Consider the following 144,179-nt stretch of genomic DNA (forward strand, 5'->3'; position numbering starts at 1 on the left):
TCGCAAAAGAATTTCCCGATGTATTTCCGAAAGAATTACCGGGATTACCCCCACATCGATCCGTTGAATTTCAAATGCTCGTGCTCCTTACAGACTCGCACCCAGCGAGATGAAAGAACTGCAAAGCCAATTACAAGAACTTTTAGAGCATGGTTTCATTCGACCAAGCACAGCACCGTGGGGAGCTCCTGTTTTGTTTGTCAATAAGAAAGATAGTACATTCAGGTTGTGTATCGACTACCGAGAGTTGAAAAAACTTACCATCAAGAACCGCTACCCACTACCGAGAATCGATGACTTATTTGATCAACTACAAGGCTCATCGGTTTATTCGAAGATCGATTTACGTTCTGGATATCATCAAATGCGAGTAAAGTAGGATGATATTCCAAAAACTGCTTTTAGGACGCGTTATGGTCATTACGAGTTTATGGTTATGCCGTTTGGATTGACTAACGCCCCAGCGGTGTTCATGGACCTTATGAACCGAGTGTGTGGGCCATATCTTGATAAGTTTGTCATTGTTTTCATCGATGACATACTTATTTACTCAAAGAATGATCAAGAGCACGAAGAACATTTGAGAAAAGTGCTAGAAGTATTGAGGAAAGAAAAACTGTACGCTAAGTTTTCAAAGTGTGCATTTTGGTTGGAAGAAGTTCAATTCCTCGGTCACATAGTGAACAAAGAAGGTATCCAGGTGGACCCGGCAAAGATCGAAACCGTTGAAAAGTGGGAAACCCCAAAAACTCCGAAGCATATACGTCAATTTTTAGGATTGGCTAGTTACTACAGAAGATTCATCCAATATTTCTCCAAAATAGCAAAACCCTTGACTGCATTAACGCATAAAGGGAAGAAATTTGAATGGAAGGGTGAACAAGAAAAGGCGTTTCAATTATTGAAGAAAAAGCTAACTACGGCACCTATATTGTCATTGCCTGAAGGGAATGATGATTTTGTGATTTATTGTGACGCATCAAAGCAAGGTCTCGGTTGTGTATTAATGCAACGAACGAAGGTGATTGCTTATGCGTCTAGACAATTGAAGATTCACGAGCAAAATTATACGACGCATGATTTGGAATTAGGCGCGGTTGTTTTTGCATTAAAGATTTGGAGGCACTACTTATATGGGGTCAAAAGTATTATATATACCGACCACAAAAGTCTTCAACACATATTTAATCAGAAACAACTGAATATGAGGCAGCGTAGGTAGATTGAATTGTTGAAAGATTATGACTTTGAGATTCGTTACCACCCGGGGAAGGCAAATGTGGTAGCCGATGCCTTGAGCAGAAAGGACAGAGAACCCATTCGAGTAAAATCTATGAATATAATGATTCACACTAACCTTACTACTCAAATAAAGGAGGCGCAACAAGGAGTTTTAAAAGAGAGAAATTTAAAGGATGAAATACCCAAAGGATCGGAGAAGCATCTTAATATTCGAGAAGACGGAACCCGGTATAGGGCTGAAAGAATTTGGGTACCAAAATTTGGAGATATGAGAGAAATGGTACTTAGAGAAGCTCATAAAACTAGATACTCAATACATACTGGAACGGGGAAGATGTACAAGGATCTTAAGAAACATTTTTGGTGGCCAGGTATGAAAGCCGATATTGCTAAATATGTAGGAGAATGTTTAACGTGTTCTAAGGTCAAAGCTGAACATCAGAAACCATCAGGTCTACTACAACAACCTGAAATCCCGGAATGGAAATAGGAAAACATTACCATGGATTTCATTACTTAATTGCCAAGGACTGCAAGTGGTTATGATACTATTTGGGTAATAGTTGATCGTCTCACCAAGTCAGCACACTTCCTGCCAATAAGAGAAGATGACAAGATAGAGAAGTTAGCACGACTGTATTTGAAGGAAGTCATCTCCAGACATGGAATACCAATCTCTATATTCTTTGATAGGGATGGCAGATTTATTTCAAGATTCTGGCAGACATTACAGCAAGCATTAGGAACTCATCTAGACATGAGTACTACCTATCATCCACAAACTGATGGGCAGAGCGAAAGGACGATACAAACGCTTGAAGACATGATACGAGCATGTGTTATTGATTTCGGAAACAGTTGGGATCGACATCTACCGTTAGCAGAATTTTCCTACAACAACAGCTACCATTCAAGCATTGAGATGGCGCCGTTTGAAGCACTTTATGGTACAAAGTGCAGGTCTCTGATTTGTTGGAGTGAAGTGCGGGATAGACAGATTACGGGTCCGGAGATTATACAAGAAACTACCGAGAAGATCATCCAAATTCAACAACGGTTGAAAACCGCCCAAAGTCGACAAAAGAGCTACGCTGACATTAAAAGAAAAGATATAGAATTTGAAATTGGAGAGATGGTCATGCTTAAAGTTGAACCTTGGAAAGGCGTTGTTCGATTTGGTAAACGAGGGAAATTAAATCCAAGGTATATTGGACCATTCAAGATTATTGATTGTGTCGGACCAGTAGCTTACCGACTTGAGTTACCTCAACAACTCGCGACTGTACATAACACTTTCCACGTCTCAAATTTGAAGAAATGTTTTGCTAAAGAAGATCTCACTATTCCGTTAGATGAAATCCAAATCAACGAAAAACTTCAATTCATCGAAGAACCCGTCGAAATAATGGATCGTGAGGTTAAAAGACTTAAGCAAAACAAGATACCAATTGTTAAGGTTCGATGGAATGCTCGTAGAGGACCCGAGTTCACCTGGGAGCGTGAAGATCAGATGAAGAAGAAATACCCGCATCTATTTCCAGAAGATTCGTCAACACCTTCAACAGCTTAAAATTTCGGGACGAAATTTATTTAACGGGTAGGTACTGTAGTGACCCGAAATTTTCCATGTTTATATATATTAATTGAGATTGATATTTACATGATTAAATGTTTCCAATATATTAAGCAATCAAACTTGTTAAGACTTGATTAATTGAAATATGTTTCATATAGACAATTGACCACCCAAGTTGACCGGTGATTCACTAACGTTAAAACTTGTAAAAACTATATGATGACATATATATGGATATATATATAGTTAACATGATACTATGATAAGTAAACATATCATAAAGTATATTAACAATGAACTACATATGTAAAAACAAGACTACTAACTTAATGATTTTTAAACGAGACATATATGTAACGATAATCGTTGTAAAGACATTTAATGTATATATATCATATTAAGAGATATTCATACATGATAATATCATGATAATATAATAATTTAAAATCTCATTTGATATTATAAACATTGGGTTAACAACATTTAACAAGATCGTTAACCTAAAGGTTTCAAAACAACACTTACATGTAACGACTAACGATGACTTAACGACTCAGTTAAAATGTATATACATGTAGTGTTTTAATATGTATTTATACACTTTTGAAAGACTTCAATACACTTATCAAAATACTTCTACTTAACAAAAATGCTTACAATTACATCATCGTTCAGTTTCATCAACAATTCTACTCGTATGCACCCGTATTCGTACTCGTACAATACACAGCTTTTAGATGTATGTACTATTGGTATATACACACCAATGATCAGCTCTTAGCAGCCCATGTGAGTCACCTAACACATGTGGGAACCATCATTTGGCAACTAGCATGAAATATCTCATAAAATTACAAAAATATGAGTAATCATTCATGACTTATTTACATAAAAACAAAATTACATATCCTTTATATCTAATCCATACACCAACGACCAAAAACACCTACAAACACTTTCATTCTTCAATTTTCTTCATCTAATTGATCTCTCTCAAGTTCTATCTTCAAGTTCTAAGTGTTCTTCATATATTCTACAAGTTCTAGTTACATAAAATCAAGAATACTTTCAAGTTTGCTAGCTCACTTCCAATCTTGTAAGGTGATCATCCAACCTCAAGAAATATTTATTTCTTACATTAGGTTATCATTCTAATACAAGGTAATAATTATATTCAAACTTTGGTTCAATTTCTATAACTATAACAATCTTATTTCAAGTGATGATCTTACTTGAACTTGTTTTCGTGTCATGATTCTGCTTCAAGAACTTCGAGCCATCCAAGGATCCGTTGAAGCTAGATCCATTTTTCTCTTTTCCAGTAGGTTTATCCAAGGAACTTAAGGTAGTAATAATGTTCATAACATCATTCAATTCATACATATAAAGCTATCTTATTCGAAGGTTTAAACTTGTAATCACTAGAACATAGTTTAGTTAATTCTAAACTTGTTCGTAAACAAAAGTTAACCCTTCTAACTTGACTTTTAAAATTAACTAAACACATGTTCTATATCTATATGATATGCTAACTTAATGATTTAAAACCTGGAAACACGAAAAATACCGTAAAACCGGATTTACGCCGTCGTAGTAACACCGCGGGCTGTTTTGGGTTAGTTAATTAAAAACTATGATAAACTTTGATTTAAAAGTTGTTATTCTTAGAAAATGATTTTTATTATGAACATGAAACTATATCCAAAAATTATGGTTAATCTCAAAGTGGAAGTATGTTTTCTAAAATGGTCATCTAGACGTCGTTCTTTCGACTGAAATGACTACCTTTACAAAAACGACTTGTAACTTATTTTTCCGACTATAAACCTATACTTTTTCTGTATAGATTCATAAACTTAAGTTCAATACGAAACCATAGCAATTGGATTCACTCAAAACGGATTTAAAATGAAGAAGTTATGGGTAAAACAAGATTGGATAATTTTTCTCATTTTAGCTACGTGAAAATTGGTAACAAATCTATTCCAACCATAACTTAATCAACTTGTATTGTATATTATGTAATCTTGAGATACCATAGACACGTATACAATGTTTCAACCTATCATGTCGACACATCTATATATATTTCGGAACAACCATAGACACTCTATATGTGAATGTTGGAGTTAGCTATACTGAAATGTCCCGTTCTTATTGATTAAAAACGTTCCATATTAATTGATTTTGTTGCGAGGTTTTGACCTCGATATGAGACGTTTTTCAAAGACTGCATTCATTTTAAAACAAACCATAACCTTTATTTCATCAATAAAGGTTTAAAAAGCTTTACGTAGATTATCAAATAATGATAATCTAAAATATCCTGTTTACACACGACCATTACATAATGGTTTACAATACAAATATGTTACAACAAAATAAGTTTCTTGAATGCAGTTTTTACACAATATCATACAAGCATGGACTCCAAATCTCGTCCTTATTTAAGTATGCGACAGCGGAAGCTCTTAATCATCACCTGAAAATAAACATGCTTAAAACGTCAACAAAAATGTTGGTGAGTTATAGGTTTAACCTATATATATCAAATCATAATAATAGACCACAAGATTTCATATTTCAATACACATCCCATACATAGAGATAAAAATCATTCATATGGTGAACACCTGGTAACCGACATTAACAAGATGCATATATAAGAATATCTCCATCATTCTGGGACACCCTTCGGATATGATATAAATTTCGAAGTACTAAAGCATCCGGTACTTTGGATGGGGTTTGTTAGGCCCAATAGATCTATCTTTAGGATTCGCGTCAATTAGGGTGTATGTTCCCTAATTCTTAGATTACCAGACTTAATAAAAAGGGGCATATTCGATTTCGATAATTCAACCATAGAATGTAGTTTCACGTACTTGTGTCTATTTTGTAAATCATTTATAAAACCTGCATGTATTCTCATCCCAAAAATATTAGATTTTTAAAAGTGGGACTATAACTCACTTTCACAGATTTTTACTTCGTCGGGAAGTAAGACTTAGCCACTGTTGATTCACGAACCTATAACAATATATACATATATATCAAAGTATGTTCAAAATATATTTACAACACTTTTAATATATTTTGATGTTTTAAGTTTATTAAGTCAGCTGTCCTCGTTAGTAACCTACAACTAGTTGTCCACAGTTAGATGTACAGAAATAAATCGATAAATATTATCTTGAATCAATCCATGACCCAGTGTATACGTATCTCAGTATTGATCACAACTCAAACTATATATATTTTGGAATCAACCTCAACCCTGTATAGCTAACTCCAACATTCACATATAGAGTGTCTATGGTTGTTCCGAAATATATATAGATGTGTCGACATGATAGGTTGAAACATTGTATACGTGTCTATGGTATCTCAAGATTACATAATATACAATACAAGTTGATTAAGTTATGGTTGGAATAGATTTGTTACCAATTTTCACGTAGCTAAAATGAGGAAAATTATCCAATCTTGTTTTACCCATAACTTCTTCATTTTAAATCCGTTTTGAGTGAATAAAATTGCTATGGTTTCATATTGAACTCTATTTTATGAATCTAAACAGAAAAAGTATAGGTTTATAGTCGGAAAAATAAGTTACAAGTCATTTTTGTAAAGGTAGTCATTTCAGTCGAAAGAACGACGTCTAGATGACCAATTTAGAAAACATACTTCCACTTTGAGTTTAACCATAATTTTTGGATATAGTTTCATGTTCATAATAAAAATCATTTTCTCAGAATAACAACTTTTAAATCAAAGTTTATCATAGTTTTTAATTAACTAACCCAAAACAGCCCGCGGTGTTACTACGACGGCGTAAATCCGGTTTTACGGTGTTTTTCGTGTTTCCAGGTTTTAAATCATTAAGTTAGCATATAATATAGATATAGAACATGTGTTTAGTTGATTTTAAAAGTCAAGTTAGAAGGATTAACTTTTATTTGCGAACAAGTTTAGAATTAACTAAACTATGTTCTAGTGATTACAAGTTTAAACCTTCGAATAAGATAGCTTTATATGTATGAATCGAATGATGTTATGAACATCATTACTACCTTAAGTTCCTTGGATAAACCTACTGGAAAAGAGAAAAATGAATCTAGCTTCAACGGATCCTTGGATGGCTCGAAGTTCTTGAAGCAGAATCATGACACGAAAACAAGTTCAAGTAAGATCATCACTTGAAATAAGATTGTTATAGTTATAGAAATTGAACCAAAGTTTTAATATGATTATTACCTTGTATTAGAATGATAACCTACTGTAAGAAACAAAGATTTCTTGAGGTTGGATGATCACCTTACAAGATTGGAAGTGAGCTAGCAAACTTGAAAGTATTCTTGATTTTATGTAACTAGAACTTGTAGAATATATGAAGAACACTTAGAACTTGAAGATAGAACTTGAGAGAGATCAATTAGATGAAGAAAATTGAAGAATGAAAGTGTTTGTAGGTGTTTTTGGTCGTTGGTGTATGGATTAGATATAAAGGATATGTAATTTTGTTTTCATGTAAATAAGTCATGAATGATTACTCATATTTTTGTAATTTTATGAAATATTTCATGCTAGTTGCCAAATGATGGTTCCCACATGTGTTAGGTGACTCACATGGGCTGCTAAGAGCTGATCATTAGAGTGTATATACCAATAGTACATACATCTAAAAGCTGTGTATTGTACGAGTACGAATACGGGTGCATACGAGTAGAATTGTTGATGAAACTGAATGAGGATGTAATTGTAAGCATTTTTGTTAAGTAGAAGTATTTTGATAAGTGTATTGAAGTCTTTAAAAAGTGTATAAATACATATTAAAACACTACATGTATAAACATTTTAACTGAGTCGTTAAGTCATCGTTAGTCGTTACATGTAAGTGTTGTTTTGAAACCTTTAGGTTAACGATCTTGTTAAATGTTGTTAACCCAATGCTTATAATATCAAATGAGATTTTAAATTATTATATTATCATGATATTATCATGTATGAATATCTCTTAATATGATATATATACATTAAATGTCTTTACAACGATAATCGTTACATATATGTCTCGTTTAAAAATCATTAAGTTAGTAGTCTTGTTTTTACATATGTAGTTCATTGTTAATATACTTAATGATATGTTTACTTATCATAGTATCATGTTAACTATATATATATCCATATATATGTCATCATATAGTTTTTACAAGTTTTAACGTTCGTGAATCACCGGTCAACTTGGGTGGTCAATTGTCTATGTGAAACATATTTCAATTAATCAAGTCTTAACAAGTTTGATTTCTTAACATGTTGGAAACATTTAATCATGTAAATATCAATCTCAATTAATATATATAAACATGGAAAAGTTCGGGTCACTACAGTACCTACCCGTTAAATAAATTTCGTCCCGAAATTTTAAGCTGTTGAAGGTGTTGACGAATCTTCTGGAAATAGATGCGGGTATTTCTTCTTCATCTGATCTTCACGCTCCCAGGTGAACTCGGGTCCTCTACGAGCATTCCATCAAACCTTAACAATTGGTATCTTGTTTTGCTTAAGTCTTTTAACCTCACGATCCATTATTTCGACGGGTTCTTCGATGAATTGAAGTTTTTCGTTGATTTGGATTTCATCTAAAGGAATAGTGAGATCTTCTTTAGCAAAACATTTCTTCAAATTCGAGACGTGGAAAGTGTTATGTACAGTCGCGAGTTGTTGAGGTAACTCAAGTCGGTAAGCTACTGGTCCGACACGATCAATAATATTGAATGGTCCAATATACCTTGGATTTAATTTCCCTCGTTTACCAAATCGAACAACGCCTTTCCAAGGTGAAACTTTAAGCATGACCATCTCTCCAATTTCAAATTCTATATCTTTTCTTTTAATGTCAGCGTAGCTCTTTTGTCGACTTTGGGCGGTTTTCAACCGTTGTTAAATTTGGATGATCTTCTCAGTAGTTTCTTGTATAATCTCCGGACCCGTAATCTGTCTATCCCCCACTTCACTCCAACAAATCGGAGACCTGCACTTTCTACCATAAAGTGCTTCAAACGCCGCCATCTCAATGCTTGAATGGTAGCTGTTGTTGTAGGAAAATTCTGCTAACGGTAGATGTCGATCCCAACTGTTTCTGAAATCAATAACACATGCTCGTAGCATGTCTTCAAGCGTTTGTATCGTCCTTTCGCTCTGCCCATCAGTTTGTGGATGATAGGCAGTACTCATGTCTTAGACAAGTTCCTAATGCTTGCTGTAATGTCTGCCAGAATCTTGAAATAAATCTGCCATCCCTATCAGAGATAATAGAGATTGGTATTCCATGTCTGGAGACGACTTCCTTCAAATACAGTCGTGCTAACTTCTCCATCTTGTCATCTTCTCTTATTGGCAGGAAGTGTGCTGATTTGGTGAGACGATCAACTATTACCCAAATAGAATCAAAACCACTTGCAGTCCTTGGCAATTTAGTGATGAAATCCATGGTAATGTTTTCCCATTTCCATTCCGGGATTTCGGGTTGTTGAAGTAGACCTGATGGTTTCTGATGCTCAGCTTTGACCTTAGAACACGTCAAACATTCTCCTACGTATTTAGCAACATCGGCTTTCATACCCGGCCACCAAAAATGTTTCTTGTGATCCTTGTACATCTTCCCCGTTCCAGGATGTATTGAGTATCTGGTTTTATGAGCTTCTCTAAGTACCATTTCTCTCATATCTCTAAATTTTGGTACCCAAATCCTTTCAGCCCTATACCGGGTTCCGTCTTCCCGAATATTAAGATGCTTCTCCGATCCTTTGGGTATTTCATCCTTTAAATTTCCCTCTTTTAAAACTCCTTGTTGCACCTCCTTTATTTGAGTAGTAAGGTTATTATGAATCATTATATTCATAGATTTTACTCGAATGGGTTCTCTGTCCTTCCTGCTCAAGGCATCGGCTACCACATTTGCCTTCCCCGGGTGGTAACGAATCTCAAAGTCGTAATCATTCAACAATTCAATCCACCTACGCTGCCTCATATTCAGTTGTTTCTGATTAAATATGTGTTGAAGACTTTTGTGGTCGGTATATATAATACTTTTGACCCCATATAAGTAGTGCCTCCAAGTCTTTAATGCAAAAACAACCGCGCCTAATTCCAAATCATGCGTCGTATAATTTTGCTCGTGAATCTTCAATTGTCTAGACGCATAAGTAATCACCTTCGTTCGTTGCATTAATACACAACCGAGACCTTGCTTTGATGCGTCACAATAAATCACAAAATCATCATTCCCTTCAGGCAATGACAATATAGGTGCCGTAGTTAGCTTTTTCTTCAATAACTGAAACGCTTTCTCTTGTTCATCCTTCCATTCAAATTTCTTCCCTTTATGCGTTAATGCAGTCAAGGGTTTTGCTATTCTGGAAAAGTCTTGGATGAACCTTCTGTAGTAACCAGCTAGTCCTAAAAACTGGCGTATGTGTTTCGAAATTTTCGGAGTTTCCCACTTTTCAACAGTTTCTATCTTTGCCGGATCCACCTTAATACATTCTTTGTTCACTATGTGACTGAGGAATTGAACTTCTTCCAACCAAAATGCACACTTTGAAAACTTAGCGTACAATTCTTCCTTCCTCAATACTTCTAACACCTTTATCAAATGTTCACCGTGTTTTTGGTCATTCTTTGAGTAAATAAGTATGTCATCAATGAAAACAATGACAAACGTGTCAAGGTATGGTCCACACACTCGGTTCATAAGGTCCATGAACACAGCTGGTGCATTAGTTAAACCAAACGGCATGACCATAAACTCATAATGACCATAACGTGTTCTGAAAGCAGTCTTTGGAATATCATCTTCTTTCACCCGCATTTGATGATACCCGGAACGTAAGTCAATCTTTGAATAAACAGACGAGCCTTGTAGTTGATCAAATAAGTCGTCGATTCTCGGTAGTGGGTAGCGGTTCTTGATGGTAAGTTTGTTCAACTCTCGGTAGTCGATACACAACCTGAATGTACCATCTTTCTTCTTGACAAACAAAACAGGAGCTCCCCACGGTGATGTGCTTGGTCGATTGAAACCACGCTCTAAAAGTTCTTGTAATTGGCTTTGCAGTTCTTTCATCTCGCTGGGTGCGAGTCTGTAAGGAGCATGAGCTATTGGTGCAGCTCCTGGTACAAGATCTGTTTGAAATTCAACGGATCGATGTGGGGGTAATCCCGGTAATTCTTTCGGAAATACATCGGGAAATTCTTTTGTGACGGGAACATCATTGATGCTCTTTTCTTCAGTTTGTACTTTCTCGACATGTGCTAGAACAGCATAGCAACCTTTTCTTATTAATTTTTGTGCCTTCAAATTACTAATAAGATGTAGCTTCGTGTTGCCCTTTTCTCCGTACACCATTAAGGGTTTTCCTTTTTCTCGTATAATGCGAATTGCATTTTTGTAACAAACGATCTCTGCTTTCACTTCTTTCAACCAGTCCATACCGATTATCACATCAAAACTCCCTAACTCTACTGGTATCAAATCAATTTTAAATGTTTCGCTAACCAGTTTAATTTCTCGATTCCGACATATATTATCTTCTGAAATTAATTTACCATTTGCTAATTCGAGTAAAAATTTACTATCCAAAGGCGTCAATGGACAACTTAATTTAGCACAAAAATCTCTACTCATATAGCTTCTATCCGCACCCGAATCAAATAAAACGTAAGAAGATTTATTGTCAGTAAGAAACGTACCCGTAACAAGCTCCGGGTCTTCCTGTGCCTCTGCCGCATTAATATTGAAAACTCTTCCGCGGCCTTGTCCATTCGTGTTCTCCTGGTTCGGGCAATTTCTAATAATGTGGCCCGGTTTTCCACATTTATAACAAACTACATTGGCATAACTTGCTCCGACACTACTTGCTCCGCCATTACTCGTTCCGACACCATTTGTTCCTTTCGTTCTATTAACCCCTGGTCCGTAGACCTCACACTTCACCGCGCTATGACCATTTCTTTTACACTTGTTGCAAAATTTGGTGCAGAACCCCGAGTGATACTTTTCACACCTTTGGCATAGCTGCTTCTGATTGTTGTTGTTGTTGCGGTTATTATTGTTGTTGGGATGATTGTTGTAGTTTCTGTTGTTGTTATTGTTGTTGTTGTTGTTGGGCCGTTTGTTGTAGTTGCGATTGATGTTGCGATTGTTGGGATAATTGTTGCGATTATTGTTGTAATTGCTGTTGTTGTTGTATTGGTGATTCTTATCACCGTTTTCCTCCCACTTTCTTTTGACTTGCTTCACATTGGCCTCTTCAGCAGTCTGTTCTTTAATTCTTTCTTTAATCTGGTTCACTAGTTTGTAAGCCATTCTACATGCCTGTTGTATGGAGGCGGGCTCGTGTGAACTTATATCTTCTTGGATTCTTTCCGGTAATCCTTTCACAAACGCGTCGATCTTCTCTTCCTCATCTTCGAATGCTCCCGGACACAATAGGCACAATTCTGTGAATCGTCTTTCGTACGTGGTAATGTAATATCAAATCCTTGGGTTCGTAACCCTCTAAGTTCTGTCTTGAGCTTATTGACCTCGGTTCTGGGACGGTACTTCTCGTTCATCAAGTTCTTGAATGCTGACCACGGTAGTGCGTACGCATCGTCTTGTCCCACTTGCTCTAGATAGGTATTCCACCATGTTAACGCAGAACCTGTGAAGGTATGCGTAGCGTACTTCACTTTTTCCTCTTCAGTACACTTACTTATGGAAAACACCGATTCGACCTTCTCGGTCCACCGTTTCAATCCGATCGGTCCTTCGGTTCCATCAAATTCCAAAGGTTTGCAGGCAGTGAATTCTTTGTAGGTGCATCCTACACGATTTCCTGTACTGCTAGATCCAAGGTTATTGTTGGTTGTAGCGCAGCCACTACTGCGGCTATGTTTGAAGCTAGAAAAGTACGGAATTCCTCTTCATTCATATTCACGGTGTGTCGAGTAGTCGGTGCCATTTCCTTCAAAATAGTCAAATGGAACAATTTAATCATACAGAATATTAAGAGTAGTTAATAGTATTTCGTAGCATAATATGAACTCATTTATAAAAGCTTTTTCTTCATATTAGCGTTTTATAAGTTTAAATTCGGGTAGTACCTACCCGTTAAGTTCATACTTAGTAGCTAATATACAATTCAACTACTACAATTCTATATGAAAAATTGATTATAATAATATTTCGCGTTCAAACTTTTACACAATATTTTACAAACTTACAATACCGCTTATTTTACATATAGCATGAAATATAGCACACAATAAATTTGATACAAGATGGTTGTGAAGATAATTCTAGCTAGTACACAAGTCGTTCAGCAAAGGCAATAAAGACACGTAATTCATACGTCCAGAAACAAGTCATGCATTCTGGTTTTACTAGGATTACTTCCCATCCTTGGTCTTGTGGAACATAACCGTTATGGCCGTTGATAAGACAGCGTGTTGTAACGTCGTCAAAGGGACGAGGGTTACGTAATGTCCAACAGTCCCGTAACAATCTAAAAATCTCATTTCTTACCCCAATTACCGACTCCGTCACTTGTGGGAACGTTTTGTTTAATTGTTGTAGCCCGATGTTCTTGTTCTCACTTTGGTGAGAAGCGAACATTACTAATCCGTAAGCATAACATGCTTCTTTATGTTGCATGTTAGCCGCTTTTTCTAAATCACGAAGTCCAATATTCGGATATATTGAGTCAAAATAATTTCTTAACCCATTGCGTAAAATAGCATTTGGGTTCCCCGCAATATATGCGTCAAAGTAAACACATCGTAACTTATGGATTTCCCAATGTGATATCCCCCATCTTTCGAACGAAAGCCTTTTATAAACCAAGGCATTCTTGGAACGTTCTTCGAATGTCTTACAAACTGATCTTGCCATAAATAGTTGTGCCGAAGAATTCTGACCGGCTCTAGACAAGATTTCATCAATCATGTCTCCGGGTAGGTCTCTTAAAATATTGAGTTGTCTATCCATTTTGTGTTTTTATACTGTAAAATAGACACGAGTTAGATTCATAAAAAAAATACTTATTAATACAAGCAATTTTTACATATATCATAAAGCATAAGCACACTATATTACATATATTACACCACACGAATACAACTATCTTATTCCGACTCGCTTGTTTCTTCTTCTTCGGTTTTGGTTCGTTTTGCCAAGTTTCTAGGGATATATGATGTTCCCCTAATACGAGCCGTCGTTTTCCACATTGGTTTAGAAAAACCTGGTGGTTTAGAGGTTCCCGGGTCATTGTTACAACTTAAGGACTTCGGGGGTTGTCGATACATATAAAGTTCATCGGGGTTGGAATTAGATTTCTCTATTTTTATGCCCTTTCCCTTATTATTTTCTTTTGCCTTTTTAAATTCAGTTGGGGTAATTTCTATAACATCATCGGAATTCTTGTCGGAATCCGATTCATCGGAGAATTGGTAATCCTCCCAATATTTTGCTTCCTTGGCGGAAACACCATTGACCATAATTAACCTTGGTCGGTTGGTTGAGGATTTTCTTTTACTTAACCGTTTTATTATTTCCCCCACCGGTTTTATTTCTTCATCCGGTTCCGATTCTTCTTCCGGTTCCGATTCTTCTTCCGGTTCCGACTCTTCTTCCGGTTCCTCTTCGGGAACTTGTGAATCAGTCCACGAATCATTCCAATTTACATTTGACTCTTCATTATTATTAGGTGAGTCAATGGGACTTGTTCTAGAGGTAGACATCTATCACATAATATCAAACGCGTTAAGAGATTAATATATCACATAATATTCACATGTTAAAAATATATAGTTTTCAACAAAATTTGTTAAACAATCATTTTTCAAGTAAACACGGTCGAAGTCCAGACTCACTAATGCATCCTAACAAACTCGATAAGACACACTAATGCAAAATTCTGGTTCTCTAAGACCAACGCTCGGATACCAACTGAAATGTCCCGTTCTTATTGATTAAAAACGTTCCATATTAATTGATTTCGTTGCGAGGTTTTGACCTCGATATGAGACATTTTTCAAAGACTGCATTCATTTTAAAACAAACCATAACCTTTATTTCATCAATAAAGGTTTAAAAAGCTCTACGTAGATTATCAAATAATGATAATCTAAAATATCCTGTTTACACACGACCATTACATAATGGTTTACAATACAAATATGTTACAACAAAATAAGTTTCTTCAATGCAGTTTTTACACAATATCATACAAGCATGGACTCCAAATCTCGTCCTTATTTAAGTATGCGACAGCGGAAGCTCTTAATAATCACCTGAAAATAAACATGCTTAAAACGTCAACAAAAATGTTGGTGAGTTATAGGTTTAACCTATATATATCAAATCATAATAATAGACCACAAGATTTCATATTTCAATACACATCCCATACATAGAGATAAAAATCATTCATACGGTGAACACCTGGTAACCGACATTAACAAGATGCATATATAAGAATATCCCCATCATTCCGGGAAACCCTTCGGATATGATATAAATTTCGAAGTACTAAAGCATCCGGTACTTTGGATGGGGTTTGTTAGGCCCAATAGATCTATCTTTAGGATTCGCGTCAATTAGAATGTCTGTTCCCTAATTCTTAGATTACCAGACTTGATAAAAAGGGGCATATTCGATTTCGATAATTCAACCATAGAATGTAGTTTCACGTACTTGTGTCTATTTTGTAAATCATTTATAAAACCTGCATGTATTCTCATCCCAAAAATATTAGATTTTTAAAAGTGGGACTATAACTCACTTTCACAGATTTTTACTTCGTCGAGAAGTAAGACTTAGCCACTGTTGATTCACGAACCTATAACAATATATACATATATATCAAAGTATGTTCAAAATATATTTACAACACTTTTAATATATTTTGATGTTTTAAGTTTATTAAGTCAGCTGTCCTCATTAGTAACCTACAACTAGTTGTCCACAGTTAGATGTACAGAAATAAATCGATAAATATTATCTTGAATCAATCCATGACCCAGTGTATACGTATCTCAGTATTGATCACAACTCAAACTATATATATTTTGGAATCAACCTCAACCCTGTATAGCTAACTCCAACATTCACATATAGAGTGTCTATGGTTGTTCCGAAATATATATAGATGTGTCGACATGATAGGTTGAAACATTGTATACGTGTCTATGGTATCTCAAGATTATATAATATACAATACAAGTTGATTAAGTTATGGTTGGAATAGATTTGTTACCAATTTTCACGTAGCTAAAATGAGGAAAATTATCCAATCTTGTTTTACCCATAACTTCTTCATTTTAAATCCGTTTTGAGTGAATAAAATTGCTATGGTTTCATATTGAACTCTATTTTATGAATCTAAACAGAAAAAGTATAGGTTTATAGTCGGAAAAATAAGTTACAAGTCATTTTTGTAAAAGTAGTCATTTCAGTCGAAAGAACGACGTCTAGATGACCAATTTAGAAAACATACTTCCACTTTGAGTTTAACCATAATTTTTGGATATAGTTTCATGTTCATAATAAAAATCATTTTCTCAGAATAACAACTTTTAAATCAAAGTTTATCATAATTTTTAATTAACTAACCCAAAACAGCCCGCGGTGTTACTACGACGGCGTAAATCCGGTTTTACGGTGTTTTTCGTGTTTCCAGGTTTTAAATCATTAAGTTAGCATATAATATAGATATAGAACATGTGTTTAGTTGATTTTAAAAGTCAAGTTAGAAGGATTAACTTTTATTTGCGAACAAGTTTAGAATTAACTAAACTATGTTCTAGTGATTACAAGTTTAAACCTTCGAATAAGATAGCTTTATATGTATGAATCGAATGATGTTATGAACATCATTACTACCTTAAGTTCCTTGGATAAACCTACTGGAAAATAGGAAAATGAATCTAGCTTCAACGGATCCTTGGATGGCTCGAAGTTCTTGAAGCAGAATCATGACACGAAAACAAGTTCAAGTAAGATCATCACTTGAAATAAGATTGTTATAGTTATAGAAATTGAACCAAAGTTTGAATATGATTATTACCTTGTATTAGAATGATAACCTACTGTAAGAAACAAAGATTTCTTGAGGTTGGATGATCACCTTACAAGATTGGAAGTGAGCTAGCAAACTTGAAAGTATTCTTGATTTTATGTAACTAGAACTTGTAGAATATATGAAGAACACTTAGAACTTGAAGATAGAACTTGAGAGAGATCAATTAGATGAAGAAAATTGAAGAATGAAAGTGTTTGTAGGTGTTTTTGGTCGTTGGTGTATGGATTAGATATAAAGGATATGTAATTTTGTTTTCATGTAAATAAGTCATGAATGATTACTCATATTTTTGTAATTTTATGAGATATTTCATGCTAGTTGCCAAATGATGGTTCCCACATGTTTTAGGTGACTCACATGGGCTGCTAAGAGCTGATCATTGGAGTGTATATACCAATAGTACATACATCTAAAAGCTGTGTATTGTACGAGTACGAATACGGGTGCATACGAGTAGAATTGTTGATGAAACTGAATGAGGATGTAATTGTAAGCATTTTTGTTAAGTAGAAGTATTTTGATAAGTGTATTGAAGTCTTTAAAAAGTGTATAAATACATATTAAAACACTACATGTATATACATTTTAACTGAGTCGTTAAGTCATCGTTAGTCGTTACATGTAAGTGTTGTTTTGAAACCTTTAGGTTAACGATCTTGTTAAATGTTGTTAACCCAATGCTTATAATATCAAATGAGATTTTAAATTATTATATTATCATGATATTATCATGTATGAATATCTCTTAATATGATATATATACATTAAATGTCTTTACAACGATAATCGTTACATATATGTCTCGTTTAAAAATCATTAAGTTAGTAGTCATGTTTTTACATATGTAGTTCATTGTTAATATACTTAATGATATGTTTACTTATTATAGTATCATGTTAACTATATATATATATCCATATATATGTCATCATATAGTTTTTACAAGTTTTAACGTTCGTGAATCACCGGTCAACTTGGGTGGTCAATTGTCTATATGAAACATATTTCAATTAATCAAGTCTTAACAAGTTTGATTGCTTAACATGTTGGAAACATTTAATCATGTAAATATCAATCTCAATTAATATATATAAACATGGAAAAGTTCGGGTCACTACATATACAGGGTTGAGGTTGATTCTAAAATATATATAGTTTGAGTTGTGATCAATACTGAGATACGTATACACTGGGTCGTGGATTGATTCAAGATAATATTTATCGATTTATTTCTGTACATCTAACTGTGGACAACTAGTTGTAGGTTACTAACGAGGACAGCTGACTTAATAAACTTAAAACATCAAAATATATTAAAAGTGTTGTAAATATATTTTGAACATACTTTGATATATATGTATATATTGTTATAGGTTCGTGAATCAACCAGTGGCCAAGTCTTACTTCCCGACGAAGTAAAAATCTGTGAAAGTGAGTTATAGTCCCACTTTTAAAATCTAATATTTTTGGGATGAGAATACATGCAGGTTTTATAAATGATTTACAAAATAGACACAAGTACGTGAAACTACATTCTATGGTTGAATTATCAAAATCGAATATGCGCCTTTTTATTAAGTCTGGTAATCTAAGAATTAGGGAACAGACACCCTAATTGACGCGAATCCTAAAGATAGATCTATTGGGCCTAACAAACCCCATCCAAAGTACCGGATGCTTTAGTACTTCGAAATTTATATCATATCCGAAGGGTGTCCCGGAATGATGGGGATATTCTTATATATGCATCTTGTTAATGTCGGTTACCAGGTGTTCACCATATGAATGATTTTTATCTCTATGTATGGGATGTGTATTGAAATATGAAATCTTGTGGTCTATTATTATGATTTGATATATATAGGTTAAACCTATAACTCACCAACATTTTTGTTGACGTTTTAAGCATGTTTATTCTCAGGTGATTATTAAGAGCTTCCGCTGTCGCATACTTAAATAAGGACGAGATTTGGAGTCCATGCTTGTATGATATTGTGTAAAAATTGCATTCAAGAAACTTATTTTGTTGTAACATATTTGTATTGTAAATCATTATGTAATGGTCGTGTGTAAACATGATATTTTAGATTATCATTATTTGATAATCTACGTAAAGCTTTTTAAACCTTTATTGATGAAATAAAGGTTATGGTTTGTTTTAAAATGAATGCAGTCTTTGAAAAACGTCTCATATAGAGGTCAAAACCTCGCAACGAAATCAATTAATATGGAACGTTTTTAATCAATAAGAACGGGACATTTCACGGGGTTCCTATATCTATTATTTCGGATCGAGACACCCGTTTTACATCTCGGTTTTGGGAAAAGTTTCATGAAGATATGGGTACACAATTGAAATTGAGCACGGCGTACCATCCTTAAACGGACAGTCAAACCGAACGTACGAATCAAACATTGGAGGATATGTTACGGGCGTGTATTATTGATTTCGGTGATAGTTGGGATGAGCACTTACCTTTGGTGGAATTCTCGTACAATAATAGTTATCATACTAGTATCGGGATGCCGCCATATGAGATGCTTTATGGGCATAGGTGTCAAACCCCGATTTGTTGGGGTGAAGTGGGTCAAAGGAAAATCGGGAGTACCGATTTAGTTTTAGAGATGAATAGCAAGATTGATATGATTCGGGCTCATTTGAAAAAGGCGCAAGATAGACAAAAGTCGTATGCCGACAAACTTAGGCGAATGATCGAATTCCAAAAAGGTGACATGGTGATGCTTAAGGTTTTGCCATGGAAAGGTATTATTCGGTTTTGAAAACGGGGAAAGTTAGCTCCTCGGTTTATTGGCCCATTTAAAGTTTTAGCTCGTGTTGGCGAAGTTGCATACCGTTTGGAATTACCCGAAGAACTTGCGGGGATCCATAATACATTTCATGTTTCCCATCTCCGTAAGTGTCTTGCGGATGATTCTTCGTGGGTGTCATTAGACGAAATTGAGCTAAACAATAAGTTAGAGTATATTGAGGAGCCGGTTGCTACACTTGACGAAAAAGTGAAAAGATTGAGGAATAGAGAGGTGAGAACTTTTAAAGTTCAATGGCGTCGTAGTATAGGTTCCGAGTTTACTTGGGAGCCCGAAGAGTTTGTTCTAGTGTATCTTCCTGCCTGTCATGCGGCTTGGATTGCGAGGTCGCAATCCGGTTCAAGTGAGGGAGAGTTGTAAGATCCTGTTTCCCAGGTGGTTGGGACGCCGTCCAGATGGGTGGGACGCCGTCCCAGTGTGAAGGACTGGACGCCGTCCAGGGAGTTTGGACGCCGTCCAAATGAACTGGCGGGCCAGCTGTCTTGTTTTTAGATATTTAAATGGGTATTTTGGTAATTTCATATGGGGGCCGAATTTAAAGCCCTAGATAAGTTTTGGAGCATCATTTACTTCATTTACAACCACCCAACCTCTTCCACTTCAATTCTAGAGAGAGAGAGTGATTCAAGTGTGAGAAAGCTCAAATCGAAGAAGAAGAAGCTTGTTTCGGGTTAGAGCTCGAGCATTAAAGTTGTTCATCTCCTCACTATCTACGTTTTGATTGTGGTGGTAAGTCCTAATCTTGATTTCCTTAGTTTAAATTGTTTAAGGGTTAGGGTTTGGGCTAGTGATGAACATAAAACCCATTTGTTAGTGATTTGGGGGGTTTTCGGGTAAGTTTGAGTCATGAGGACTCAAAGATGACTAACCTAGGGTTTTGAAATGCTAAATGTGTTTATGAGTCTTAAATTGGTTAGTTAACTACGAGCACACCTAGCTGTTATGTAAGTGGGTGTTATTTGGGTATGTGGTAACCCGAATGGGTGTGGAAACCTCAAATGGATAAAACGGGTCTTTGATGGCCTAAGTTGTCTTGTTAGGGTGAAAATGCGACAACATTGTGATTATATGTGTATTAAGACCATAAATGGCTAGAGTTAGGGTTTTTGGCGAAGTTGACCCAATATTAGGGTTAAGTGTGCAAACGGGTCGGAATTGCACTATGGGTCAAAATGACTCTAGGATGTTGAGTGAGTTAGTTGATCAACTTAATTGTGTGATTAATTAATTATATACATAATGTAATAGGTGCGTACGTTGAAGGTTGTGAGCTTGGTTTAACATTCACCGACGGCGTTAAGGTGAGTGGAGTAATTATGCATGTATGTATATAGTGTATTTATTTGTATGATATGGTATGAACCACGGAGCCAGTAGTACCATAGTATGTGTGAGTGTATTATGATGTGAACCACGGAGCCGGTAGCATCATGGTACGTGTGTTGTAGTGTGAACCACGGAGCCGGTAGCACCATAGCACGAGTCGTAAATTGTGAACCACGGAGCCGGTAGCACTATAAAATGAGATGTGAACCACGGAGCCGGTAGCATCAAATTGTGAACCACGGAGCCGGTAGCACTATAAAATTAGGTTTGAACCACGGAGCCGGTAGCACCGAAGTGTGAACCACGGAGCAGGTAGCACTATAAAAGAGTATGACTCAAATGCGTAGTGACGTGAACCACGGAGCCGGTAGCGTCATAGCATTGCGTATGGTGTGAACCATGGAGCCGGTAGCACCATGACGCTAGAATGGTTAACCATCTAGTTGTTTATGTTTATGTTTACATTGTAAAGTAGCATATTATATTGTCATGGAGTATATGATATTGATTCATGCTAGTTGTGGTAATTGGAGGTGATTAGCTTATACTTGGAGTTTGTATGCTAATTGTTAATACTAGCGAACATGCAGTGTGTGGGTAAGTGTATGCAAGTAGGTATATTATATATGTATATGTATAACTATTGCATTCACTAAGCTTTAGCTTACCCTCTCGTTGTTTACCTTTTTAGGCTCAGGCGCGGACAAAGGCAAAGGTATTCGGTTGGATTAGTGGTCTCCCGCTTATTTTGATAGGAGATGCTTTTAGGTTAGCTTTTGGAAGTTCGGCCAAGATTTGGGTAGTTTAACCCCAAACATCATGCTCTAGGTGTCGTTTGGAATTTAAACTCTTAGGGTCGAAACTTGTATTTTGAACGGAATTCGTAAAACGGGACATTGTGGGCCCGATGTTGTAAAACTTGTTTTGATGATAGAAATCCTTTAGTTTTACTTATTATAATATGTTGTGCAAAGGTTTTCGTCTAAAAGTATCGTGAAGCGGGTTTTCCGCTCGTGTAAAATGGAACCCGAGATCAGAACCTGGCAGTTCATTGGGACGCCGTCCCAAAAGGTGGGACGCCGTCCAAGCCTTTGTTACTGGACGCCGTCCAGAATCTTGGATGCTGTTCAGATGTACTAGTCCAAAAAAAAAAATTAGTGTGTTTTTGGAATAACGAAGTCGGGTTGTTACATAAAAGGATATTAATAGTGAGAAAAAAAATTGTAGACATTAAGTTACTAACACAATTCAAAATCAATTTTAAAATTGGTCAACATCACGGGCGCTTAAATACAAAAGAACTTCTAAAATTTGTTAACACCACGGGCTCTTAAACTCAAAAGAATTTTTAAAATTTGTCAACACCACAAGCTCTTAATTCTTATACTTTTCCTATTTTTTTAGTATCGCTATTTACATACAAATAAGAACTTTAAATTACATTGCACGGTTTTTTACATGAAAACGCAAATATAACTATTATAATATTAATTATACATGACGACTCCCCCGACCTTTATTTTGCTGAAATGCCTAACAATTTTTATAAAATTAAACTCGTGGGTTACACTTTTATTAAAAAATAATATATGTGAAATAATATAACTTTTACGTCGTATATCACTTAAACATATTAAACGCACGAGCTCAAAAACCAATACTACGGGCTCTTAAACTCAAAAGAATTTTAAAAATTTGTCAACAACACATGCTCTTAAATAATTCTTATACTTTACATTTTTTTAGTATCGTTATTTACATATCGATATTAACTGAAAATTACACTTATTTGTCCGGATTTTTACACACCCGTGCAACGCACGGAGTCAAAAATCTAGTATATATATATATATATATATATATATATATATATATATATATATATATATATATATATATATTACCTACTCATACAAAGATGGTTTTAATTACTGTTCGTTTTTGTCATATGTGGTCCGATGTTTTCTTCTTTTATACGGAGTATTCCGTTTGCAACTCTGAGCTCGTGGGCTTCCCCTTAATATTGGTGGTATTAGAGCTCCAGTTTATGATAGCGTACCACGTGTCATTAATGGGAGGTGTATGCTGGAGCCTTACCACCGGTTTTTTCCTTTGTTAGATTTTCCACCGCCTCTTTTTTCATTTATTATCTTTATATATCGCCATTTTTTTTACAGATTCAAACTTCTGGTTATATTAACCTACCAAGCTTTTTACCTTTCAACCTTCCATCCTTTTCATCTTCAACCATCTCCTTTTATTTGTCCCCTTCTTCATCCAGCTCCTTTTGTTTGTTCCCATCTTCATCGATTTGCAGGTATCGGTTTGTAGGGGTGCTTACTTGTTTCTCTCTTGTGTTTTTCTTCTATTTGCTTTAATAATTCGGCGTTTATCTGATTAACATATTTGGGTGAATCTGTATAATTTATTATCTTAAACCCTAATTTTATTTTGGGCCGCTATTTGTTTTCTGTGTCTCCGACAGTTTCGCATCACTCCTCAGTCCTCTCTGTATCACCAAAGTCAGGTTTAACATATGAATTGTAATATAGTTTTTGTTTGTGTTTTTTTTCATTTGATTGTTGTTGTGTTTAACGAAATACAAGATGATGTTTTCTATTTGAAAAAATTACGTTTTCATTTAGTTACTTGGTTAGTATGCCACCCTAACAGCCGTTATCACTTTAACGTTTAGCCCTCACATGTGCAACGCATGTGAGGGTAATTTTGTCCGATCAAATATTTTGCTCCATATATATAACCCGTTCAATTGACACAGGTCATGAGTTTGAGTTATGAAGAATCCCCAAATTGAAATCCATAAACCCTAAACAACGATTTTTCCTCACATAACCAAATTCAAGCTCAAAATGGTCGATTGTTTTTGTGGTAGAGCAGATGTAATTAGTTGTTCATGGACAGATCGAAACCCTGGAAGACGCTGCTAAGGTTGCCCTAATTTGGTATTTATCTACTTTTGTTTTTACTCGAAAATTTGTAATAGATTGATTATAATAAAATGCCCTTTTCCTCTCAGTGGTCGAATTGTCCGTTTCTTGGTTTGGTTTGATCCACGTTTGCTGACTGTTATACCAGGGCTTTTAAGGGCCAAATATAATCATGCAGCTGAGTTGAAAATTCTAAAGAATCGAGATAAGAAGATGAAGCTGATAATTATGTTCTTGTTGGTTGTTTTTAGTATGAATGTTCTTTTAGTTGGGTAGTTTGTTGATTACAAATGTTTAAGTTGTAATTCTTTTGGTGGTCATTTTATGAATATCTTTTGTGTAATGCAAGAAGCAATGGTTCTAATGACTTGTATTTAAGTTCGAATATATGAATCGAAGTTATAGTTTAATCTATTGTGTTCATCTTGTACAGTTTCTTTTTTATTGTTTATACTCTAATGCACTTGAATTACAGTTTTCTAGTTTTGTTGTCTCTACACTTATGAACTTAATCAGCTTCAACTTGGTATGCAGTTGGTATGCACTTGGTATTGCAACATTTGGTATGCACTAGTTCGTATGCACTTGATATTGCAACATTTGGTCAAAAGCAGTCAAAAAATCCAAAACACCATATAAACTGTTTAAAACAAAACACCATCACCAAAACACAAATGATGTTAATTGTTTATACCAAAAACACCATCCTCATACACCCTAGTTGTGTCATTCATAGTTGTCATTTAGACCCATAAATCCAAGTTTTTTTCCCCAAATCCTTTTAACTGTTGAGTCATTCATGGTGGTAATTTAGACCCAAAATGTCAAAAATAGTTGACCTAAAGTTTTTTTTTTTTTTTTTTTTTTTTTCCTTTTAGCTTTTTTGTCATTAATTGGAGTCATTCAATAGTGTCCACTTGTTGTACAATCTGTGCAAGTACATGTTGTTTACTAGCATAACAATTGGAAATAATCATATGTGCTCAAACAGAACCACAAATGTACCAAATAGAACCATTGTACATATGTACCAAAATAGAACCATTGGTGGTCATCTAGACCCAAAATGTCAAAACCAGTGGACCCAAAAGTTTTTTTTTTAAACTAAATGCTTGAACTGTTTTGTCAATCTTTGTGGTCATGTAGACCCAAAATGTCAAAACCAGTTGAAACAAAAGTTTATTTTATTTTTTTTTATTTATTTATTTATTTTTTTAACTCAAAGGCTTTTAACTGTTCTTACCTTTGGCTTTTAACTGTTTTGACCCAAAACTGTTTTTTTTTTTAATCAAATCCAGTCATCATTTTTTGTCCTGTTTTGACCCAATTTAACATTAAATGTACCATTTGGGTCAATTTTCATTACCTTCTAATAAAGGTGATATTTATGACCCAAAAGGAATTTAATTAACTAAATGGGTCATTTTCCATAATCTACTTTTAAATGTGGTTATTTTGACCCAAGTTAACATTAAATGTACCATTTGGGTCAATTTTCATTACCTACTAATAAAGGTGATAATTACGACCTAAAAGGACATTTATTAATTAATTGGGTCATTTTTCATAATCTACTTTTAAAAGTGGTTATTTTTACCCAAGTTAAAAATAAACGTGCCAACTTTAAACTGTTTTAGTCATAAAACACCATCACCAACCCCCAAATGAGGTTAATAGTTTATACCCAAAACATATTGCAACAATAGATATATTGCAACAGTTTTATAGTCAAATGCAAATTGTTAATAAAAAAATTAAATCAATCTCTTATACAATGTAACAGTAACAGTAGCAGTTGAAAAGAAAAACAGTATGATCATACAATGCATGTTAAATCTGATGTTAAAACAGTTTAAACACTTTAAATACTTTGAATATTAAACAATTTGAATTTTTTTCTTCTTATACAGTTAAGATACAAACCACACGCAATTAAATTGTTTCAACAACAGTTTAAAAAAAAAAAAAGACAGTATGATCTCTCATGTATTTGGTGTTATATTATGTGTACTGTATTTATTTGGTGTATACAATCAATCTCTGTTACAATGCAATGTAAGAGTAGCAGTTGGAAATTAAAAAAAAAAAATCATACCATAAATCTCGTTCACATCAAATTGGTTTAATTCGCTCCGCATTTTGTATAATCTTGTATCCATTGTTGACAATAACTTGTAGAAGGTAGTGATCTCTAGGGTTTATTGTATGAGACTTATTGTAGAAGAACAAACCGAATCTTGCAATATTTTGATCACGTACGTAATTGTATAGGGTTTATTGTGCAGCACGTTCACTTGGTATAGGATTTAACTAATGTAAAGGACAAATATACCCTCACATGCGTGGCACATGTGAGGTGGAAGCTGTTAATTTTGGACGGCAGTTTCACTTGGGTACTAACAACGAAATTCACACAAAACTTGGGTACCAATGACGCAAAAAAAAAACTTTAGGTGTTGTGATGAAAATGGTTACAAACCACATGTACCAACGACTTAATTTTTTCTTTCTATTTTGTACTAACTTTTTCTCATGTTATTTGGGGCTTCTGTTTAGATTGAATGATTTGTAGACGGATGGTTAAATCCTTTGGTAAGTTTTCTTTATTTTATAGTTAACGTAATCTGATCAATAACTTTTGGCTATAGAGCTTCATCATTTATTTTCTATTTTGGGAATAATAAACCTAACCAGGTAATTGTTTTTGCCTTGTGTTTAAGCATCAATTTCTTGATTTAATTTTATTTTATTTACCATTGATTTGTTTCACGCTTTTAGACTTTAGTATCCTTATTCATGGTTATTCGTTTTCAGTGTTACTATTGTGATATAGGTTGTTTCTTTCTTTTATTTTGCAGCATATTATGAAAGGAAGTGATTGTGTTAAGTTCCGTTTTTGTTTAACTTTACATGAGATAATTTATAGATGAAAAATTATCCAAGAAGGTATGAATAATAACTTTTTTTATTATTTATGTATGTTTTTATTTTCAATTTGTGTTTTTATTAAGGAGATTGTAGCTAATTATAGGTATTTTGATATTAATCCTGCACTTTGTTACAGATTGAAAGGATGACCTGAGGTGATCACTAACAATTTGCAAGTAACTGAAGACTGCTATATAAAGAGGGTGACGATAATCCTAAATACGACCATGCTAAAAAAACTAAAGGGTTTCTAAAAAAGCTACCTTTAAGATGTTAATATATGTGTGTAACAATGTGCGCACATTTAATCTTGTTTGTTTATACAGTTATTATATCAAGTTGAAAACAAATACAGCGGTCACAAGGAGGAAGAAGCTACAGGTGACAAAATTCTCAAATTTGTGTTGCCGAATATCGTGCGACGCTCTATTTTACCCGAAACAAGCAACAATTTAACCTGGTTTATTGTCCGAAACGAACTATTACCTTCATTTATATGAGAATAGTCATAGCTGCATATATGTTTCTTCAAGTTGCGTTAAAATGGTAGTCGCCCTTTAGTAGTCGCATTCTTCATCATTTTTGTTCCCGAGTATATTTGTTAACGAAAAGTTCAGCCTATGTATATCCATCATTTATTAGGGGATATGATACGATCAGGTCGGAGAGGATTGCTTGAGTATAAATTATGCGATTGTTTGCTGTCAAGTAATATTTACTCTTTATGGTAGGTTAAAATGCAGATTATAACAGTCTAGTAAAATGTTGTGAAGGTATTACTTATCCTAAGATCTAAAAGTGCAAAATTCACCTTTAAAAATAGTAAAATATCACTTTCGGAATCAAAAATGCTTCGAACAGAGGAAAGCCCTATGGAAGTCTTGCTCGTAGCGCTGTTTTCTAGTTATCTTGCGAAAATGAGCCAAATCTGAAGTTGAAAATTTTTCAGAAAATTCTCCACAAAATTTTCCCCGATTTTGTGGGGAATTTAGTGACTTCAAATATGTGTTTTGCGACCATTAATTATCATCAAAACGAAACTACACTCTCATATATTCGAGATCAATATTAAATTTAGAAACAAAAACAAAAATAAGATTATGAATCTAGAGAAATAAAAAAGCGGCTAAAAATACTCGAACAATGAAACCAAGACGTTATAAAAGCAGCAACGTTTTATAGCAAGTGGTGAGATAGTAGCCCCAACATGATTCTCGATGTACCTAAATACAATATTAAATAAAAACAAGTATCATAGTGGTATTTAAACATGCACAACAATTCACATGTGAAGGTATTACTTATCCTAAGATCTAAAAGTGCAAAATTCACCTTTAAAAATAGTAAAATGACATTTTCGGAATCTAAACTGCTTCGAACAGAGGAAAGCCTTAAGGAAGTCTTGCTCGTAGCGCGGTTTTCTAGTTATCTTGCGAAAATGGGCAAAATCCGAAGTTGAAAATTTTTCAGAAAATTCTCGGCAAAATTTGCCCGATTTTGTGGGGAATTTAGTGAATTCAAATATGTGTTTTGCGACCATTAATTATCATCAAAACGAAACTACACTCTCATATATTCGAAATCAATATGAAATTTAGAAACAAAATTAAAAATAAGGTTATGAATCTAGAGAAATAAAAAAGCGGCTAAAACACTCGAACAATAAAACCAAGACGTTATAAAAGCAGCAACGTTTTATAGCTAATGGTGAGATAGTAGCCCCAACATGATTCTCGATGTACCTAAATACAATATTAAATAAAAACAAGTATCATAGTGGTATTTAAACAAGCACAACAATTCACATGTGAAGATATTACTTATCTTAATATCTAAAAGTGCAAAATTAACCTTTAAAAATAGTAAAATGTCATTTTCGGAATCTAAACTGTTTCGAACGGAGGAAAGCCTTAAGGAAGTCTTGCTCGTAGCGCCATTTTCTAGTTATCTTACGAAAATGTGCCAAATCTGAAGTTGAAAATTTTTCAAAAAATTCTCCACAAAATTTTGCCCTATTTTGTGGGGAATTTAGTGACTTCAAATATGTGTTTTGCGGCCATTAATTATCATCAAAACGAAACTACACTCTCATATATTCGAATTCAACATGAAATTTAGAAACAAATATAAAAATAAGGTTATGAATCTAGAGAAATAAAAAAGCGGTTAAAAATACTCGAACAATGAAACCAAGACGTTATAAAATCAGCAACGTTTTATAGCTAGTGGTGAGATAGTAGCCCCAACATGATTTTCGATTTACCTAAATACAATATTAAATAAAAACAAGTATCATAGTGGTATTTAAACAGACACAACAATTCACACGTGAAGGTATTACGTATCCTAAGATATAAAAGTGCAAAATTCACCTTTAAAAATAGTAAAATTTCATTTTCAAAATCTAAACTGCTTCGAACGGAGGAAAGCCTTAAAGAGTCTTTGCTCGTAGCGGCGTTTTCTAGTTATCTTACGAAAATGGGCTAATTCTGAAGTTGAAAATTTTTCAGAAAATTTTTCACAAAATTTTGCCCGATTTTATGGGGAATTCAGTGACTTCAAATATGTGTTTTGCGGCCATTAATTATCATCAAAACGTAACTACACTCACATATATTCGAATTCAATATGAAATTTAGAAACAAAAACAAAAATAAGGTTATGAATCTAGAGAAATAAAAAAGCGGCTAAAAATACTCGAACAATGAAAGCAAGGCATTATAAAAGTAGCAACGTTTTATAGCTAGTGGTGAGATAGTAGCCCCAACATGATTCTCGATTTACCTAAATACAATATTAAATAAAAACAAGTATCATAGTGGTATTTAAACAAGCACAACAATTCACATGTGAAGGTATTACTTATCGTAAGATATAAAAGTGCAAAATTCACCTTTAAATTTAGTAAAATGTCATTTTCGGAATCTAAACTGCTTCGAACGGAGGAAAGCCTTAAGGAAGTCTTGCTCGTAGCACCGTTTTTTAGTTATCTTGCGAAAATGAGCCAAATCTGAAGTTGAAAATTTTCCAGAAAATTCTCCACAAAATTTTGTCCGATTTTGTGGGGAAATTAGGGACTTCAAATATGTGATTTGCGGCCATTTATTATCATCAAAAGGAAACTACACTCTCATATATTCGTATTTAATATGAAATTTAGAAACAAAAATAAAAATAAGGTTATGAATCTAGATAAATAAAAAAGCGGTTAAAAATACCCAAACAATGAAACCAAGACGTTATAAAAGCAGCAACGTTTTATAGCTAGTGGTAAGATAGTAGTCCCAACATGATTTTCGATGTACCTAAATACAATATTAAATAAAAACAAGTATCATAGTGGTATTTAAACAGGCACAACAATTCACACGTGAAGGTATTACGAATCCTAAGATCTAAAAGTGCAAAATTCATCTTTAAAAATAGTAAAATTTTATTTTCAAAATCTAAACTGCTTCGAACGGAGGAAAGCCTTAAAGAGTCTTGCTCGTAGCGCTGTTTTCTAGTTATCTTACGAAAATGGGCTAATTCTGAAGTTGAAATTTTTTCAGAAAATTTTCCACAAAATTTTGTCCGATTTTGTGAGGAATTCAGTGACTTCAAATATGTGTTTTGCGGCCATTAATTATCATCAAAATGTAACTACACTCTCGTATATTCGAATTCAATATGAAATTTAGAAACAAAAACAAAAATAAGGTTATGAATCTAGAGAAATAAAAAAACGGCTAAAAATACTCGAACAACGAAAGCATGACGTTATAAAAGCAGCAACGTTTTATAGCTAGTGGTGAGATAGTAGCCCCAACATGATTCTCAATGTACCTAAATATAATATTAAATAAAAACAAGTATCATAGTGGTATTTAAACAGACACAACAATTCACATAAGAAGGTATTACTTATCCTAAGATCTAAAAGTGCAAAATTCACCTTTAAAATTAGTAAAATGTCATTTTCGGAATATAAACTGCTTCAAACGGAGGAAAGCCTTATGGAAGTCTTGCTCGTAGCGCCGTTTTCTATTTATCTTGCAAAAATGGGCCAAATCTGAAGTTGAAATTTTTCAGAAAATTCTCCACAAAATTTTGCCCGATTTAGTGGGGAATATAGTGGCTTCAAATATGTGTTTTGCGGTGATTAATTATCATCAAAACCAAACTACACTCTCATATATTCGAGGTCAATATTAAATTTAGAAACAAAAACAAAAATAAGGTTATGAATCTAGAGAAATAAAAAAGCGGCTAAAAATACTCGAACAATGAAGCCAAGACGTTATAAAAGCAGCAACATTTTATAGTTAGTGGTGAGATAGTAGCCCCAACATAATTCTCGATGTACCACAATACAATATTAAATAAAAATAAATATCATATTGGTATTTAAACAGGCACAACAATTCACACGTGAAGGTATTACTTATCCTAAGATCTAAAAGTGCAAAACTCACCTTTAAAAATAGTAAAATGTCATTTTCGGAATCTAAACTGCTTCGAACGGAGAAAAGCCTTAAGGAAGTCTTGCTCATAGCGCCGTTTTCTAGTTATCTTGCGAAAATGGACCAAATCTGAAATTGAAAATTTTTCAGAAAATTCAACACAAAATTTTGCCCGAATTTATGGGAAATTTAGTGACTTCAAATATGTTATTTACAGCCATTAATTATTATCAAAACGAAACTACACTCTCATATATTCGAATTCAATATGAAATTTAGAAACAAAAACAAAAATAAAGTTATGAATCTAGAGAAATAAAAAAGTTGCTAAAAATACTCGAACAATGAAACCAAGACGTTATAAAAGCAGCAACGTTTTATGGCTAGTGGTGAGATAGTAGCCCCAACATTATTCTCGATGTACCTAAATACAATATTAAATAAAAACAAGTATCATAGTGGTATTTAAACAGACACAACAATTCCATGTGAAGGTATTACTTATCCTAAGATCTAAAAGTGCAAAATTCACCTTTAAAAATAGTAAAATGTCATTTTTGAAATCTAAACTGCTTTGAACGGAGGAAAGCCTTAAGGAAGTCTTGCTCGTAGCATCGTTTTCTAGTTAACTTGCGAAAATAGACCCAATCTGAAGTTCAAAATTTTTCAGAAAATTCTCTACAAAATTTTCCCGATTTTGTGGAGAATTTAGTGACTTCAAATATGTGTTTTGCGGCCATTAGTTATCATCAAAACGAAACTACACTCTCATATATTTGAATTCAATATGAAATTTAGAAACAAAAACAAAAATAAGATTATGAATCTAGAGAAATAAAAAAGCGGTTAAAAATACTCGAAAAATGAAACCAAGACGTTATAAAACCAGCAACGTTTTATAGCTGGTGGTGAGATAGTAGCCCCAACATGATTCTCGATGTACCTAAATACAATATTAAATAAAAACAAGTATCATAGTGGTATTTAAACAGGCACAACAATTCACATGTGAATGTATTACTTATCCTAAGATCTAAAAGTACAAAATTCACCTTTAAAAAGTGTAAAATGTCATTTTAGGAATCTAAACTGCTTCGAACGGAGGAAAGTCTTGCTCGTAGTACCGTTTTTTAGTTATCATGCGAAAATGGGCCAAATCTGAAGTTGAAAATTTTTAGGAAAATTCTCCACAAAATTTTGTCCGATTTTGTGGGGAATTTAGTGACTTCAAATATGTGTTTTGCGACCATTAATTATCATAAAAAGGAAACTACACTCTCATATATTCGCATTTAATATGAAATTTACATACAAAAACAAAAATAAGGTTATGAATCTAGATAAATAAAAAAGCGGTTAAAATACTCGAACAATGAAACCAAGACGTTATAAAAGCAGCAACGTTTTATAGCTAGTGGTGAGATAGTAGCCCCAACATGATTTTCGATGTACCTAAATACAATATTAAATAAAAACAAGTATCATAGTGGTATTTAAACAGGCACAACAATTCACACGTAAAGGTATTACGTATCCTTAGATCTAAAAGTGCAAAATTCACCTTTAAAAATAGTAAAACTTCATTTTCAGAATCTAAACTGCTTCGAATGGAGGAAAGCCATAGGAAGTCTTGCTCGTAGCGCCGTTTTCTAGTTATCTTGCGAAAATAGGCTAATTCTGAAGTTGAAAATTTTTCAGAAAATTCTTCACAAAATTTTGCCCGATTTTGTGGGGAATTCAGTGACTTCAAATATGTGTTTTGCGGCCATTAATTATCATCAAAACGAAATTACACTCTCATATATTCGAATTCAATATGAAATTTAGAAATTAAAACAAAAATATGGTTATGAATCTAGAGAAATAAAAAAGCGGCTAAAAATACTCGAACAATGAAATCAAGACGTTATAAAAGCAGCAACGTTTTATAGCTAGTTGTGAGATAGTAGCCCCAACATGATTTTCGATGTACCTAAATACAATATTAAATAAAAACAAGTTGCACAGTAGTATTTAAACAGGCACAACAATTCACATGTGAAGGTATTACTTATAGTAAGATCTAAAAGTGCAAAATTCACCTTTAAAAATAGTAAAATTTCATTTTCGGAATCTAAACTACTTTAAATGGAGGAAAGCCTTAAGGAAGTATTGCTAGTAGTGCCGTTTTCTAGTTATCTTACGAAAATGGGCCAAATCTGAAGTTGAAAATTTTTCAGAAAATTTTCCACAAAATTTTGCCCGATTTTGTGGGGAATTTAGTGACTTCAAATACGTATTCTTCGGCCATTAGTTATCATCAAAACGAAATTACACTATCATATATTCGAATTCAATATGATATTTAGAAACAAAAACAAAAATAAGATTATGAATCTAGAGAAATAAAAAAGCGGCTAAAAATACTCGAAAAATGAAACCAAGACGTTATAAAAGCAGCAACGTTTTATAGCTAGTGGTGAAATAGTAGCCCCAACATGATTCTCGATGTACCTAAATACAATATTAAATTAAAACAAGAATCATAGTGGTATTTAAACAGGCATAACAATTCACATGTGAAGGTATTACTTATCCTAAGATCTAAAAGTGCAAAATTCACCTTTAAAATTAGTAAAATGTCATTTTCATAATATAAACTGCTTCAAATGGAGGAAAGCCTTATGGAAGTCTTGCTCGTAGCGTCGTTTTCTATTTATCTTGCGAAAATGGGCCAAATCTGAAGTTGAAATTTTTTAGAAAATTCTCCACAAAATTTTGCCCGATTTAGTGGGGAATATAGTGACTTCAAATATGTGTTTTGCGGCTATTAATTATCACCAAAACCAAACTACACTCTCAAATATTCGAGGTCAATAGGAAATTTAGAAACAAAAATAAAAATAAGGTTATGAATCTAGAGAAATTAAAAAGCGGCAAAAAATACTCGAACAATGAAACCAAGACGTTATAAAAGCAGCAACGTTTTATAGCTAGTGGTGAGATAGTAGCCCCAACATAATTCTCGATGTACCTCAATACAATATTAAATAAAAACAATTATCATAGTGGTATTTAAACAGGCACAACAATTCACACGTGAAGGTATTACTTATCCTAAGATCTAAAAGTACAAAACTCACCTTTAAAAATAGTAAAATGTCATTTTTGGAATCTAAATTGCTTCAAACGGAGGAAAGCCTTAAGGAAGTCTTGCTCCGAGCGTCGTTTTCTAGTTATCTTGCAAAAATGGCCAAATCTGAAGTTGAAAATTTTTCAGAAAATTCTACACAAAATTTTGCCCGAATTTGTGGAGAATTTAGTGACTTCAAATATGTTATTTGCGGCCATTAATTATCATCAAAACGATACTACACTCTCATATATTCGAATTCAATATGAAATTTAGAAACAAAAACAAAAATAAGGTTATGAATCTAGAGAAATAAAAAAGCGGCAAAAAATACTCGAAAAATGAAACCAAGACGTTATAAAAGCAGCAACGTTTTATAGCTGGTGGTGAGATAGTAGCCCCAACATGATTCTCGATATACCTAAATATAATATTAAATAAAAACAAGTATCATAGTAGTATTTAAACAGACACAATAATTCACATGTGAATGTATTACTTATTCTAAGATCTAAAAGTACAAAATTCACCTTTAAAAATAGTAAAATGTCATTTTCGAAATCTAAACTGCTTCGAACGGAGGAAAGCCTTAAGGAAGTCTTGCTCGTAGCACCGTTTTTTAGTTATCTTGCGAAAATGGGCCAAATCTGAAGTTGAAATTTTTTCAAAAAATTCTCCACAAAATTTTGTCCGATTTTGTGGGGAATTTAGTGACTTCAAATATGTGATTTGCGGCCATTAATGAAATGTCCCTTTCTTATTGATTAAAAACGTTCCATATTAATTGATTTCGTTGCGAGGTTTTGACCTCTATATGAGACGTTTTTCAAAGACTGCATTCATTTTAAAACAAACCATAACCTTTATTTCATCAATAAAGGTTTAAAAAGCTTTACGTAGATTATCAAATAATGATAATCTAAAATATCCTGTTTACACACGACCATTACATAATGGTTTACAATACAAATATGTTACAACAAAATAAGTTTCTTGAATGCAGTTTTTACACAATATCATACAAGCATGGACTCCAAATCTCGTCCTTATTTAAGTATGCGACAGCGGAAGCTCTTATTAATCACCTGAGAATAAACATGTTTAAAACATCAACAAAAATGTTGGTGAGTTATAGGTTTAACCTATATATATCAAATCATAATAATAGACCACAAGATTTCATATTTCAATACACATCCCATACATAGAGATAAAAATCATTCATATGGTGAACACCTGGTAACCGACATTAACAAGATGCATATATAAGAATATCCCCATCATTCCGGGACACCCTTCGGATATGATATAAATTTCGAAGTACTAAAGCATCCGGTACTTTGGATGGGGCTTGTTGGGCCCTATAGATCTATCTTTAGGATTCGCGTCAATTAGGGTGTCTGTTCCCTAATTCTTAGATTACCAGACTTAATAAAAAGGGGCATATTCGATTTCGATAATTCAACCATAGAATGTAGTTTCACGTACTTGTGTCTATTTTGTAAATCATTTATAAAACCTGCATGTATTCTCATCCCAAAAATATTAGATTTTAAAAGTGGGACTATAACTCACTTTCACAGATTTTACTTCGTCGGGAAGTAAGACTTGGCCACTGGTTGATTCACAAACCTATATCAATATATACATATATATCAAAGTATGTTCAAAATATATTTACAACACTTTTAATATATTTTGATGTTTTAAGTTTATTAAGTCAGCTGTCCTCGTTAGTAACCTACAACTAGTTGTCCACAGTTAGATGTACAGAAATAAATCGATAAATATTATCTTGAATCAATCCACGACCCAGTGTATACGTATCTCAGTATTGATCACAACTCAAACTATATATATTTTGGAATCAACCTCAACCCTGTATAGCTAACTCCAACATTCACATATAGAGTGTCTATGGTTGTTCCGAAATATATATAGATGTGTCGACATGATAGGTCGAAACATTGTATACGTGTCTATGGTATCTCAAGATTACATAATATACAATACAAGTTGATTAAGTTATGGTTGGAATAGATTTGTTACCAATTTTCACGTAGCTAAAATGAGAAAAATTATCCAATCTTGTTTTACCCATAACTTCTTCATTTTAAATCCGTTTTGAGTGAATCAAATTGCTATGGTTTCATATTGAACTCTATTTTATGAATTTAAACATAAAAAGTATAGGTTTATAGTCGAAAAAATAAGTTACAAGTCGTTTTTGTAGAGGTAGTCATTTCAGTCGAAAGAACGACGTCTAGATGACCATTTTAGAAAACATACTTCCACTTTGAGTTTAACCATAATTTTTGGATATAGTTTCATGTTCATAATAAAAATCATTTTCTCAGAATAACAACTTTTAAATCAAAGTTTATCATAGTTTTTAATTAACTAACCCAAAACAGCCCGCAGTGTTACTACGACGGCGTAAATCCGGTTTTACGGTGTTTTTTCGTGTTTCCAAGTTTTAAATCATTAAGATAGCATATCATACAGGTATAGAACATGTGTTTAGTTGATTTTAAAAGTCAAGTTAGAAGGATTAACTTTTGTTTGCGAACAAGTTTAGAATTAACTAAACTATGTTCTAGTGATTACAAGTTTAAACCTTCGAATAAGATAGCTTTATATGTATGAATCGAATGATGTTATGAACATCATTACTACCTTAAGTTCCTTGGATAAACCTAATGGAAAAGAGAAAAATGGATCTAGCTTCAATGGATCCTTGGATGGCTCGAAGTTCTTGAAGCAGAATCATGACACGAAAACAAGTTCAAGTAAGATCATCACTTGAAATAAAATTGTTATAGATATAGAAATTGAACCAAAGTTTGAATATGATTATTACCTTGTATTATAATGATAACCTACTGTAAGAAACAAAGATTTCTTGAGGTTGGATGATCACCTTACAAGATTGGAAGTGAGCTAGCAAACTTGAAAGTATTCTTGATTTTATGAAACTAGAACTTTTGGAATTTATGAAGAACACTTAGAACTTGAAGATAGAACTTGAGAGAGATCAATTAGATGAAGAAAATTGAAGAATGAAAGTGTTTGTAGGTGTTTTTGGTCGTTGGTGTATGGATTAGATATAAAGGATATGTAATTTTGTTTTCATGTAAATAAGTCATGAATGATTACTCATATTTTTGTAATTTTATGAGATATTTCATGCTAGTTGCCAAATGATGGTTCCCACATGTGTTAGGTGACTCACATGGGCTGCTAAGAGCTGATCATTGGAGTGTATATACCAATAGTACATACATCTAAAAGCTGTGTATTGTACGAGTACGAATACGGGTGCATACGAGTAGAATTGTTGATGAAACTGAACGAGGATGTAATTGTAAGCATTTTTGTTAAGTAGAAGTATTTTGATAAGTGTCTTGAAGTCTTTCAAAAGTGTATGAATACATATTAAAACACTACATGTATATACATTTTAACTGAGTCGTTAAGTCATCGTTAGTCGTTACATGTAAATGTTGTTTTGAAACCTTTAGGTTAACGATCTTGTTAAATGTTGTTAACCCAATGTTTATAATATCAAAAGAGATTTTAAATTATTATATTATCATAATATTATGATGTACGAATATCTCTTAATATGATATATATACATTAAATGTCGTTACAACGATAATCGTTACATATATGTCTCGTTTCAAAATCATTAAGTTAGTAGTCTTGTTTTTACATATGTAGTTCATTGTTAATATACTTAATGATATGTTTACTTATCATAATATCATGTTAACTATATATATAACCATATATATGTCATCATATAGTTTTTACAAGTTTTAACGTTCGTGAATCACCGGTCAACTTGAGTAGTCAATTGTCTATATGAAACCTATTTCAATTAATCAAGTCTTAACAAGTTTGATTGCTTAACATGTTGGAAACAGTTAATCATGTAAATATCAATCTCAATTAATATATATAAACATGAAAAAGTTCGGGTCACTACAGTACCTACCCGTTAAATAAATTTCGTCCCGAAATTTTAAGCTGTTGAAGGTGTTGACGAATCTTCTGGAAATAGATGCGGGTATTTCTTCTTCATCTGATCTTCACGCTCCCAGGTGAACTCGGGTCCTCTACGAGCATTCCATCGAACCTTAACAATTGGTATCTTGTTTTGCTTAAGTCTTTTAACCTCACGATCCATTATTTCGACGGGTTCTTCGATGAATTGAAGTTTTTCGTTGATTTGGATTTCATCTAACGGAATAGTGAGATCTTCTTTAGCAAAACATTTCTTCAAATTTGAGACGTGGAAAGTGTTATGTACAGCCGCGAGTTGTTGAGGTAACTCAAGTCGGTAAGCTACTGGTCCGACACGATCAATAATCTTGAATGGTCCAATATACCTTGGATTTAATTTCCCTCGTTTACCAAATCGAACAACGCCTTTCCAAGGTGAAACTTTAAGCATGACCATCTCTCCAATTTCAAATTCTATATCTTTTCTTTTAATGTCAGCGTAGCTCTTTTGTCGACTTTGGGCGGTTTTCAACCGTTGTTGAATTTGGATGATCTTCTCGGTAGTTTCTTGTATAATCTCCGGACCCGTAATCTGTCTATCCCCCACTTCACTCCAACAAATCGGAGACCTGCATTTTCTACCATAAAGTGCTTTAAACGGCGCCATCTCAATGCTTGAATGGTAGCTGTTGTTGTAGGAAAATTCTGCTAACGGTAGATGTCGATCCCAACTGTTTCCGAAATCAATAACACATGCTCGTAGCATGTCTTCAAGCGTTTGTATCGTCCTTTCGCTCTGCCTATCAGTTTGTGGATGATAGGCAGTACTCATGTCTAGACGAGTTCCTAATGCTTGCTGTAATGTCTGCCAGAATCTTGAAATAAATCTGCCATCCCTATTAGAGATAATAGAGATTGGTATTCCATGTCTGGAGATGACTTCCTTCAAATACAGTCGTGCTAACTTCTCCATCTTGTCATCTTCTCTTATTGGCAGGAAGTGTGCTGATTTGGTGAGACGATCAACTATTACCCAAATAGTATCAAAACCACTTGCAGTCCTTGGCAATTTAGTGATGAAATCCATGGTAATGTTTTCCCATTTCCATTCCGGGATTTCGGGTTGTTGAAGTAGACCTGATGGTTTCTGATGCTCAGCTTTGACCTTAGAACACGTCAAACATTCTCCTACGTATTTAGCAACATCGACTTTCATACCCGGCCACCAAAAATGTTTCTTGAGATCCTTGTACATCTTCCCCGTTCCAGGATGTATTGAGTATCTGGTTTTATGAGCTTCTCTAAGCACCATTTCTCTCATATCTCCAAATTTTGGTACCCAAATCCTTTCAGCCCTATACCGGGTTCCGTCTTCCCGAATATTAAGATGTTTCTCCGATCCTTTGGGTATTTCATCCTTTAAATTTCCCTCTTTTAAAACTCCTTGTTGCGCCTCCTTTATTTGAGTAGTAAGGTTATTATGAATCATTATATTCATATATTTTTCTCGAATGGGTTCCCTGTCCTTCCTGCTCAAGGCATCGGCTACCACATTTGCCTTCCCCGGGTGGTAACGAATCTCAAAGTCGTAATCATTCAATAATTCAATCCACCTACGATACCTCATATTCAGTTGTTTCTGATTAAATATGTGTTGAAGACTTTTGTGGTCGGTATATATAATACTTTTGACCCCATATAAGTAGTGCCTCCAAGTCTTTAATGCAAAAACAACCGCGCCTAATTCCAAATCATGCGTCGTATAATTTTGTTCGTGAATCTTCAATTGTCTAGACGCATAAGCAATCACCTTCGTTCGTTGCATTAATACACAACCGAGACCTTGCTTTGATGCGTCACAATAAATCACAAAATCATCATTCCCTTCAGGCAATGACAATATAGGTGCCGTAGTTAGCTTTTTCTTCAATAACTGAAACGCTTTCTCTTGTTCATCATTCCATTCAAATTTCTTCCCTTTATACGTTAATGCAGTCAAGGGTTTTGCTATTCCGGAAAAGTCTTGGATGAACCTTCTGTAGTAACCAGCTAGTCCTAAAAACTGGCGTATGTGTTTCGGAGTTTTCGGGGTTTCCCACTTTTCAACAGTTTCTATCTTTGCCGGATCCACCTTAATACCTTCTTTGTTCACTATGTGATCGAGGAATTGAACTTCTTCCAACCAAAATGCACACTTTGAAAACTTAGCGTACAATTCTTCCTTCCTCAATACTTCTAACACCTTTCTCAAATGTTCACCGTGTTCTTGGTCATTCTTTGAGTAAATAAGTATGTCATCAATGAAAACAATGACAAACTTGTCAAGGTATGGTCCACACACTCGGTTCATAAGATCCATGAACACAGCTGGTGCACTAGTTAAACCAAACGGCATGACCATAAACTCGTAATGACCGTAACGTGTTCTAAAAGTAGTCTTTGGAATATCATCTTCTTTCACCCGCATTTGATGATACCCGGAACGTAAGTCAATCTTTGAATAAACAGACGAGCCTTGTAGTTGATCAAATAAGTCGTCGATTCTCGGTAGTGGGTAGCGGTTCTTGATGGTAAGTTTGTTCAACTCTCGGTAGTCGATACACAACCTGAATGTACCATCTTTCTTCTTGACAAACAAAACAGGAGCTCCCCACGGTGATGTGCTTGGTCGAATGAAACCACGCTCTAAAAGTTCTTGTAATTGGCTTTGCAGTTCTTTCATCTCGCTGGGTGCGAGTCTGTAAGGAGCACGAGCTATTGGTGCAGCTCCTGGTACAAGATCTATTTGAAATTCAACGGATCGATGTGGGGGTAATCCCGGTAATTCTTTCAGAAATACATCGGGAAATTCTTTTGCAATGGGAACATCATTGATGCTCTTTTCTTTAGTTTGTACTTTCTCGACGTGTGCTAGAACAGCATAGCAACCTTTTCTTATTAGTTTTTGTGCCTTCAAATTACTAATAAGATGTAGCTTCGTGTTGCCCTTTTCTCCGTACACCATTAAGGGTTTTCCTTTTTCTCGTATAATGCGAATTGCATTTTTGTAACAAACGATCTCTGCTTTCACTTCTTTCAACCAGTCCATACCGATTATCACATCAAAACTCCCTAACTCTACTGGTATCAAATCAATCTTAAATGTTTCGCTAACCAGTTTAATTTCTCGATCCCGACATATATTATCTGCTGAAATTAATTTACCATTTGCTAATTCGAGTAAAAATTTACTATCCAAAGGCGTCAATGGACAACTTAATTTAGCACAAAAATCTCTACTCATATAGCTTCTATCCGCACCCGAATCAAATAAAACGTAAGCAGATTTATTGTCAATAAGAAACGTACCTGTAACAAGCTCCGGGTCTTCCTGTGCCTCTGCCGCATTAATATTGAAAACTCTTCCGCGGCCTTGTCCATTCGTGTTCTCCTGGTTCGGGCAATTTCTAATAATGTGGCCCGGTTTTCCACATTTATAACAAACTACATTGGCATAACTTACTCCGACACTACTTGCTCCGCCATTACTCGTTCCGACACCATTTGTTCCTTTCGTTCTATTAACCCCTGGTCCGTAGACCTCACACTTCGCAGCGCTATGACCATTTCTTTTACACTTGTTGCAAAATTTGGTGCAGAACCCCGAGTGATACTTTTCACACCTTTGGCATAGCTGCTTCTGATTGTTGTTGTTGTTGCGGTTATTATTATTGTTGGGATGATTGTTGTAGTTGTTGTTGCTGTTGTTGTTGTTGTTGTTGTTGGGCCGTTTGTTGTAGTTGCGATTGATGTTGCGATTGTTGGGATAATTGTTGCGATTATTGTTGTAATTGCTATTGTTGTTGTATTGGTGATTCTTATCACCGTTTTCCTCCCACTTTCTTTTGACTTGCTTCACATTGGCCTCTTCAGCAGTCTGTTCTTTAATTCTTTCTTCAATCTGGTTCACTAGTTTGTGAGCCATTCTACATGCCTGCTGTATGGAGGCGGGCTCGTGTGAACTTATATCTTCTTGGATTCTTTCTGGTAATCCTTTCACAAACGCGTCGATCTTCTCTTCCTCATCTTCGAATGCTCCCGGACACAATAGGCACAATTCTGTGAATCGTCTTTCATACGTGGTAATATCAAATCCTTGGGTTCGTAACCCTCTAAGTTCTGTCTTGAGCTTATTGACCTCGGTTCTGGGACGGTACTTCTCGTTCATCAAGTGCTTGAATGCTGACCACGGTAGTGCGTGAAATGTCCCGTTCTTATTGATTAAAGACGTTCCATATTAATTGATTTCGTTGCAAGGTTTTGACCTCTATATGAGACGTTTTTCAAAGACTGCATTCATTTTAAAACAAACCATAACCTTTATTTCATCAATAAAGGTTTAAAAAGCTTTAAGTAGATTATCAAATAATGATAATCTAAAATATCCTGTTTACACACGACCATTACATAATGGTTTACAATACAAATATGTTACAACAAAATAAGTTTCTTGAATGCAGTTTTTACACAATATCATACAAGCATGGACTCCAAATCTCGTCCTTATTTAAGTATGCGACAGCGGAAGCTCTTATTAATCACCTGAGAATAAACATGCTTAAAACATCAACAAAAATGTTGGTGAGTTATAGGTTTAACCTATATATATCAAATCATAATAATAGACCACAAGATTTCATATTTCAATACACATCCCATACATAGAGATAAAAATCATTCATATGGTGAACACCTGGTAACCGACATTAACAAGATGCATATATAAGAATATCCCCATCATTCCGGGACACCCTTCGGATATGATATAAATTTCGAAGTACTAAAGCATCCGGTACTTTGGATGGGGCTTGTTGGGCCCTATAGATCTATCTTTAGGATTCGCGTCAATTAGGGTGTCTGTTCCCTAATTCTTAGATTACCAGACTTAATAAAAAGGGGCATATTCGATTTCGATAATTTAACCATAGAATGTAGTTTCACGTACTTGTGTCTATTTTGTAAATCATTTATAAAACCTGCATGTATTCTCATCCCAAAAATATTAGATTTTAAAAGTGGGACTATAACTCACTTTCACAGATTTTTACTTCGTCGGGAAGTAAGACTTGGCCACTGGTTGATTCACGAACCTATAACAATATATACATATATATCAAAGTATGTTCAAAATATATTTACAACACTTTTAATATATTTTGATGTTTTAAGTTTATTAAGTCAGCTGTCCTCGTTAGTAACCTACAACTAGTTGTCCACAGTTAGATGTACATAAATAAATTGATAAATATTATCTTGAATCAATCCACGACCCAATGTATACGTATCTCAGTATTGATCACAACTCAAACTATATATATTTTGGAATCAACCTCAACCCTGTATAGCTAACTCCAACATTCACATATAGAGTGTCTATGGTTGTTCCGAAATATATATAGATGTGTCGACCTGATAGGTCGAAACATTGTATACGTGTCTATGGTATCTCAAGATTTCATAATATACAATACAAGTTGATTAAGTTATGGTTGGAATAGATTTGTTACCAATTTTCACGTAGCTAAAATGAGAAAAATTATCCAATCTTGTTTTACCCATAACTTCTTCATTTTAAATCCGTTTTGAGTGAATCAAATTGCTATGGTTTCATATTGAACTCTATTTTATGAATCTAAACAGAAAATTATAGGTTTATAGTCGTAAAAATAAGTTACAAGTTGTTTTTGTAAAGGTAGTCATTTCAGTCGAAAGAACGACGTCTAGATGACCATTTTAGAAAACATACTTCCACTTTGAGTTTAACCATAATTTTTGGATATAGTTTCATGTTCATAATAAAAATCATTTTCTCAGAATAACAACTTTTAAATCAAAGTTTATCATAGTTTTTAATTAACTAACCCAAAATAGCCCGCGGTGTTACTACGACGGCGTAAATCCGGTTTTACGGTGTTTTTCGTGTTTCCAGGTTTTAAATCATTAAGTTAGCATATCATATAGATATAGAACATGTGTTTTGTTGATTTTAAAAGTCAAGTTAGAAGGATTAACTTTTGTTTGTGAACAAGTTTAGAATTAACTAAACTATGTTCTAGCGATTACAAGTTTAAACCTTCGAATAAGATAGCTTTATATGTATGAATTGAATGATGTTATGAAAATCATTACTACCTTAAGTTCCTTGGATGAACCTACTGGAAAATAGAAAAATAGATTTAGCTTCAACGGATCCTTGGATGGCTCGAAGTTCTTGAAGCAGAATCATGACACGAAAACAAGTTCAAGTAAGATCATCACTTGAAATAAGATTGTTATAGTTATAGAAATTGAACCAAAGTTTGAATATGATTATTACCTTGTATTAGAATGATAACCTACTGTAAGAAACAAAGATTTCTTGAGGTTGGATGATCACCTTACAAGATTGGAAGTGAGCTAGCAAACTTGAAAGTATTCTTGATTTTATGAAACTAGAACTTTTGGAATTTATGAAGAACACTTAGAACTTGAAGATAGAACTTGAGAGAGATCAATTAGATGAAGAAAATTGAAGAATGAAAGTGTTTGTAGGTGTTTTTGGTCGTTGGTGTATGGATTAGATATAAAGGATATGTAATTTTGTTTTCATGTAAATAAGTCATGAATGATTACTCATATTTTTGTAATTTTATGAGATATTTCATGCTAGTTGCCAAATGATGGTTCCCACATGTGTTAGGTGACTCACATGGGCTGCTAAGAGCTGATCATTGGAGTGTATATACCAATAGTACATACATCTAAAAGCTGTGTATTGTACGAGTACGAATACGGGTGCATACGAGTAGAATTGTTGATGAAACTGAACGAGGATGTAATTGTAAGCATTTTTGTTAAGTAGAAGTATTTTGATAAGTGTCTTGAAGTCTTTCAAAAGTGTATGAATACATATTAAAACACTACATTTATATACGTTTTAACTGAGTCGTTAAGTCATCGTTAGTCGTTACATGTAAATGTTGTTTTGAAACCTTTAGGTTAACGATCTTGTTAAATGTTGTTAACCCAATGTTTATAATATCAAAAGAGATTTTAAATTATTATATTATCATGATATTATGATGTACGAATATCTCTTAATATGATATATATACATTAAATGTCGTTACAACGATAATCGTTACATATATGTCTCGTTTCAAAATCATTAAGTTAGTAGTCTTGTTTTTACATATGTAGTTCATTGTTAATATACTTAATGATATGTTTACATATCATAATATCATGTTAACTATATATATAACCATATATATGTCATCATATAGTTTCTACAAGTTTTAACGTTCGTGAATCACCGGTCAACTTGGGTGGTCAATTGTCTATATGAAACCTATTTCAATTAATCAAGTCTTAACAAGTTTGATTGCTTAACATGTTGGAAACATTTAATCATGTAAATATCAATCTCAATTAATATATATAAACATGGAAAAGTTCGGGTCACTACAGTACCTACCCGTTAAATAAATTTCGTCCCGAAATTTTAAGCTGTTGAAGGTGTTGACGAATCTTCTGGAAATAGATGCGGGTATTTCTTCTTCATCTGATCTTCACGCTCCCAGGTGAACTCGGGTCCTCTACAAGCATTCCATCGAACCTTAACAATTGGTATCTTGTTTTGCTTAAGTCTTTTAACCTCACGATCCATTATTTCGACGGGTTCTTCGATGAATTGAAGTTTTTCGTTGATTTGGATTTCATCTAACGGAATAGTGAGATCTTCTTTAGCAAAACATTTCTTCAAATTCGAGACGTGGAAAGTGTTATGTACAGTCGCGAGTTGTTGAGGTAACTCAAGTCGGTAAGCTACTGGTCCGACACGATCAATAATCTTGAATGGTCCAATATACCTTGGATTTAATTTCCCTCGTTTACCAAATCGAACAACGCCTTTCCAAGGTGCAACTTTAAGCATGACCATCTCTCCAATTTCAAATTCTATATCTTTTCTTCTAATGTCAGCGTAGCTCTTTTGTCGACTTTGGGCGGTTTTCAACCGTTGTTGAATTTGGATGATCTTCTCGGTAGTTTCTTGTATAATCTCCGGACCCGTAATCTGTCTATCCCCCACTTCACTCCAACAAATTGGAGACCTGCACTTTCTACCATAAAGTGCTTCAAACGGCGCCATCTCAATGCTTGAATGGTAGCTGTTGTTGTAGGAAAATTCTGCTAATGGTAGATGTCGATCCCAACTGTTTCCGAAATCAATAACACATGCTCGTAGCATGTCTTCAAGCATTTGTATCGTCCTTTCGCTCTGCCCATCAGTTTGTGGATGATAGGCAGTACTCATGTCTAGACGAGTTCCCAATGCTTGCTGTAATGTCTGCCAGAATCTTGAAATAAATCTGCCATCCATATCAGAGATAATAGAGATTGGTATTCCATGTCTGGAGATGACTTCCTTCAAATACAGTCGTGCTAACTTCTCCATCTTGTCATCTTCTCTTATTGGCAAGAAGTGTGCTGATTTGGTGAGACGATCAACTATTACCCAAATAGTATCAAAACCACTTGCAGTCCTTGGCAATTTAGTGATGAAATCCATGGTAATGTTTTCCCATTTCCATTCCGGGATTTCGGGTTGTTGAAGTAGACCTGATGGTTTTTGATGCTCAGCTTTGACCTTAGAACACGTCAAACATTCTCCTACGTATTTAGCAACATCGGCTTTCATACCCGGCCACCAAAAATGTTTCTTGAGATCCTTGTACATCTTCCCCGTTCCAGGATGTATTGAGTATCTGGTTTTATGAGCTTCTCTAAGTACCATTTCTCTCATATCTCCAAATTTTGGTACCCAAATCCTTTCAGCCCTATACCGGGTTCCGTCTTCCCGAATATTAAGATGTTTCTCCGATCCTTTGGGTATTTCATCCTTTAAATTTCCCTCTTTTAAAACTCCTTGTTGCGCCTCCTTTATTTGAGTAGTAAGGTTATTATGAATCATTATATTCATAGATTTTACTCGAATGGGTTCTCTGTCCTTCCTGCTCAAGGCATCGGCTACCACATTTGCCTTCCCCGGGTGGTAACGAATCTCAAAGTCGTAATCATTCAATAATTCAATCCACCTACGCTGCCTCATATTCAGTTGTTTCTGATTAAATATGTGTTGAAGACTTTTGTGGTCGGTATATATAATACTTTTGACCCCATATAAGTAGTGCCTCCAAGTCTTTAATGCAAAAACAACCGCGCCTAATTCCAAATCATGCGTCGTATAGTTTTGTTCGTGAATCTTCAATTGTCTAGACGCATAAGCAATCACCTTCGTTCGTTGCATTAATACACAACCGAGACCTTGCTTTGATGCGTCACAATAAATCACAAAATCATCATTCCCTTCAGGCAATGACAATATAGGTGCCGTAGTTAGCTTTTTCTTCAATAACTGAAACGCTTTCTCTTGTTCATCCTTCCATTCAAATTTCTTCTCTTTATGCGTTAATGCAGTCAAGGGTTTTGCTATTCTGGAAAAGTCTTGGATGAACCTTCTGTAGTAACCAGCTAGTCCTAAAAACTGGCGTATGTGTTTCGGAGTTTTCGGGGTTTCCCACTTTTCAACAGTTTCTATCTTTGCCGGATCCACCTTAATACCTTCTTTGTTCACTATGTGACCGAGGAATTGAACTTCTTCCAACCAAAATGCACACTTTGAAAACTTAGCGTACAATTCTTCCTTCCACAATACTTCTAACACCTTTCTCAAATGTTCACCGTGTTCTTGGTCATTCTTTGAGTAAATAAGTATGTCATCAATGAAAACAATGACAAACTTGTCAAGGAATGGTCCACACACTCGATTCATAAGGTCCATGAACACAGCTGGTGCATTAGTTAAACCAAACGGCATGACCATAAACTCGTAATGACCGTAACGTGTTCTGAAAGCAGTCTTTGGAATATCATCTTCTTTCACCCGCATTTGATGATACCCGGAACGTAAGTCAATCTTTGAATAAACAGACGAGCCTTGTAGTTGATCAAATAAGTCGTCGATTCTCGGTAATGGGTAGCGGTTCTTGATGGTAAGTTTGTTCAACTCTCGGTAGTCGATACACAACCTGAATGTACCATCTTTCTTCTTGACAAACAAAACAGGAGCTCCCCACGGTGATGTGCTTGGTTGAATGAAACCACGCTCTAAAAGTTCTTGTAATTGGCTTTGCAGTTCTTTCATCTCACTGGGTGCGAGTATGTAAGGAGCACGAGCTATTGGTGCAGCTCCTGGTACAAGATCTATTTGAAATTCAACGGATCGATGTGGGGGTAATCCCGGTAATTCTTTCGGAAATACATCGGGAAATTCTTTTGCAATGGGAACATCATTGATGCTCTTTTCTTCAGTTTGTACTTTCTCGACGTGTGCTAGAACAGCATAGCAACCTTTTCTTATTAGTTTTTGTGCCTTCAAATTACTAATAAGATGTAGCTTCGTGTTGCCCTTTTCTCCGTACACCATTAAGGGTTTTCCTTTTTCTCGTATAATGCGAATTGCATTTTTGTAACAAACAATCTCTGCTTTCACTTCTTTCAACCAGTCCATACCGATTATCACATCAAAACTCCCTAACTCTACTGGTATCAAATCAATCTTAAATGTTTCGCTAACCAGTTTAATTTCTCGATTCCGACATATATTATCTGCTGAAATTAATTTACCATTTGCTAATTCGAGTAAAAATTTACTATCCAAAGGCGTCAATGGACAACTTAATTTAGCACAAAAATCTCTACTCATATAGCTTCTATCCGCACCCGAATCAAATAAAACGTAAGCAGATTTATTGTCAATAAGAAACGTACCCGTAACAAGCTCCGGGTCTTCCTGTGCCTCTGCCGCATTAATATTGAAAACTCTTCCGCGGCCTTGTCCATTCGTGTTCTCCTGGTTCTGGCAATTTCTAATAATGTGGCCCGGTTTTCCACATTTATAACAAACTACATTGGCATAACTTGCTCCGACACTACTTGCTCCGCCATTACTCGTTCCGACACCATTTGTTCCTTTCGTTCTATTAACCCCTGGTCCGTAGACTTCACACTTCGCCGCGCTATGACCATTTCTTTTACACTTGTTGCAAAATTTGGTGCAGAACCCCGAGTGATACTTTTCACACCTTTGGCATAGCTGCTTCTGATTGTTGTTGTTGTTGCGGTTAATATTGTTGTTGGAATGATTGTTGTAGTTGCTGCTGTTGTTGTTGTTGTTGTTGTTGTTGGGCCGTTTGTTGTAGTTGCGATTGATGTTGCGATTGTTGGGATAATTGTTGCGATTATTGTTGTAATTGCTGTTGTTGTTGTATTGGTGATTCTTATCACCGTTTTCCTCCCACTTTCTTTTGACTTGCTTCACATTGGCCTCTTCAGCAGTCTGTTCTTTAATTCTTTCTTCAATCTGGTTCACTAGTTTGTGAGCCATTCTACATGCCTGTTGTATGGAGGCGGGCTCGTGTGAACTTATATCTTCTTGGATTCTTTCCGGTAATCCTTTCACAAACGCGTCGATCTTCTCTTCCTCATCTTCGAATGCTCCCGGACACAATAGGCACAATTCTGTGAATCGTCTTTCGTACGTGGTAATATCAAATCCTTGGGTTCGTAACCCTCTAAGTTCTGTCTTGAGCTTATTGACCTCGGTTCTGGGACGGTACTTCTCGTTCATCAAGTGCTTGAATGCTGACCACGGTAGTGCGTAAGCATCATCTTGTCCCACTTGCTCTAGATAGGTATTCCACCATGTTAACGCAGAACCTGTGAAGGAATGCGTAGCGTACTTCACTTTGTCTTCTTCAGTACACTTACTTATGGCAAACACCGATTCGACCTTCTCGGTCCACCGTTTCAATCCGATCGGTCCCTCGGTTCCATCAAATTCCAAAGGTTTGCAGGCAGTGAATTCTTTGTAGGTGCATCCTACACGATTTCCTGTACTGCCAGATCCAAGGTTATTGTTGGTATGTAGCGCAGCCTGTACTGCGGCTATGTTTGAAGCTAGAAAAGTACGGAATTCCTCTTCATTCATATTCACGGTGTGTCGAGTAGTCGGTGCCATTTCCTTCAAAATAGTCAAATGGAACAAGTTAATCATACAGAATATTAAGAGTAGTTAATAGTATTTCGTAGCATAATATGAACTTATTTATAAAAGCTTTTTCTTCATATTAGCGTTTTATAAGTTTAAATTCGGGTAGTACCTACCCGTTAAGTTCATACTTAGTAGCTAATATACAATTCAACTACTACAATTCTATATGAAAAACTGATTATAATAATATTTCGCGTTCAAACTTTTACACAATATTTTACAAACTTACAATACCGCTTATTTTACATATAGCATGAAATATAGCACACAATAAATTTGATACAAGATGGTTGTGAAGATAATTCTAGCTAGTACACAAGTCGTTCAGCAAAGGCAATAAAGACACGTAATTCATACGTCCAGAAACAAGTCATGCATTCTGGTTTTACTAGGATTACTTCCCATCCTTGGTCTTGTGGAACATAACCGTTATGGCCGTTGATAAGACAGCGTGTTGTAACGTCGTCAAAGGGACGAGGGTTACGTAATGTCCAACAGTCCCGTAACAATCTAAAAACCTCATTTCTTACCCCAATTACCGACTCCGTCACTTGTGGGAACGTTTTGTTTAATAGTTGTAGCCCGATGTTCTTGTTCTCACTTTGGTGAGAAGCGAACATTACTAATCCGTAAGCATAACATGCTTCTTTATGTTACATGTTAGCCGTTTTTTCTAAATCACGCAGTCCAATATTCGGATATATTGAGTCAAAATAATTTCTTAACCCGTTGCGTAAAATAGCATTTGGGTTCCCCGCAATATATGTGTCAAAGTAAACACATCGTAACTTATGGGTTTCCCAATGTGATATCCCCCATCTTTTAAACGAAAGTCTCTTATAAACCAAGACATTCTTGGAACGTTCTTCGAATGTCTTACAAACTGATCTCGCCTTAAATAGTTGTGCCGAGGAATTCTGGCCGACTCTAGACAAGATTTCATCAATCATGTCTCCGGGTAGGTCTCTTAAAATATTGGGTTGTCTATCCATTTTGTGTTTTTAAACTGTAAAATAGACAAGAGTTAGATTCATAAAAAAAATACTTATTAATACAAGCAATTTTTACATATATCATAAAGCATAAGAACACTATATTACATATATTACACCACACGAATACAACTATCTTATTCCGACTCGCTCGTTTCTTCTTCTTCGGTTTTGGTTCGTTTTGCCAAGTTTCTAGGGATATATGATGTTCCCCTAATACTAACTGTCGTTTTCCACAACGGTTTAGAAAAACCTGGTGGTATAGAGGTTCCCGGGTCATTGTTACAACTTAAGGACTTCGGGGGTTGACGATACATATAAAGTTCATCGGGGTTGGAATTAGATTTCTCTATTTTTATGCCCTTTCCCTTATTATTTTCTTTTGCCTTTTTAAATTCAGTTGGGGTAATTTCTATAACATCATCGGAATTCTCGTCGGAATCCGATTCATCGGAGAACTGGTAATCCTCCCAATATTTTGCTTCCTTGGCGGAAACACCATTGACCATAATTAACCTTGGTCGGTTGGTTGAGGATTTTCTTTTACTTAACCGTTTTATTATTTCCCCCACCGGTTCTACTTCTTCATCCGGTTCCGATTCTTCTTCCGGTTCCGATTCTTCTTCCGGTTCCGACTCTTCTTCCGGTTCCAATTCTTCTTCCGGTTCCGACTCTTCTTCCGGTTCCTCTTCGGGAACTTGTGAATCAGCCCACGAATCATTTCAATTTACATTTGACTCTTCATTATTATTAGGTGAGTCCATGAGACTTGTTCTAGAGGTAGACATCTATCACATAATATCAAACGCGTTAAGAGATTAATATATCACATAATATTCACATGTTAAAAATATATAGTTTCCAACAAAATTTGTTAAGCAATCATTTTTCAAGTAAACACGGTCGAAGTCCAGACTCACTAATGCATCCTAACAAACTCGATAAGACACACTAATGCAAAATTCTGGTTCTCTAAGACCAACGCTCGGATACCAACTGAAATGTCCCGTTCTTATTGATTAAAAACGTTCCATATTAATTAATTTCGTTGCGAGGTTTTGACCTCTATATGAGACGTTTTTCAAAGACTGCATTCATTTTAAAACAAACCATAACCTTTATTTCATCAATAAAGGTTTAAAAAGCTTTAAGTAGATTATCAAATAATGATAATCTAAAATATCCTGTTTACACACGACCATTACATAATGGTTTACAATACAAATATGTTACAACAAAATAAGTTTCTTGAATGCAGTTTTTACACAATATCATACAAGCATGGACTCCAAATCTCGTCCTTATTTAAGTATGCGACAGCGGAAGCTCTTAATAATCACCTGAGAATAAACATGCTTAAAACGTCAACAAAAATGTTGGTGAGTTATAGGTTTAACCTATATATATCAAATCATAATAATAGACCACAAGATTTCATATTTCAATACACATCCCATACATAGAGATAAAAATCATTCATATGGTGAACACCTGGTAACCGACATTAACAAGATGCATATATAAGAATATCCCCATCATTCCGGGACACCCTTCGGATATGATATAAATTTCAAAGTACTAAAGCATCCGGTACTTTGGATTGGGCTTGTTGGGCCCTATAGATCTATCTTTAGGATTCGCGTCAATTAGGGTGTCTGTTCCCTAATTCTTAGATTACCAGACTTAATAAAAAGGGGCATATTCGATTTCGATAATTCAACCATAGAATGTAGTTTCACGTACTTGTGTCTATTTTGTAAATCATTTATAAAACCTGCATGTATTCTCATCCCAAAAATATTAGATTTTAAAAGTGGGACTATAACTCACTTTCACAGATTTTTACTTCGTCGGGAAGTAAGACTTGGCCACTGGTTGATTCACGAACCTATAACAATATATACATATATATCAAAGTATGTTCAAAATATATTTACAACACTTTTAATATATTTTGATGTTTTAAGTTTATTAAGTCAGCTGTCCTCGTTAGTAACCTACAACTAGTTGTCCACAGTTAGATGTACATAATTAAATTGATAAATATTATCTTGAATCAATCCACGACCCAGTGTATACGTATCTCAGTATTGATCACAACTCAAACTATATATATTTTGGAATCAACCTCAACCCTGTATAGCTAACTCCAACATTCACATATAGAGTGTCTATGGTTGTTCCGAAATATATATAGATGTGTCGACATGATAGGTTGAAACATTGTATACGTGTCTATGGTATCTCAAGATTTCATAATATACAATACAAGTTGATTAAGTTATGGTTGGAATAGATTTGTTACCAATTTTCACGTAGCTAAAATGAGAAAAATTATCCAATCTTGTTTTACCCATAACTTCTTCATTTTAAATCCGTTTTGAGTGAATCAAATTGCTATAGTTTCATATTGAACTCTATTTTATGAATCTAAACAGAAAAGTATAGGTTTATAGTCGTAAAAATAAGTTACAAGTCGTTTTTGTAAAGGTAGTCATTTCAGTCGAAAGAACGACGTCAAGATGACCATTTTAGAAAACATACTTCCACTTTGAGTTTAACCATAATTTTTGGATATAGTTTCATGTTCATAATAAAAATCATTTTCTCAGAATAACAACTTTTAAATCAAAGTTTATCATAGTTTTTAATTAACTAACCCAAAACAGCCCGCGGTGTTACTACGACGGCGTAAATCCGGTTTTACGGTGTTTTTCGTGTTTCCAGGTTTTAAATCATTAAGTTAGCATATCATATAGATATAGAACATGTGTTTAGTTGATTTTAAAAGTCAAGTTAGAAGGATTAACTTTTGTTTGCGAACAAGTTTAGAATTAACTAAACTATGTTCAAGTGATTACAAGTTTAAACCTTCGAATAAGATAGCTTTATATGTATGAATTGAATGATGTTATGAACATCATTACTACCTTAAGTTCCTTGGATGAACCTACTGGAAAAGAGAAAAATGGATCTAGCTTCAACGGATCCTTGGATGGCTCGAAGTTCTTGAAGCAGAATCATGACACGAAAACAAGTTCAAGTAAGATCATCACTTGAAATAAGATTGTTATAGTTATAGAAATTGAACCAAAGTTTGAATATGATTATTACCTTGTATTAGAATGATAACCTACTGTAAGAAACAAAGATTTCTTGAGGTTGGATGATCACCTTACAAGATTGGAAGTGAGCTAGCAAACTTGAAAGTATTCTTGATTTTATGAAACTAGAACTTTTGGAATTTATGAAGAACACTTAGAACTTGAAGATAGAACTTGAGAGAGATCAATTAGATGAAGAAAATTGAAGAATGAAAGTGTTTGTAGGTGTTTTTGGTCGTTGGTGTATGGATTAGATATAAAGGATATGTAATTTTGTTTTCATGTAAATAAGTCATGAATGATTACTCATATTTTTGTAATTTTATGAGATATTTCATGCTAGTTTCCAAATGATGGTTCCCACATGTGTTAGGTGACTCACATGGGCTGCTAAGAGCTGATCATTGGAGTGTATATACCAATAGTACATACATCTAAAAGCTGTGTATTGTACGAGTACGAATACGGGTGCATACGAGTAGAATTGTTGATGAAACTGAACGAGGATGTAATTGTAAGCATTTTTGTTAAGTAGAAGTATTTTGATAAGTGTCTTGAAGTCTTTCAAAAGTGTATGAATACATATTAAAACACTACATTTATATACATTTTAACTGAGTCGTTAAGTCATCGTTAGTCGTTACATGTAAATGTTGTTTTAAAACCTTTAGGTTAACGATCTTGTTAAATGTTGTTAACCCAATGTTTATAATATCAAAAGAGATTCTAAATTATTATATTATCATGATATTATGATGTACGAATATCTCTTAATATGATATATATACATTAAATGTCGTTACAACGATAATCGTTACATATATGTCTCGTTTCAAAATCATTAAGTTAGTAGTCTTGTTTTTACATATGTAGTTCATTGTTAATATACTTAATGATATGTTTACATATCATAATATCATGTTAACTATATATATAACCATATATATGTCATCATATAGTTTTTATAAGTTTTAACGTTCGTGAATCACCGGTCAACTTGGGTGGTCAATTGTCTATATGAAACCTATTTCAATTAATCAAGTCTTAACAAGTTTGATTGCTTAACATGTTGGAAACATTTAATCATGTAAATATCAATCTCAATTAATATATATAAACATGGAAAAGTTCGGGTCACTACAGTGCGTAAGCATCATCTTGTCCCACTTGCTCTAGATAGGTATTCCACCATGTTAACGCAGAACCTGTGAAGGTATGCGTAGCGTACTTCACTTTGTCCTCTTCAGTACACTTACTTATGGCAAACACCGATTCGACCTTCTCGGTCCACCGTTTCAATCCGATCGGTCCTTCGGTTCCATCAAATTCCAAAGGTTTGCAGGTAGTGAATTCTTTGTAGGTGCATCCTACACGATTTCCTGTACTGCTAGATCCAAGGTTATTGTTGGTATGTAGCGCAGCCTGTACTGCGGCTATGTTTGAAGCTAGAAAAGTACGGAATTCCTCTTCATTCATATTCACGGTGTGTCGAGTAGTCGGTGCCATTTCCTTCAAAATAGTCAAATGGAACAAGTTAATCATACAGAATATTAAGAGTAGTTAATAGTATTTCGTAGCATAATATGAACTCATTTATAAAAGCTTTTTCTTCATATTAGCGTTTTATAAGTTTAAATTTGGGTAGTACCTACCCGTTAAGTTCATACTTAGTAGCTAATATACAATTCAACTACTACAATTCTATATGAAAAACTGATTATAATAATATTTCGCGTTCAAACTTTTATACAATATTTTACAAACTTACAATACCGCTTATTTTACATAAAGCATGAAATATAGCACACAATAACTTTGATACAAGATAGTTGTGAAGATAATTCTAGCTAGTACACAAGTCGTTCAGCAAAGGCAATAAAGACACGTAATTCATACGTCCAGAAACAAGTCATGCATTCTGGTTTTACTAGGATTACTTCCCATCCTTGGTCTTGTGGAACATAACCGTTATGGCCGTTGATAAGACAGCGTGTTGTAACGTCGTCAAAGGGACGAGGGTTACGTAATGTCCAACAGTCCCGTAACAATCTAAAAACCTCATTTCTTACCCCAATTACCGACTCCGTCACTTGTGGAAACGTTTTGTTTAATAGTTGTAGCCCGATGTTCTTGTTCTCACTTTGGTGAGAAGTGAACATTACTAATCCGTAAGCATAACATGCTTCTTTATGTTGCATGTTAGCCGCTTTTTCTAAATCACGAAGTCCAATATTCGGATATATTGAGTCAAAATAATTTCTTAACCCGTTGCGTAAAATAGCATTTGGGTTCCCCGCAATATATGCGTCAAAGTAAACACATCGTAACTTATGGGTTTCCCAATGTGATATCCCCCATCTTTCAAACGAAAGTCTCTTATAAACCAAGACATTCTTGGAACGTTCTTCGAATGTCTTACAAACTGATCTCGCCTTAAATAGTTGTGCCGAGGAATTCTGACCGACTCTAGACAAGATTTCATCAATCATGTCTCCGTGTAGGTCTCTTAAAATATTGGGTTGTCTATCCATTTTGTGTTTTTAAACTGTAAAATAGACAAGAGTTAGATTCATAAAAAAATACTTATTAATACAAGCAATTTTTACATATATCATAAAGCATAAGCACACTATATTACATATATTACACCACACGAATACAACTATCTTATTCCGACTCGCTCGTTTCTTCTTCTTCGGTTTTGGTTCGTTTTGCCAGGTTTCTAGGGATATATGATGTTCCCCTAATACGAGCCGTAATTTTCCATATTGGTTTAGAAAAACCTGGTGGTTTAGAGGTTCTCGGGTCATTGTTACAACTTAAGGACTTCGGGGGTTGATGATACATATAAAGTTCATCGGGGTTGGAATTAGATTTCTCTATTTTTATGCCTTTTCCCTTATTATTTTCTTTTGCCTTTTTAAATTCAGTTGGGGTAATTTCTATAACATCATCGGAATTCTCGTCGGAATCCGATTCATCGGAGAATTGGTAATCCTCCCAATATTTTGCTTCCTTGGCGGAAACACCATTGACAATAATTAACCTTGGTCAGTTGGTTGAGGATTTTCTTTTACTTAACCGTTTTATTATTTCCCCCACCGGTTCTATTTCTTCATCCGGTTCCTCCTCTTCCGGTTCTGATTCTTCTTCCGGTTCTGATTCTTCTTCCGGTTCCGACTCTTCTTCCGGTTCCTCTTCGGGAACTTGTGAATCAGTCCACGAATCATTCCAATTTACATTTGACTCTTCATTATTATTAGGTGAGTCAATGGGACTTGTTCTAGAGGTAGACATCTATCACATAATATCAAACGCGTTAAGAGATTAATATATCACATAATATTCACATGTTAAAAATATATAGTTTCCAACAAAATTTGTTAAGCAATCATTTTTCAAGTAAACACGGTCGAAGTCCAGACTCACTAATGCATCCTAACAAACTCGATAAGACACACTAATGCAAAATTCTGGTTCTCTAAGACCAACGCTCTGATACCAACTGAAATGTCCCGTTCTTATTGATTAAAAACGTTCCATATTAATTGATTTCGTTGTGAGGTTTTGACCTCTATATGAGACGTTTTTCAAAGACTGCATTCATTTAAAACAAACCATAACCTTTATTTCATCAATAAAGGTTTAAAAAGCTTTACGTAGATTATCAAATAATGATAATCTAAAATATCCTGTTTACACACGACCATTACATAATGGTTTACAATACAAATATGTTACAACAAAATAAGTTTCTTGAATGCAGTTTTTACACAATATCATACAAGCATGGACTCCAAATCTCGTCCTTATTTAAGTATGCGACAGCGGAAGCTCTTAATAATCACCTGAGAATAAACATGCTTAAAACGTCAACAAAAAATGTTGGTGAGTTATAGGTTTAACCTATATATATCAAATCATAATAATAGACCACAAGATTTCATATTTCAATACACATCCCATACATAGAGATAAAAATCATTCATATGGTGAACAGCTGGTAACCGACATTAACAAGATGCATATATAAGAATATCCCCATCATTCCGGGACACCCTTCGGATATGATATAAATTTCGAAGTACTAAAGCATCTGGTACTTTGGATGGGGTTTGTTAGGCCCAATAGATATATCTTTAGGATTCGCGTCAATTAGGGTGTCTGTTCCCTAATTCTTAGATTACCAGACTTAATAAAAAGGGGCATATTCGATTTCGATAATTCAACCATAGAATGTAGTTTCACGTACTTGTGTCTATTTTGTAAATCATTTATAAAACCTGCATGTATTCTCATCCCAAAAATATTAGATTTTAAAAGTGGGACTATAACTCACTTTCACAGATTTTACTTCATCGGGAAGTAAGATTTGGCCACTGGTTGATTCACGAACCTATATCAATATATACATATATATCAAAGTATGTTCAAAATATATTTACAACACTTTTAATATATTTTGATGTTTTAAGTTTATTAAGTCAGCTGTCCTCGTTAGTAACCTACAACTAGTTGTCCACAGTTAGATGTACAGAAATAAATCGATAAATATTATCTTGAATCAATCCACGACCCAGTGTATACGTATCTCAGTATTGATCACAACTCAAACTATATATATTTTGGAATCAACCTCAACCCTGTATAGCTAACTCCAACATTCACATATAGAGTGTCTATGGTTGTTCCGAAATATATATAGATGTGTCGACATGATAGGTCGAAACATTGTATATGTGTCTATGGTATCTCAAGATTACATAATATACAATACAAGTTGATTAAGTTATGGTTGGAATAGATTTGTTACCAATTTTCACGTAGCTAAAATGAGAAAAATTATCCAATCTTGTTTTACCCATAACTTCTTCATTTTAAATCCGTTTTGAGTGAATCAAATTGCTATGGTTTCATATTGAACTCTTTTTATGAATCTAAACATAAAAAGTATAGGTTTATAGTCGGAAAAATAAGTTACAAGTCGTTTTTGTAGAGGTAGTCATTTCAGTCGACAGAACGACGTCTAGATGACCATTTTAGAAAACATACTTCCACTTTGAGTTTAACCATAATTTTTGGATATAGTTTCATGTTCATAATAAAAATCATTTTCTCAGAATAACAACTTTTAAATCAAAGTTTATCATAGTTTTTAATTAACTAACCCAAAACAGCCCGCAGTGTTATTACGACGGCGTAAATCCGGTTTTACGGTATTTTTTCGTGTTTCCAAGTTTTAAATCATTAAGTTAGCATATCATACAGATATAGAACATGTGTTTAGTTGATTTTAAAAGTCAAGTTAGAAGGATTAACTTTTGTTTGCGAACAAGTTTAGAATTAACTAAACTATGTTCTAGTGATTACAAGTTTAAACCTTCGAATAAGATAGCTTTATATGTATGAATTGAATGATGTTATGAACATCATTACTACCTTAAGTTCCTTGGATAAACCTACTGGAAAAGAGAAAAATGGATCTAGCTTCAATGGATCCTTGGATGGCTCGAAGTTCTTGAAGCAGAATCATGACACGAAAACAAGTTCAAGTAAGATCATCACTTGAAATAAAATTGTTATAGATATAGAAATTGAACCAAAGTTTGAATATGATTATTACCTTGTATTAGAATGATAACCTACTGTAAGAAAAAAAGATTTCTTGAGGTTGGATGATCACCTTACAAGATTGGAAGTGAGCTAGCAAACTTGAAAGTATTCTTGATTTTATGAAACTAGAACTTTTGGAATTTATGAAGAACACTTAGAACTTGAAGATAGAACTTGAGAGAGATCAATTAGATGAATAAAATTGAAGAATTAAAGTGTTTGTAGGTGTTTTTGGTCGTTGGTGTATGGATTAGATATAAAGGATATGTAATTTTGTTTTCATGTAAATAAGTCATGAATGATTACTCATATTTTTGTAATTTTATGAGATATTTCATGCTAGTTGCCAAATGATGGTTCCCACATGTGTTAGGTGACTCACATGGGCTGCTAAGAGCTGATCATTGGAGTGTATATACCAATAGTACATACATCTAAAAGCTGTGTATTGTACGAGTACGAATACGGGTGCATACGAGTAGAATTGTTGATGAAACTGAACGAGGATGTAATTGTAAGCATTTTTGTTAAGTAGAAGTATTTTGATAAGTGTCTTGAAGTCTTTCAAAAGTGTATGAATACATATTAAAACACTACATGTATATACATTTTAACTGAGTCGTTAAGTCATCGTTAGTCGTTACATGTAAATGTTGTTTTGAAACCTTTAGGTTAACGATCTTGTTAAATTTTGTTAACCCAATGTTTATAATATCAAAAGAGATTTTAAATTATTATATTATCATGATATTATGATGTACGAATATCTCTTAATATAATATATATACATTAAATGTCGTTACAACGATAATCGTTACATATATGTCTCGTTTCAAAATCATTAAGTTAGTAGTCTTGTTTTTACATATGTAGTTCATTGTTAATATACTTAATGATATGTTTACTTATCATAATATCATGTTAACTATATATATAACCATATATATGTCATCATATAGTTTTTACAAGTTTTAACGTTCGTGAATCACCGGTCAACTTGAGTAGTCAATTGTCTATATGAAACCTATTTCAATTAATCAAGTCTTAACAAGTTTGATTGCTTAACATGTTGGAAACATTTAATCATGTAAATATCAATCTCAATTAATATATATAAACATGGAAAAGTTCGGGTCACTACAATTAATTATCATCAAAAGGAAACTACACTCTCATATATTCGCATTTAATATGAAATTTAAAAAAAAAACAAAAATAAGGTTATGAATCTAGATAAATAAAAAAGCGGTTAAAAATACTCGAACAATGAAACCAAGACGTTATAAAAGCAGCAACGTTTTATAGCTAGTGTTGCGATAGTAGCCCCAACATGATTTTCGATATACCTAAATACAATATTAAATAAAAACAAGTATCATAGTGGTATTTAAACAAGCACAACAATTTACACGTGAAGGTATTACGTATCCTAAGTTCTAAAAGTGCAAAATTCACCTTAAAAAATAGTAAAATTTCATTTTCAAAATCTAAACTTCTTCGAATGGAGGAAAGCCTTAAATAGTCTTGCCCGTAGCGCCGTTTTCTAGTTATCTTACGAAAATGGGCTAATTCTGAAGTTGAAAATTTTTCAGAAAATTCTTCACAAAATTTTGCCCGATTTTGTGGGGAATATAGTGACTTCAAATATGTGTTTTGCGACCATTAATTATCATTAAAACCAAACTACACTCTCATATATTCGAAGTCAATATAAAATTTTGAAACAAAAACAAAAATAAGGTTATGAATCTAGAGAAATAAAAAAGCGGCTAAAAATACTTGAACAATGAAACCAAGACTTTATAAAAGCAGCAACGTTTTATAGCTAGTGGTGAGATGGTAGCCCCAACATGATTCTAGATTTACCTTAATACAATATTTAATAAAAATAAGTATCATAGTGGTATTTAAACAGGCACAACAATTCACACGTGAAGATATTACTTATCTTAAGATCTAAAATTGCAAAATTCACCTTTAAAAATAGTAAAATTTCATTTTCAAAATCTAAACTGCTTCAAACGGAGGAAAGCCTTAAAGAGTCTTGCTCGTAGCCCCATTTTCTAGTTATCTTACGAAAATGGGCTAATTCTGAAGTTGAAAATTTTTCAGAAAATTCTCCACAAAATTTTGCCCGATTTTGTGGGGAATTCAGTGACTTCAGATATGTGTTTTGCGGCCATTAATTATCATCAAAATGTAATTACACTCTCATATATTCGAATTCAATATGAAATTTAGAAACAAAAACAAAAATAAGGTTATGAATCTAGAGAATTAAAAAAGCGGCTAAAAATACTCGAACAATGAAAGCAAGACGTTATAAAAGCAGCAACGTTTTATAGCTAGTGGTGAGATAGTAGCCCCAACATGATTCTTGATGTACCTAAATACAATATTAAATAAAAACAAGTATCATAGTGGTATTTAAACAGGCACAACAATTCACACGTGAAGGTATTACATATCCCGATAATGCTAAAAACGAACATATATTTCATAGCATTATCCTTTAAGAAAGACAAGCTTTTGGTTGCAATTGTTCTATTTACAAGTGATATTCATTTAAATAATAAAAGGTGAAGACAAAAGACAGATTCGACGAATTGAAGACGTAAATGACCAAAACGCTAAAAAGTACAAAGTACAATCCACGAGTTTCAAATTATTGATGAGAAACGTCTAAAAGTTACAAGAGTACGAGATGCAAAACGCAAAGTACAAGATATTAAATCATGTGAAAGGACGTTCGAAAATCCGGAACCGGGACATGAACCAACTATCAACGCGCAACTCAACGGAGCTAAAATTACAAGTCAACGATGCACAAGAATATAATATAATATATAATTAATTATATAAAATTATATATATTATATTATATATATTAAATAATCGAGCAGCCCACGTTTTAATTGAAAATGTGAGCTGGTAAAGCTTAGTGTTAATATCATGCGATCACATGAGGGCCTGTAGCTGGCCAAGTCCTATAAATTGCAATGTTTTCGGCCGAATTATGTACAATATATATCCATCTATCATCATACTCTCAATATATATATTTATATTTTAATTTTAATTTTAATTTTAAGTTAATAATAATAAGGTTATAGTGACGAATGTTTTAAGTTTGTAAGTCGAAACTCTGTCTGTGTAACGCTACACTATTAATACTCATTGTAAGTTATGTTCAACCTTTTTAAATTAATGTCTCGTAGCTAAGTTATTATTATGCTTATTTAAATCGAAGTAATCATGATGTTGGACTAAATATTAAAGACGGGGTTATTGGGCTTTGTACCATAATTGGGGTTTGGACAAAAGACCGACACTTGTGGAAATTAGACTATGGGCTATTAATGGGCTTTATATTTGTTTAATTAAATGATAGTTCGTTAATTTAATATAAAGATTTACAATTGGACGTACCTATAAATAACCACATACACTCGATCGGACACGATGGCCGGGGTATTTTTAAGTACTAATAATCGTTCATTTAACCGGACACGGGGATGGATTAATAGTAATTGGACTTATTAAAACAGGAGTGGATTACGTACAAGGACACTTGGCGTAATTGTTAACAAAGTATTAAAACCTTGGGTTACACGCAGTCGATATCCTGGTGTAATTATTAAAAAAGTATTAAGACCTTGTTATAGTTTAAGTCCCCAATTAGTTGGAATATTTGACTTCGGGTATAAGGATAATTTGACTAGGACACTCGCACTTTATATTTATGACTGATGGACTGTTATAGACAAAAACCAGATGGATATATCGAATAATCCAGAACAAAGGACAATTAACCCATGATAATAAATTAAAATCAACACGTCAAATGTAGAGACCCGAACTTTTCCATGTTTATATATATTAATTGAGATTGATATTTACATGATTAAATGTTTCCAACATGTTAAGCAATCAAACTTGTTAAGACTTGATTAATTGAAATATGTTTCATATAGACAATTGACCACCCAAGTTGACCGGTGATTCACGAACGTTAAAACTTGTAAAAACTATATGATGACATATATATGGATATATATATAGTTAACATGATACTATGATAAGTAAACATATCATTAAGTATATTAACAATGAACTACATATGTAAAAACAAGACTACTAACTTAATGATTTTTAAACGAGACATATATGTAACGATTATCGTTGTAAAGACATTTAATGTATATATATATATATCATATTAAGAGATATTCATACATGATAATATCACGATAATATAATAATTTAAAATCTCATTTGATATTATAAACATTGGGTTAACAACATTTAACAAGATCGTTAACCTAAAGGTTTCAAAACAACACTTACATGTAACGACTAACGATGACTTAACGACTCAGTTAAAATGTATATACATGTAGTGTTTTAATATGTATTTATACACTTTTGAAAGACTTCAATACACTTATCAAAATACTTCTACTTAACAAAAATGCTTACAATTACATCCTCGTTCAGTTTCATCAACAATTCTACTCGTATGCACCCGTATTCGTACTCGTACAATACACAGCTTTTAGATGTATGTACTATTGGTATATACACTCCAATGATCAGCTCTTAGCAGCCCATGTGAGTCACCTAAAATCAACTAAACACATGTTCTATATCTATATGATATGCTAACTTAATGATTTAAAACCCGGAGACACGAAAAACACCGTAAAACCGGATTTACGTCGTCGTAGTAACACCGCGGGCTGTTTTGGGTTAGTTAATTAAAAACTATGATAAACTTTGATTTAAAAGTTGTTATTCTGAGAAAATGATTTTTATTATGAACATGAAACTATATCTAAAAATTATGGTTAAACTCAAAGTGGAAGTATGTTTTCTAAAATGGTCATCTAGACGTCGTTCTTTCGACTGAAATGACTACCTTTACAAAAACGACTTGTAACTTATTTTTCCTACTATAAACCTGTACTTTTTATATTTAGATTCATAAAATAGAGTTCAATATGAAACCATAGCAATTTGATTCACTCAAAACGGATTTAAAATGAAGAAGTTATGGGTAAAACAAGATTGGATAATTTTTCTCATTTTAGCTACGTGAAAATTTGTAACAAATCTATTCCAACCATAACTTAATCAACTTGTATTGTATATTATGTAATCTTGAGATACCATAGACACGTATACAATATTTCGACCTATCATGTCGACACATCTATATATATTTCGGAACAACCATAGACACTCTATATGTGAATGTTGGAGTTAGCTATACAGGGTTGAGGTTGATTCCAAAATATATATAGTTTGAGTTGTGATCAATACTGAGATACGTATACACTGGGTCGTGGATTGATTCAAGATAATATTTATCGATTTATTTCTGTACATCTAACTGTGGACAACTAGTTGTAGGTTACTAACGAGGACAGCTGACTTAATAAACTTAAAACATCAAAATATATTAAAAGTGTTGTAAATATATTTTGAACATACTTTGATATATATGTATATATTGTTATAGGTTAGTGAATCAACCAGTGGCCAAGTTTTACTTCCCGACGAAGTAAAAATCTGTGAAAGTGAGTTATAGTCCCACTTTTAAAATCTAATATTTTTGGGATGAGAATACATGCAGGTTTTATAAATGATTTACAAAATAGACACAAGTACGTGAAACTACATTCTATGGTTGAATTATCGAAATCGAATATGCCCCTTTTTATTAAGTCTGGTAATCTAAGAATTAGGGAACAGACACCCTAATTGACGCGAATCCTAAAGATAGATCTATTGGGCCTAACAAACCCCATCCAAAGTACCGGATGCTTTAGTACTTCGAAATTTATATCATATCCGAAGGGTGTCCCGGAATGATGGGGATATTCTTATATATGCATCTTGTTAATGTCGGTTACCAGGTGTTCACCATATGAATGATTTTTATCTCTATGTATGGGATGTGTATTGAAATATGAAATCTTGTGGTCTATTATTATGATTTGATATATATAGGTTAAACCTATAACTCACCAACATTTTTGTTGACGTTTTAAGCATGTTTATTCTCAGGTGATTATTAAGAGCTTCCGCTGTCGCATACTTAAATAAGGACGAGATTTGGAGTCCATGCTTGTATGATATTGTGTAAAAACTGCATTCAAGAAACTTATTTTGTTGTAACATATTTATATTGTAAACCATTATGTAATGGTCGTGTGTAAACAGGATATTTTAGATTATCATTATTTGATAATCTACGTACAGCTTTTTAAACCTTTATTGATGAAATAAAGGTTATGGTTTGTTTTAAAATGAATGCAGTCTTTGAAAAACGTCTCATATAGAGGTCAAAACCTCGCAACGAAATCAATTAATATGGAACGTTTTTAATCAATAAGAACGGGACATTTCAGTTGGTATCAGAGCGTTGGTCTTAGAGAACCAGAATTTTGCATTAGTGTGTCTTATCGAGTTTGTTAGGATGCATTAGTGAGTCTGGACTTCGACCGTGTTTACTTGAAAAATGATTGCTTAACAAATTTTGTTGGAAACTATATATTTTTAACATGTGAATATTATGTGATATATTAATCTCTTAACGCGTTTGATATTATGTGATAGATGTCTACCTCTAGAACAAGTCCCATTGACTCACCTAATAATAATGAAGAGTCAAATGTAAATTGGAATGATTCGTGGACTGATTCACAAGTTCCCGAAGAGGAACCGGAAGAAGAGTCGGAACCAGAAGAAGAATCGGAACCGGAAGAAGAATCGGAACCGGATGAAGAAATAGAACCGGTGGGGGAAATAATAAAACGGTTAAGTAAAAGAAAATCCTCAACCAACCGACCAAGGTTAATTATGGTCAATGGTGTTTCCGCCAAGGAAGCAAAATATTGGGAGGATTACCAATTCTCCGATGAATCGGATTCCGACGAGAATTCCGATGATGTTATAGAAATTACCCCAACTGAATTTAAAAAGGCAAAAGAAAATAATAAGGGAAAGGGCATAAAAATAGAGAAATCTAATTCCAACCCCGATGAACTTTATATGTATCGTCAACCCCCGAAGTCCTTAAGTTGTAACAATGACCCGGGAACCTCTAAACCACCAGGTTTTTCTAAACCAATGTGGATAACGACGGCTCGTATTAGGGGAACATCATATATCCCTAGAAACTTGGCAAAACGAACTAAAACCGAAGAAGAAGAAACAAGCGAGTCGGAATAAGATAGCTGTATTCGTGTGGTGTAATATATGTAATATAGTGTGCTTATGCTTTATGATATATGTAAAAATTGCTTGTATTAATAAGTATTTTTTTTTATGAATCTAACTCTTGTCTATTTTACAGTATAAAAACACAAAATGGATAGACAACCCAATATTTTAAGAGACCTACCCGGAGACATGATTGATGAAAGCTTGTCTAGAGTCGGTCAGAATTCTTCGGTACAATTATTTAAGGCGAGATCAGTTTGTAAGACATTCGAAGAACGTTCCAAGAATGCCTTGGTTTATAAAAGGCTTTCGTTCGAAAGATGGGGGATATCACATTGGGAAATCCATAAGTTACGATGTGTTTACTTTGACGCATATATTGCGGGGAACCCAAATGCTATTTTACGCAATGGGTTAAGAAATTATTTTGACTCAATATATCCGAATATTGGACTTCGTGATTTAGAAAAAGCGGCTAACATGCAACATAAAGAAGCATGTTATGCTTACAGATTAGTAATGTTCGCTTCTCACCAAAGTGAGAACAAGAACATCGGCCTACAACTATTAAATAAAACGTTCCCACAAGTGACGGAGTCGGTAATTGGGGTAAGAAATGAGGTTTTTAGATTGTTACGGGACTGTTGGACATTACGTAACCCTCGTCCCTTTGACGATGTTACAACACGATGTCTTATCAACGGCCATAACGGTTATGTTCTACAAGACCAAGGATGGGAAGTAGTCCTAGTAAAACCAGAATGCATGACTTGTTTCTGGACGTATGAATTACGTGTCTTTATTGCCTTTGCTGAACGACTTGTGTACTAGCTAGAATTATCTTCACAACTATCTTGTATCAAAGTTATTGTGTGCTATATTTCGTGCTTTATGTAAAATAAGCGGTATTGTAAGTTTGTAAAATATTGTATAAAAGTTTGAACGTGAAATATTATTATAATCAGTTTTTCATATAGAATTGTAGTAGTTGAATTGTATATTAGCTACTAAGTATGAACTTAACGGGTAGGTACTACCCGAATTTAAACTTATAAAACGCTAATATGAAAAAAAGCTTTTATAAATGAGTTCATATTATGCTACGAAATACTATTAACTACTCTTAATATTCTGTATGATTAACTTGTTCCATTTGACTATTTTGAAGGAAATGGCACCGACTACTCGACACACCGTGAATATGAATGAAGAGGAATTCCGTACTTTTCTAGCTTCAAACATAGCCGCAGTACAGGCTGCGCTACATACCAACAATAACCTTAGATCTAGCAGTACAGGAAATCGTGTAGGATGTACCTACAAAGAATTCACTGCCTGTAAACCTTTGGAATTTGATGGAACCGAAGGACCGATCGGATTGAAACGGTGGACCGAGAAGGTCGAATCGGTGTTTGCCATAAGTAAGTGTACTGAAGAGGATAAAGTGAAGTACGCTATGCATACCTTCACAGGTTCTGCGTTAACATGGTGGAATACCTATCTAGAGCAAGTGGGACAAGACGATGCGTATGCACTACCGTGGTCAGCATTCAAGCACTTGATGAACGAGAAGTACCATCCCAGAACCGAGGTCAATAAGCTCAAGACAGAACTTAGAGGGTTACGAACCCAAGGATTTGATATTACCACGTATGAAAGACGATTCACAGAATTGTGCCTATTGTGTCCGGGAGCGTTCGAATATGAGGAAGAGAAGATCGATGCATTTGTGAAAGGATTACCGCAAAGAATCCAAGAAGATATAAGTTCACACGAGCCCGCCTCCATACAACAGGCATGTAGAATGGAAACTAGTGAACCAGATTGAAGAAAGAATTAAAGAACAGACTGCTGAAGAGGCCAATGTGAAGCAAGACAAAAGAAAGTGGGAGGAAAACGGTGATAAGAATCACCAATATAACAACAACAGCAATTACAACAATAATCGCAACAATTATCCCAACAATCGCAACATCAATCGCAACTACAACAAACGGCCCAACAACAACAACAACAACAGCAACTACAACAATCATCCCAACAACAATAATAACCGCAACAACAACAACAACAACAATCAGAAGCAGCTATGCCACAGGTGTGAAAAGTATCACTCGGGGTTCTGCACCAAATTTTGCAATAAGTGTAAAAGAAATGGTCATAGCGCAGCGAAGTGTGAGGTCTACGGACCAGGGGTTAATAGAACGAAAGGAACAAATGGTGTCGGAACGAGTAATGGTGGAGCAAGTAGTGTCGGAGCAAGTTATGCCAATGTAGTTTGTTATAAATGTGGAAAACTGGGCCACATTATTAGAAATTTCCCGAACCAGGAGAACACGAATGGACAAGGCCGCGGAAGAGTTTTCAATATTAATGCGGCAGAGGCACAGGAAGACCCGGAGCTTGTTACGGGTACGTTTCTTATTGACAATAAATCTGCTTACGTTTTATTTGATTCGGGTGCGGATAGAAGCTATATGAGTAGAGATTTTTGTGCTAAATTAAGTTGTCCATTGACGCCTTTGGATAGTAAATTTTTACTCGAATTAGCAAATGGTAAATTAATTTCAGCAGATAATATATGTCGGAATCGAGAAATTAAACTGGTTAGTGAAACATTTAAGATTGACTTGATACCAGTAGAGTTAGGGAGTTTTGATGTGATAATCGGTATGGACTGGTTGAAAGAAGTGAAAGCAGAGATCGTTTGTTACAAAAATGCAATTCGCATTATACGAGAAAAAGGAAAACCCTTAATGGTGTACGGAGAAAAGGGCAACACGAAGCTACATCTTATTAGTAATTTGAAGGCACAAAAACTAATAAGAAAAGGTTGCTATGCTGTTCTAGCACACGTCGAGAAAGTACAAACTGAAGAAAATAGCATCAATGATGTTCCCGTCGTAAAAGAATTTCCCGATGTATTTCCGAAAGAATTACCGGGATTACCCCCACATCGATCCGTTGAATTTCAAATAGATCTTGTACCAGGAGCTGCACCAATAGCTCGTGCTCCTTACAGACTCGCACCCAGCGAGATGAAAGAACTGCAAAGCCAATTATAAGAACTTTTAGAGCGTGGTTTCATTCGACCAAGCACATCACCGTGGGGAGCTCCTGTTTTGTTTGTCAAGAAGAAAGATGGTACATTCAGGTTGTGTATCGACTACCGAGAGTTGAACAAACTTACCATCAAGAACCGCTACCCACTACCGAGAATCGACGACTTATTTGATCAACTACAAGGCTCGTCTATTTATTCAAAGATTGACTTATGTTCTGGGTATCATCAAATGCGGGTGAAAGAAGATGATATTCCAAAGACTGCTTTCAGAACACGTTACGGTCATTACGAGTTTATGGTCATGCCGTTTGGTTTAACTAATGCACCAGCTGTGTTCATGGACCTTATGAACCGAGTGTGTGGACCATACCTTGACAAGTTTGTCATTGTTTTCATTGATGACATACTTATTTACTCAAAGAATGACCAAGAACACGGTGAACATTTGAGAAAGGTGTTAGAAGTATTGAGGAAGGAAGAATTGTACGCTAAGTTTTCAAAGTGTGCATTTTGGTTGGAAGAAGTTCAATTCCTCGGTCACATAGTGAACAAAGAAGGTATTAAGGTGGATCCGGCAAAGATAGAAACTGTTGAAAAGTGGGAAACCCCGAAAACTCCGAAACACATACGCCAGTTTTTAGGACTAGCTGGTTACTACAGAAGGTTCATCCAAGACTTTTCCAGAATAGCAAAACCCTTGACTGCATTAACGCATAAAGGGAAGAAATTTGAATGGAATGATGAACAAGAGAAAGCGTTTCAGTTATTGAAGAAAAAGCTAACTACGGCACCTATATTGTCATTGCCTGAAGGGAATGATGATTTTGTGATTTATTGTGACGCATCAAAGCAAGGTCTCGGTTGTGTATTAATGCAACGAACGAAGGTGATTGCTTATGCGTCTAGACAATTGAAGATTCACGAACAAAATTATACGACGCATGATTTGGAACTAGGCGCGGTTGTTTTTGCATTAAAGACTTGGAGGCACTACTTATATGGGGTCAAAAGTATTATATATACCGACCACAAAAGTCTTCAACACATATTTAATCAGAAACAACTGAATATGAGGCAGCGTAGGTGGATTGAATTGTTGAATGATTACGACTTTGAGATTCGTTACCACCCGGGAAAGGCAAATGTGGTAGCCGATGCCTTGAGCAGGAAGGACAGAGAACCCATTCGAGTAAAATCTATGAATATAATGATTCATAATAACCTTACTACTCAAATAAAGGAGGCGCAACAAGGAGTTTTAAAAGAGGGAAATTTAAAGGATGAAATACCCAAGGGATCGGAGAAGCATCTTAATATTCGGGAAGACGGAACCCGGTATAGGGCTGAAAGGATTTGGGTACCAAAATTTGGAGATATGAGAGAAATGGTACTTAGAGAAGCTCATAAAACCAGATACTCAATACATCCTGGAATGGGGAAGATGTACAAGGATCTCAAGAAACATTTTTGGTGGCCAGGTATGAAAGCCGATGTTGCTAAATATGTAGGAGAATGTTTGACGTATTCTAAGGTCAAAGCTGAGCATCAGAAACCATCAGGTCTACTTCAACAACCCGAAATCCCGGAATGGAAATGGGAAAACATTACCATGGATTTCATCACTAAATTGCCAAGGACTGCAAGTGGTTTTGATACTATTTGGGTAATAGTTGATCGTCTCACCAAATCAGCACACTTTCTACCAATAAGAGAAGATGACAAGATGGAGAAGTTAGCACGACTGTATTTGAAGGAAGTCGTCTCCAGACATGGAATACCAATCTCTATTATCTCTGATAGGGATGGCAGATTTATTTCAAGATTCTGGCAGACATTACAGCAAGCATTAGGAACTCGTCTAGACATGAGTACTGCCTATCATCCACAAACTGATGGGCAGAGCGAAAGGACGATACAAACGCTTGAAGACATGCTACGAGCATGTGTTATTGATTTCGGAAACAGTTGGGATCGACATCTACCGTTAGCAGAATTTTCCTACAACAACAGCTACCATTCAAGCATTGAGATGGCGCCGTTTGAAGTACTTTATGGTAGAAAGTGCAGGTCTCCGATTTGTTGGAGTGAAGTGGGGGATAGATAGATTACGGGTCCGGAGATTATACAAGAAACTACCGAGAAGATCATCCAAATTCAACAACGGTTGAAAACCGCCCAAAGTCGACAAAAGAGCTACGCTGACATTAAAAGAAAAGATATAGAATTTGAAATTGGAGAGATGGTCATGCTTAAAGTTGCACCTTGGAAAGGCGTTGTTCGATTTGGTAAACGAGGGAAATTAAATCCAAGGTATATTGGACCATTCAAGATTATTGATCTTGTCGGACCAGTAGCTTACCGACTTGAGTTACCTCAACAACTCGCGGCTGTACATAACATTTTCCAAGTCTCGAATTTGAAGAAATGTTTTGCTAAAGAGGATCTCACTATTCCGTTAGATGAAATCCAAATCAACGAAAAACTTCAATTCATCGAAGAACCCGTCGAAATAATGGATCGTGAGGTTAAAAGACTTAAGCAGAACAAGATACCAATTATTAAGGTTCGATGGAATGCTCGTAGAGGACCCGAGTTCACCTGGGAGCGTGAAGATCAGATGAAGAAGAAATACCCGCATCTATTTCTAGAAGATTCGTCAACACCTTCAACTGTTTAAAATTTCGGGACGAAATTTATTTAACGGGTAGGTACTGTAGTGACCCGAACTTTTCCATGTTTATATATATTAATTGAGATTGATATTTACATGATTAAATGTTTCCAACATGTTAAGCAATCAAACTTGTTAAGACTTGATTAATTGAAATATGTTTCATATAGACAATTGACCACCCAAGTTGACCGGTGATTCACGAACGTTAAAACTTGTAAAAACTATATGATGACATATATATGGATATATATATAGTTAACATGATACTATGATAAGTAAACATATCATTAAGTATATTAATAATGAACTACATATGTAAAAACAAGACTACTAACTTAATGATTTTTAAACGAGACATATATGTAACGATTATCGTTGTAAAGACATTTAATGTATATATATCATATTAAGAGATATTCATACATGATAATATCATGATAATATAATAATTTAAAATCTCATTTGATATTATAAACATTGGGTTAACAACATTTAACAAGATCGTTAACCTAAAGGTTTCAAAACAACACTTACATGTAACGACTAACGATGACTTAACGACTCAGTTAAAATGTATATACATGTAGTGTTTTAATATGTATTTATACACTTTTGAAAGACTTCAATACACTTATCAAAATACTTCTACTTAACAAAAATGCTTACAATTACATCCTCGTTCAGTTTCATCAACAATTCTACTCGTATGCACCTGTATTCGTACTCGTACAATACACAGCTTTTAGATGTATGTACTATTAGTATATACACTCCAATGATCAGCTCTTAGCAGCCCATGTGAGTCACCTAACACATGTGGGAACCATCATTTGGCAACTAGCATGAAATATCTCATAAAATTACAAAAATATGAGTAATCATTCATGACTTATTTACATGAAAACAAAATTACATATCCTTTATATCTAATCCATACACCAACGACCAAAAATACCTACAAACACTTTCATTCTTCAATTTTATTCATCTAATTGATCTCTCTCAAGTTCTATCTTCAAGTTCTAAGTGTTCTTCATATATTCTACAAGTTCTAGTTACATAAAATCAAGAATACTTTCAAGTTTGCTAGCTCAATTCCAATCTTGTAAGGTGATCATCCAACCTCAAGAAATCTTTGTTTCTTATAGTAGGTTATCATTCTAATACAAGGTAATAATCATATTCAATCTTTGGTTCAATTTCTATAACTATAACAATCTTATTTCAAGTGATGATCTTACTTGAACTTGTTTTCGTGTCATGATTCTGCTTCAAGAACTTCGAGCCATCCAAGGATCCGTTGAAGCTAGATCTATTTTTCTATTTTCCAGTAGGTTTATCCAAGGAACTTAAGGTAGTAATGATGTTCATAACATCATTCAATTCATACATATAAAGCTATCTTATTCGAAGGTTTAAACTTGTAATCACTAGAACATAGTTTAGTTAATTCTAAACTTGTTCGCAAACAAAAGTTAATCCTTCTAACTTGACTTTTAAAATCAACTAAACACATGTTCTATATCTATATGATATGCTAACTTAATGATTTAAAACCTGGAGACACGAAAAACACCGTAAAACCGGATTTACGTCGTCGTAGTAACACCGCGGGCTGTTTTGGGTTAGTTAATTAAAAACTATGATAAACTTTGATTTAAAAGTTGTTATTCTGAGAAAATGATTTTTATTTTGAACATGAAACTATATCTAAAAATTATGGTTAAACTCAAAGTGGAAGTATGTTTTCTAAAATGGTCATCTAGACGTCGTTCTTTCGACTGAAATGACTACCTTTACAAAAATGACTTGTAACTTATTTTTCCGACTATAAACCTGTACTTTTTCTATTTAGATTCATAAAATAGAGTTCAATATGAAACCATAGCAATTTGATTCACTCAAAACGGATTTAAAATGAAGAAGTTATGGGTAAAACAAGATTGGATAATTTTTCTCATTTTAGCTACGTGAAAATTTGTAACAAATCTATTCCAACCATAACTTAATCAACTTGTATTGTATATTATGTAATCTTGAGATACCATAGACACGTATACAATGTTTCGACCTATCATGTCGACACATCTATATATATTTCGGAACAACCATAGACACTCTATATGTGAATGTTGGAGTTAGCTATACAGGGTTGAGGTTGATTCCAAAATATATATAGTTTGAGTTGTGATCAATACTGAGATACGTATACACTGGGTCGTGGATTGATTCAAGATAATATTTATCGATTTATTTCTGTACATCTAACTGTGGACAACTAGTTGTAGGTTACTAACGAGGACAGCTGACTTAATAAACTTAAAACATCAAAATATATTAAAAGTGTTGTAAATATATTTTGAACATACTTTGATATATATGTATATATTGTTATAGGTTCGTGAATCAATCAGTGGCCAAGTCTTACTTTCCGACGAAGTAAAAATCTGTGAAAGTGAGTTATAGTCCCACTTTTAAAATCTAATATTTTTGGGATGAGAATACATGCAGGTTTTATAAATGATTTACAAAATAGACACAAGTACGTGAAACTACATTCTATGGTTGAATTATCGAAATCGAATATGCCCCTTTTTATTAAGTCTGGTAATCTAAGAATTAGGGAACAGACACCCTAATTGACGCGAATCCTAAAGATAGATCTATTGGGCCTAACAAACCCCATCCAAAGTACCGGATGCTTTAGTACTTCGAAATTTATATCATATCCGAAGGGTGTCCCGGAATGATGGGGATATTCTTATATATGCATCTTGTTAATGTCGGTTACCAGGTGTTCACCATATGAATGATTTTTATCTCTATGTATGGGATGTGTATTGAAATATGAAATCTTGTGGTCTATTATTATGATTTGATATATATATAGGTTAGACCTATAACTCACCAACATTTTTGTTGACGTTTTAAGCATGTTTATTCTCAGGTGATTATTAAGAGCTTCCGCTGTCGCATACTTAAATAAGGACGAGATTTGGAGTCCATGCTTGTATGATATTGTGTAAAAACTGCATTCAAGAAACTTATTTTGTTGTAACATATTTATATTGTAAACCATTATGTAATGGTCGTGTGTAAACAGGATATTTTAGATTATCATTATTTGATAATCTACGTAAAGCTTTTTAAACCTTTATTGATGAAATAAAGGTTATGGTTTGTTTTAAAATGAATGAAGTCTTTGAAAAACGTCTCATATAGAGGTCAAAACCTCGCAACGAAATCAATTAATATGGAACGTTTTTAATCAATAAGAACGGGACATTTCATCAAACATCATGATTACGGAAGTTTAAATAAGGATAATTCCTTTATTTTATATCTTATCGCACTTTTAATTATCGTACTTTTTAATTATCGCATTTTTTTATCGTCATTTTATTTATCGCACTTTAAATTATCGCACTTTTATTTATCGTCATTTACTTTGCGCTTTAAATTAAGTCATTTGTATATTTAATATTTTACATTAGGTTTTAATTACGACTTAAGACATAAAAACGACAAACCGGTCACTAAATGGTAAAAACCCCCCTTTTTATAATAATAATAATACTATATATATATATATATATATATATATATATATATATATATATATATATATATATATATATATACAAATATAGTTTTTAAAAAAAATATAGCGTTAAACTTGGCTAGCTCCCTGCGGAACGAAACGAACTTACTAAAAACTACACTACTTTACGATTAGGTACACTGCCTATAGTGTTGTAGCAAGGTTTAGGTATATCCACTCTATAAATAAATAAATAACTTATGTAAAATTGTATCGTATTTAATAGTATTTCACAATAAAAATATAATTATTTCGTATACACCTCACATAACATCAAGTATTTTTGGCGCCGCTGCCGGGGACTTCAACAACGCCGAAAGCGAAACGTTATAAAAAAATATTAGTTTTTAAGCTATTTTTGTAAAAATATAATTTTATATAAGTTTTAAAATACAAAAATATAAAAGAAAAATATATTTCTATTTAAAATAAAAAAGTTTATATTTTTATTTTTCTTTTGTTAAAAATTAAAACTAATAAATAATTTTTTTACATATATATTTTTTTATATATAAATTTAAAAATCAGAAAAAAATAAAAATAAAAAGTAATCGGGCCACTACAGTGTAGCAGCCCAATTTTTGGCCTGGAACCCGAATCCATGCGATCGCATGGCCAGACAACTAACACCTCATGCGATTGCATGAGGTGACTTGACAGGTCTGGTACCTGGGACGACTAGATTAGGGTTTATGTTTTAATTATTATTATTATCAATTAAAACCTAATTAGGGTTACCATTCCAGCGGTGGCTGAGTGGTATCCTTGGTTTCACTTCGGTGGGGCCAGGGCAAGGTGTGAGGACCCGTCCTTATCCCCCTGGACAAAATCTTCAACATTTGGTTCCATTACGATGATCGACTCCAAGTAAGGTCCTTAGTATGAGCTAATGCACAGCGGAAGACTTAATTCGTACCTGAGAATAAACATGCTTTAAAAAGTCAACATAAAGTTGGTGAAATATATAGGTTTGATGCTAGCAGCGTTATATCTATGGACCACAAGATTTCATATACATACATAATACACTCGCAAGTGTATGGAAAAGTCGTTGAGCACTTGGTAACCATACTTAACATTTAAATCACAGCAGCATATTCTTAAATAATCCCTACACCGTACCAAGTGTAGTAACGAAACGAAGTACTGTGCAACCGTTAAAAACTGGTCGTCCAGCCCGGTTGGGGTTGTCAGGCCCGATAGATCTATCAACAGGATTCGCGTTTACGCTCCTCACGTAAATATTAGCTACCAAGTATAAAGAAATATGCCATGGTACAACTCAACGTAGAATTTATTTTTGATCACTTGTGTCCATAATGTAAATCATTTATAAAACAGCACATGTATTCTCAGCCCAAAAATATTTAGAGTTTAAAAGGGACTATATACTCACCATAATGTATTTTGTAGTAAAAATACATATAACATCATTGAACATGTGTAAGGTTGGCCTCGGATTCACGAACCTCAAGAATGAGTTTCAAATAAAAAGTGCCCTTGCCCGGGCTCAAACCCGTGACCTCTCGCTTAACGACACACCGCAAACCATCGATCCGTGTATTGTTTTTGTGATTTATTTTGTGATATCTATTTAACCAAAATATTATCGTTTTCATTTCTCCCGCTAATCACCTCATCATTACAACTTCATATCGATTAGCATAACATCAATATCTTTGTCCCCATCTTAACAATACCATAGTCATATTTATGATCATATTTCACCTCACTATGTTTACCGTAATATTATTATCATTAAGTCATGCTAAATATCATAACATGATTATAATCAAATCATAATTATCATTGATCTCGTCCATGCACCTCTCATTAATATTACTCAATAGTTACAGACAATCGTAGCATTTGCAATAAAAATGTTTGATAGCGGTATTGGGCCATCTAATGGGCCGTTTATTTGGGCTGGATTTTTGAGGTTGGGTTTAATGGATTTTTAATCGAATTGAGCTTCTATGGTAATATTGGTTCGTTCGCATAGCTGGGACAGGAGCAAAAATATAACACAATTATTGAGTGACAAGTGGGGTTTAGTTGTAATGAAATTGTCGACCAACTACTCCCATGTGCATCATTTGTTAAAGCACTATGTATATTAATATTAATCTATAAATGAATTTTAAACCAAGTAGCAAGGTGGCTGTAGCAGCAACAATGCGAAGAGAGAAAAAAAAAATTGTGTTTCGAGTCTTGTTTTATGGTTTCACGAAGGAGAACAATAAACAACCTTAGGTTTCGTTGGTCATGGTGATTTCTTGTGGGTTTTGCGATAGTTTGCAAAAGTGATCAAAAAAAAAAAAACAAAAATAACGAAGAAGGGTGTTGGTTTGGTGAAGAAGGTGATGGTGTTTAGTGATGGTAACTCGTGGAGGTTTTGTGGAGTTCTTTGAATGATCAATATTACGGCAGCCATCATGATTAAAGGGGAATAGTTGCAGGTTCTTGAGGAGGATAATCAACAATAACAAAAAGTAACAACAAAGGTTTGGAAGGGTTCGTGGTGGTTTGTTTCGAAAGGTAACAGAAAATAATGACGACTAATTGTTGGTGGCGGCGGTTGGGACAGAAACATAAATAGTATGTGGTTATCCGTGGTGGTCTCGATGGTTCATGAAAAAAATATATATAGAGAGAGTAGAGGGTGACGAGATAGAGAGTTGACCAGTAATCGTGTTGTGGGTTTGATGATATTTGAAGATCATGGTGGTGATGAGTGGCCATCGGTTGTGGTGGTCCGGTGATATAAGGGAGAGTCGAAGAAGAAGATAGTTGAATTGTCTATGTATCATTCTCATATCTATATCTATATATACAGATGTTTTAACTAGAATGTAGATTAATAATATTATTATAATAATAATAATTAAGAATCATAAAGTCATGTTTTAAAAGAAAAGAAAACAGTAGTAATTCATATTTCAAACTATCACGGATGTATTACTGTGATGTTCTACCGACAGTTTTCTACGGAGCACGATATCGTGTACATTGCTAAACAGTTGACGTATAAAAGTGTCCCTAAAAATCTCAAATTTTTAGATTAAACATAAATAATTATTTCACTTATTACATGTTTGAAACCTGATAAAAAAAATATTCGTTAGTTATTTATTTTCAATATTTTCTTTTTCTACATGTAAACAATTTTAAATAACAAGTTTAACTATCAAAATAATTATATTACATATTTTAAACAATAAATTTAATATGATTTATATATCTACAAATATTATTTATTTGTAGCAACAATTTCATATAACAGATTAATAACATTTATTATAAATATATTTATATATATATATATATATATATATATATATATTTATATATATATATATATATATATATATATATATATACACTCATCTATTTACAAATAGTTGTTCGTGAATCGTCGGGCACGGTCAAAGGGTATTTGATTAACTGAATATAGATTTCAAACTTTCTAGACTCAATACTAGGGTTTTTGCTTATCGTATCGGAAACATATAGAGTTTAAGGTTTAAATTTGGTCGGAAATTTCCGGGTCGTTACACAAGGGGTAGCAGTGGATTCAAGTTCGAATCCCATGTAGTGACCCGAACTTTTCCATGTTTATATATATTAATTGAGATTGATATTTACATGATTAAATGTTTCCAACATGTTAAGCAATCAAACTTGTTAAGACTTGATTAATTGAAATAGGTTTCATATAGACAATTGACCACCCAAGTTGACCGGTGATTCACGAACGTTAAAACTTGTAAAAACTATATGATGACATATATATGGATATATATATAGTTAACATGATATTATGATAAGTAAACATATCATTAAGTATATTAACAATGAACTACATATGTAAAAACAAGACTATTAACTTAATGATTTTTAAACGAGACATATATGTAACGATTATCGTTGTAAAGACATTTAATGTATATATATCATATTAAGAGATATTCATACATGATAATATCATGATAATATAATAATTTAAAATCTCATTTGATATTATAAACATTGGGTTAACAACATTTAACAAGATCGTTAACCTAAAGGTTTCAAAACAACACTTACATGTAACGACTAACGATGACTTAACGACTCAGTTAAAATGTATATACATGTAGTGTTTTAATATGTATTTATACAATTTTGAAAGACTTCAATACACTTATCAAAATACTTCTACTTAACAAAAATGCTTACAATTACATCCTCGTTCAGTTTCATCAACAATTCTACTCGTATGCACCCGTATTCGTACTCGTACAATACACAGCTTTTAGATGTATGTACTATTGGTATATACACTCCAATGATCAGCTCTTAGGAGCCCATGTGAGTCACCTAACACATGTGGGAACCATCATTTGGCAACTAGCATGAAATATCTCATAAAATTACAAAAATATGAGTAATCATTCATGACTTATTTACATGAAAACAAAATTACATATCCTTTATATCTAATCCATACACCAACGACCAAAAACACCTACAAACACTTTCATTCTTCAATTTTCTTCATCTAATTGATCTCTCTCAAGTTCTATCTTCAAGTTCTAAGTGTTCTTCATAAATTCCAAAAGTTCTAGTTTCATAAAATCAAGAATACTTTCAAGTTTGCTAGCTCACTTCCAATCTTGTAAGGTGTTCATCCAACCTCAAGAAATATTTGTTTATTACAGTAGGTTATCATTCTAATACAAGGTAATAATCATATTCAAACTTTGGTTCAATTTCTATAACTATAACAATCTTATTTCAAGTGATGATCTTACTTGAACTTGTTTTCGTGTCATGATTCTGCTTCAAGAACTTCGAGCCATCCAAGGATCCATTGAAGCTAGATCCATTTTTATCTTTTCCAGTAGGTTTATCCAAGGAACTTAAGGTAGTAATGATGTTCATAACATCATTCAATTCATACATATAAAGCTATCTTATTCGAAGGTTTAAACTTGTAATCACTAGAACATAGTTTAGTTAATTCTAAACTTGTTCGCAAACAAAAGTTAATCCTTCTAACTTGAATTTTAAAATCAACTAAACACATGTTCTATATCTATATGATATGCTAACTTAATGATTTAAAACCTGGAAACACGAAAAACACCGTAAAACCGGATTTACGCCGTCGTAGTAACACCGCGGGCTGTTTTGGGTTAGTTAATTAAAAACTATGATAAACTTTGATTTAAAAGTTGTTATTCTGAGAAAATGATTTTTATTATGAACATGAAACTATATCCAAAAATTATGGTTAAACTCAAAGTGGAAGTATGTTTTCTAAAATGGTCATCTAGACGTCGTTCTTTCGACTGAAATGACTACCTTTACAAAAACGACTTGTAACTTATTTTTCTGACTATAAACCTATACTTTTCTGTTTAGATTCATAAAATAGAGTTCAATATGAAACCATAGCAATTTGATTCACTCAAAACGGATTTAAAATGAAGAAGTTATGGGTAAAACAAGATTGGATAATTTTTCTCATTTTAGCTACGTGAAAATTGGTAACAAATCTATTCCAACCATAACTTAATCAACTTGTATTGTATATTATGTAATCTTGAGATACCATAGACACGTATACAATGTTTCGACCTATCATGTCGACACATCTATATATATTTCGGAACAACCATAGACACTCTATATGTGAATGTTGGAGTTAGCTATACAGGGTTGAGGTTGATTCCAAAATATATATAGTTTGAGTTGTGATCAATACTGAGATACGTATACACTGGGTCGTGGATTGATTCAAGATAATATTTATCGATTTATTTCTGTACATCTAACTGTGGACAACTAGTTGTAGGTTACTAACGAGGACAGCTGACTTAATAAACTTAAAACATCAAAATATATTAAAAGTGTTGTAAATATATTTTGAACATACTTTGATATATATGTATATATTGTTATAGGTTCGTGAATCAACCAGTGGCCAAGTCTTACTTCCCGACGAAGTAAAAATCTGTGAAAGTGAGTTATAGTCCCACTTTTAAAATCTAATATTTTTGGGATGAGAATACATGCAGGTTTTATAAATGATTTACAAAATAGACACAAGTACGTGAAACTACATTCTATGGTTGAATTATCGAAATCGAATATGCCCCTTTTTATTAAGTCTGGTAATCTAAGAATTAGGGAACAGACACCCTAATTGACGCGAATCCTAAAGATAGATCTATCGGGCCCAACAAGCCCCATCCAAAGTACCGGATGCTTTAGTACTTCGAAATTTATATCATATCCGAAGGGTGTCCCGGAATGATGGTGATATTCTTATATATGCATCTTGTTAATGTCTGTTACCAGGTGTTCACCATATGAATGATTTTTATCTCTATGTATGGGATGTGTATTGAAATATGAAATATTGTGGTCTATTATTACGATTTGATATATATAGGTTAAACCTATAACTCACCAACATTTTTGTTGACGTTTAAAGCATGTTTATTCTCAGGTGAATATTAAGAGCTTCCGCTGTTGCATACTAAAATAAGGACAAGATATGGAGTCCATGTTTGTATGATATTGTGTAAAAACTGCATTCAAGAAACTGATTTCGATGTAACATATTTGTATTGTAAACCATTATGTAATGGTCGTGTGAAAACAGGATATTTTAGATTATCATTATTTGATAATCTACGTAAAGCTTTTTAAACCTTCATTTATAAAATAAAGGTTATGGTTTGTTTTAAAAATGAATGCAGTCTTTGAAAAACGTCTCATATAGAGGTCAAAACCTCGCAACGAAATCAATTAATATGGAACGTTTTTAATCAATAAGAACGGGACATTTCAGTTGGTATCAGAGCGTTGGTCTTAGAGAACCAGAATTTTGCATTAGTGTGTCTTATCGAGTTTGTTAGGATGCATTAGTGAGTCTGGACTTCGACCGTGTTTACTTGAAAAATGATTGCTTAACAAATTTTGTTGGAAACTATATATTTTTAACATGTGAATATTATGTGATATATTAATCTCTTAACGCGTTTGATATTATGTGATAGATGTTTACCTCTAGAACAAGCCCCATTGACTCACCTAATAATAATGAAGAGTCAAATGTAAATTGGAATGATTCGTGGACTGATTCACAAGTTCCAGAAGAGGAACCGGAAGAAGAGTCGGAACCGGAAGAAGAATCAGAACCGGAAGAGGAGGAACCGAATGAAGAAATAGAACCGGTGGGGGAAATAATAAAACGGTTAAGTAAAAGAAAATCCTCAACCAACCGACCAAGGTTAATTATGGTCAATGGTGTTTCCGCCAAGGAAGCAAAATATTGGGAGGATTACCAATTCTCCGATGAATCGGATTCCGACGAGAATTCCGATGATGTTATAGAAATTACCCCAACTGAATTTAAAAAGGCAAAAGAAAATAATAAGGGAAAGGGCATAAAAATAGAGAAATCTAATTCCAACCCCGATGAACTTTATATGTATCGTCAACCCCCGAAGTCCTTAAGTTGTAACAATGACCCGGGAACCTCTAAACTACCAGGTTTTTCTAAACCAATGTGGAAAATTACGGCTCGTATTAGGGGAACATCATATATCCCTAGAAACTTGGAAAAACGAACCAAAACCGAAGAAGAAGAAACAAGCGAGTCGGAATAAGATAGTTGTATTCGTGTGGTGTAATATATGTAATATAGTGTGCTTATGCTTTATGATATATGTAAAAATTGCTTGTATTAATAAGTATTTATTTTTATGAATCTAACTCTTGTCTATTTTACAGTATAAAAACACAAAATGGATAGACAACCCAATATTTTAAGAGACCTACCCGGAGACATGATTGATGAAATCTTGTCTAGAGTCGGTCAGCATTCTTCGGCACAACTATTTAAGGCGAGATCAGTTTGTAAGACATTCGAAGAACGTTCCAAGAATGCCTTGGTTTATAAAAGGCTTTCATTCGAAAGATGGGGGATATCACATTGGGAAATCCATAAGTTACGATGTGTTTACTTTGACGCATATATTGCGGGGAACCCAAATGCTATTTTACGCAATGGGTTAAGAAATTATTTTGACTCAATATATCCGAATATTGGACTTCGTGATTTAGAAAAAGCGGCTAACATGCAACATAAAGAAGCATGTTATGCTTACGGATTAGTAATGTTCGCTTCTCACCAAAGTGAGAACAAGAACATCGGGCTACAACTATTAAACAAAACGTTTCCACAAGTGACGGAGTCGGTAATTGGGGTAAGAAATGAGGTTTTTAGATTATTACGGGACTGTTGGACATTACGTAACCCTCGTCCCTTTGACGACGTTACAACACGCTGTCTTATCAACGGCCATAACGGTTATGTTGCACAAGACCAAGGATGGGAAGTAGTCCTAGTAAAACCAGAATGCATGACTTGTTTCTGGACGTATGAATTACGTGTCTTTATTGCCTTTGCTGAACGACTTGTGTACTAGCTAGAATTATCTTCACAACTATCTTGTATCAAAGTTATTGTGTGCTATATTTCATGCTTTATGTAAAATAAGCGGTATTGTAAGTTTGTAAAATATTGTATAAAAGTTTGAACGCGAAATATTATTATAATCAGTTTTTCATATAGAATTGTAGTAGTTGAATTGTATATTAGCTACTAAGTATGAACTTAACGGGTAGGTACTACCCGAATTTAAACTTATAAAACGCTAATATGAAGAAAAAGCTTTTATAAATGAGTTCATATTATGCTACGAAATACTATTAACTACTCTTAATATTCTGTATGATTAACTTGTTCCATTTAACTATTTTGAAGGAAATGGCACCGACTACTCGACACACTGTGAATATGAATGAAGAGGAATTCCGTACTTTTCTAGCTTCAAACATAGCCGCAGTACAGGCTGCGCTACATACCAACAATAACCTTGGATCTAGCAGTACAGGAAATCGTGTAGGATGCACCTACAAAGAATTCACTGCCTGCAAACCTTTGGAATTTGATGGAACCGAAGGACCGATCGGATTGAAACGGTGGACCGAGAAGGTCGAATCGGTGTTTGCCATAAGTAAGTGTACTGAAGAGGACAAAGTGAAGTACGCTACGCATACCTTCACAGGTTCTGCGTTAACATGGTGGAATACCTATCTAGAGCTAGTGGGACAAGACGATGCGTACGCACTACCGTGGTCAGTATTCAAGCACTTGATGAACGAGAAGTACCGTCCCAGAACCGAGGTCAATAAGCTCAAGACAGAACTTAGAGGGTTACGAACCCAAGGATTTGATATTACCACGTACGAAAGACGATTCACAGAATTGTGCCTATTGTGTCCGGGAGCATTCGAAGATGAGGAAGAGAAGATCGACGCGTTTGTGAAAGGATTACCGGAAAGAATCCAAGAAGATATAAGTTCACACGAGCCCGCCTCCATACAACAGGCATGTAGAATGGCTCACAAACTAGTGAACCAGATTGAAGAAAGAATTAAAGAACAGACTGCTGAAGAGACCAATGTGAAGCAAGTCAAAAGAAAGTGGGAGGAAAACGGTGATAAGAATCACCAATACAACAACAACAGCAATTACAACAATAATCGCAACAATTATCCCAGCAATCGCAACATCAATCGCAACTACAATAAACGGCCCAACAACAACAACAACAACAACAACAACAACAGCAGCAACTATAACAATCATCCCAACAACAATAATAACCGCAACAACAACAACAATCAGAAGCAGCTATGCCAAAGGTGTGAAAAGTATCACTCGGGGTTCTGCACCAAATTTTGCAACAAGTGTAAAAGAAATGGTCATAGCGCAGCGAAGTGTGAGGTCTACGGACCAGGGGTTAATAGAACGAAAGGAACAAATGGCGTCGGAACGAGTAATGGCGGAGCAAGTAGTGTCGGAGCAAGTTATGCCAATGTAGTTTGTTATAAATGTGGAAAACCGGGCCACATCATTAGAAATTGCCCGAACCAGGAGAAAACGAATGGACAAGGCCGCGGAAGAGTTTTCAATATTAATGCGGTAGAGGCACAGGAAGACCCGGAGCTTGTTACGGGTACGTTTCTTATTGACAATAAATCTGCTTACGTTTTATTTGATTCGGGTGCGGATAGAAGCTATATGAGTAGAGATTTTTGTGCTAAATTAAGTTGTCCATTGACGCCTTTGGATAGTAAATTTTTACTCGAATTAGCAAATGGTAAATTAATTTCAGCAGATAATATATGTCGGAATCGAGAAATTAAACTGGTTAGCGAAACATTTAAGATTGACTTGATACCAGTAGAGTTAGGGAGTTTTGATGTGATAATTGGTATGGACTGGTTGAAAGAAGTGAAAGCAGAGATCGTTTGTTACAAAAATGCAATTCGCATTATACGAGAAAAAGGAAAACCCTTAATGGTGTACGGAGAAAAGGGCAACACGAAGCTACATCTTATTAGTAATTTGAAGGCACAAAAACTAATAAGAAAAGGTTGCTATGCTGTTCTAGCACACGTCGAGAAAGTACAAACTGAAGAAAAGAGCATCAATGATGTTCCCGTCGCAAAAGAATTTCCTGATGTATTTCCGAAAGAATTACCGGGATTACCCCCACATCGATCCGTTGAATTTCAAATAGATCTTGTACCAGGAGCTGCACCAATAGCTCGTGCTCCTTACAGACTCGCACCCAGCGAGATGAAAGAACTACAAAGCCAATTACAAGAACTTTTAGAGCATGGTTTCATTCGACCAAGCACATCACCGTGGGGAGCTCCTGTTTTGTTTGTCAAGAAGAAAGATGGTACATTCAGGTTGTGTATCGACTACCGAGAGTTGAACAAACTTACCATCAAGAACCGCTACCCACTACCGAGAATCGACGACTTATTTGATCAACTACAAGGCTCGTCTGTTTATTCAAAGATTGACTTACGTTCCGGGTATCATCAAATGCGGGTGAAAGAAGATGATATTCCAAAGACTGCTTTCAGAACACGTTACGGTCATTAAGAGTTTATGGTCATGCCGTTTGGTTTAACTAATGCACCAGCTGTGTTCATGGACCTTATGAACCGAGTGTGTGGACCATACCTTGACAAGTTTGTCATTGTTTTCATTGATGACATACTTATTTACTCAAAGAATGACCAAGAACACGGTGAACATTTGAGAAAGGTGTTAGAAGTATTGAGGAAGGAAGAATTGTACGCTAAGTTTTCAAAGTGTGCATTTTGGTTGGAAGAAGTTCAATTCCTCGGTCACATAGTGAACAAAGAAGGTATTAAGGTGGATCCGGCAAAGATAGAAACTATTGAAAAGTGGGAAACTCCGAAAACTCCGAAACACATACGCCAGTTTTTAGGACTAGCTGGTTACTACAGAAGGTTCATCCAAGACTTTTCCAGAATAGCAAAACCCTTGACTGCATTAACGCATAAAGGGAAGAAATTTGAATGGAATGATGAACAAGAGAAAGCGTTTCAGTTATTGAAGAAAAAGCTAACTACGGCACCTATATTGTCGTTGCCTGAAGGGAATGATGATTTTGTGATTTATTGTGACGCATCAAAGCAAGGTCTCGGTTGTGTATTAATGCAACGAACGAAGGTGATTGCTTATACGTCTAGACAATTGAAGATTCACGAACAAAACTATACGACGCATGATTTGGAATTAGGCGCGGTTGTTTTTGCATTAAAGACTTGGAGGCACTACTTATATGGGGTCAAAAGTATTATATATACCCACCACAAAAGTCTTCAACACATATTTAATCAGAAACAACTGAATATGAGGCAGCGTAGGTGGATTGAATTGTTGAATGATTACGACTTTGAGATTCGTTACCACCCGGGGAAGGCAAATGTGGTAGCTGATGCCTTGAGCAGGAAGGACAGAGAACCCATTCGAGTAAAATCTATGAATATAATGATTCATAATAACCTTACTACTCAAATAAAGGAGGCACAACAAGGAGTTTTAAAAGAGGGAAATTTAAAGGATGAAATACCCAAAGGATCGGAGAAGCATCTTAATATTCGGGAAGACGGAACCCGGTTTAGGGCTGAAAGGATTTGGGTACCAAAATTTGGAGATATGAGAGAAATGGTACTTAGAGAAGCTCATAAAACCAGATACTCAATACATCCTGGAACGGGGAAGATGTACAAGGATCTCAAGAAACATTTTTGGTGGCCGGGTATGAAAGCCGATGTTGCTAAATACGTAGGAGAATGTTTGACGTGTTCTAAGGTCAAAGCTGAGCATCAGAAACCATCAGGTCTACTTCAACAACCCGAAATCCCGGAATGGAAATGGAAAAACATTACCATGGATTTTATCACTAAATTGCCAAGGACTGCAAGTGGTTTTGATACTATTTGGGTAATAGTTGATTTTCTCACCAAATCAGTACACTTCTTGCCAATAAGAGAAGATGACAAGATGGAAAAGTTAGCACAACTGTATTTGAAGGAAGTCATCTCCAGACATGGAATACCAATCTCTATTATCTCTGATAGGGATGGCAGATTTGTTTCAAGATTCTGGCAGACATTACAGCAAGCATTAGGAACTCGTCTAGACATGAGTACTGCCTATCATCCACAAACTGATGGGCAGAGCGAAAGGACGATACAAACGCTTGAAGACATGCTACGAGCATGTGTTATTGATTTCGGAAACAGTTGGGATCGACATCTACCATTAGCAGAATTTTCCGACAACAACAGCTACCATTCAAGCATTGAGATGGCGTCGTTTGAAGCACTTTATGGTAGAAAGTGCAGGTCTCCGATTTGTTGGAGTGAAGTGGGGGATAGACAGATTACGGGTCCGGAGATTATTGATCGTATCGGACCAGTAGCTTACCGACTAGAGTTACCTCAACAACTCACGGCTGTACATAACACTTTCCACGTCTCAAATTTAAAGAAATGTTTTGCTAAAGAAGATCTCACTATTCCGTTAGATGAAATCCAAATCAACGAAAAACTTCAATTCATCGAAGAACCCGTCGAAATAATGGATCGTGAGGTTAAAAGACTTAAGCAAAACAAGATACCAATTGTTAAGGTTCGATGGAATGCTCGTAGAGGACCCGAGTTCACCTGGGAGCGTGAAGATCAGATGAAGAAGAAATACCCGCATCTATTTCCAGAAGATTCGTCAACACCTTCAACAGCTTAAAATTTCGGGACGAAATTTATTTAACGGGTAGGTACTGTAGTGACCCGAACTTTTCCATGTTTATATATATTAATTGAGATTGATATTTACATGATTAAATGTTTCCAACATGTTAAGCAATCAAACTTGTTAAGACTTGATTAATTGAAATAGGTTTCATATAGACAATTGACCACCCAAGTTGACCGGTGATTCACGAACGTTAAAACTTGTAAAAACTATATGATGACATATATATGGATATATATATAGTTAACATGATATTATGATAAGTAAACATATCATTAAGTATATTAACAATGAACTACATATGTAAAAACAAGACTATTAACTTAATGATTTTTAAACGAGACATATATGTAACGATTATCGTTGTAAAGACATTTAATGTATATATATCATATTAAGAGATATTCATACATGATAATATCATGATAATATAATAATTTAAAATCTCATTTGATATTATAAACATTGGGTTAACAACATTTAACAAGATCGTTAACCTAAAGGTTTCAAAACAACACTTACATGTAACGACTAACGATGACTTAACGACTCAGTTAAAATGTATATACATGTAGTGTTTTAATATGTATTTATACACTTTTGAAAGACTTCAATACACTTATCAAAATACTTCTACTTAACAAAAATGCTTACCATTACATCCTCGTTCAGTTTCATCAACAATTCTACTCGTATGCACCCGTATTCGTACTCGTACAATACACAGCTTTTAGATGTATGTACTATTGGTATATACACTCCAATGATCAGCTCTTAGCAGCCCATGTGAGTCACCTAACACATGTGGGAACCATCATTTGGCAACTAGCATGAAATATCTCATAAAATTACAAAAATATGAGTAATCATTCATGACTTATTTACATGAAAACAAAATTACATATCCTTTATATCTAATCCATACACCAACGACCAAAAACACATACAAACACTTTCATTCTTCAATTTTCTTCATCTAATTGATCTCTCTCAAGTTCTATCTTCAAGTTCTAAGTGTTCTTCATAAATTCCAAAAGTTCTAGTTTCATAAAATCAAGAATACTTTCAAGTTTGCTAGCTCACTTCCAATCTTGTAAGGTGTCATCCAACCTCAAGAAATCTTTGTTTCTTACAGTAGGTTATCATTCTAATACAAGGTAATAATCATATTCAAACTTTGGTTCAATTTCTATAACTATAACAATCTTATTTCAAGTGATGATCTTACTTGAACTTGTTTTCGTGTCATGATTCTGCTTCAAGAACTTCGAGCCATCCAAGGATCCATTGAAGCTAGATCCATTTTTCTCTTTTCCAGTAGGTTTATCCAAGGAACTTAAGGTAGTAATGATGTTCATAACATCATTCGATTCATACATATAAAGCTATCTTATTCGAAGGTTTAAACTTGTAATCACTAGAACATAGTTTAGTTAATTCTAAACTTGTTCGCAAACAAAAGTTAATCCTTCTAACTTGACTTTTAAAATCAACTAAACACATGTTCTATATCTATATGATATGCTAACTTAATGATTTAAAACCTGGAAACACGAAAAACACCGTAAAACCGGATTTACGCCGTCGTAGTAACACCGCGGGCTGTTTTGGGTTAGTTAATTAAAAACTATGATAAACTTTGATTTAAAAGTTGTTATTCTGAGAAAATGATTTTTATTATGAACATGAAACTATATCCAAAAATTATGGTTAAACTCAAAGTGGAAGTATGTTTTCTAAAATGGTCATCTAGACGTCGTTCTTTCGACTGAAATAACTACCTTTACAAAAACGACTTGTAACTTATTTTTCCGACTATAAACCTATACGTTTCTGTTTAGATTCATAAAATAGAGTTCAATATGAAACCATAGCAATTTGATTCACTCAAAACGGATTTAAAATGAAGAAGTTATGGGTAAAACAAGATTGGATAATTTTTCTCATTTTAGCTACGTGAAAATTGGTAACAAATCTATTCCAACCATAACTTAATCAACTTGTATTGTATATTATGTAATCTTGAGATACCATAGACACGTATACAATGTTTCGACCTATCATGTCGACACATCTATATATATTTCGGAACAACCATAGACACTCTATATGTGAATGTTGGAGTTAGCTATACAGGGTTGAGGTTGATTCCAAAATATATATAGTTTGAGTTGTGATCAATACTGAGATACGTATACACTGGGTCGTGGATTGATTCAAGATAATATTTATCGATTTATTTCTGTACATCTAACTGTGGACAACTAGTTGTAGGTTACTAACGAGGACAGCTGACTTAATAAACTTAAAACATCAAAATATATTAAAAGTGTTGTAAATATATTTTGAACATACTTTGATATATATGTATATATTGTTATAGGTTCGTGAATCAACCAGTGGCCAAGTCTTACTTCCCGACGAAGTAAAAATCTGTGAAAGTGAGTTATAGTCCCACTTTTAAAATCTAATATTTTTGGGATGAGAATACATGCAGGTTTTATAAATGATTTACAAAATAGACACAAGTACGTGAAACTACATTCTATGGTTGAATTATCGAAATCGAATATGCCCCTTTTTATTAAGTCTGGTAATCTAAGAATTAGGGAACAGACACCCTAATTGACGCGAATCCTAAAGATAGATCTATCGGGCCCAACAAGCCCCATCCAAAGTACCGGATGCTTTAGTACTTCGAAATTTATATCATATCCGAAGGGTGTCCCGGAATGATGGTGATATTCTTATATATGCATCTTGTTAATGTCGGTTACCAGGTGTTCACCATATGAATGATTTTTATCTCTATGTATGGGATGTGTATTGAAATATGAAATATTGTGGTCTATTATTACGATTTGATATATATAGGTTAAACCTATAACTCACCAACATTTTTGTTGACGTTTAAAGCATGTTTATTCTCAGGTGAATATTAAGAGCTTCCGCTGTTGCATACTAAAATAAGGACAAGATATGGAGTCCATGTTTGTATGATATTGTGTAAAAACTGCATTCAAGAAACTGATTTCGATGTAACATATTTGTATTGTAAACCATTATGTAATGGTCGTGTGAAAACAGGATATTTTAGATTATCATTATTTGATAATCTACGTAAAGCTTTTTAAACCTTCATTTATAAAATAAAGGTTATGGTTTGTTTTAAAAATGAATGCAGTCTTTGAAAAACGTCTCATATAGAGGTCAAAACCTCGCAACGAAATCAATTAATATGGAACGTTTTTAATCAATAAGAACGGGACATTTCATCCCACTCTTTAAAAATACCCGTGGTAGGCTTACTTACCATAAGCCGGGTTGCCTCTGGGAAGGTTTTACCGACCTATTCAGGACCCATATCCGACCTGCCTGCCCCTCGGGATGGTTTAAGGTTCGGATCCCTGTAATATGGTTCGAGTTTCCTTCCCGAACGCGTGTGTATCTGCAAATGATGACTAGGCTTCGGTCCGGACTGATGCAAGCTTGCCGTTCAAAAAAAAAAAAACCTAATTAGGGTTAAGTATTTTAATATTTAGTTTTAGTTTTATTTAATTTGTAATATTTAGTATAAATTAGTTTTATTAATTATAAAATTAATACTTTTATAAAATAATAATATAAAAATAATATTTTTATAAAAATTGTATTTTTATAACTTTAAGTTTTATTTTTATATTTCGTATCTTTTTAATCGTTTAGTTTAATTTGAATATTTATTGTTCGTAACTAGTTTTAAGATATAGCTTTGCTGTAGTTATTTTTAATTCTAGATTTTTAGGCTTTGCCGTAAAATCCCTTAAGTGCTTTTTCTTTAGACTAAGATTTAGGTGCTTTAGAATTTTGCGACACTGTTTATAGGTTTTAGACTTTTAAGTCTCGACGCTCTACTTTTTTTTTCGACGCTTGTTTTTCAACCTCTTATTTTTCGACGCACTCTTTTTCTTTCTTATTTCTCGACGCTCTAGTTTTTAGGACACAGAATTTTCTTTATCTTCTTTAAACTTCGACGAAAAATTATTTTAAGTGGTTAAATTGATAGACATCCAAAATTTTCTGGTTCGTAGTAATAGTTGGATTTGTTAGTGGCGAGTTGTGGGCTTCCGATTTAAAGGGTCCTGGCTACCTGCTGCATCTATTGGCTATTCGAAACGTGTGCAAAATCAGAAAAGTTTATTAATTTGATAGCTTATATAATTTTTATCTTTTATAACTAATAGGATATTCAGTGAATGCACCGAGCAAAACGTTCACCACCTTTCATACGTTCACCACCTGTAACTCGATCAAGACATCTAGCCAATATTGTCGCCATTGATTTTTCTTTAGAATCGTCATCTTGTCGACCAAGTACTCCAATTCAAATTTCCGATAATCCATTTTTTGAACCCGACCTCACAATTGAAAATCCGGAGGATATTCAGGGACAATTCAGAGATCCTGAACCACAAATCACTCATCCAGAGATTTTTGAGGAAGAAACCATTAAGTCAGAATCCTCTAGTGATTCAGATTCAACAAATTCAATCATGGAAAATCTGGAACCTCTAAGTATGGAAGACCGAATGAGGGCTAAAAGCACTGGCCAAGGTCATGCAATTACTCAACCAGACATTAATGCACCAGATTATGAAATCAAAGGACAAATCCTACACATGGTAACTAATCAATGCCAATTTAGTGGTGCGCCGAAGGAAGATCCAAATGAACATCTTCGTACCTTTAATAGGATCTGTACTCTATTCAAAATCCAAGAAGTAGAGGATGAACAGATCTATCTCATATTATTTCCCTGGACTTTAAAGGGAGAAGCCAAAGATTGGTTAGAATCGTTACCTGAAGGGGTTATTGATACATGGGATGTTTTAGTTGAAAATTTTTTTAAACAATTCTTTCTGGTATCTAAAGCCGTGAGACTTCAAGGAAAAATTGTTACGTTTACACAAAAGCCAAATGAAACTTTATATGAGGCGTGGACAAGATTTGAAAAGTTGTTAAGAGGATGTCCGCAATATGGTTTAGACACTTATCAAATAGTACAAATATTCTACCAAGGATGTGATATTACTACACGAAAAAACATTGATATAGCAGCTGGTAGTTCCATTATGAAGAAAACCGCAACTGAAGCTTACAAAATTATTGATAACACTGCTTCCCACTCACATGAGTGGCATCAAGAAAAAGACATCGTTAGATCATCTAAAGCGGCTAGAGCCGATTCTAGCCATGACTTTGATTCCATTTTCGCAAAGATAGATGCTTTCGAAAGACGAATGGAAAAGATGACTAAAGATATTCACGCAATACGAATTAGTTGTGAGCAGTGTGGAGGACCACATTTGACAAAAGATTGTCTCAGTATTGAACGAACAATGAAACAAAGAGAGAATGTTTCATACATAAACCAAAGGCCTGGAAATAATTATCAGAATAATTATCAACCGCCAAGACCAAACTACAATCAAAATCAGAATTATAACCGAAATATTCCATACAACAACCAACAAGGTCCTAACAATCAACAAGTATCTAACTATACTTACAATCAGCAAAGACATATTTTTCCAAATAAACCACCACAAACCGATGATAAAAAGCCAAATTTAGAAGATATGATATCGAAGCTAGTTGAATCTCAAACGCAGTTTTTCACATCTCAGAAACAAACTAGTGAACAAAATGCTCAAGCATTAAAAATCAACAAGCTTCAATCCAAAATCTGGAACAAGAAGTAAGTAACCTAGCAAGGTTGATAGGTAAAAGAAAACCGGGAAGTCTACCTAGCGATACAAATGCTAACCCCCGAAATGAAACAGCTAAAGCCATTACCACAAGAAGTGGTATTACACTTAAACCACCTGAAATTCCTGTAAATTGTGAGGACTCTATTCCTACTACACAGGCACCACAATCTGAACAAGAGAAGGAATCAGAACCGGTAGTTGAAAAGGTTAATGAAGAGAATACAGATAAGGCAAAGCCTTATGTTAAACCATACCACCACCACTTCCTTACCAGAGTAAAATGAGAAAAGAAAGACTTGAAGTCGAGCAATCTAAATTGTTGGATATGTTTAAACAAATAAATGTCAATCTTCCTTTCATTGATGTGATTTCAGGAATGCCAAGATATGCTAAACTCCTGAAAGATCTAATCACAAATAGAAAGAAAACGGAAGAACTCTCAGCTGTTACAATGAATGCTAATTGTTCTGCAGTACTGTTGAATAAGATACCAGAAAAATTATCAGATCCAGGAAGTTTCACAATTCCATGTTTTCTGGGTAGTCTTAGTTCAATAAAAGCATTGGCAGATTTAGGTGCTAGTATAAATTTAATGCCGTATTCAGTATACGCTAAACTAGACCTTGGAGAATTGAAACCAACACGAATAAGCATACAACTAGCCGATCGATCAGTAAATTATCCTAGAGGGATAATGGAAAACATGCTAGTTAAAGTTGGTACTTTAGTATTTCCAGTAGATTTTGTTATTCTGGACATGGAAGAAGATTCTCGAGTTCCTCTCATATTAGGAAGACCATTCTTAAACACGGCTAAAGTAATAATAGACGTGTTCGGTAAGAAACTGACCCTAAGTATAGAGGACGAGAGTGTTACCTTTTCTGTTGATAGAGCCATGCAACAACCGCAATCTGCAGATGATACATGTTATTATATTCAAACTATAGATTCACATGCAGAATTGTTAGAAGAATTTTCAGAATTACAAGGAACAGGAGAATGTTCTTTAGGAGAAGGAACTGAACCAATTGATGAAGCTGAAATGTTTGCTGCACTCATGGCTAATGAATATGAACCAACAACAGAAGAACTTCAAATGCTAAAAGAAGAAGACATATATCGATACAAATCATCGATAGAAGAACCACCGACATTAGAGTTAAAGCCACTTCCAACCCATTTGGAATATGCTTATTTATAAGGTGAATCTGAATTACCTGTAATAATATCGTCTTCTCTTACTGAAAATGAAAAATCTCAACTCATTTCTGTGCTAAAAGCTCATAAACCAGCTATTGTATGGAAGATTCATGACATTAAAGGCATAAGTCCTTCGTATTGCACAAATAAAATCCTTATGAAAGAAGGTCATAAAACGTATGTGCAACATCAACGAAGACTAAATCCTAATATGCAAGTTGTTGTTAAGAAAGAAATTATTAAACTGCTAGATGCATGCTTAATTTATCCAATCTCTGATAGTCCATGTGTAAGCCCAGTTCAATGCGTACCTAAGAAGGGTGGCATGACTGTCATCACAAATGAAAAAACGAGCTTATTCCTACTAGGACTGTAACATGATGGCGTGTTTGTATTGATTATAGAAAATTAAATGACGCCACCAGAAAAGATCACTTTCCCTTACCTTTCATTGATCAAATGTTGGAAAGGTTAGCCGGAAATAGTTACTATTGTTTTCTTGACGGTTTTTCCGGATATTTTCAAATTCCAATAGCACCCGAGGACCAAGAGAAAACCACATTCAAGTGCCCTTATGGTACTTTTGCTTACAAACGCATGCCATTTGGACTTTGCAACGCCCCTGCAACCTTTCAAAGGTGCATGATGGCGATTTTTCACGACATGATAGAAGAATGCATGGAAGTTTTCATGAATGACTTTTCAGTCTTCGGTGATACTTTTGAAACATGTCTAGTTAATCTTGAACGAATGCTTATTAGATGCGAATAATCAAATCTAGTACTTAATTGGGAGAAATGCCATTTCATGGTTAAAGAAGACATCGTTCTTGGTCATAAAATTTCAAAGGAAGGAATTGAAGTGGATAGAGCTAAAGTAGATGTAATTGCTAAACTTCCACATCCCACAAATGTTAGAGGAGTTAGGAGTTTTCTAGGGCATGTCGGTTTTTACCGACGTTTCATAAAAGATTTTTCTAAAATTGCCACTCCTATGAATAAACTCCTAGAAAAGGATGCTCCATTCATCTTTTCGGATGAATGCATCAAATCTTTTAATATTCTTAAAGAAAAACTCACTAATGCGCCAATCATGATAACTCCAAATTGGAATATACCATTTGAACTCATGTGCGATGCAAGTGATTTTGCAATGGGAGCCGTTTTAGGACAAAGGATTGAAAAACGATTTCAACCTATTTATTACGCTAGTAAGACGTTACACGGATCACAAACAAATTACACAACTACTGAAAAAGAACTCCTTGCTATTGTCTTTGCTTTTGACAAATTTCGTTCATATCTCGTTCTAGCAAAAACGGTGGTCTATACCGACCATTCTGCTCTTAGATACCTATTTTCGAAACAAGATGTCAAACCACAATTAATCCGTTGGATCTTACTCTTACAAGAGTTCGATATTGAGATCCGAGACAAAAAGGGAGCAGAAAATCTCGCTGCTGATCATCTTTCTCGTCTTGAAAATCCCGAATTAGAAGTTCTAAATGAATCGGCCATACAAGATAACTTTCCTGATGAATATCTTTTGAAGATTGATTATAATGAAATTCCATGGTTTGCAGACTATGCAAACTACTTAGTATGTGGATTCCTTGAAAAAGGGTTGTCATACCAAAAACGAAAGGAATTCTTTAGTGATATAAAACACTATTTTTGGAAAGATCCACATTTGTTTAAAAGTTGTCCCGATGGAATAATACGCCGATGTGTATTCGAGGATGAAGCTAGTCAAATCTTAAACCATTGTCACACATGACCAATAGGAGGGCATTATGGGCCTCAACTTACAGCAAGAAAAGTCTACGATGCTGGATTTTATTGGCCTACAATTTTCAAAGACGCACACCTTCTTTGTAAATCCTGTGATGCTTGTCAAAGGGCCGGAAAAATAAGTCAACGTGATGAAATGCCACAAAATGTCATTCAAGTATGTGATCATAATAATCTCTACATTCTCATTGCCATTGATTATGTATCTAAATGGGCGGAAGCACAAGCTCTCCCAACTAATGATGCATGAGTTGTAGTCAACTTCTTAAAACGTCTTTTTGCAAGGTTTGGAACACCGAAAGCTTTAATAAGTGATCGGGGTACTCATTTTTGTAATAATCAACTTGAGAAAGTTCTCAAAAGATATGGAGTGACTCATAAAATCTCCACTGCTTATCATCCACAGACAAGTGGATAAGTTGAAAATACCAACCGAGCTTTAAAACGTATTCTAGAGAAAACCGTAGAATCAAATCCAAAGGAATGGTCCATGAAATTGGAGGATGCACTCTGGACTTTTTAGAACAGCCTACAAAACTTCAATTGGAACCACACCTTTTAAACTTGTTTGAGGAAAAGCATGTCACCTTCCAGTAGAAATTGAGCATAAAGCATTTTGGGCTTTGAAGACATGTAATCTTGATTTGCATGAAGTCGGACGTCTACGGTTAAGTCAACTAAACGAAATAGAAGAATTGAGACATGAAGCATACAAAAATTCGTTAATCTATAAAGAAAGAACGAAGAAATGGCATGATAAAAGAATCAGAAGTTTAAAAGAATTTAAAGAAGGAGACAGAGTTCTTCTTTTCAATTCACAATTCAAGCTATTTCCTGGAAAATTGAAATCAAGATGGTCTGGACCATTCATAGTCAAAAGAATTTTCCCGTACGAAACAGTAGAATTAATAAATTCAAATGAGATTGGATTTAAGGTTAATGGTCACAGAGTTAAACATCACATAGATAATCCAATGGAAGTTGAAGATGAAGTTAATCACAATTTCGACACCACAACTAACTAAGTGTGGGAAGATTCGAATCTTTTTAGGGTAATATGTATTTCTGTTAGAGTTAGATATTCTATTTTTGTGTAGTTCTCGAAAATGGAACCCGAATGGTCTTTCCCTAGCAGACCCTAAAGAACTAGTCTTCTTTCTCCATTCTGAATTTTTATTTTTTTTAGGTTTTACGAGATGAAGAATTCCTTTGATCTGAACCATGGTCTACTACTACACGCTTTGATTACTAAACGTAATAATAACACTTTCCCGAGTGAACTGGTATCCTTCATAAGAGGTAAAATGGACGAAGTAAGGAAAGAACTCAGGAAGAATCATCATAAGATACATTTTGGTAAAGGAAAATCAAAATCCGCAAAAAAAAGAAGAGCACGACACCTTGAAAGATGTCATAAATGCGGAAAATGGTCACACGAAGGTAAATGTTCGAACAATCAAACATATTCAAATACCGAATTTGTTACTCTATACAGAGAAGGACCGTTCATATGTTTAGAAGAAAAGTTATTGAAGAATCGAGGTTACGCTTATGTAGCTATGGAAAACCAAATCACACGACCTCTTCTATGAGTCGGCTAAAGCAGGTCTCTGAGAATTCTTTCTCATAGGTAAGTATGTACAGTTTTTATTTTATTTTATTACTTTTAACCTTTTGATAATAAACGCTGAATCGTTCGCTATAAAGTATTAAATTGATATTCAATAAAATTAGGTATGCGAAACCGAAATTATTGATATCATACAAAAATTTATTACATCACTGCGAAATTTACCGTTTATTCTTAAGATATAAATATCTTTAATCAATCAATTCAAAATATTTTAGAAATTCGTCAGGAGTAAAACTAGGTAATATAGTCGAAATTACTTTACCCAATAGAGGGGCGTATATTTTTGATAATATTTGATTGATTAAAGTGGGATAAAAGACCAAAAAGATTTTTTTTATTTTTATTTTTACCTTGTTTTTAAAATTAATATATAGATATTAAATTATTATTGTAAATTTTTAAAATCAATATATTTAAGTTTTTAAATATTTTAAAAAAATTAATATTTTCAATATAAGTTTGTAAAATTAATGTATTAAAATATTAATGATATTTATATGAATTTTTAATTTTTTGCATTTTAAATTTAAGTTTGGTGTGAATTGATGTGCGTAGAGGCGTATACGAAATAGTTATATATTTGCTAGGAAATAATATTAAATACGATACAATTTTACACAAGTTATTTATTTATTTATAGAGTGGATATACCTAAACCTTGCTACAACACTTATAGGCAGTGTACCTAATCGTACAGTAGTGTAGTTTTTAGTAAGTCCGGTTCGTCCACAGGGAACTTGCCAAGTTTAACGCTATATTTTTAACTTATAATTGTAAAAATACAAAAATATATATAAGTAGTATTATTATTATAAAAGGGGGTTTTTTACCGTTTAATGACCGGTTTGTCGATTTTAAAACTTTAGTCGCAGTTAAAACCTAATGTAAAATATTAAAAATAAATACAACTTAATTTAAAGCGTAAAGTAAAAGACAATAATTAAATTGCGATAAATAAGAGTGCGTAAAGTAAATGACAATAAATAAAGTTGCGATAATTAAAAAGTACGATAATTAAAAGTGCAATTAAATATCAAATAAAAGAATTATGCTTATTTAAACTTCCGTAATCATGATGTTTGACGTGTTGATTTTAGTTTATTACAATGGGTTAATTGTCCTTTGTCCTGGATTATTCAATATGTCCGTCTGGTTTTTGTCCATAACAGTCCATCAGTCATAAATATAAAGTGTAAGTGTCCTCGTCAAATTATCCTTATATCCGAAGTCAAATATTCCAACTAATTGGGGACTTAAACTGTAACAAGGTCTTAATACTCTGTTTAATAATTACACCAGGATATCGACTGCGTGTAACCCAAGGTTTTAATACTTTGTTAACAATTATGCCAAGTGTCCTTGTACATAATTCACCCCTGTTTTAATAAGTCCATTAACTATTAATCCATTCCCGTGTCTGGTTAAATGAACGATTATTAGTACTTATAAATATCCCGTCCATCGTGTCCGATCGAGTGTATATGGTTATTTATAGGTACGTTCAATTGTAAATCTTTATATTAAATTAACAAACTATCATTTAGTTAAACAAATATAAAGCCCATTAATAGCCCATAGTCTAATTTCCACAAGTGTCATTCTTTTGTCCAAACCCCAATTATGCTACAAAGCCCAATTACCCAAATTTTAATAGATGTCTCCATTTCTTACAGAATTTGTCGCCTTTTATAGATGTGGCCAGATTCTGATGCCCATGCGATCGCATGGATTTTGTGCCTTCTGGCCATGCGATCGCATGGCCTTCTGATCCAGCTCACATAACTTTGTTTTCTTGTTTGCCGACGGTTTTAATTATATAATATAATATATATATATATAATTTTAAGAATTAATTATATATTATATTATATTCATGTGCATAGTTGACTTGTAATTTTTAGTCCGTTGCGTCGCGCGTTGAGAGTTGGTTCATGTCCCGGTTCCGGATTTTCGAACGCCCTTTCGTACGCGGAGATATCTTGTACTTTGCGTTTCGCGGCTTGCACTCTTGTAATTTTTAGACGTTTCTTATCATTAAATTGAACCATTTGAATTATATCTTGTACATTTGAGCTTTTTGGTCATTTGCGTCTTCAAATCGTCGTTTTCTGTCTTTTGTCTTCATCTTTTATTATTTAAACGAATATCACTTGTAAATAGAACAATTGCAACTAAAAGCTTGTCTTTCTTGAGGGATAAGGCTATGAAATATATGTTCGTTTTTAGCATTATCATGAATTTAAATTCAAAAATGTACTTTATTTCATTAAGTTAAAAATGTGATTTCTAAAAATTCGTCGTAAGTTGAAGACTAGGTCTTTTTGAACCGAAATTGCTTAACCCAAGAGAGGGACGAGAAATTTTGTTATCATTATTTTTAATCTTATTAAATTAAAGTATGCCAAAAATATTAAAAAACCCAAAAATCTTTGCTTTTAAAACAACGCTTAAAAATGACAAATTTTAAAATTTTGTCGAGAGACGAACTAGGATAAAGATCCGAAACGCCCTCATTCTAAAAGAAAACAAATTTTTAAAATTAATTAAGTGTTTTATAAGTAAAAGGTTTTAATTAAAAAAAAAAACTCTGAACTCCATGCGATCGCATGGGAATTGCACAGGGTAGCCATGCGATCGCATGGCCCTTAAAAACTGGCCAGGATCAAAAGCTCATCGAGCCGCTCTCTGTTTCACACAGCCACACACACACATATACACGAAAACACACACAAAACACCCTCAAATTTCACCAATTTTTCACCAAAATCAACGAAATTCGTCACAATAATCCGCTATAATCATGTCTTTTCTCATATGGGGAAGCAGGAAGGTAAAAATTTCACCCCTAAACTCATAAATTTCCTAATTTTTGTGATAATTACAAATATTTGCAATAATTTGATTTTATTAATTTCTAGTGTAATTAGAGTTAAATTGTTAGTATATTATGCATGTATAACCTAGATTGATGCTATTTAACATGATTTGAAGCAAAAAACTTTAAAAAATTTAGAAATCTAGGGTTTGTGTTCTTGAGCAATTTGAGGCTTTTTGATATAAACAGGTTATGGCCAATTTTTGTCATGAATTATTGCTAAATTAAGTAGTGTAACATGTTTAGGTAGTTAAATGATCCAAACTTTGATCCTAAACATGATTTTTGAGAATTAAAGTGGACTTTTTAAGTATAAAATTCATGAACTTGATTAATTTGATATAAATGTCATTTGAAACTTGTTTAATTGCTAGTAATGATTATTTTGACATGTTATTTGAGTTGAATACTTATGAACTTTGTAAACATTTTCATATATGCTTATTTGAAAAAGTGTAGAATTGATAAAAATATGAAAATGAGTATAAGTTTAATATGGATTAAACATGTTATTGTAATTGTTTTAATTTGTTATTTTGCTAACACTAATGCATATTTGGATGCACAAATTTTGTGTTTAATGTGTTTTGCAGAGAAATACAGATACGGACGGTGCATCATCTTCTAGGCAACCTGATCCGAAACCACAGCCAGAGATGCAATATCACGAACCGGAATAACAACCTGAACAACAACAACATTATGATCAACACGTACCATACTATGAACCAGAACCACAATTTTTTATTGCCTACGTAGTATTTTCCGTTCACCATATAATAGAACACCCAACAATTCATGAAGAACAGTTGATAATGCTAAAAACGAACATATATTTCACAGTATTATCCCTCAAGAAAGACAAGCTTTTAGTTGCAATTGTTCTATTTACAAGTGATATTCGTTTAAATAATAAAAGGTGAAGACAAAAGACAGATTCGACGAATTGAAGACGCAAATGACCAAAAAGCTCAAAAGTACAAAGTACAATCAAAAGTGGTTCAAATTATTGATGAGAAACATCTAAAAGTTACAAGAGTACGAGCCGTAAAACGCAAAGTACAAGATATTAAATAGTACGAAAGGACGTTCGAAAATCCGGAACTGGGACCAGAGTCAACTCTCAACGCGTGACGCAACGGACTAAAAATTACAAGTCAACTATGCACATAAATATAATATAATATATAAATAATTCTTAAAATTATATATATATTATATTTATTTATTAAAACCGTTGGCAAATAAAAAACAAAAGTATGTGAGCTGTAAAAGAAGGCCATGTGATCGAATGGCCAGGAAGACCAAAAACCATGCGATCGCATGGTGCACAATATCAGCTCAGGTCCTATAAAGTTCGCTTGTTTTGGCCGAAAATAACATACCTTTTTCTAATCTATCTCTCACTCTCTACGATATATATATATATATATATATATATATATATATATATATATATATATATATATATATATATATATATATATATATATATATATAATTTATAATTTATAATTTTTATTTTTATTTTAATTTAATAATAATAAGGGTATGTTAGCGAATGTTGAAAGTGTGTAAGTCGAAATTATGTCCGTGTAACGCTACGCTATTATTAATCATTGTAAGTTATGTTCAACCTTTTTAAATTAATGTCTCGTAGCTAAGTTATTATTATGCTTATTTAAATCAAAGTAATCATGATGTTGGGCTAAATATTAAAGACGGGATAATTGGGCTTTGTACTATAATTGGGGTTTGGACAAAAGAACGACACTTGTGGAAATTAGACTATGGGCTATTAATGGACTTTATATTTATTTAATTAAATGATAGTTTGTTAATTTAATATAAAGATTTACAATTGAACGTACCTATAAATAACCATATACACTCGATCGTTCACGATGGGCGGGATATTTATAAGTACTAATAATCGTTCATTTAACTGGACACGGGAATGGATTAATAGTTAATGGACTTATTAAAACAGGGGTGAATTATGTACAAGGACACTTGACGTAATTGTTAATAAAGTATTAAAACCTTGGGTTACACGCAGTCGATATCCTGGTGTAATTATTAAACAAAGTATTAAGACCTTGTTACAGTTTAAGTTCCCAATTAGTTGGAATATTTGACTTCGGATATAAGGATAATTTGACGAGGACACTTGCACTTTATATTTAAGGAATATTTAACTTCGGATATAAGGAATATTTGACTTCGGATATAAGGATAATTATTGTCATTTACTTTACACTTTAAATTAAGTTATATTTATTTTTAATATTTTATATTAGGTTTTAACTGCGACTAAAGTTTTAAAATCGACAAACCGGTCATTAAACGGTAAAAACCCCCTTTTATAATAATAATACTACTTATATATATATATATATATATATATATATATATATATATATATATATATATACAAATATAGTTTTAAAAATATAGCGTTATACTTGGCTAGTTCCCTGTGGACGAACCGGACTTACTAAAAACTACACTACTGTACAATTAGGTACACTGCCTATAAGTGTTGTAGCAAGGTTTAGGTATATCCAATCTATAAATAAATAAATAATTTGTGTAAAATTGTATCGTATTTAATAGTATTTTGCAACAAAAATATAACTATTTCGTATACACCTCTGCGCACATCAAGTATTTTTGGCGCCGGTGTCGGGGACTAAACAACGCCGAAAGCGAAACGCTATATAAAAAAAAGATTTTTAATTTATTTTTGTAAAAATACGTTTTAAATATTAAAAATTCAAAAATATAAAAAGTAAAACAAAATATATATATATATATATATATATATATATATATATATATATATATATATATATATATATATATAAGAGTTTGTTTAAAATATAAAGTTTTTCTATTACTATTTTAGTTTTTAAAAATTAAGTTTTTATTTATTTTATATAAATAAATTAAAAACAGAAAAAAAACAAATCTGAGCCTGCAAGTATTTCTACCTGTATCCCAGCTGAACCTGCATCTCATGTGATAGCATGAGATGGGTGCTTGAAACCCATGCGATCGCATGAGGCATCCTGACACGCCACATCTGATCATAGTACAGCATTAATTACGGAGTATAATTTAATAATTATTATTATAAACCCTAATTAGGGTTATTTATTATATTAATTAATTTTAGTTTTATTTAATTTATATTTTTAAGTTATATTTAGTCTTATTATTTTAATAAAATTAATACTTTTATAAAATAATAATATAAAAATAATATTTTTATAAAAATTGTATTTTTATAACTTTAAGCCTATTTTTATATTTTGTATATTTTTAATCGTTAAAGCGTATTTTTATAATTTTTCGTTCGTAATTAGTTCGTAACTTAGTATTTTGCCGTAGTTATTTTATATTTATAGATTTTTATACTTTGCCGTAAAATCCCTTAAGTGCTTTTTCTTTAGACTAAGATTTAGGTGCTTTAGAATTTTGCGACGCCGTTTTAAGATTTAATACTTTTTAAGTTATTGCCGTTTTAGATATAGAATTCCTTTTAAGCTTTAATACCTTTAGACGCAACGTTTAGACTTAAGTTTTTAGAATTCTAAGTTTCGACGCTTTATTTTCTTATTTTTATTTTTCGACTGTTTGTTTTTCGACACTTATTATTTTTCGATCTTTTATTTTTCGATGTTTGTCGACGCGCTCTTTTTCTTTCTTATTTCTCTAAGATTTCTTTAAATTTCGATGAAAAATTATTTTAAGTGGTTAAATTGATAGAAATCCAAAATTTTTTGGTTCGTAGTAATAGTTGTATTTATTAGTGGCGAGTTGTGGGCTTCCGATATAAAGGGTCCTGGCTACCTGCTGCATCTATTGGCTATTCGAAACGTGGACAAAATCAAAAAAGTCTATTAATTTGATAACTTATATAATTTTTATCTTTTATAACTAATAGGATATTCAGTGAATGCACCGAGCAAAACGTTCACCACCTTTCATACGTTCACCACCTGTAACTCGATCAAGACATCTAGCCAATATTGTCGCCGTTGATTTTTCTTTAGAATCGTCATCCAGTCGACCAAGTACTCCAATTCAAATTTTCGATAATCCATTTTTTGAACCCGCCCTCATAATTGAGAACCCGAAGGATATTCAGGGACAATTCAGAGATCCTGAACCACTAATCATTCCTCATGAACCAAAAATTACTCATCCAGAGATTGTCGAAGAAGACACCATTAAATCAGAATCTCTTAGTGATTCAGATTCAACAAATTCAATCATGGAAAATCTGGAACCTCTAAGTATGGAAGACCGAATAAGAGCTAAACGCACTGGCCAAGGTCACGCAATTACTCAACCAGACATTAATGCGCCATATTATGAAATCAAAGGACAAATCCTACACATGGTAACTAATCAATGCCAATTTAGTGGTGCGCCGAAGGAAGATCCAAACGAACATCTTCGAACTTTTAATAGGATCTGTACTCTATTTAAAATCCGAGAAGTAGAGGATGAACAGATCTATCTCATGTTATTTCCCTAGACTTTAAAGGGAGAAGCCAAAGATTGGTTAGAATCATTACCGGAAGGGGCGATTGATACATGGGATGTCTTAGTTGAAAATATTCTTAAACAATTTTTTCCGGCACCTAAAGCCATGAGACTTCAAGAAGAAATTGTTACGTTCACGCAAAAGCCAAATGAAACTCTATATGAGGCATGGACAAGATTTGGAAAGTTATTGAGAGGATGTCCGCAACATGGTTTAGACACTTATCAAATAGTACAAATATTCTACCAAGGATGCGACATCACTACACGAAAAGACATCGACATAGCAGCTGGTGGTTCCATTATGAAGAAAACCGCAACTGAAGCTTACAAAATTATTGATAACACTGCTTCCCGCTCACATGAGTGGCACCAAGAAAAAGATATCGTTATATCATCTAAAGCAGCTAGAGCCGATTCTAGCCATGACTTTGATTCCATTTCTGCAAAGACAGATGCTGTCGAGAGACGAATGGAAAAACGACTAAGGATATTCACTCAATACGAATTAGTTGTGAGCAGTCTGGAGGACCACATTTGACAAAAGATTGTCTCAGTATTGAACAAACAATGGAATAAAGAGAGAATGTTTCATATATAAACCAAAGACCTGGAAATAATTATCAGAATAATTATCAACCGCCAAGACCAATCTACAATCAAAACCAGAATTATAACCGAAATGTTCCATACAACAACCAGCAAGGTCCTAGCAATTAACAAGTATCTAACAATACTTACAATCAGCAAGGACCTATTTTTCTAAATAAACCACCACAAACCGATGATAAAAAGCCAAATTTAGAAGATATGATGTCGAAGCTAGTTGAATCTCAAACGCAGTTTTTCACATCTCAGAAACAAACTAATGAACAAAATGCTCAAGCATTTAGAAATCAACAAGCTTCAATCCAAAATCTGGAACAAGAAGTGAGTAACCTAGCAAGGTTGATAGGTGAAAGAAAACCGGAAAGTCTACCTAGTGATACAAATGCTAACCCCCGGAATGAAACAGCTAAAGCCATTACCACGAGAAGTGGTATTACACTTAAATCACCTGAAATACCTGAAATTTCTGATGACTCTGTTCCAACTCCACAGGCACCACAATCTGAGCAAGAAAAGGAAAAAGAACCGGTAGTTGAAAAGGTTAATGAAGATAACATAGTTAAGGCAAAACCTTATATTAAACCATACCAACCACCATTTCCTTACCCAAGTAAAATGAGAAAAGAAAGACTTGAAGCCGAACAATCCAAATTCTTGGATATGTTTAAACAAATAAATGTAAATCTTCCTTTCATTGATGTGATTTCTGGAATGTCAAGATATGCCAAATTCTTGAAAGATCTAATCACAAATAGGAAGAAAATGGAAGAACTCTCGGCTGTTACTATGAATGCTAATTGTTCTGCAGTGTTGTTGAATAAGATACCAGAAAAACTCTCTGATCCAGGAAGTTTCACAATTCCATGTTTTCTGGGTAGTCTTAGTTCAATAGAAGCATTGGCAGACTTAGGTGCTAGTATAAATCTAATACCGTATTCACTATACGCTAAACTAGACCTTGAAGAATTGAAACCAATACGAATAAGCATAAAATTAGCCGATCGATCAGTAAAATATCCTAGAGGGATAATGGAGAACATGCTAGTTAAAGTTGGTACTTTAGTATTTCCAGCAGATTTTGTTATTCTGGACATCGAAGAAGATTTTCGAGTTCCTCTCATATTAGGAAGACCATTGATAATGCTAAAAACGAACATATATTTCATAGCATTATCCCTCAAGAAAGACAAGATTTTAGTTGCAATTGTTCTATTTACAAGTGATATTCGTTTAAATAATAAAAGGTGAAGACAAAAGACAGATTCGACGAATTGAAGACGCAAATGACCAAAAAGCTCAAAAGTACAAAGTACAATCAAAGTGGTTCAAATTATTGATGAGAAACGTCTAAAAGTTACAAGAGTACGAGTCGCAAAACGCAAAGTACAGGATATTAAATAGTACGAAAGGACATTCAAAAATCCGGAACCGGGACCAGAGTCAACTCTCAACGCGCGATGCAACGGACTAAAAATTACAAGTCAACTATGCACATAAATATAATATAATATATAAATAATTCTTAAAATTATATATATATATATATATATATATATATATATATATATATATATTTATTTATTAAAACCGTCGGCAAATAAAAAACAAAAGCATGTGAGCTGTAAAAGAAGGCCATGCGATTGCATGGCCAGGAAGACCAAAAACCATGCGATCGCATGGTGAACAGTATCAGCTCAGGTTCTATAAAGTTTGCGTGTTTTGGCCGAAAAATACACATCTTTTTCTATCCTCTCTATCTCTCACGTAGTGTATACATATATATATATATATATATATATATATATATATATATATATACATATATATATATATATATATATATATATATATATATATATATATATATATATATATATATATATATATATATATATTATAATTTTAATTTTAATTTTAAATTAATAATAATAAGGGTATTTTAGCGAATGTTGTAAGTGTGTAAGTCGAAATTCTGCCCGTGTAAAGCTACGCTATAATTAATCATTGTAAGTTATGTTCAACCTCTTTAAATTAATGTCTCGTAGCTAAGTTATTATTATGCTTATTTAAATTGAAGTAATCATGATGTTGGGCTAAAATATTAAAGACGGGGTAATTGGGCTTTGTACCATAATTGGGGTTTGGACAAAAGAACGACACTTGTGGAAATTAGACTATGGGCTATTAATGAGATTTATATTTGTTTAATTGAATGATAGTTCGTTAATTTAATATAAAGATTTACAATTGGACGTACCTATAAATAACCACATACACTCGATCGGATACGATGGGCGGGATATTTATAAGTACTAATAATCGTTCATTTAACCGGACACGGGAATGGATTAATAGTCAATGGACTTATTAAAACAGGGGTGAATTACATACAAGGAAAATTGGTGTAATTATAGTTTAACTCCCCAATTAGTTGGAATATTTGACTTCGGATATAAGGATAATTTGACGAGGACACTCGCACTTTATATTTATGACTGATGGACTGTTATGGATAAAAACCAGATGGACATATCGAATAATCCAGGACAAAGGACAAATAACGCATGGTAATAAATTAAAATCAATACATCAAACATCATGATTACGGAAGTTTAAATAAGCATAATTCCTTTATTTCATATTTCATCGCACTTTTATTTACTGTCATTTTATTTAATTGCACTTTTAATTATCGTACTTTTTAATTATCGCAATTTTATTTATTGTCATTTTATTTATCGCACTTTAATTTATCGCACTTTAATTATTGTCATTTACTTTACACTTTAAATTAAGTTATATTTATTTTTAATATTTTACATTAGGTTTTAACTGCGACTAAAGTTTTAAAATCGACAAACCGGTCATTAAACGGTAAAAACCCCCTTTTAAAATAATAATACTACTTATATATATATTTATATATTTACAAATATAGTTTTAAAAATATAGCATTAAACTTGGCTAGATCCCTGTGGAACGAACCGGACATACTAAAAACTACACTACTGTACGATTAGGTATACTGCCTATAAGTGTTGTAGCAAGGTTTAGGTATATCCACTCTATAAATAAATAAATAACTTGTGTAAAATTGTATCATATTTAATAATATTTCCTAGTAAAATATAAGCTATTTCGTATACACCCCTATGTACATCAAGTATTTTTGGCGCCGCTGCCGGGGACTGCTTAAACGCCGGAAGCGAAACGCTATATATATAAAAAAAAGATTTTTTAATTTACTTTTGTAAAAATACGTTTTAAATATTAAAAATACAAAAATATAAAAAGAAAAACAAAAAATAATATATATTTTTAAGAAGTTGTTCAAAATATATAAAATTATAAAGTATTTTTATTTCTATTTTAGTTTTTAAATATAAGTTTTATTTAGTTTTATATAAATATTTTACAAAAATATAAAACAGGAAAAAAAATAAATAAATAATAAACTGTAAACGGGCCCGACACTGTAGCAGCCCATAATCTGGCCTAGAACCCTAACCCATGCGACCGCATAGAATTATAACTCCAAACTCATGCGATCGCATGACTGGATTTGACAGCCCAGGTACCTGGTACGACCAGAATTAGGGTTAGTTTAATAATTATTATTATTAATTAATTAGTTTAGGGTTTACTTAAATATTAATTAGTTAAGTTTTAATTAAATTTTGTATTTTTTAGTTATAATTAGTTTTATTAATTATAAACCTAATACTTTTTATAAAAATAATATTTTTATAAAAATAATATTTTTATAACTTTATTTTTATTTTTATATTTTCGTATCTTTTTAGTCGTTTAATCATAATTTGTATATTTATCGTTCGTAACTAGTTTTAAGACTTAGTATTTTGCCGTAGTTATTTTTTTTAGAGATTTTTTTAGGCTTTACCGTAAAATCCCTTAAGTACTTTTTCTTTAGACTAAGATTTAGATTCTTTAGAATTTTGCGACGCCGTTTTAAGATTTTAGTACTTTTTAAGTTATTGCCGATTTGAATATTGAATTCCTTTAAGCTTTAATATCTTTAGACGCAACTTTTAATATTTAGTTTTTAGACTTTTAAGTTTCGACGCGCTGCGTTCTTTTTATTATTTTTTGACCTTTTATTTTTCGACGTTTTTCGACGCGCTCTTTTTCTTTCTTATTTATCGACGCTCTAGTTTTTAGGACATAGAATTTTCTATTTCTACTCTAAAATTTCTTTAAACTTCGACGAAAAATTATTTTAAGCGGTTAAATTGATAGACATCCTAAATTTTCCGATTCGTAGTAATAGTTGGATTTGTTAGTGGCGAGTTGTGGGCTTCCGATTTAAAGGGTCCTGGATACCTGCTGCATCTATTGGCTATTCGAAACGTGGGCAAAATCAGAAAAGTCTATTAATTTGATAATTTATATAATTTTTATCTTTTATAACTAATAGGATATTCAGTGAATGCACCGAGCAAAACGTTCACCACCTTTTATACGTTCACCACATGTAACTCGATCAAGACATCTAGCCAATATTGTCGCCGTTGATTTTTCTTTAGAATCGTCATCCAGTCGACCAAGTACTCCAATTCAAATTTCCGATAATCCATTTTTTGAACCCGACCTCACAATTGAGAATCCGGAGGATATTCAGGGAAAATTCAGAGATCCTGAACCATTAATCATTCCTCCCGAACCACCAATCATTCAAACAGAGATTGTCGAGGAACAAACCATTAAATCAGAATCCCTTAGTGATTCAGATTCAACAAATTCAATCATGGAAAATCTGGAACCTCTAAGTATGGAAGACCGAATAAGAGCTAAACGCACTGGCCAAGGTCACGCAATTACTCAACCAAACATTAATGCGCCAGATTATGAAATCAAAGGACAAATCCTACACATGGTAACTAATCAATGACAATTTAGTGGTGCGCCGAAGGAAGATCCAAATGAACATCTTCGAACCTTTAATAGGATCTGTACTCTATTTAAAATAAGAGAAGTGGAGGATGAACAGATTTATTTCATGTTATTTCCCTGGACTTTAAAGGGAGAATCCAAAGATTGGTTAGAATCGTTACCTGAAGGGGCGATTGATACATGGGATGTTTTAGTTGAAAATTTTCTTAAACAATTCTTTCCGGCATCTAAAGCCGTGAGACTTCAATGAGAAATAGTTACGTTCACACAAAAGCCAAATGAAACTCTATATGAAGCATGGACAAGATTTGGAAAGTTGTTAAGAGGATGTCCGCAACATGATTTAGACACTTATCAAATAGTACAAATATTCTACCAAGGATGCGACATCACTACACGAAAAGACATAGATATAGCAGCTGGTGGTTCCATTATGAAGAAAACCACAACTAAAGCTTACAAAATTTTTGATAACACTGCTTCCCACTCACATGAGTGGCACCAAGAAAAAGATACGTTAGATCATCTAAAGCAGCTAGAGCCAATTCTAGTCATGACTTAGATTCCATTTCCGCAAAGATAGATGCTGTCGAGAGACGAATGGAAAAGATGACTAAAGATATTCACTCAATACGAATTAGTTGTGAGCAGTGTGGAGGACCACATTTGACAAAAGATTGTCTCAGTATTGAACAAACAATGGAACAAAGAGAGAATGTTTCATATATGAACCAAAGGCCTGGAAATAATTAATAGAATAATTATCAACAGCCAAGACCAATCTACAATCAAAACCAGAATTATAACCGAAATTTTCCATACAACAACCTACAAGGTCCTAGCAATCAACAAGTATCTAACAATACTTACAATCAGCAAAGACCTATTTTTCTAAATAAACCACCACAAACCGATGATAAAAAGCCAAATTTAGAAGATATGATGTCAAAGCTAGTTGAATCTCAAACGCAGTTTTTTACATCTCAGAAACAAACCAATGAACAAAATGCTCAAGCATTTAGAAATCAACAAGCTTCTATTCAAAATCTGGAACAAGAAGTAAGCAACCTAGCAAGGTTGATAGGTGAAAGAAAATCGGGAAGTCTACCTAGTGATACAAATGCTAACCCCCGAAATGAAACAGCTAAAGCCATTACCACAAGAAGTGGTATTACACTTAAACCACCTGAAATACCTGTAATTTCTGATGACTCTATTCCTACTCCACAAAAACCACAATCTGAGCAAGATAAGGAAAAAGAACTGGTAGTTGAAAAGGTTAATGAAGATAACACAGTTAAGGCTAAACCTTATGTTAAACCATGCCAACCACCACTTCCTTACCCGAGTAAAATGAGAAAAGAAAGACTTGAAGTCGAGCAATTCAAATTCTTGGATATGTTTAAACAAGTAAATGTCAATCTTCCTTTCATTGATGTAATTTCAGGCATGCCTAAATATGCTAAATTCTTGACAGATCTAATCACAAATAGAAAGAAAATGGAAGAACTTTCGGCTGTTAATATGAATGCAAATTGTTCTGCAGTGCTGTTATAATTGATAACAGAAAAATTATCAGATCCAGGAAGTTTCACAATTCCATATTTTCTGGGTAGTCTTAGTTTAATAGAAGCATTGACAGACTTAGGTGCTAATATAAATCTAATGCCGTATTCACTATACGCTAAACTAGACCTCGGAGAATTGAAACAAACACGAATAAGTATACAACTAGTCGATCGATCAGTAAAATATCCTAGAGAGATAATGGAGAACATGCTAGTTAAAGTTGGTACTTTAGTATTTCCAGTAGATTTTGTTATTCTGGACATGGAAGAAGATTCTCAAGTTCCTCTCATATTAGGAAGACCATTCTTAAACACGGCTAAAGCAATAATAGACGTGTTCGGAAAGAAACTGACCCTAAGTATAGAGGACGAGAGTGTTACCTTTTCTGTTGATAGAGCCATGCAACAACCGCAATCTGCAGATGATACATGTTATTATATTCAAACTATAGATTCACATGCAGAATTGTTAGAAGAATTTCCAGAATTACAAGGAATAGGAGAATGTTCTTTAGGAGAAGGAACTGAACCAATTGATGAAGCTGAAATGTTAGCTACACTCATGGCTAATGAATATGAACCAACAACAGAAGAAATTCAAATGCTAAAAGAAGAAGACAGATATCGATACAAATCATCGATAGAAGAACCACCGACATTAGAGTTAAAGCCACTTCCAAACCATTTGAAATATGTTTATTTACATGGTGAATCTGAATTACCTGTAATAATATCGTCTTCTCTTACTAAAAATGAAAAATCTCAACTCATTTCTGTGCTAAAAGCTCATAAACCAGCTATTGCATGGAAGATTCATGATATTAAAGGCATAAGTCCTTCGTATTGCACACATAAAATCCTTATGGAAGAAAGTCATAAAACGTATGTGCAACGCCAAAGAAGACTAAATCCTAATATGCAAGATGTTGTTAAGAAAGAAATTATTAAACTGCTAGATGCAGGTTTAATTTATCCAATCTCTGATAGTCCATGGGTAAGCCCAGTTCAATGTGTACCTAAGAAGGGTGGCATGACTGTCATCACAAATGAAAAAAAATGAGCTTATTCCTACTAGGACAGTAACAGGATGGTGTGTTTGTATTGATTATAGAAAATTAAATGACGCCATTAGAAAAGATCACTTTCCCTTACCTTTCATTGATCAAATGTTAGAAAGATTAGCCGGAAATAGTTACTATTGTTTTCTTGACGGTTTTTCCGGATACTTTCAAATTCCAATAGCACCCGAGGATCAAGAGAAAACCACATTCACGTACCCTTATGGTACTTTTGCTTATAAACGCATGCCATTTGGACTTTACAACGCCCCTGCAAACTTTCAAAGGTGCATGATGGCGATTTTTCACGACATGATAGAAGAATGCATGGAAGTTTTCATGGATGACTTTTCAGTCTTCGGTGATACATTTGAAATATGTCTAGTTAATCTTGAACGAATTCTTATTAGATGTGAACAATCAAATCTAGTTCTTAATTGGGAGAAATGTCATTTCATGGTTAAAGAAGGCATCGTTCTTGGTCATAAAATTTCAAAAGAAGGAATTAAAGTGGATAGAGCTAAAGTAGATGTAATTGCTAAACTTCCACATCCCACCAATGTTAGAGGAGTTAGGAGTTTTCTAGGGCATGCCGGTTTTTACCGACGTTTCATAAAAGATTTTTCTTAAATTGCCACTCCTATGAATAAACTCCTAGAAAAGGATGCTCCATTCATCTTTTCAGATGAATGCATCAAATCTTTTAATATTCTTAAAGAAAAACTTACTAATGCACCGATCATGATAACTCCAAATTGGAATCTACCATTTAAACTCATGTGCGATGCAAGTGATTTTGCAATGGGAGCCATTTTAGGACAAAGGATTGACAAATGATTTCAACCTATTTATTATGCTAGTAAGACGTTACAAGGAGCACAAACGAATTACACAACTACTGAAAAAGAACTCCTTGCTATTGTCTTTGCTTTTGACAAATTTCATTCATATCTCGTTTTAGCTAAAACGGTGGTCTATACCGACCATTCTACTCTTAGATACCTATTTTCAAAACAAGATGCCAAACTACGATTAATCCGTTGGATCTTACTCTTACAAGAGTTCGATATTGAAATCTGAGACAAAAAGGGAGCAAAAATCTCGCCGCTGATCATCTTTCTCGTCATGAAAATCCCGAATTAGAAGTTCTAAATGAATCGACCATACAAGATAACTTTCCTGATGAATATCTATTGATGATAGATTGCAATGAAATTCCATGATTTGCAGACTATGCAAACTACTTAGTATGTGGATTCCTTGAAAAAGGGTTGTCGTACCAAAAACGAAAGAAATTCTTTAGTGATATAAAACACTATTTCTGGGAAGATCCACATTTGTTTAAAAGTTGTCCCGATGGAATAATACGCCGATGTGTATTCGGAGATGAAGCTAGTTAAATATTAAATCATTGTCACATAGAACCAACAGGAGGGCATTATGGGCCTCAACTTACAGCAAGAAAAGTCCACGATGCTGGATTCTATTGGCCTACAATTTTCAAAGACGCACACCTTCTTTGCAAATCCTGTGATGCTTGTCAAAGGGCCGGAAAAATAAGTCAACGTGATGAAATGCCACAAAACGTCATTCAAGTATGTGAAGTATTTGACGTTTGGGGTATTGACTTTATGGGTCCATTTTCAAAATCTCATAATAATCTCTACATTCTCGTTGCTATTGATTATGTATCTAAATGGGCGGAAGCACAAGCTCTCCCAACTAACGATGCACGAGTTGTAGTCAACTTTTTAAAACGTCTTTTTGCTAGGTTCGAATCACCGAAAGCTTTAATAAGTGATCGGGGTACTCATTTTTGTAATAATCAACTTGAGAAAGTTCTCAAAAGATATGGAGTAACTCATAAAATCTCAACCGCTTATCATCCACAAACAAGTGGACAAGTTGAAAATACCAACCGAGCATTAAAACGTATTCTAGAGAAAACCATAGGATCAAATCTGAAGGAATGGTCCATGAAATTGGAGGATGCACTCTGGGCTTTTAGAACAGCCTACAAAACTCCAATTAGAACCACACCTTTTAAACTCGTTTACAGAAAAGCATGTCATCTTCCAGTAGAAATTGAACACAAAGCATTCTGGGCTTTGAAGACATGTAATCTTGATTTACATGAAGCCGGACGTCTACGGTTAAGTCAATTTAAACGAATTAGAAGAATTAAGACATGAAGAATATGAAAATTAATTAATCTATAAAGAAAGAACGAAGAAATGGCATGATAAAAAAATCAGAAGTCCAAAAGAATTTAAAGAAGGAGACAGAGTTCTTCTTTTCAATTCACGATTCAAGTTATTTCCTAGAAAATTGAAATTAAGATGGTCTGGACCATTCATAGTCAAAAGAGTTTTCCCATATGGAACAGTAGAGTTAATAAATTCAAATGAGATTGAATTTAAGGTTAATGGTCACAGAGTTAAACATTACATAGATAATCCAATGGAAGTTGAAGATGAAGTTAATCACAATTTTGACACCACAACTAACTAAGTGTGGGAAGGTTCGAATCTTTTTAGGGTAATATATATTTCTGGAGTTAGATATACTATTTTCATGTAGTTTTCGAGAATGAAATCCGAATGGTCTTTCCCTAGCAGACCCTAAAGAACTAGTCTTCTCCCTCCATTCTGAATTTTTTTTTTTTTAGGTTTTACGAGATGAAGAATTCCTTTGAACTAAACCATGGTCTAATGCTACATGCTATGATTACTAAACGTAATAATGACACACTTCTGAGTGAACTGGTATCATTCATAAGAGAAAAAATGGACGGAGTAAGAAAAGAACTCATGAAAGATCATCATATGATACATTTTGGTAAAGGCAAATCAAAGTCCGCAACAAAAAGAAGAGCACGACACCTTGAAAGATGTTATAAATGTGGAAAATGGTCACATGAAGGTAAATGTTCGAACAATCAAACATATTCAAATACCGAAATTGTTACTCTATGCAAAGAAGGACCGTTCATATGTTTAGAAGAAAAGATATTGAAGAATCGAGGTTACACTTACGTAGCTATGGAAAATCAAATCACACGACTCTCCTATGAGTCGGCTAAAGCAGGTCTCTGAGAATTCTTTCTCATAGGTAAGCATGTACAATTTTTATTTTTATTTTTATTGCTTTTAACCTTTTGATAATAAACGCTGAATCGTTCGCTATAAAGTATTAAATTAGTATTCAATAAAATTAGGTATGCGTAACCGAAATTATTGATATCATACAAAAATTTATTACATCACTGCGAAATTTACCGTTTATTCTTAAGGTATAAATATCTTTAATCAATCAACCCAAAATATTTTAAAAATTCGTCAGGAGTAAAACTAGGTTATGGAACCGAAATTACTTTACCGAAAAGAGGGGCGTATATTTTTGTTAATATTTGATTGATTAAAGTGGGATAAAAGACCCAAAATATTTTTCATTTTAATTTTTATCTGGTTTTTAAAATTAATATATAATGCAAATTTCTAAATCAATACATTTAAGTTTGCAAATATCTGAAAAACTAATATTTTTAATATAAGTTTTTATGTATAAAAATATTAATGATATGAATTTTTAATTTTATGCATTTTAAATTAAAGTTTGGTGTGAATTTAAAAATAAAATGTACTTTATTTCATTAAGTTAAAAATTTGATACCTAAAAATTCGTCGTGAGTTGAAAACTAGGTCGTTGAACCAAAATTGCTTTACTCAAGGGAGGGACGAGAAATTTTATTATCATTATTTTTAATCTTATTGAATTAAAGTATGCCAAAAACATTAAAAAAACCCAAAAATCTTTGCTTTTAAAACGACGCTTAAAAAGTAACAAATTTTAAACTTTTGTTGAGAGACGGACTAGGACAACGATCCGAAACGCCCTCATCCTAAAAAGAAACAAATTTTTAATTTTTAATTAATTATTTGTTTTAAAAGTATAAGGTTTTTATAAAAAAAAATGCCAGACCCCATGCGATCGCATAGGGTTTCCTTGTAAAATTCATGCGGTCGCATGAAGACCAAAAACTGGTCAGGATCAAAAAGGCAGCGAGTTCTCTGTCTTCCCTCATAACACACACAAACATACACGAACACATCTATAATTCACCCCTAAAATCACTAATTTTTCACCAAAATCAACCAAATTTCTTGCTATAATCCGCTCTAATCATGAAATTGTTCAGAAAGGCAACAATTACACCCCTAAACATCTTTAAATTTGATTTTTAGTGTTCTTGAGCTATAATTTACCTAATTTGATTTTGTTAATTTCTAGTGTAATTAGAGTTAAATTGTTAGTATATTATGCATGTATAACCTAGATTGATGCTATTTAACATGATTTGAAGCCAAAAACTTCAAAATTTTTAGAAATCTAGGGTTTGTGTTCTTGAGCAATTTAGGACTTTTTGATATAAACAGGTTATGGCCGATTTTTGTCATGAATTATTGCTAAATTAAGTAGTGTAATATGTTTAGGTAGCTAAATGATCCAAACTTTGATCCTAAACATGATTTTTGAGAATTAAAGTAGACTTTTTAGGTCTAAAATTCATGAACTTGATTAAATTGATGTAAATGCCATTTGAAACTTATTTAATTGCTAGTAATGATTATTTTAACATGTTATTTGAGTTGAATGCTTATGAACTTTGTAAACATTTTCATATATGCTTATTTGAAAAAGTGTAGAATTGTAAAAATTGTGAAAATGTGTATAAGTTTAATATAAATTAAACATGTTATTGTAATTATTTTAATTTGTTATTTTGCTAACACTAATGCATATTTGGATGCACAAATTTTGTGTTTAATGTGTTTTGTAGAGATTTACCGATACTGATGGTGCATCATCATCATCTAGACAACCTGCTCCAGAACCTGTGTGATGCCCCGTACAAAACCATCGTGTACGAATCATCAACAACAGGATCATTACAAGGTTAAGTACTATATGCTGTAATTAAAGAAGTTGCATTCACGATAAAAAGGTGATGTCATAACTGACATCAAATGTTTTACATTTCCAAAAGCATGCTTCGCTAAGTAGAAGCAAATAATAAGTGTATGTGACCACAATGGTCGTTACAAGTCATAGTTCAAAAGTACGAATGTCTGAATGCAAAATAAAGTAGTTCATGCGATGACAACTCTAAGCAGCGGGTGTCTACAGCACGACTAGTACACAGCGGAAGCTAACCTCAAGCACCTGAGAAAAACATGCTTAAAAACGTCAACACAAAGGTTGGTGAGCTATAGTTTAAGTATAACAGTAATGTAAGTAGGCCATGAGATTTCAGTGCTACAACGAGCGTTTCAAAAGTATGATAAAGTATATGTTAACCGTGGGCACTTGGTAACTAACTTAACGTTTATACCCCCTGAAAGTACACTTGACAAGTGCGTATGTCTACGACGTATTAAACACTCGTTAAATTCTAGCGCTACTAGCCCGAGTGGGGATGTCAAACCCTATGGATCCATATCTAAGATTCGCGTTCACGGTTCAAAAACCGATGATTAAACGTTACCGAGCTAAAGGGAATGTTTATGCCGTTGTATAACCCACACATATATAAGTTTAAGTACTCGTGCCTAGTATGTAAAACATAAAATCCGCATGTATTCTCAGTTCCCAAAATAAGTTAAAGTAAAAAGGGAATGCTATAACTCACAATGATATGTAGCGGTAAAGTAGTAGTCAGGAAAGGTGTGCAAGTAAACGGTCCGAAGTCCTCAACCTAAGTCAAATAGTACTAAGTCAGTAAATCATCTTAATTGTAACATCCCGCCTTTTTCCATTTACTTTTCCGTTATACTAATATAAAGTCCGTTATATGTTTATAACATCTCCCGTTGATACGCGTTTTAAATTATCTCGTTTAGGTAATTCCCGCACCCGAACGAAAGTTGAGGGACTAAACTTGACAAGGGATCAAACCCTTGACTAGGTCAAAGGGTCAAACCCCTTTCACCCATTCATTTCCACCTCCATCTCTCTCTCTTTCTCTCTAGCAAGAACACACACACCCAAAACCATATTCATTCAATCATCATCTAAATTCGATCTCGGAGGCTTACAACAAAATAAATTACATAATCGTGATCCTCTCTTCATCCTCTTCGTTTTGGTACCAACCTCATCTCATTTGGGTAACTTTCTAAAATCACTAGATTTTGTGTTCTTGATGTTTTTAACTTATAAAAGTGTTAATTAGTGTCTATGGCTCAAGTCTAACATGAATATATGATTTATATGCTCGATCTCGTTGTTTTAGTGTAACTAGCATGAACTTGAATTTTGGTGTGTTGTTCTTGAATTTTGGATGATCATATGTTGTTAGATGTTAAAAGTTGATGCTTTAATTGTGTTACTAGCATCACTAGCTTCAATTTGATGTGTAGGTTGCCTTAGAAAACTTCATGAACTTGATTATTGATTTTGGTGAATTTGGGTTAGGGTTTGATGAACTTGAAATGGACTTTTGATGCATTGAATGCCATGGATTATTATTGGTAAGTGTTTAGTTGGATTGTATGCTTGATTACCTTCGAAACGGCATATCATTCATGTAAATTGGTTGCCCGAATCATTGAATTGAATTTATGAACTTGTATGCGGTTAATGTTAAGCATTAGATGCGGTTTTGGTTGTTGTGATAGGTAGATTGATTGATGAAATGTGTTTAGTTGTTTTCCTCGTCAAATTACCTTCCCAACGGTATAAGATACTTGTCTTGATTGTTTGCGGATCATAAATGGTGATTGTTTGAAGTTAGGTTCGTGCATAAAACTTAAAAACTGCCAGAATTCCCTGCACAGGTACCCGCGCGGCGCGCCATATACCCGCGCGGCGCGCCGATTGGGTCTGTCCAACTTGGTCAAATTTCGAATAATGTTTGCTATGCTACGCACCTCCGATTCACATGTAACTTGTCCTAGCATGCTCATACATGATTAAAAACCTCAGAAAAATAGTTCGGGACACGACCCGAACGTGTTGACTTTTTCGTTGACTTTGACCGACCAAAGTTTGACTTTTTGTCAAACTTAACCAAATGATTTTGCAACCTTCCTAACTTGTTTATATACTTGTATCTTGCATGAAACTTGACAATTAGATTTCACATGCTAAATAATCGAGTCGTAACGAGCCATAGGACTAATTGAACATCTTTGACCTATCGTGTTTACCGTTATTGATACGACCTATTTGTTTAGGTCAAGACTAGCATTGTTCTTTGCACACGTTTACTTGTCGAAGTACTTTACTACTCGTGCACTCAAGGTGAGATCATAGTCCCACTTTTACTCTTTTTGAACTTACATTTGGGATGAGAAAACATAAACATTTCTTTACTAAGTGAACACAAGTACAGGAAAACAAACATTCTACATACGAGTTTAGAACAAAATCCTCAATTCGATTATCATTAGTTACACTTGCCGGGTGTAAGCGAGAACTTATGTTGTATGGATCCATATGGGTTTGACAAACCCTCATTCAAACGGTTCGCTACCGTTTACGAATGAAATATATTTTCGAGAAACAGTGTATGTTCTAGCACTAAGTGATGGGGTTCAATGGAAGGAAACGTTAAGCATTGATAATTGGGTGCTCGTGAAACAAACTTTTGGAATGTATTACTATTATTTCATTGATGCAAATCTTGTGGTTCACTTGTACTTACTTACTTAAACCTATGATTTCACCAACGTTTTCGTTGACAGATTTCTATGTTTTTCTCAGGTCCTTGAACGATACATGATACATGCTTCCGCTCATTATTTGATACTTGCATTGGATGTCGAGTATATGTGCATTTCATGGAGCGTCTTTTGACTTTACTTTAAACCGTGTCGCCTAGATTTCATTCGTATTATAACGTTGTAACTTAACTATTGGTTGAACAATTCTTGTAAACTTGAACAACCTTTACATTTGAAATGAATGCGACATATCTTTTGGTCAAACGTTGTTTTAAAGACTTATGACCACGTAACGGGACCTAAGTAGTCGGCGCCGTCAGTGACGATTTGGTCGGGTCGCTACAGATGGTATCAGAGCGTTGGTTGTAGGGATTTAGAGTTCATTAGTGTCAACCCCGAGTCATAGGGTACATTGGTGAGTCTAGACTACAACCGGCATATAGACTTGAAGTAGGAATTACTTGACTACTTGTGCATTTATACTCGAACGCTTCTACTCATATCTACTCTTAGTTCATCTTAATCTCACGTTGTTTAATTTGATTGACGCGCCACCTTGACTATATGAAATGATGTCGAATGCACATATGAATCAGGGTAATATAATTTCCGGGATTATATTACGGTGACTCATATGAACGTTCCGACATTATGACATAAAGAATTTAAGGCGAGTCGAGGAAAAACTTCTCTTTATCTTTATTCTATATCACGGTTAGTATTATTGAGAATACTAATCAATGATATTCTTGTGTCTTGAAGGAACAATGGCTCCTCGTCGTGTACGCCGCAATGAAACTCCCGAACAAGCTCTCGAACGGATGATAGCTACCGCCGTAGATGCGGCCATGGCCGGTCACTCATCCAACAACAATAATAATAACAACCACAACAACAACAACAACAACAACAATGGAGCCGGAAACTCAAACGAGGGATGCTCCTATAAAGCTTTCATGGGGTGCAAACCTCACACTTTTGATGGAACCGGGGGACCGGTCGTGCTCACCCGATGGTTTGAACAAACGGAAGCCGTCTTTAGCATAAGCGGTTGTCGGGACCAAGACAAGGTCAAATACTCCACTCACACTTTTTCCGGAATTGCTCTAACATGGTGGAACACCTATGTTCAATCGGTGGGTACCGATGAAGCTCATGCCCTCTCTTGGGCCGATCTAAAGGAAAAGATGATTGTTGAATATTTTCCGCGCGAAGAAACCCGAAAGCTTGAGGAAGAACTAAGAGCTTTGAAAGCGGTCGGAAACGATCTTAAAGCTTATAATCAACGCTTCGCCGAACTATCCTTGATGTGTCCTAATCTTGTTAACCCCGAATCTCAAAGGATTGAGCTCTACATGCTCGGTCTTCCAAAAAGCATCAAACAAGGGGTGATGTCATCCAAACCCACTACTCATCAAGCCGCTATGAACATGGCTCGCCAACTAATTGAAACGGTTGACGAAATCGTAGTTCCGGCACCTAAGGCCGAGGATAAATCGGGCGGCAACAAAAGAAAATGGGAAGCTCCCCAATCAAGCAACAACAACTTTGCCAAGAAATCTTTCACTTCCGACGGCAAGAGGGGTTATGCCGGGAATCTACCTCTTTGCAACAAATGCAACAAACATCACTTTGGTGAATGTGGCAAGTTAATTTGCCACCGGTGCCAAGGAGTTGGTCATAAGGCCAACGATTGTAAAAGTGCCACTCCCGTTGCTCGAAAGTGGCCCAATGCACCAAAGACGGGCACTTGTTACGAATGTGGTCAAACGGGTCATTATAGAAATGCATGTCCGAAAAGGAAAGATAACACCAATACGCGCGGCCGAGCTTTCAACATCAACACCGAGGAAGCCCGGGATGACACTGAACTAGTCACGGGTACGTTTCTTCTCAACAATTCTTATGTCTCTTGCTTATTCGATTCGGGTGCCGATAAATGCTTTGTATCCAAGACTTTGACTCATTCTTTTAGCACTCCACCTCTTCCATTAGATACCACTTATACCATTGAAGTGGCTAACGGGAAACTATTAAGTGCCAACACATATTACCGGGGGTGTACGATAAACATTTTGGGTAAGGAATTTGAAATTGATTTGATACCCATGGAACTAGGAAGCTTTGATGTAATAATCGGTATGAATTGGTTAGTCAAAACGAAATCTCACATTCTTTGTGATCTTAACGCAATCCGAATTCCTATCGAGAATGGTGAGCCTTTGATCGTCTATGGCGATAAGAGTTGCACCGGACTCAACCTCGTTTCATGTGTTAAAGTTAGAAAACTACTCCGTAAGGGTTGTTTTGCGATCCTTGCTCACGTTAAGAAAGTCGAGTCCGATGAGAAGCACATCGATGATGTGCCAATTGTTAGTGACTATTCCGATGTATTTCCCGACGAATTGCCGGGTCTTCCGCCTCATCGACCGGTTGAATTCCAAATCGATCTTATTCCGGGAGCCGCACCCGTAGCACGTGCACCATATAGACTCGCTCCATCTGAAATGCAAGAACTGCAAAGTCAAATCCAAGAACTACTTGATCGAGGTTTTATCCAACCTAGCCATTCACCTTGGGGCGCTCCGATTTTGTTTGTTAAAAAGAAAGACGGATCCCTACGAATGTGCATTGATTATCGTGAACTAAATAAATTGACGGTTAAGAACCGATATCCTCTTCCTCGCATCGATGACCTCTTTGATCAACTACAAGGGTCTTGTGTATATTCGAAAATCGATCTCCGCTCGGGTTATCATCAATTAAGGGTTAAGGGGGAAGATGTCTCCAAAACCGCTTTCCGGACTCGTTACGGTAGTTATGAATTCCTTGTCATGCCATTTGGTCTCACTAACGCACCGGCGGTGTTCATGGATCTTATGAACCGCGTGTGCAAACCGTATCTCGATAAATTTGTTATTGTGTTCATCGATGACATATTGATCTATTCTAAAAATGAAGAAGAGCACGAACAACATCTCCGACTTGTGCTTGAACTTTTAAGACAAGAACAACTCTATGCCAAATTCTCCAAGTGTGAATTTTGGTTAAAGGAAGTTCAATTTCTTGGTCATGTTGTAAGTGACCAAGGTATTAAAGTCGATCCAACGAAAATCGAAGCCATTAGCAAATGGGAGACTCCTACTACTCCTACTCACATTCGTCAATTTTTGGGTCTCGCCGGGTAGTATCGTAGATTCATCGAAAATTTCTCTTTGGTTGCACGTCCTCTAACCGTATTGACTCACAAGGGAAAGAAATTCATTTGGGCGACCGAACATGAATCCACATTCCAAATCTTGAAAACGAAGCTAACCACCGCTCCTATCTTGTCACTTCCCGAAGGCAATGATGACTTTGTTGTATATTGCGATGCCTCAAAACATGGTTTTGGGTGTGTATTGATGCAACGAACGAAAGTCATTGCTTATGCTTCTCGACAACTCAAAATTCATGAACGAAACTATACGACACATGATCTCGAACTCGGAGCCGTTGTCTTTGCACTTAAAATGTGGAGACACTATCTTTATGGAACCAAGAGTACTATCTTCACCGATCACAAAAGCCTTCAACACATTTTCGATCAAAAGCAACTAAACATGAGACAACGAAGGTGGATTGAAACCTTAAACGATTACGATTGCGAGCTTCGTTACCATCCCGGGAAGGCAAATGTAGTAGCCGATGCCTTAAGTCGAAAAGAAAGAGCGGTGCCTCTCCGTGTCCGAGCTTTAAACATCACCATTCACACCAACCTTAATAGCCAAATTCGGGTAGCCCAAGATGAGGCTCTCAAGGATGAAAACATCTCTCTCGAACACTTGAACGTCCTCACCTCTCGATTCGAAGTTAAAGAAACCGGACTCCGATATTTCGCCGGAAGAATTTGGGTGCCTAGTTATGGGGATCTACGAAGCCTTATTTTAGATGAAGCCCATAAGTCACGATACTCGATTCACCCCGGTGCCAATAAGATGTACCACGACCTTAAACAACTATATTGGTGGCCGAACATCAAAAGGGACGTAGCTACTTATGTTTCCAAGTGTTTGACATGTTCCAAAGTCAAAGCCGAACACCAAAGACCGTCCGGACTACTTCGACAACCCGAGATCCCGCAATGGAAGTGGGAAAGGATAACGATGGATTTTATCACCAAGCTACCAAAAACGACGGGCGGTTATGATACCATTTGGGTTATTGTTGACCGTCTCACCAAATCCGCACACTTCCTTGCCATGAAAGAAACGGACAAAATGGAGAAACTTGCACAACTTTACATTAAGGAGATCGTAGCCCGACACGGTGTACCTTTATCGATTATCTCCGACCGAGATGGCCGTTTCGTTTCTAGATTTTGGCGTACATTGCAAGAAGCGTTGGGAACGCGTTTAGACATGAGCACCGCATATCATCCTCAAACCGATGGACAAAGTGAACGTACAATTCAAACCTTAGAGGACATGTTACGAGCTTGCGTGATTGATTTCGGAAAAGCTTGGGACAAGCACTTACCTCTCGCCGAGTTCTCTTACAACAATAGTTATCACGCGAGTATTAAAGCCGCACCTTTTGAAGCGCTATATGGCCGCAAATGTCGTTCACCTCTTTGTTGGGCCGAAGTAGGCGACGTACAAATCACCGGACCCGAACTCATTCACGAAACCACCGAGAAAATCGTTCAAATCCGAGATAGGCTTAGGACGGCCCGAAGTCGTCAAAAAAAGCTATACCGACAAACGACGCAACGATCTTGAATTTCAAGTCGGTGACCGAGTAATGTTAAAAGTCGCGCCTTGGAAAGGTGTAATCCGTTTTGGGAAACGCGGGAAGCTAAATCCGCGGTATATTGGTCCTTTCGAAATCTTGGAGCGTATTGGAACCGTTGCTTATCGCTTAGACCTTCCGCCGCAATTGAACTCCGTTCATCCTACCTTCCATGTATCTAACTTGAAAAAGTGTCTTGCCGAACCCGATATCGTCATCCCTCTCGAAGAACTTACTATTGATGACAAACTTCATTTTGTGGAGGAACCGGTTGAAATTGTGGACACCTCCGTCAAGACATTGAAACAAAGCCGAATCCCGATTGTCAAGGTTCGTTGGAATGCCAAAAGAGGACCCGAGTTTACTTGGGAAAGACAAGATCAAATGCAAAGGAAGTATCCTCATCTATTCGTGAATTCGGAAACGCAAGATCTCGAGGAAGAAACAACGACTACTACGCCTACTTAAATTTCGGGACGAAATTTCTTTTAAGGAGTAGGTAATGTAACATCCCGCCTTTTTCCATTTACTTTTCCGTTATACTAATATAAAGTCCGTTATATGTTTATAACATCTCCCGTTGATACGCGTTTTAAATTATCTCGTTTAGGTAATTCCCGCACCCGAACGAAAGTTGAGGGACTAAACTTGACAAGGGATCAAACCCTTGACTAGGTCAAAGGGTCAAACCCCTTTCACCCATTCATTTCCACCTCCATCTCTCTCTCTTTCTCTCTAGCAAGAACACACACACCCAAAACCATATTCATTCAATCATCATCTAAATTCGATCTAGGAGGCTTACAACAAAATAAATTACATAATCGTGATCCTCTCTTCATCCTCTTCGTTTTGGTACCAACCTCATCTCATTTGGGTAACTTTCTAAAATCACTAGATTTTGTGTTCTTGATGTTTTTAACTTATAAAAGTGTTAATTAGTGTCTATGGCTCAAGTCTAACATGAATATATGATTTATATGCTCGATCTCGTTGTTTTAGTGTAACTAGCATGAACTTGAATTTTGGTGTGTTGTTCTTGAATTTTGGATGATCATATGTTGTTAGATGTTAAAAGTTGATGCTTTAATTGTGTTACTAGCATCACTAGCTTCAATTTGATGTGTAGGTTGCCTTAGAAAACTTCATGAACTTGATTATTGATTTTGGTGAATTTGGGTTAGGGTTTGATGAACTTGAAATGGACTTTTGATGCATTGAATGCCATGGATTATTATTGGTAAGTGTTTAGTTGGATTGTATGCTTGATTACCTTCGAAACGGCATATCATTCATGTAAATTGGTTGCCCGAATCATTGAATTGCATTTATGAACTTGTATGCGGTTAATGTTAAGCATTAGATGCGGTTTTGGTTGTTGTGATAGGTAGATTGATTGATGAAATGTGTTTAGTTGTTTTCCTCGTCAAATTACCTTCCCAACGGTATAAGATACTTGTCTTGATTGTTTGCGGATCATAAATGGTGATTGTTTGCAGTTAGGTTCGTGCATAAAACTTAAAAACTGCCAGAATTCCCTGCACAGGTACCCGCGCGGCGCGCCATATACCCGCGCGGCGCGCCGATTGGGTCTGTCCAACTTGGTCAAATTTCGAATAATGTTTGCTATGCTACGCACCTCCGATTCACATGTAACTTGTCCTAGCATGCTCATACATGATTAAAAACCTCAGAAAAATAGTTCGGGACACGACCCGAACGTGTTGACTTTTTCGTTGACTTTGACCGACCAAAGTTTGACTTTTTGTCAAACTTAACCAAATGATTTTGCAACCTTCCTAACTTGTTTATATACTTGTATCTTGCATGAAACTTGACAATTAGATTTCACATGCTAAATAATCGAGTCGTAACGAGCCATAGGACTAATTGAACATCTTTGACCTATCGTGTTTACCGTTATTGATACGACCTATTTGTTTAGGTCAAGACTAGCATTGTTCTTTGCACACGTTTACTTGTCGAAGTACTTTACTACTCGTGCACTCAAGGTGAGATCATAGTCCCACTTTTACTCTTTTTGAACTTACATTTGGGATGAGAAAACATAAACATTTCTTTACTAAGTGAACACAAGTACAGGAAAACAAACATTCTACATACGAGTTTAGAACAAAATCCTCAATTCGATTATCATTAGTTACACTTGCCGGGTGTAAGCGAGAACTTATGTTGTATGGATCCATATGGGTTTGACAAACCCTCATTCAAACGGTTCGCTACCGTTTACGAATGAAATATATTTTCGAGAAACAGTGTATGTTCTAGCACTAAGTGATGGGGTTCAATGGAAGGAAACGTTAAGCATTGATAATTGGGTGCTCGTGAAACAAACTTTTGGAATGTATTACTATTATTTCATTGATGCAAATCTTGTGGTTCACTTGTACTTACTTACTTAAACCTATGATTTCACCAACGTTTTCGTTGACAGATTTCTATGTTTTTCTCAGGTCCTTGAACGATACATGATACATGCTTCCGCTCATTATTTGATACTTGCATTGGATGTCGAGTATATGTGCATTTCATGGAGCGTCTTTTGACTTTACTTTAAACCGTGTCGCCTAGATTTCATTCGTATTATAACGTTGTAACTTAACTATTGGTTGAACAATTCTTGTAAACTTGAACAACCTTTACATTTGAAATGAATGCGACATATCTTTTGGTCAAACGTTGTTTTAAAGACTTATGACCACGTAACGGGACCTAAGTAGTCGGCGCCGTCAGTGACGATTTGGTCGGGTCGCTACATTAATAGGTTTAAAAGTACGTATTTAAGGTCATAAATGTCATCATCATTCATCATTAAACAAAAGGCGTAAAGTAGGTTTCGTTTATGAAAGTAGTTTAAAACAAAGTCTGACTTCAGTCAGTTACCACGGCCTCTACCCTTACTGAATTAAGGTGAGACCAGTGGCCATGGCTCCGTCTATGAGTCTTTTAAGTGTGGTAAAATTTACAGAAGCAAAATCGTCTTGGTTTGACCATGGCAACGGTCTAATTGCGAGTAGGTCAGAAATTTCTGCACAACGTTAAAGGACATAGTAACGATCGGAGGGCCATAAATCCTAAACCGTAACTCGGATTAAGACGAGTCCTATATGAAAAGTTATCTACTCGAAAAGTTCTATCTAAAAATCAAGGTTATAACAGCCCAGGTCTACTGGTCTATTACAGAAACATCAGATCAGTAGCTTTTGGACAGAAACAGTAAGTTTAAAAGGGTTCCGGTGGTCTTGGTGCTTGATGTTCATCATGGCTCTCATCCTTGATGCATATAGCTTCAAGTGTACAACTCATTGATGTATCTACATCATCTTAACCAAGTCTTGACCATCATAACCCAAGTGCAAGTCTAAGACATGAAGCACAACTCACTTAAGAGTTGTATAAAGTTTGATGAACCAAAGTTACATCAAAGTCTTAGATCTAACACATACATGGACTTTAAAGCTAATAACAAGTTACAAACTTGAAAGTAAACTAAATAATCAAGATCATAAGTAGTAGAACATAGTTCTTAGTTTGATCTTGAAGATCCAAGACTCAAAAGTCTAGATCCAAAGTTATATTTAAAGAAAACTTATTTGTGTGTTCTTGAACTTTCAAGGTTAACTTAATTTGTTCAAGAGATATGAGATCAAGACTAACTTGTAGTACTTGACCATATAAACTAACTACATGAAATTAAAGTGCATAAAATGAAGAAGTAACTAAGTAAACATGAAAAGGTTCATGGTTGTTCATACTTTAAAGATTCAAACCAAAGTTTGATCTTTAGAAAGTAAACTTTAAAGTTTACTTCATGAGCTTCAAGTATGTCTTTAATCAACACATGGAACTTGCAACTTTTGAAACAATTGAAGTAGAATCATAAACTAGTGAGTTTATGTTCTTGTGTTCTTGAAAATACAAGATAATAGAAGAACCAAAACTAGAAAGTTAGGTTCTTGAAAGCTAGTAAGTAACTACAACAACAAGATGAAACAAGTAACAACAACAAACAAGAAATCAAACAAGCAAGTAACAAAAGATGATGATGATTATGGGTGTGTTATGGTTCGGTTTTTCAAAGAAAGAAGAAGAGAAAAAGAAGTTCAAGTTACTTACAATCTATGAGAGAAAATGAGAGAAGGAAATGAGAGAAAAAATGTAAGTAAGAGTGTATGTGAGAATGAGAGAAATGCAAGTGTTTCAAGTAGTAAAAAAAATTTGAATCCCTCTCACCCATTTGGAGGCCGACGGTCACAAGCAAAAAAGGGGAAGGGTGAGTTGCCTACTAGTTCCTTGTGTGCAAAGTCTTAAAAGTTGGTTAATAAGGGGTGTATGCATGGGAAGGTGTTGTAAGTATCATGTAATAAGATTCCAAGTCTCAAAACTAACTAGTTACAAATTAAAGTGATACTTACACTTTGAAAGAGTGGGCTAACTAAGCCCACTTAAAGGTAGGGTGGGCTTACAAGTCTTAATTCATGAGTCCATTAACTAATCAAAGCCCAAGTTCAATAATTAACAAATAAAGTCCAACAAAAGCCCAAGTAATTAACCAACAACCTTAGTTAATTAAAATGATTAATAAAACTTAATCATGAATGTAAATAATATCTGAAAATATTATTCGTGCAAGTTTCGGGTGTCACAAAGACGTTTCGGGCACTTAAAAGTCAAGTACGGGCAATGATAGCAACATGTAAATGTAATAACATACATTCGTTTAATTACACGTATTAATAATAGTAATTACTAATAAATAAATGTTGTAATAACATACATTCGTTTACAACCAATGCTCTGATACCAAATGTGATGCCCCGTACAAAACCATCGTGTACGAATCATCAACAACAGAATCATTACAAGGTTAAGTACTATATGCTGTAATTAAAGAAGTTGCATTCACGATAAAAAGGTGATGTCATAACCGACATAAAATGTTTTACATTTCTAAAAGCATGCTTCACTAAGTAGAAGAAAATAATAAGTGTATGTGACCACAATGGTCGTTACAAGTCATAGTTCAAAAGTACAAATGTTTGAATGCAAAATAAAGTAGTTCATGCGATGACAACTCTAAGCAACGGGTGTCTACAGCACGACTAGTACACAGCGGAAGCTAACCTCAAGCACCTGAGAAAAACATGCTTAAAAATGTCAACACAAAGGTTGGTGAGCTATAGTTTAAGTATAACAGTAATGTAAGTAGGCCACCAGATTTCAGTGCTACAACGAGCGTTTCAAAAGTATGATAAAGTATATGTTAACCGTGGGTACTTGGTAACTAACTTAACGTTTATACCCCCTGAAAGTACACTTGGCAAGTGCGTATGTCTACGAAGTATTAAACACTCGTTAAATGCTAGCGCTACTAGCCCGAGTGGGGATGTCAAACCCTATGGATCCATATCTAAGATTCGCGTTCACTGTTCAAAAACCGATGATTAAACGTTACCGAGCTAAAGGGAATGTTTATGCCGTTGTATAACCCACACATATATAAGTTTAAGTACTCGTGCCTAGTATGTAAAACATAAATTCCGCATGTATTCTCAGTTCCCAAAATAAGTTAAAGTAAAAAGGGAATGCTATAACTCACAATGATATGTAGCGGTAAAGTAGTAGTCGGGAAAGGTGTGCAAGTAAACGGTCCGAAGTCCTCAACCTAAGTCAAATAGTACTAAGTCAGTAAATCGTCTTAATAGGTTTAAAAGTATGTATTTAAGGTCATAAAGGTCATCATCATTCATCATTAAACAAAAGGCGTAAAGTAGGTTTCGTTTATGAAAGTAGTTTAAAACAAAGTCTGACTTCAGTCAGTCACCACGGCCTCTACCCTTACTGAATTAAGGTGAGACCAGTGGCCATGGCTCTGACTATGAGTCTTTTAAGTGTGGTAAAATTTACAGAAGCAAACTCGTCTTGGTTTGACCGTGGCGACGGTCTAAGTGCGAGTAGGTCAGAAATTTCTGCACAACGTTAAAGGACATAGTAACGATTGGAGGGCCATAAATCCTAAACCGTAACTCGGATTAAGACGAGTCCTATATGAAAAGTAATCTACTCAAAAATTTCTATCTAAAAATCAAGGTTAGAACAGCCCAGGTCTACTGGTATATTACAGAAACATCAGATCAGTAGCTTTTGGACAGAAACAGTAAGTTTAAAAGGGTTCCGGTGGTCTTGGTGCTCGACGTTCATCATGGCTCTCATCCTTGATGCATATAGCTTCAAGTGTACAACTCATTGATGTATCTACATCATCTTAACCAAGTCTTGACCATCATAACCCAAGTTCAAGTCTAAGATATGAAGCACAACTCACTTAAGAGTTGTATGAAGTTTGATGAACCAAAGTTACATCAAAGTCTTAGATCTAACACATACATGGACTTTAAAGCTAATAACAAGTTACAAACTTGAAAGTAAACTAACTAATCAAGATCATAAGTAGTAGAACATAGTTCTTAGTTTGATCTTGAAGATCCAAGACTCAAAAGTCTAGATCCAAAGTTATATTTAAAGAAAACTTATTTGTGTGTTCTTGAACTTTCAAGGTTAACTTAATTTGTTCAAGAGATATGAGATCAAGATTAACTTGTAGTACTTGACCATATAAACTAACTACATGAAATTAAAGTGCATAAAATGAAGAAGTAACTAAGTAAACATGAAAAGGTTCATGGTTGTTCATACTTTAAAGATTCAAACCAAAGTTTGATCTTTAGAAAGTAAACTTTAAAGTTTACTTCATGAGCTTCAAGTATGTCTTTAATCAACACATGAAACTTGCAACTTTTGAAACAATTGAAGTAGAATCATAAACTAGTGAGTTTATGTTCTTGTGTTCTTGAAAATACAAGATAATAGAAGAACCAAAACTAGAAAGTTAGGTTCTTGAAAGCTAGTAAGTAACTACAACAACAAGATGAAACAAGTAACAACAACAAACAAGAAATCAAACAAGCAAGTAACAAAAGATGATGATGATTATGGGTGTGTTATGGTTCGGTTTTTCAAAGAAAGAAGAAGAGAAAAAGAAGTTCAAGTTACTTACAATCTATGAGAGAAAAAGAAAGAAGGAAATGAGAGAAAAAATGTAAGTAAGAGTGTATGTGAGAATGAGAGAAATGCAAGTGTTTCAAGTAGTAAAAAAAAAAATTGAATCCCTCTCACCCATTTGGAGGCCGACGGTCACAAGTAAAAAAGGGGAAGGGTGAGTTGCCTACTAGTTCCTTGTGTGCAAAGCCTTAAAAGTTGGTTAATAAGGGGTGTATGCATGGGAAGGTGTTGTAAGTATCATGTAATAAGATTCCAAGTCTCAAAACTAACTAGTTACAAATTAAAGTGATACTTACACTTTGAAAGAGTGGGCTAACTAAGCCCACTTAAAGGTAGGGTGGGCTTACAAGTCTTAATTCATGAGTCCATTAACTAATCAAAGCCCAAGTTCAATAATTAACAAATAAAGTCCAACAAAATCCCAAGTAATTAACCAACAACCTTAGTTAATTAAAATGATTAATAAAACTTAATCATAATGTAAATAATATCTGAAAATATTATTCGTGCAAGTTTCGGATGTCACAAAGACGTTTCGGGCACTTAAAAGTCAAGTACGGGCAATCATAGCAACATCTAAATGTAATAACATACATTCGTTTAATCACACGTATTAATAATAGTAATTACTAATAAATAAATGTTGGAAATTCCAGGGTCGTTACAACCTGAACCAGAAATGCAATATGAACCGGAGCAACAACAGGAACAACAATAACAACCTGATCAACACGTACCATACTATGATCCGCAACAAGAATATGTTAATGCCTACGTAATTTTCCGATTCATCCGATAATAGAACACCCAACGAACCATGAAGAACAGTTGCATCCTAATTTGAGATTTGATCGAAGCTGGAGAGATTACCCAACGTACCAAAGTAACAAATTTAAACTGGTAACGAAAAATGTAGAAGTACCGAGGGTAATCGATTGGGAGCCTTTGGAAAGGGTCCAACTAGTTAACTCAGTTAGACAACATCTGATCCAAAAGTATGGCATCTCTTCTTTTCCCTATTGGGAACGTTTATTCACCATTCGTAGGCATGTATATAAGGAATGGTGTGTTGAGCTTATGAGTACTATAGCATTAAAAGCGGATGTAGTTAGGTTAGATGATAGAAGTTTTCTTAGATTTTTACTTGGCCGTAGGATGTACAGGATGTCCATGTTGGACATGGCCAGGGCTTTACAGATTTACACTCCTGGTGAATTACTACTACCTGATTGTACAAATTTGATTTATCATGGGGAGCGGGTAGATAAGAATTTTGACGCGGACGCAGTCTGGAGGCGTATGTCAAATTATAATATTTTTACGCTGGGAGGAAGACACTCCTATTTAGATATTAACAAAACAGAGCTTCGTATTATACATAGCTTTTTAGCTAATTCGATTACACAAAGAGGTAAAAACAAGGAGAAGATGACCTTACATGATTTATTTTACCTTAAATGTATTCGAAACACTAGAAGCTTTGTTAATATCCCCTACTGTGTCGGTTTTTATCTGTCCAAAATGGTAGCAGGAATACAGGACGGGGGAGTAATAGGAGGAGGTATTTTTATTACTCTCATTGGAGAGTATTTGGGTGTAGATAGGGATCAAGGGGGTCCACTGATGGTGTGTAGGGAACAGGTTGATACTTTAGGATTGAAGGTCTATCAGGGTGCTAAGGTATTAAAGAGCAGACGCAATCAGGCAGTACCATATGATGGTCGTCATCCTCAGGTAGAGAGAGGTTCAAATGAGGAAATGGAGGAAGCAGATGACATTAGGGATGTCATTAGGGAGGCTATGAATGACGTCTACCAGTGTATAGATGAGGTAGAAATGACAAACGAGGCTAGACATGGTCGGTACGAGCAGTGGCAAGCCGAGAATGTGTACGAGCATTCCATGCAATGACAGCATGATAGATGGCACTGTCATCAGCACCAGATCATGAGCCAGCTATCACCTCAGGTACCAAATGAAATGTCCCGTTCTTATTGATTAAAAACGTTCCATATTAATTGATTTCGTTGCGAGGTTTTGACCTCTATATGAGACGTTTTTCAAAGACTGCATTCATTTTTAAACAAACCATAACCTTTATTTCATCAATAAAGGTTTAAAAAGCTTTGCGTAGGTTATCAAATAATGATAATCTGAAATATCATGTTTACACACGACCATTACATAATGGTTTACAATACAAATATGTTACAACAAAATAAGTTTCTTGAATGCAGTTTTTACACAATATCATACAAGCATGGACTCCAAATCTTGTCCTTATTTAAGTATGCGACAGCGGAAGCTCTTAATAATCACCTGAGAATAAACATGCTTAAAACGTCAACAAAAATGTTGGTGAGTTATAGGTTTAACCTATATATATCAAATCGTAACAATAGACCACAAGATTTCATATTTCAATACACATCCCATACATAGAGATAAAAATCATTCATATGGTGAACACCTGGTAACCGACAATAACAAGATGCATATATAAGAATATCCCCATCATTCCGGGACACCCTTCGGATATGATATAAATTTCGAAGTACTAAAGCATCCGGTACTTTGGATGGGGTTTGTTAGGCCCAATAGATCTATCTTTAGGATTCGCGTCAATTAGGGTGTCTGTTCCCTAATTCTTAGATTACCAGACTTAATAAAAAGGGGCATATTCGATTTCGATAATTCAACCATAGAATGTAGTTTCACGTACTTGTGTCTATTTTGTAAATCATTTATAAAACCTGCATGTATTCTTATCCCAAAAATATTAGATTTTAAAAGTGGGACTATAACTCACTTTCACAGACTTTTTACTTCGTCGGGAAGTAAGACTTGGCCACTGGTTGATTCACGAACCTATAACAATATATACATATATATCAAAGTATGTTCAAAATATATTTACAACACTTTTAATATATTTTGATGTTTTAAGTTTATTAAGTCAGCTGTCCTCGTTAGTAACCTACAACTAGTTGTCCACAGTTAGATGTACAGAAATAAATCGATAAATATTATCTTGAATCAATCCACGACCCAGTGTATACGTATCTCAGTATTGATCACAACTCAAACTATATATATTTTGGAATCAACCTCAACCCTGTATAGCTAACTCCAACATTCACATATAGAGTGTCTATGGTTGTTCCGAAATATATATAGATGTGTCGACATGATAGGTCGAAACATTGTATACGTGTCTATGGTATCTCAAGATTACATAATATATAATACAAGTTGATTAAGTTATGGTTGGAATAGATTTGTTACCAATTTTCACGTAGCTAAAATGAGAAAAATTATCCAATCTTGTTTTACCCATAACTTCTTCATTTTAAATCCGTTTTGAGTGAATCAAATTGCTATGGTTTCATATTGAACTCTATTTTATGAATCTAAACAAAAAAAGTATAGGTTTCTAGTCGGAAAAATAAGTTACAAGTCGTTTTTGTAAAGGTAGTCATTTCAGTCGAAAGAACGACGTCTAGATGACCATTTTAGAAAACATACTTCCACTTTGAGTTTAACCATAATTTTTGGATATAGTTTCATGTTCATAATAAAAATCATTTTCTCAGAATAACAACTTTTAAATCAAAGTTTATCATAGTTTTTAATTAACTAACCCAAAACAGCCCGCGGTGTTACTACGACGGCGTAAATCCGGTTTTACGGTGTTTTTCGTGTTTTCAGGTTTTAAATCATTAAGTTAGCATATCATATAGATATAGAACATGTGTTTAGTTGATTTTAAAAGTCAAGTTAGAAGGATTAACTTTTGTTTGCGAACAAGTTTAGAATTAACTAAACTATGTTCTAGTGATTACAAGTTTAAACCTTCGAATAAGATAGCTTTATATGTATGAATCGAATGATGTTATGAACATCATTACTACCTTAAGTTCCTTGGATGAACCTACTGGAAAAGAGAAAAATGGACCTAGCTTCAATGGATCCTTGGATGGCTCAAAGTTCTTGAAGCAAAATCATGACACGAAAACAAGTTCAAGTAAGATCATCACTTGAAATAAGATTGTTATAGTTATAGAAATTGAACCAAAGTTTGAATATGATTATTACCTTGTATTAGAATGATAACCTACTGTAAGAAACAAAGATTTCTTGAGGTTGGATGATCACCTTACAAGATTGGAAGTGAGCTAGCAAACTTGAAAGTATTCTTGATTTTATGAAACTAGAACTTTTGGAATTTATGAAGAACACTTAGAACTTGAAGATAGAACTTGAGAGAGTTCAATTAGATGAAGAAAATTGAAGAATGAAAGTGTTTGTAGGTGTTTTTGGTCGTTGGTGTATGGATTAGATATAAAGGATATGTAATTTTGTTTTCATGTAAATAAGTCATGAATGATTACTCATATTTTTGTAATCTTATGAGATATTTCATGCTAGTTGCCAAATGATGGTTCCCACATGTGTTAGGTGACTCACATGGGCTGCTAAGAGCTGATCATTGGAGTGTATATACCAATAGTACATACATCTAAAAGCTGTGTATTGTACGAGTACGAATACGGGTGCATACGAGTAGAATTGTTGATGAAACTGAACGAGAATGTAATTGTAAGCATTTTTGTTAAGTAGAAGTATTTTGATAAGTGTATTGAAGTCTTTCAAAAGTGTATAAATACATATTAAAACACTACATGTATATACATTTTAACTGAGTCGTTAAGTCATCGTTAGTCGTTACATGTAAGTGTTGTTTTGAAACCTTTAGGTTAACGATCTTGTTAAATGTTGTTAACCCAATGTTTATAATAACAAAAGAGATTTTAAATTATTATATTATCATGATATTATGATGTACGAATATCTCTTAATATGATATATATACATTAAATGTCGTTACAACGATAAACGTTACATATATGTCTCGTTTCAAAATCATTAAGTTAGTAGTCTTGTTTTTACATATGTAGTTCATTGTTAATATAATTAATGATATGTTTACTTATCATAATATCATGTTAACTATATATATAACCATATATATGTCATCATATAGTTTTTTTACAAGTTTTAACGTTCGTGAATCACCGGTCAACTTGGGTGGTCAATTGTCTATATGAAACCTATTTCAATTAATCAAGTCTTAACAAGTTTGATTGCTTAACATGTTGGAAACATTTAATCATGTAAACATCAATCTCAATTAATATATATAAACATGGAAAAGTTCGGGTCACTACAGTACCTACCCGTTAAATAAATTTCGTCCCGAAATTTTAAGCTGTTGAAGGTGTTGACGAATCTTCTGGAAATAGATGCGGGTATTTCTTCTTCATCTGATCTTCACGCTCCCAGGTGAACTCGGGTCCTCTACGAGCATTCCATCGAACCTTAACAATTGGTATCTTGTTTTGCTTAAGTCTTTTAACCTCACGATCCATTATTTCGACGGGTTCTTCGATGAATTGGAGTTTTTCGTTGATTTGGATTTCATCTAACGGAATAGTGAGATCTTCTTTAGCAAAACATTTCTTTAAATTCGAGACGTGGAAAGTGTTATGTACAGCCGCGAGTTGTTGAGGTAACTCTAGTCGGTAAGCTACTGGTCCGACACGATCAATAATCTTGAATGGTCCAATATACCTTGGATTTAATTTCCCTCGTTTACCAAATCGAACAACGCCTTTCCAAGGTGCAACTTTAAGCATGACCATCTCTCCAATTTCAAATTCTATATCTTTTCTTTTAATGTCAGCGTAGCTCTTTTGTCGACTTTGGGCGGTTTTCAACCGTTGTTGAATTTGGATGATCTTCTCGGTAGTTTCTTGTATAATCTCCGGACCCGTAATCTGTCTATCCCCCACTTCACTCCAACAAATCGGAGACCTGCACTTTCTACCATAAAGTGCTTCAAACGGCGCCATCTCAATGCTTGAATGGTAGCTGTTGTTGTAGGAAAATTCTGCTAACGGTAGATGTCGATCCCAACTGTTTCCGAAATCAATAACACATGCTCGTAGCATATCTTCAAGCGTTTGTATCGTCCTTTCGCTCTGCCCATCAGTTTGTGGATGATAGGCAGTACTCATGTCTAGACGAGTTCCTAATGCTTGCTGTAATGTCTGCCAGAATCTTGAAATAAATCTGCCATCCCTATCAGAGATAATAGAGATTGGTATTCCATGTCTGGAGACGACTTCCTTCAAATACAGTCGTGCTAACTTGTCCATCTTGTCATCTTCTCTTATTGGTAGGAAGTGTGCTGATTTAGTGAGACGATCAACTATTACCCAAATAGTATCAAAACCACTTGCAGTCCTTGGCAATTTAGTGATGAAATCCATGGTAATGTTTTCCCATTTCCATTCCGGGATTTCGGGTTGTTGAAGTAGACCTGATGGTTTCTGATGCTCAGCTTTGACCTTAGAACACGTCAAACATTCTCCTACGTATTTAGCAACATCGGCTTTCATACCCGGCCACCAAAAATGTTTCTTGAGATCCTTGTACATCTTCCCCGTTCCAGGATGTATTGAGTATCTGGTTTTATGAGCTTCTCTAAGTACCATTTCTCTCATATCTCCAAATTTTGGTACCCAAATCCTTTCAGCCCTATACCGGGTTCTGTCTTCCCGAATATTAAGATGCTTTTCCGATCCTTTGGGTATTTCATCCTTTAAATTTCCCTCTTTTAAAACTCCTTGTTGCGCCTCCTTTATTTGAGTAGTAATGTTATTATGAATCATTATATTCATAGATTTTACTCGAATGGGTTCTCTATCCTTCCTGCTCAAGGCATCGGCTACCACATTTGCCTTCCCCGGGTGGTAACGAATCTCAAAATCGTAATCATTCAATAATTCAATCCACCTACGCTGCCTCATATTCAGTTGTTTCTGATTAAATATGTGTTGAAGACTTTTGTGGTCGGTATATATAATACTTTTGACCCCATATAAGTAGTGCCTCCAAGTCTTTAATGCAAAAACAACCGCGCCTAATTCCAAATCATGCGTCGTATAATTTTGTTCGTGAATCTTCAATTGTCTAGACGCATAAGCAATCACCTTCGTTCGTTGCATTAATACACAACCGAGACCTTGCTTTGATGCGTCACAATAAATCACAAAATCATCATTCCCTTCAGGCAATGACAATATAGGTGCCGTAGTTAGCTTTTTCTTCAATAACTGAAACGCTTTCTCTTGTTCATCATTCCATTCAAATTTCTTCCCTTTATGCGTTAATGCAGTCAAGGGTTTTGCTATTCTGGAAAAGTCTTGGATGAACCTTCTGTAGTAACCAGCTAGTCCTAAAAACTGGCGTATGTGTTTCGGAGTTTTCGGGGTTTCCCACTTTTCAACAGTTTCTATCTTTGCCGGATCCACCTTAATACCTTCTTTGTTCACTATGTGACCGAGGAATTGAACTTCTTCCAACCAAAATGCACACTTTGAAAACTTAGCGTACAATTCTTCCTTCCTCAATACTTCTAACACCTTTCTCAAATGTTCACCGTGTTCTTGGTCATTCTTTGAGTAAATAAGTATGTCATCAATGAAAACAATGACAAACTTGTCAAGGTATGGTCCACACACTCGGTTCATAAGGTCCATGAACACAGCTGGTGCATTAGTTAAACCAAACGGCATGACCATAAACTCGTAATGACCGTAACGTGTTCTGAAAGCAGTCTTTGGAATATCATCTTCTTTCACCCGCATTTGATGATACCCGGAACGTAAGTCAATCTTTGAATAAACAGACGAGCCTTGTAGTTGATCAAATAAGTCGTCGATTCTCGGTAGTGGGTAGCGGTTCTTGATGGTAAGTTTGTTCAACTCTCGGTAGTCGATACACAACCTGAATGTACCATCTTTCTTCTTGACAAACAAAACAGGAGCTCCCCACGGTGATGTGCTTGGTCGAATGAAACCACGCTCTAAAAGTTCTTGTAATTGGCTTTGCAGTTCTTTCATCTCGCTGGGTGCGAGTCTGTAAGGAGCACGAGCTATTGGTGCAGCTCCTGGTACAAGATCTATTTGAAATTCAACGGATCGATGTGGGGGTAATCCCGGTAATTCTTTCGGAAATACATCGGGAAATTCTTTTGCAATAGGAACATCATTGATGCTCTTTTCTTCAGTTTGTACTTTCTCGACGTGTGCTAGAACAGCATAGCAACCTTTTCTTATTAGTTTTTGTGCCTTCAAATTACTAATAAGATGTAGCTTCGTGTTGCCCTTTTCTCCGTACACCATTAAGGGTTTTCCTTTTTCTCGTATAATGCGAATTGCATTTTTGTAACAAACGATCTCCGCTTTCACTTCTTTCAACCAGTCCATACCGATTATCACATCAAAACTCCCTAACTCTACTGGTATCAAATCAATCTTAAATGTTTCGCTAACCAGTTTAATTTCTCGATTCCGACATATATTATCTGCTGAAATTAATTTACCATTTGCTAATTCGAGTAAAAATTTACTATCCAAAGGCGTCAATGGACAACTT

This window comes from Rutidosis leptorrhynchoides, chromosome 8 (genome assembly GCF_046630445.1).
Source record: "Rutidosis leptorrhynchoides isolate AG116_Rl617_1_P2 chromosome 8, CSIRO_AGI_Rlap_v1, whole genome shotgun sequence".
Classification (NCBI taxonomy): Eukaryota; Viridiplantae; Streptophyta; class Magnoliopsida; order Asterales; family Asteraceae; genus Rutidosis; species Rutidosis leptorrhynchoides.